We start from the raw sequence: 124,981 nt of genomic DNA, 5'->3' as shown, positions 1-124,981 counted from the left end.
CAAAATTTATATGTTTTTGCAGAATTAGAAATACAGGTATGTTTTTTTCCTGTAAGCCAATTTAAAGGACAAAATGCTGAGTTTATTCATATATACAAATGAATAATAAATATCCCCTTTTTTTATCACAATAATAAAAAAGGTCCCTTTGCAATTTCTGTTGTACAAAACACACTGCTGCAACTACAGTGTATGTCCCTTTAAACGAACTGAGCTGTATGAGGAGTTTGCCAATTAAAACCTGAAGGGTTTAATCTTCTGTAAGCTAATTAGGTGCAGCGCCAGGATATTACATTTGTTGCTATCACAGTGTCATCATTTGGAATAGACGAAGTACATTAGAGATGTCGCATTGCAACTGTTGCAAAGCATTTATCCTTCTTGTTAACCTGACTGATCCTGATTGACTTTACATCAATATGTTTCACTTATGCACCCTGTGGGAAATAATTCTAGAAGTTGGTTTGCCTATAGGTATGTGAACAAGACAAAATAAGACAATGATTCATCTGACATATTACAATGGTATGTTATATTTACACACATTTGTACACCTTTTACAACCTTCATAGGTCCTTAGATGTCATACACTATGTTGATGAGGCAAACCTTTACTTATTTCCTGAATTGCTATGGTTTGTATCACTTTATTTGAGATTCAGGCACATATAACAAACAGCAGCAAAAACAAGGCATTTTTTTTATGTTTCTTATAAATAAAGGTGTTTCTTATAAAACTGTTTCTTTTCTGTGGTGGGGCATGTTAAGGGAGAAGTGAATGTTGGGAATAGGTTTGGAGTAATGTAGCGTCTGGCAGCCTGTTTCACTCAGCCAAAGTCTACAAAATCTAGTGCCACTTGAAGTGAGGTGTATGACATAAATGATTGGACTCAGCTGGTATGTTCTAATATGTTCTGCAGGGATCTATTTCTCCCTTCTTCCCTGCTGTCTGTTGAAAACACAGCTGCTGCTTTATGTATTGGAGAGGTGATGTTTAGGTAGCATTCTGGATGGCCAGGAACCTGAATTATTAAACCTGACCATAGGGACAGTGGTGTTGCACATAAATCATAACTGAATTGGTCATTGTGAATGACACCTGGTAACAGAGTTGCAGGATGCTGAGATATTATGACTTAAAGTTTCTAAGCAGTGGCCTTTTCCCTGCTCAATGAATGGAGGGAATGGATCCTGATAAAACCTAAACTAGCTAAACCAAGCATGGATAATATGTTGGAGAAAAACACAAGTGATAGGTTTACCTCATATGGTCATATACTGCTGGTGAATATGTGAAAATGTATTTTCAAAAACGTCTTTTAACAAATTCATTATCGTTAATTACAATCATTATTTTTTATTGCTTGTATTTATTGCTTTATTGCTTGTCTGGCTAACCAGATGTTTGTGGATTTTAAAAAGATGTTCTGTATTTACAGATGTTCTGTACATTCTGTATATATTAAAACAGCAAATTCAGGAACGACTTAGTTCAAACTACCTCCCTGTTTTTTAATTCAGGCCCTGTTGTAAAGAACATGTATTAACCTGTCGTGGGTGCTGCTGGGAATCTCAGCTGAACATCTCACTGTGCTCATTCTTTTAATAGACTAATAATGGACCACACAATGGCTTGAGTGTTAAGAAAAAATAGGACTTCTCCACCAGTGCTGTCCATTACTCAAGAGTGAGAGAAGAGTGAGAGAAGGATCCTTATCCGGTATGACTTTTATGATTTAGCTGGAATGTAAAACTGAAAACTAAAATTACAGGTAGCATTTCCAGTAAAATATGAACAAATAATAAAATATATATTTTTCATAAAACGTCGTTTCATGTGATAAATTCCCTCAAAACATTTCTGTTGTACAAAAGCCCCAAGGGCTTTCTGAACCCAAATGTCCTGAGGAAGGGAACAGAAATGATGAATTATGTGTGCTGACAGCTCCACAGGCCGCAATTCTAGACTCCACTTCCCACACAGGCTCCACTAGTCCCCTGCTAATTAGCATGGCTCCGGGGGAGAGCAGAACAGAATTAAATTAGCCTTCACCTGGATGTCATCAAACATGGGTGGAGAAGCCTAACAAACATTGGTAGGAGCACTGCTTTGTAATAGAGAACTAGTCTAGCTCCAGATTAATCGGCAGTTTTAAGGCTCTGGCTGGAGATACCCTCCCATACCACACCAGTGGCAGACTGGTCAGGAACCTGAGAAATATACCCATTATAAATGCCAAAGACTGTTAGCTTTAAATGCAAATATTGAGAGGAGTGAACTACACATGTCTAGACTAAAAGGAGTCTGTTTTAGGCTCAGAGGGAGCTTAAAGTATCGTGAATATGCTGAAAATATGTAACTGGATGGGTACAACAAAAACAAAAAGAAGGGGGGGGGGGGGGGGGGTCAATGCACCCTCCAGTGCCGGCCATGGGTGGATATGTAACATGCGTCAGAGCACTAGTGCATATATAATGTTCTCTAAAATGGGTGAAGAAGGTGATTACCTTGCACAAATGCAGTGGTTCCCAAAAGGGGGGGGGGGGGGGGGGGAGCTATTGCAGGGGGGGTGCGGGGCTTGGAAGTAAAACATGTGCACATGTGTCAATATGGGGGGGTGTGTGTAGGGGGGGTGCAAAAATATTCTCATCTACTAAAGGGGGGCACGGCAGACAAAGTTTGGGAACCACTGCGCTAATGGATCAGTGCAGAGGGAATCTACCTCAGCATTTCACAAGCTGGGCTTAAGAACTGATCAGATGACTGCATGGCAAAGTTGATGGCTTACACTCAAGACCTTATCTAGGCTCCAGGCCGTAACAGTGGTGTGAATGAATGGAAATGGAAAGACATGGGACAAGGGTTCTAGTATACACAAACTTCAGTGTATTTGTATGTACTGTATATACACAAGAGAATACACCAGTGGGGAACCGTCAGGGCCCTCTACGCCCTCTCAGAGGGCCTAAAATATTATTAAAACACACACACATTATATATATATAGGCTTGAGATCTTGATTCATTTCTTTGATGTCCTTGTGCGCGTCGTTTACATATTCCGCTTCCGAGGAACATAGAGCTGAGCCTTATTATTTTTATTTTTTTGGAACCTTATTTTTCTTAAGAAGTCATCTAGTGCAGATGTTATTGTTTATTGCGTTTCTAAAACTGTCGTCTCAGTTTTTTTCTTAATTGCAGCGGGAAATGAGAGTTGGAAAAAACCAAAGTCAATATACCAAGAAACTCATACCGTCATACACAGAATAGCTAAAGTAACCATCTAGCTCACAAAACTGTCCCAACACACACTACCAACTCAAGAACTGCACAAAAGAGCTGCCTGGGGCCTCCTGCTTACTCCTTTTATCCCTGGCAGCGGAGGGCAGAGACATCTCCTGATTGGCCCCCGTAGCAGGTCATGATTTTTCCAGGGGTTGCAGGGATTCCTGGAGCGGAACACAAAATGGGAACATGGAGGACTGCCTTCCTAAAACACACTGTATAGCTTAACAAACACATAAGGAGATGAACACCCCCCTCCCTATACAGTGGGGAAAATAAGTATTTAGTCAGTCACCAATTGTGCAAGTTCTCCCACTTAAAAAGATGAGAGAGGCCTGTAATTGACATCATAGGTAGACCTCAACTATGAGAGACAAAATGTGAAAAAAAATTGAGAAAATCATTTTGTCTGACTTTTAAAGAATTTATTTGCAAATAATGGTGGAAAATAAGTATTTGGTCACCTACAAACAAGCAAGATTTCTGGCTGTCACAGACCTGTAACTTCTTTTTTAAGAGGCTACTCTTTCCCCCACTCATTACCTGTATTAATACACCTAATACACCTATTTGAAGTCGTTAACAGTATAAAAGACACCTGCCCACAACCTCAAACAGTCACACTCCAAACTCCACTATGGTGAAGACGAAAGAGCTGTTGGAGGACACCAGAAACCGAATTGTAGGCTGGGAAGACTGAATCTGCAATAGGCAAGCAGCTTGGTGTGAAGAAATCTACTGTGGGAGCAATAATCAGAAAATGGAAGACCTACAAGACCACTACTAATCTCCCTCGATCTGGGGCTCCACGCAAGATCTCAGCCCGTGGGGTCAAAATGATCACAAGAACGGTGAGGAAAAATCCCAGAACCACAAAGGGGGATCTAGTGAATGACCTGCAGAAAGCTGGGACCAACGTTACAAAGGCTACCATCAGCAACACACTACGACGCCAGGGACTCAGATCATGCAGTGCCAGACGTGTCCCCCCGCTTAAGCCAGGCACATCTGAAGTTTGCTAGAGAGCATTTGGATGTTCCAGAAGAGTATTGGGAGAATGTCATATGGTCAGATGAAACCAAAGTAGAACTATTTGGTAAAAACACAACTCGTCGTGTTTGGAGGACAGTGAATGCTGAGTTGCATCCAAAGAACACCATACCAACTGTCAAGCATGGGGGTGGCAACATCATGCTTTGGGGCTGTTTCTCTGCAAAGGGACCAGGACGACTGGTTCGTGTACATGAAAGAATGAATGGGGCCATGTATTGTGAGATTTTGGGTGCAAACCTCCTTCCATCAGCAAGGGCAATGAAGATGAAACGTGAGGAGATCTGCATGGAGAATGGGCCAACATACCAGCAACAGTGTGTGCCAACCTTGTGAAGACTTACAGAAAATGTTTGACCTCTGTCATTGCCAACAGAGGATATACAACAAAGTATTGAGATGAACTTTTGTTATTGACCAAATACTTATTTTCCACCATTATTTGCATTATTTAAAAGTCAGACAAAATGATTCTCAATTTTTTTTTTCACATTTTGTCTCTTATAGTTGAGGTCTACCTATGATGTCAATTACCGGCCTCTCTCATCTTTTTAAGTGGGAGAACTTGCACAAATGGTGACTGACTAAATACTTATTTTCCCCACTGTATACTGTAGCAAAGGGTCAAGCGTAGCAAAGGCTGAGATTTCTGAAACATGACATGTCAATGGTACTTGCCAATATCCTTTAAACCAATCAAGTCTGGAAACAAATCGAACAGAGCCTGTGTGGTCTATGCAGTCCACCATCCTGGGTATCAGATAAGAGTCCGATACAGCGGCCAAGTTAACATTGTGATAATCTGTGCACAACTGAAAGTTACCATCAGGCTTGGACACCAACAGGCACAGGGAACATCACAGACCAACACCAGGGACAGCAAAACACTAAGTTTGAGCAGCTGAAGGAAGGTGCTGCTTCTGTACTTCTGTGTAAGGGTTTGTAAGGCTAGTGAGTTCAGAAGGGGAGCACAGGGCAGATAGTTATGGCAAATATGCAAGTCGTCTTGCTCAGGTGTATACTCACTCAGACTCAAAAATCTAGTACACAGGGGAGATCCCAGAGTAAGCAAAAGCCCAAGCAAACGATCATTAAATGAACGTACAACTGCTTTCCGATCATACCAAATTTTCATGTCAGCTTGTGCAGACACCAGTTCTTCCTGGAAATCTCACGAAAAGCACTTAGCTGCTTACCAAGGATTTCAAACTCAAACAAACCGAATTAATACTGACTGAGCAGCAATAATGGAACAGCCCCATCCCAGTCTGTCGTAGTCATAACAAAAGGTTCCCAGTGTTGTCTTAAAGGTCTGGTGAAACCTTTCCAATGCTCCTTGGGACTCTGGATGATGAGTGCTGGTTTCTTGGTGTTCCACGTTTCCATGACAACTTGTGCTTGTTGAAGTGTTTCAACATGAAGTTAGAGCCTTGGTCTGATTGTATGCATTTTGGCATGCCAAACGTCGTGCAAAACTATCAAAGCCTTGACAACCACTTTAGATTTCAAGGAACGCAAGGGAATAGCCTCAGGGAATCTAGTGGTAGCACATAAAGATACGAGTTACCTGAACGGGTTTTCAGCAGGGGTCCTACACAATCGGCTAACAGTCTTTCAAACGGTTCTTCCATAACTGGTATTGGGTTTTCCTTCCAACTGACAGGTGTGACAAGAATGACAGAATCAAGCCACATTGCTATTTATAGAAGGCCAAAAGAAAGGCGATAGAACTGCTCAGCAGTTTTTCTAACACCTAAGTGACCAGACAGTGGATGTTTATGGGCTAAATGCAACACGTGACCATAAGGATTTAGGAACAATCATTTGATGTATGGAATACCATCCATCAGTAGGATTAGACGGAGACCAAGTTCATGTCAATACACCATCACATATGGAGTGACGTTGCTGCTGGTTTGGGGTGCTGGACCTCTTCTCTGCTAGGTTGAAGTATGGTACAAGGTTTTTGTCCAACTTCTGCACAGAAACTAAGGCGTCTCTATTCACACACACTGCAGAGCAAGGAGGAGATAGATCCAAGTTGTCCAAGTCAACAGGTTTGGACACAGAATCACTCACGTGCTTGAGCACGAGTCAAAACACAAGCATGACAAACTGCAGGCGCATCAGTCATCATGGGACCAGATGTGTTTTCTGGAGGGTGATCTACCTCTACAGGTAAAGGAAGTACACCGCCACCCGTCATATTGTTTCCCAGAATTAACTAAACACCACACACCAGCAAGGCAGAACCAACAGCTATACCTACCATGACCACAACCCAATCAAAATGGCGGCCACTTCCTACTCACCATGTGCACACAAAACCACCAGTATATACAGTTTAAGGAGCAAGAAAAAACCAGTCAATATACCAAGTAACCAAGTCATACACAGAATAGCTGTATCAAAAGTCACCCCCTCTCTATCTCACAATCACACTTCTCCAACACACTACCAACACAAGAACTGCACAAATGAGCTGCCTGACTGCCTTTATCCCTGACAGCCGAGAGCAGAGACGTCTCCTGATTAGCCCACTTAGCAGGTTATGATTTTCCCAGGGGTAGCAGGGATTCCTGAAGCGGAACATGGAGAGGACTGCCTTCCTAAAACACAGCTTAACACACAGCTTAACACACACACACACATGAGGAGATGAACATAACAGACTATAACAGACCAGTGCATTATCCCTCTGCTCCCTGTGTTCCTGAGTGTGTTATGCACTGATCTGAATGGCAGAGCTTGCATCCTGTTCAACTGTGATCTATGCGTGCACCGGTAGGAATCACTGGGATGATCCAGTGGGCTGCCTGCTAAAACAGCTGCCTTTAATCTGCAGTCACAGTGCCCGTCGTGTGCGGTCAGCGACAAGATGTTGGCGTGTGTGGCCCAGGCGGAGCGATGGGCTCGCTTGTCTTCATTGCTACTGGCAGCAGATGGATGAAGCATGACGTGTGCAGAAGTTACTTAACTGCTGATCCTACCAAAGGCATCACAAGTCCCTGGGCAGTACTTCCTCTTGCAAACAGAACGCCCTGAAACCTTCTGCTCAAATGACTGTAGCTTTCCATGGTGAAAATGTGGAATTTATTTGACTGGCAATGCCAGTTGCCCAGTCTGAATCTCCTGCATTTCACTTATTGAATTCAGAGCCGATGAAACCCAGGAAACGAGCATGAACTTAGCACGGTGGTCTTACACGACTGGAGGGACATTGTTGGGGAAGAGTCACTGGTAGCTGCACAAATGTATCCTGAAAAAAAAAAACTTGCCTTGACTGCTTTGGGGCATCTCTATTTATCAGAGGAATTCTATGCAAATTTGTCATGTGCAATCATCTGCAATTTACATATATTTGCACTCAAGATTTGCACTCAAGAAAATGGAATGCTTTAAGGCAAAACTAAAAACATTTAACCTGCTCTTAACCTTTCCTCATGGGAGCAGTTTAAATTGATGTAGTTTATGAAATTGTCTATTTTTGAAAATGACAATAACATTTTTTAAAATATTGACATATTCACATATTCATAGCATTATCTAAGAAAAAACACCTTGTTGCTCCCTGTAGGTCTGCTATGAATCAAATGTATTTTTTATCTTGGTACATCCGTATTTGTTGGGTCTGTGGACTCATTTCATTTTACTGCAACGTTTTTGACTTTATATATATATAAATAAGATAAACAGATATGCTAAAGCTATCATCAAGGAGAACTGCAGTCAGGGTAATCAGATCAAATAAAGGCCCTACATTAATATCTCAAGACTGCAGACTCACTGAGATGATAGCATGTTAGCACACAGAGTCATTATGCACTATTCTGTCCTTTTAATACCTGTGGGGACGAGCAAGTGTCAGGAGACAAGCAGATCCTGTCCACTGTGCAAGACGCACTCGTCCCCTTCGCTGATCCCTTCCTCGTGTCCTCTCCTCACTTCTTTTGTAAGACGGGCTCGAGGCAGGTCTCCATTCCTGCCGCTCTGCCGAATTTCAACACTGCGCCTGGATCGCACGGGGCGGCGGATCGCGCATAAACACTCGCCGCGCTTTGAGGAAAGGCGTTGCCACGGAAACACAGAGCGATGGTGCGAGGCGCGAGCAAAAACGCTGGACCGCACAGAAGACGCGGCGACAGAGCTGGGGATGGGGGATGGGGGGGGGGGGGGGGCTATCTGGCCCAATAAGCCTTCTCTCAGCACCATGGGCAGTACCTCCCCGACCTCTTACCCTGCAGCCCTGGTCCCTTCATCTGAATGATGTCTGACACAAATTGGGACTTTCTAGAACGTCAAAGAATGAATGAATGGTAGCAAATAAATGCTTGTTCTGACAGATCTGGAGTGCATCATGACTGTTTGAGCGTGTGTGGGGGAGGGGTGATGGGAGCGGTGATGGGAGGGGGGGGGGGGGGCGAATTCTTCTTCTCGGCGGCATGATTCACACATGCTGGAGCCCCGCGGCGTTGCCATGACAACGTGATGCTTGCTGAATGGATGAGCATCAGGCGTGTGGGGGCTTTAATTGCTTCATCGGGAGAGTCTCTTGTGTCTGTCTCTCACCATCCTCATTTACCACGAGCTCACACTCATTGCCTAATGATTAAGCATGTGCTCCTGTCAACCCAGTGCTGCCATAGAGCAAACAGAGTGGGACAGCTCCTTTCACTGTTAAACACACATCCAGCGCTATTTACAATCCTCCCGGAGTGGTTCTACACGCCAGCCTACAACCTGAACCACTGTCAGACACCGGCACTTAAACTCAGTGGACTCGAGGTCTATGATGACAGTAGAGGGTTTATTCTAATTCCAGATCGCTGAGTTGGGAAGACTGAACGGCGTCCGCCGGTCCAGTATCGGGGGCAGGGCAGAATCCGGGAGGTACAGAAGCATCAGGCTTTGGTCTAGAAGGTAAACGCAGTTCGATAATCAGGGAGACAGAAAGGCTACTGGCTCTGATACACATTACTGGAATGCTGGCGAGAGGGTAGAACGGCATCAGGTGTGCAGGGTTAACCTCCACGTGAGGCTGATCAGACCTGACCAGATGTGTCACAGCACCCGAGCTTCTAGACTGCGTGACAACATCCCAGAACATCCCAGGATTGGACATTAATGTGACTTGTGTCATTTGTGAACATACGTGCAGTTGATACAACTTAACACGGAACACTGAAATCAATGATATCAGCATGTTTACAATGGATACTACGAATGTTTTTATGGAATCTTACTATCAATCTGATTCATTTTACACTAAATAGTATAGGAAAGGTCTACACACGCCACATTTGGAAGGCAATTTTTTGGGTGGTTGTACATGCATAGTTTGTGATAAAACACAGAGAATAATTCAACATACATGTCAATACATTTGGTGCAGAATGTTTTATTTCTGTTTTTATTAATAATAGTATGGACAAAAATCAGAAGTCTAAGAAAGAAAAGAAACATTCTAGTAATTTTCCACTGCAATACTGAATCAAGAAGTAGAGGAATATCTGAGATTTCACTAACACAAAGACGCAGAGATAAGTGCGCATGCATGCATACACACACACACACACACACACACACACACACACACACACACACACACACACACACACACCATCTTTTATACTCAGAAAATGACTTCTCTTGTGCTCAGAAAATATAGTGTTTAAATGAGCTTCTGTGTAGAACAGCATTTGGCATTAAGAGAACAGCTTTTAATAAATGACCACAAGACTATTTAATTCCAGTGACGTAACTAGAACATTACCCGTCTGTGTGCACTATAGCACTGTTTTAATCTTTGATATTCAGAAGACATTGAACCCATCTTCTAGTTCATTTCCCCATTTCTAAATGTAAATGTGCCATATTTATCAATTGTGATTTTCCAATTGACCGCAAATGAAATTTGTTCTTCACATTTACCCATCTGGGCAGTGAGAACACACACATACACACACACGTGATCACTAGGAGCCTGTGCTGCACACACACACACACACACACACACACACACACACACACACATACACACACACACACTAGTGATCACTAGGGGGCTGTGGTGCACACACACTAGTGATCACTAGGGGGCTGTGGTGCACACACACACACACACACACACACACACACACACACACACACACACACACACTAGTGATCACTACGGGTCCCAGAGCGGTGGGCAGCCCTATCCCAGCACCTGGGGAGCAGTTGGGGTTCAGTGCTTTGCTCAAGGGTACTTCAGTCATGGCCTAAGGCCTGGGAATCAAACCCACGACTCTCCGGTCACAAGACCAGTTCCCTAAGCACCAGACACCACACCACTCTTAACACAGTTTGCAATTCTTTTGTCAGTATTTTGTTGTCCTGTGCGCATGATAAACAATCCTCCTCACTGCCAAACCGCCAAACCTCCTCAGTGTCTCCTTCAAAACTACACTGGGACTATTCAGCTCCTCCTTAGTGGGTCTGCACATAATATATATAATATCTTTATATAAGCACTGTAAGCACTGAATTAGTACTACCCAATTCTGTGTCATACAGGTTTGCTTCTGTTCCACTATCCAGTGTTTTTCTTTCAGAGAAGATGGCTTACAAAAGAACATAATAAGCTGTCAACCTGCAAACAGAGAAGTTTAGTTCGTTTTCTTTGGATTCACTTTCACAGCATAAAACAATCATCTTCCAGTCTTTACAGGGGCAGTAAAACATATGGTGGCTATTGTAGCACCAGCTCTTTCTCATCCTTTCTAATATGGTAACGGCACTAAGTTTAAGTCAGCATTCATTCTCATTAGTGTCTTGGACATGAAATGACCTGTGTGCTTGGCGTCTGCCAACATAACCGCTCAAGCGGATAGAGGAGCAGCAGGTGCCTTGTGCTGAGCTCGGTCGAGCTTGTAAGATGAGGTGTAATTCGTTGCTTTAAGCAACTGTGGATTCAGTCAGAGAGACAAGCTGATTGTTAATCAACACTATGAAGTGTGTTGTGATTATTTGCAGGTCCCTCTGATTAAACATGAGCTCTTATCATGACACACAAGTACTACAGACCACCTGCAAGGGCTCATTCGGCTAGGTAATGGACTTTAATACTGTTCATCTTATCTGTTTGTGTGTGTGTGTGTGTGTGTGTGTGTGTGTTTTAGAGATAGTGAAAGAGAGAGGGAATTAGAGACAGAATAAGAGGTTACAAGCAAATGATTCAAATACACTCTAACACAGCCATACTGTAGGCTAAGAAATAATCACTCCTCGCATTTCTGAGTTGTACTGCACAGGATTAATGGGCAGTACACAGAATTTGATGTGGTGATGGTGGCATAGAGTCCACAGAACTGAAGCAGCAGTCTGGACTTGGACCGGCTCCAACAGCACAATCCTGGTCACGGACACGAGCTGTAGAGAGAGCTGTAATGTGTGAGGGAGCAAGACTACCGGCTGGTGGCAGGAGGCCTGGAGGAAGTATCAGCGTGGTTGTAAGTAGCTGCTTAATTACTTGCAGCAGGACGCAAGCGATCATTTTAATGTGCTCTGTCTGCACCTTCCTGAAGTTACAAACCTCACAAAAAAGTTGCATCTAGCCACTTTCCCCATCAACCTACAGCTGAATCACAGCTCTGTTTCTGTAGCATCCACTTCAGTTCGCTTGTCGGTAAATGACTGGATTTTTGCAGCGCATTAAAAGACAAAGATCAGCATTAAATGGAAGAGCAGGTATCACCCTGAGCTCCGTCTCTCTTTCATTTCAGATGGTCTCGACACTAAGATGCTTCTGGGAAACAGGGCTCCCAGCAGTCCAGACCCATTGTGCGTATAATATTCCCCAAGTGTCAGCAGTCGTGGTGGAGACATTTGGACTAACTGCATGGCGGTGCTGAAATGACGAGCTTCCAGCGGTTCAGCGCCGGTGTCAGGGATGTGCTGACAGTCAGGCAAGCAACACCGGGGCCTCCATCTACTCAGGGAAGAGTGACAGCCCCCAAACTTTAACCAATCAACTGTGAGTGCAGACCTGCTGTCATTGGTGCTGCAGTGGTGAAGCACCTGTGAGATACTGAAGAAAGATAGTGTGTGTGTGTGTGTGAGAGAGAGAGAGAGATAGATAGGGAGGGAGGGAGAGAGAGAAAGATAAATGCCAGAATGAACCAAGCCACTATCATTGCATAGTTCACCCACACACACCCCTTGCTCTCCAAAAATGATTTCAATGAACATTTAACACGCATGTCAACAGCATATCACCATGACAATTACCAGATATGCTCTGCAAAGGCAATGTGAGTTGTGGGGTGTGAATAGGGTTTCTTGTTGCCATAGTGACAGAAAAGTACACTGGCACGTGAATAATGAATAATTCACCAAAACCCTAGATACATGCATATACATCATCATAATCACCACAGTCAACATTATAATCACCATTGTGGAGAATGTAAAGGCATGGTGACATCCATATAGCTGGATACAGTGAGGTTAAAGATGTCCCTGTGTCTTCTGTGTCACTCAGTGAAGTCCTCCACACATCAGTAGCCATTACTGCAGTCATCAGCAGGCGCTAACACTTTAGGGAGAGAGAGTGAGCTCTTACACAGGTGCCTGCTGAGAAAAGACTTCAGTGAAACAGTTACACATATTAATAGAAAATAGTGCATGGATAGACAGGATGTTGGAATTATATATATATATGCCTCATTTCCTATTTCAATCTTTACCTTAAAATATTTTTGTTTGTTTGTCTTTGTTTGTTGTAGAATACAATACAATCTTTGTGCTGTTTAACAAATGCAATTTATGGTGTGACCACAGACTTGCTCATGTTGTATCTAAAGCAATGTGAGATTTTAGCGTAATATTAAGAAGCAGAATTTGTAAAGAGCCCCTGTACCTTAGAAACGTTTAGTGCAATGTATATGTTACTATGGCAACCACATTCAAAGAATATATGAAAAAAATGATACCTGATAGTAATTAGAGTTCATTGGTAAAAATCCTGTATGTATTTTGTCCTTCCCCTTTTCCTCGACCACGTGATCTTGTCTACAGCACGAGTTGTGATACGTGAATTTTAAAAGTTCTCTGTCGCCATCGTGTGGTTAGTCTTTGCAAAATGCACACTGTCAATTTTTTCCTCCAAATAAATTTGTTTATTGCGCCATCTGGTGGATAACAATATGAAACAGATTAAATCTATTGAAATGCTGGTATTGAATGGTGATTAATATATATATATATATATATATATATATATATATTTTTTTTTTTTTTTTTGTTTATAGATAATACAAAAAAAATAATTAGACACTTTGTCACATTCACTTTTATTGTAAATCTGGAATATTCCAAAATATTATTATCAGCATAGTAATTATGTTTTTTTTTTTTTGTTTGTTTTTTTTTTGTGACAGAGGGAGCACAGTGAAAGACAACAATAAAACATCTACACACCACTTTGGTTCTTGGATTACACTCTCGAAAAAAGGTCTGGGGCCAAACTGGGAAATAAAGGAAATGCACAAAACCAAAAGCAAAATGGCATCTATGTATTACAGGCAGGATAAAGTCACAACAGATTTGTCTCCTAGAAAGCACATTCATCTTCTGGGGCTTAGAAAATGCTGGAATGGCTAATAACCTGTGCTTTCATATGGGGATATAACACATGAAAGGATAAAACTACATTTATTAGTCTATCCATTTCTATCTATCCATTATTTTTTTCTTTTAAGAATATCATAAAAATTCCATTTTCTTTAAGGAATATCACAACTTTAACACATATAATTACAGTAATCTTGCAAAAAATGAATTCTATATTCAGTGCAGCTACTTTCTGCACATGGCAGAACTACGTCTAAAATTAGTAACAATTCAAAATTAAATTAAATAGTGACGTGTATTTTCCACTGTTCACTCAATGGCTGAAAAGGAGAGTGAACATGCTGCCTCTAAGAGAATTAAGTAAAAAAATTTTTCTTCGTGCTGTTTCACCAGTAGAATGCCATTATGCTAATTCCTCAGAGCCCTGTTGTGGCTGTAAGCAGAGGACCTTGGCCCTGCGTTTACATGTTTATGGCTATAGTTACTTCTCTAGAGCTCAAATCAAGTGTTGCAGTCAAAAGGTTGAAAAGGGTATGTCTATCAATCCTGTCCCATTCCCCTGTGCAAATGTGAAGAAAGTTTCAACCACTTCAGTCCTTTGATAGCTGTGTGCCTTTCAAAGCAGTGGTACAGAGGAGTTTAATTAAGTTATGTTCTTTAAATACAATAAATGCAATAAAAAACAAACAAACAAAAAAAACCTCAAAAATGCTTCAGTACGTTATCAGTCTCTTATATCCTGTAAATGGGTCAACAGGGGACTTATGCTATGAGAATTTGCAGTGGTTTCACTTCTGTTTTGGATGAGTGAGTATTTTTTGCTGTTGTTTTTTCAAAGGAAATTATCCTTTATATGCCATGGTCTACATTGTGTAAAATTCATCTTCTGTAAATCCCACCAATTCGGATCTAATCAATGGAATAGAATTTTACATTCTTTAGATATGAATGTAGTAGAAATTGAACAGTATTTCCACAGAAACTCTAACCACCTCTCTCTTGTTCTTTTTTTCTGACAAATAATGGGTTACTATACTAGAGTCTAGTAAAAAAATAAAAATAAAAGCTTAAAAATGACCAAACTGTTTCACCATGCCTGCCCTAAACAGAGTGCACTGCATCACTGAAAGACAGTGATCAAATCCAGTCTCCCTGCCAAATTATGTACCATCCCATAATCCCCTGCTGCCCTAGCAGGGATGAACATTGCAGGCACGGATCTCCTTCCTGTCCTTGCAGCTGGATAACTGTGAGCTCCTGAACCTCTTCTTGGCTGTCATTAGCCTCTCCTGGATGCCCCCTCCACACAGCTTGGTACAGTCCGTCCATCCAGACCATGGCTTCATTTTGCAGCCTTTTAGGTAGAGGTCACAGAGAAGAAAGGTGACAGTTTAAGTCAACCTTGCGTAAATTCTACTGCAATATTCACTTACATTTAAGGATGCTGAAATTCACAGACAGAAAACCACTGATGTTGATAAAAAAAGATGTCGGCACGGTGATGACACTGAACAAAATGGTGAACGGCAATGCTGATAATGGCGCAGAGAGCGGCAGCGGCAGATTAAAGACGGAGACCCGCTGGACAGCAGCCGGTACTGGACCCTGTGTACTGGACTACTCACCTGCCAACTCCCCCGCTGCCTCCTCCCTGCCCGGGCTGCTCTTCCTCTTGCGGGCCTCTTTGCGTCTCTTCTTCTCCTCGCTGTCGGCGGCGCCGTGGTTACACTTCCGGACCTTGCACTTCCTCCTCTGGACGGTCTCGGGGCAGGGGTCGCCCCCAAACTGCGGCTCCAGCTTGATCATCCGCGTCCGGATCATGTGACCCTTCCCGCATGACTTGTTGCACTCGGACCACTCGGACCACTCAGACACCACACAGTCTGAAGCTACAGAGAGAGAGAGAGAGAGAGAGAGAGAGAGAGAGAGAGGGGATGTGAACCAGATAGACATAAACACACAGAGAGAAATATACAGATAGAGAGAGAGAGAGAGAGAGAGAGGGAGAGACAGAGAGAGAGAGAGGAGGTGAACCAGATATATATAGACACACACAGAGAGAAATATACAGAGAGAAAGAGAGAGAGAGAGAGAGAGAGAGAGAGGGGAGGTGAACCAGATAGACATAGACACAGAGAGAGAAATATACAGAGAGAGAGAGAGAGAGAGAGAGAGAGAGAGAGAGGTGAACCAGATATACATACACAGAGAGAAGTATACAGAGAGAGAGAGAGAGAGAGAGAGAGAGAGGGAGGGGAATGAACTCAGTGTAACCATCTCCACCAATAAAACCTCAATCAGGAATCAATCATTTGATAAAATGGCAGGGCTTCTTCTCCAGGGTCTGCTCTACGTTTACCAGTGGCCCATGATAATTGTGGCTAACCTAATAAACTATCCGACTGGAATATTAGTGCAAGCACTGGATATCAAACAGTTTGGAAGTGCACTCTGAAATATGTGGCACACAGCTCTACTATTGAAGCAGCCATACCTGGCATCCATTACATGATGGCATTGAACATGTCTTATCCTCTTAATGGTAGCTGCCAAACGCAGAGCTTGTTTTTATAAGACTCACAAATCAATAAATAAATCATATTTAGTACTGTGTCTCTGAGCAGACACTACTGTGATGAATGGAGCATCATGACAGTAGCAGAAACCTTCAGGTTAGCCCGAGCTTCACATCACATGCTCTGGGGTGTCGGGTTGCTTATATATAAAAAGGATTGGACGTCAAAGGGCTGCCTGATAAATTATTCTACAGAGAACCATTTGCAATGAATCCTGATTGAGGCTTTAAAGATGACTCGTCTTGATCTCAGTTACATTCAAAACAGTTGGAGTTTAATAAAAATTAATGTTCATATTCACTTAGTTCAGAGAGCTTAATTTTTTTCCAATTTAAATTTAGGATTCAAAATAAATTTAAATTGACCTTCCCTGACAGACTGCATATTTGACTGCATATATTGCAGGACCTGATTGCTCTGTAAACCCTCTGATTAGAATTCATCACCTAATGTGTGATAATGTCAGAGGTGCATCTGCACATGGATAATGACTTATGTACATTATCTTCCGGGGTTTAAATGTAAGTACAGCTCTGATGTTTCATTAAACTGTTCTGCATGGGCATCTGTGTGTATTCATAACACCCAGTGAGTATGTAATGGTACATGTGTGTGTGTGTGTGTATCTGTGTATCTGTGGCTTGTGCTGCACGGGGTGCTAAGTGTGATGGTTGAAGCCATGTGCAAATAGATGTGAGTGTCCAGATGTGTTTAAGGGCTTACATGGGTTTGGGTGTACAGGTGTGTGTGTGTGCATGTGTGTGTGGGGTCTGGGTGTACAGGTGTGGGTGTGTGCATGTGTGTGTGGGGTCTGGGTGCACAGGTGTGGGTGTGTGCATGTGTGTGTGGGGTCTGGGTGCACAGGTGTGTGTGTGCATGTGTGTGTGTGGTCTGGGTGCACAGGTATGTGCATGTGTGTGTGTGGTCTGGGTGTGCAGATGTGAGTGTGTGCATGTGTGTGTGGGGTCTGGGTGCACAGGTATGTGCATGTGTGTGTGTGGTCTGGGTGTACAGGTGTGTGCATGTGTGTGTGGGGTCTGAGTGCACAGGTGTGTGAGTGTGCATGTGTGTGGGGTCTGGGTGTACAGGTGTGGGTGTGTGCACGTGTGTGTGGGGTCTGGGTGCACAGGTGTGGGTGTGTGCATGTGTGTGTGGGGTCTGGGTGCACAGGTGTGGGTGTGTGCATGTGTGTGTGGGGTCTGGGTGCACAGGTGTGTGTGTGCATGTGTGTGTGTGGTCTGGGTGCACAGGTATGTGCATGTGTGTGTGTGGTCTGGGTGTGCAGATGTGAGTGTGTGCATGTGTGTGTGGGGTCTGGGTGCACAGGTATGTGCATGTGTGTGTGTGGTCTGGGTGTACAGGTGTGTGCATGTGTGTGTGGAGTCTGAGTGCACAGGTGTGTGAGTGTGCATGTGTGTGGGGTCTGGGTGTACAGGTGTGGGTGTGTGCATGTGTGTGTGGTTTGCGTGCACAGGTGTGGGTGTGTGCACATGTGTGTGAGGTCTTGGTGCACAGGTGTTTGTGCATGTGTGTGTGTGGTCTGGGTGTACAGGTGTGGGTGTGTGCATGTGTGTGTGGGGTCTGGGTCCACAGGTATGTGCATGTGTGTGTGTGGTCTGGGTGTACAGGTGTGGGTGTGTGCATGTGTGTGTGGGGTCTGGGTCCACAGGTATGTGCATGTGTGTGTGGGGTCTGGATGTGCAGGCGTGTGCATGTGAGGCAGTGTGTACGTGTGCACAAGGTGCAGGTACACGGGTGTTCCCAGGTGGGTGTGGTTTCACGTGGTTTCACGTGGACTCACGGCACTCTGGCAGCATGCACTTCTCCATTTGTTCCAGGTCCTCGGCACATTCGCCCAGCTCGGCGGGCGACTTGAGAATGCGCTGACGCGTGCGCGTGCCCTTCCCACACGTCACACTGCAGTCGCTCCAGTCCGACCACGGAGACAGCAAACACGGGATGGTGTCTGTCAAAAAGACATCTGTCGCTATGGTGAAAAACATCGCTGGAACATGCTGTCAAAACAGAGACACGGCTGTCCGCTCGCTCGTGTTCTGTAGGATCTCCTGACGTCTGTTCGTGGAGACAAATACCACGGGGCACTTCCATCCAACGACTTTGCAAAGAATAAAAGTGAGCAGTGCACTGCAACGATGTCTGAAACCTGCTGGTCTGTGTCACAGTAAAAATGTGTGTGTGTGTGTGTGTGTGTGTGTGGTTCTAACTCACGGCACTCTGGCATCATGCACTTCTCCACGTCCACCACATCGGCCCCACAGACGGAGCCGTCGGACGGCGGCATCTTCACCATTCGCTCCCGTCGCTTCAGGCCCATCCCACAGGTGGCGCTGCAGATGTCCCACTCCCCCCACTCTGTCACCAGACAACTGCTGGGAGCTGCAGGGGACACATGGCGGTAGAAGGGCTGCTAAACGCCAGAGATAACGCCACGCACACCTGCACCCACCAGCACCGGGCGCCAGCTTATGTCAGATTCAACAATCACCCTTGGAAATGACAGCAGCGAGAAAATAAACATATATATATATATTATATTTTTTTCTTCCTCTAAATCACTGCAGAGAAAGGACGTCCTGCCCTGCGACACTCACAGCAGTCTTCGTTGACCACGCACGGCTCCGTCTCCTCGGTGGGGAGGGTGCAGGCAAAGCCATCCTCGGGGAACTGCTTCACGTAGCGCTCTCTGGAGCGCGTTCCAGCGCCACACGACACGCTGCACGGAGACCAGGTGATCCACTCTGACATCATGCAGGTAGTGGTGTCTGGGCAATCGGAGGACAGAGATCACGCAGAGATCACGCAGAGATCACTCCCCCCAGCTTCACTGGAAAACTGCACTTCTATGCTTTAGCAGGATTAGCGCACAAATCCAGTCATTAAATCAGGTCAGTCATCCCCACTACACTGTGCTGTAATAGGCCTGAATCACGCAGCCCATGTTCAGCACATCAGGGGCTGAACGTGTTGAATGTTTTAGCCTTGCGTTAAAAGTGCAGAGACTGTGATGAGTGGACACACCCTCCACCCTCCAAGTTGCAGCAATTAGCACAGCAATCCAATGTACATACAGTATGTGCAGATGTCTGTAGGTACGTTTGCTTGCTTGTTTCTTTCTAAAAATGAAAATAAGTGAAGTTGAACTATGCTGAAGGACAAAGCAGTACTACTCACACCCCCCGGTCTTTAGACTTTACTAAATGACAGGACTTACTGAACAGATCTTGATGCTAACTGAACCATTACTAAAATGCCAGTAAACATGTCATCCCTGAGGTCCTCTTCATCAGCCCAGCATCCCTATCAGAGATCGATAACAGCTCTTAATGGCCCATTAAGGCACGCTAAGGACTGCATGGCCTACCCCATCGCTGGTGATCACTTGTCTTTGACAGTAGTAATCAGCGCAGCACAGTGCAGTAACAGCAAAGCACTCTGGGAAACTTTGCTAATGCAGAATGACAACCAGATTGTTGTGTCCTGCTGAACAGCACTAGGTGAGGGTTTAGCAGAGATTAGCAGAGCTAATCTGTCAAAAGAAAGAAAATATGAAAGAAAGAAAGTGTCAATAAATGCTAGGTGACTCCCGCAGGAGGTGGGATGCTAATATTAGTCTTGTGCAACAAAGCAGATTTCCAACTGCATACAGTATATTAATCTCTTCCTCCTGCCGTTCCATTCTAGAAAACCCAGGGTGTCGTGAACACTACTGGCCAGCAAGTGTGCAATCAGGCCGGGGCCCTCACTGATCTGTCTCAGCAACAAATGAATACTGTATACAATCATCTTTGACCTTTTAATGTCTCAGAGCAAAAGTCAGTGCAGCAGCCTGTAAAAGCGTAAGGCGGAGACTCTGCCGTGATGTACTGGCTCTGTCACCTCATGAAACCCTCTCTTGTTATTACTCCAGGACATTTTGAAAATGTCCTTCAGTAAAACATGGCGACCCACGAAGTCTCATTCACAAGCTTTTGAATACTCTGGATGAAAGGGAAGGAGCTGCTGTACACGAAATGACCTCCAGTCATCCAGAGGAGTGTGCGTTGAATTTTGGAGGCAGCGACTAAGCTGAACTGCACTGTGAACATGTTGTCTTCTTTGGAAGGGGGCGTAGAGCGAGGGGCGTAGAGCGAGGATGTAGAGCGGGAGCGTAGAGCGAGGGCATAGAGCAGGGGTGTAGAGCAGGGGCGTAGAGCACAGGTGTAGAGCGGGGGCGTAGAGCGAGGGCATAGAGCAGGGGTGTAGAGCAGGGGCGTAGAGCACAGGTGTAGAGCGGGGGCGTAGAGCGAGGGCATAGAGCAGGGGTGTAGAGCAGGGGCGTAGAGCACAGGTGTAGAGCGGGGGCGTAGAGCGAGGGCATAGAGCAGGGGTGTAGAGCGGGGGCGTAGAGCACAGGTGTAGAGCGGGGGCGTAGAGCGAGGGCATAGAGCAGGGGTGTAGAGCGGGGGCGTAGAGCACAGGTGTAGAGCGGGGGCGTAGAGCGCGGGTGTAGAGCGAGGGTGTAGAGCGGAGGCATAGAGCGAGGGCATAGAGCGAGGGCATAGAGCAAGGGTGTAGAGCGAGGGCGTAGAGCGAGGGCGTAGAGCAGGGGTGTAGAGCAGGCAAGGGTGTAGAGGGGGCGTGACAGAGCAGGCGAGGGCATAGAGCAGGTGTCACGGAGCAGGCGAGGGCATAGAGCGGGCGTCACAGAGCAGGCGAGGACCCTCACTCACCCTCGTCGCTGCAACCGGGCCCCATACAGGGCTCAAAGTCCTGGGTGTGGGGACACGGCACGCTCAGGTCCAGCTGGGCTTTCAGCATTCTCTGCCTCATACGCTTGCCCTTCTCACAGGTGGAGGAGCTGCACGCTGACCACGGGGACCAGGTGGAGTAAATGCACGTCTCAGGAGTGTCGTCTGGCGGAGAGGAAAACGTGATGTGAAGAGAGAGTGAGCATGGAGCAGCAGGGGAGGACAAACGCTGGAGTTTCTATAGCACGTTTTAGGAAAGTCACTTTCCTGTAGGCTATCTCTACTTTCTTATAGGATGCAGCACCAGCACCCAAATATATGCAAAAGTCAAACTAGAGGGTGTTTGGTGCACTATATAATTACCTCCGGCTCCAATACATTCACATAAAAGCATGCACACACACACATGCTCGTGCTCACACACGCACGCGCTCACGCACGCACGGTTTGTGATCTAGGTTCCTGTGAAGGTGATGGAAAATCCAGACCTTCCTCTTTCTCCTCCTGGGCAATGTCTGCCACTATGTCATCCACATTATCGGGCACGATGTTGCATTGCTCACCCTGCAGACACAAAAAACCCACAATGTTTACCACGTGATGCTCAAATCGAATGATAAAGCCAGCAACTGTTCCAAGAGGCTGACTGAACTCTTTACAACGAGTTCCGCAATACCCACAACCTTTATGCCAGAACTGTTCTTCCGAATAAAGCCGGGTGATTTTGCATATCTGATCTGGGGCTTAATTCAGCGAGCTCAGCACTGGTGTGTCTCCAACAGTGCATTGATTCTCTTCCACCCACCCAGAGGGAGGTATTAATATCTTATATGCATCTGTCCTCAGACAGCAAATACACATGTCTGCAATAACAAGTGGGCGAGCGGAGGCTGAGGCCATCCCGGTCCACCAAGCAAACATAGTCCACAGACATTTAAAACAAAGACTGTCCAGTTCCTCCCAGGTCTGGACATCCTGCTGCAGGGATTCAGCAACCTCACCATCAATAGCTGGAGATTTTCCTTTATATTTGAAGCACACAATCGTATTTACAGAGCAATGGAAGGACAAACCTTGCGGGCAATTCTCTCCACCACCACCCTGGCTACGGGTGTTATAGCACCCCCCTCTGGGTCATAAAACGGGCTCTGGGGGTGGTCCAAACTGGTCAGGGGGCGTATCTTCTCCTGGGGCACCGTCGCCTTGTTGGGAGACTGAGCAGAGCATGCAAATCATGAATTAATGTGCTAAAATTCAAACGGTAAACTTAATAAATTGCTGTAAAAATTAATTACACCCTCTTCTGATATTTTGCAAATGCTAAATTCAACGGTCTGATATTTTCCACATTCATTCGGGCATTTGGGCTTCCCCTTTGAACATCATCTGTCTCTGTGTGAGCGTTAAATCCCATTATGGAGCACAGAGTCACTTCTCCGCAGAGCTGCCACCATGTGCCTGTGGGCTTCACACGGGAAGATTTGCTCTCATCCGCAATGGCAGGGCCTGTGACAGGGGGACAAATCTAGCACACGCAGCCAGGAGGGCCCGACAAATTACACACGTATCAGCTCCTCGCTGAGAGTGGCCAAACGTCTGCGGCCTGAGATGATAAGGCATGTGGCTGAAGGCACGAAGCAGCCGGCAGCCCTGCAAGCAGGATGACAAGGTAGGAGGATGGGAATTCGATCAAAGGATCTTGTCTTTTATCCACAGAATTGGTTCTTTTATAATAATGACTAGATTATATATATATAAACATTATATGTCTACATGACTATTAGCCATGGCTAAAGATGTTTCCAAAGGAGGCTGAATTACTGAAGTGTAATTCACAAAATCCATCATGCCAGCAGATGGCAGAGTCATGCTGTGATCATGAATACCTTTGTTGTCCAAATCCTTATTCATAAACTTCCATTTGTTCGTATAGCCTTCTTGTTTTAAAACAAAACAGTTTCCTTCTGCTTGTGTGTATACTTGAGATTCTAGTCCACATATTAAAACTCCAATAAATAACCATTTTCCAGGCCAGACCCCCCACCCCAAGACCCATGAGCTCTTTAACTGACAGAGCTTCACGGAAGAGCTTCCTTAGCCAGCCTCAATGCAACCAGCAAGCTGTCCCTAGTCCATGGACACTGACCTCATAGGTGAGCCCACTGTCGGTGCCCGCGTCCCATGGAATCATGTCCTGCACCAGCTTCTGGACCCAGCCACACTCCTTGGTGCACAGGTCCTCAGCTGAGAGGCCCACATTCCAGTCCGGGCTGGGCCCCAACATGGCCAGGAAGGACATGAGGTGACGTGTGCGGTCCACGGAAAACTCAGCCGAGGGGGCAGCCCGCCTGTGGACCGGAAGATGGGCGAAGTGGGACCGCACATGGGTGTGGAAGAGGACAGGAAGATCGAAAAAAAGGTCAAAGGGGAGGATGGAGAGGGCAGCCAGAGAACGAAGCACAGAGAGACGGTGAATGAGGTACAGAATAGCAAAGAAGAGGAAGGAAAGAGAGAGAGAGGAAAAAGGGAGGGAGAAACCAGGGAGAGCAAAATAAACTGGAACAATTTCAAACTGTAGAAAGAGAGAGAAGGGATTTAAGTCTCTGTGGATGGCCGTTGGGACTGATTTAAAAGATAGCGCCAAAATCAGGCCTATATTATCTAATCAATAGATAATTCATCTTATGTAGTAATTGCACACCGAGGCCTCCATCTTTTGCTCTATCTCATCAGAGCATGTTGTTGCCATTGGAAGCACTAACGTGGCTCCCGCTCTGTGTAATTGCATTAGTAATGAGAATAATTGCTATGTGATTGGAGATCTCTGAGTGGCAGCTTAAAGAGAGCAGGCTAAGCGATTTTATTATTAAAAAAGTTTTTAAAAAGGGGTGATTCAAATGACTTGGAGGAGGTTATAGGTTATGGTAGAAAGAAGAATCTCAGGGCTGAAGTCTAAAAGCATTTCATTCCCTATTGGTGGAAAAAGGCCCAAAACACTCACAAATGATACAGACAATAAATGTATTTGTCATGCACTGGCATCCATTCAATCCGGCATCTTAAAGCATCTAATTCTGTCTTGAATCTGCCCTCCATTACAAACTCCTAACTACACTTGTACCTCCACTCACTTTATTAGGTTCCCTCATCTTAGTTTCATTTATCTTATAATATGCAATTACAGGCTATGGTCTACCCTATCCATCAATGGTCAGTTTCCAATGACTGGACTACAGCTACCCAGATATTATTTGGCCGGTGGCCCATTCTCAGCACACCAGTAACACGGCCATGCTAGTGGTACGGCTATGGATGTGAAGCTGGTACCGATTGATCGGGTTTCTACATGCATCACTGTCACTGCTGGTGAGAGTAAATACAACCAATTATGGAGGGCCAGTAGTTGCCTAGCATGTAATGTGCCTTAAAAGAAGTTAAACTTCTAAAATAAAAAAAATAAAAAAAGCATTTTGAACATGAATAAGACTTTGTAATGAATACACACATATAAATGCACATAAACTAACACATAGTGATAAAAACCTGTCAAAACAACACACCTTTTAAACCTGCAGTTAACACAGAAATGTGGTTACATTCTTTTCTTCAGGGCTCAGTAACCCACCGGTAATTTAATAATTACACCTTGCCTTTGTTTTGCCCCAGTATGGCTGTTAAAGATAAACCTAACACCTAAGAGATCCTCTATACTAAAATAGAGAATGAGGAAGAAAACACATGCTGTCAGCAGAATCATGGGGCCTGACATGTCACTACAGTCTTATTAGAGTGTGTCTGTAGGAGTGTGAACACTGGCGCTAACTCATTGTGCTCTGGGGATAAACCAGAATCCACAGAACTGCCTCAGATGTGACTTGCATCCTTAACATGTATATTCACTTGGTCCCAGAGGCAGTGATCACACACAGTACTGTGGTCTGACAGAAATACATCCAACTGCGTAGTGTATATCTTGACTTGCAAACATCAGATGCATACTGAGTAAATGTAGTTCATACAGAACTTTGTCCACACATTCATCTCCAGGTGCCCACACACACTCACACACAGACTTGCACACACACAAACTCACGCACATGCAAATTAATGCTTAGACAAACCATGCAGCTAATTTGAGACACTTCCTGCATTGACAACCCATTATTTCACTGTCTGCATGTCAGTGCACCGCTAATCAACTCTCCTCATGCCTTACAAGACGTCTGGAAAGTTCCAACAATTCTCCACCATGGTTCTCTGAGGAAGACCTTTGCTGTTTGTTTTCTAAAAATTCTGCTCTGAGTCATGGGAGAAAGAGAAAATGACAGAAAAAACTAAACAAAAAAGAAAGAATGAAATAAAAAAAACCCATTTTGAGAGTTTCACTTTAGATGGTAAACATTGTGGTGAAGCAAAAACTCTGAAATATCCAGCCTCCTTTTTCATGGTACTTTTAAAGAAAAGTCAGTGATTGTTTTGTCAGTCATGAAACTCAGAAATATCTGTTGAAGCTCACTATTCACATTCCTCTTGGGTAACATTTAACAACCTATTTAGGGACAACAACATTTCGGTGTTAATGTACCTCCCACAAAAAAGTGTTATAGTAGTCTCCAGTGGAAACTTAGCAGTTACCATGTAGATGATAATTTTGCACTGGGGATTTTGCTGTGAAGAAAGGTGAAAACTACAGAAAAGTAAAGCCCAGCAGAACACATTTGAGTCTACACGGACACTATACAGACCATACTGCACCTAACCCTGAATATCAATTTAATTGATTTTACTTTTTATGAACTTGAGCCAAGTAAGTGCACAAAAAGAGGAACTAAACTAAGATTTAAATACAAAAAATTAACAGAATTTTCATTTACCATTACAATAATAATAATAATATCAACAACAACAACAACAATAATAATAATATCACACTGTTGGTCTCTGCTAAAGGGAGAACATTGGGACTGCCTCAAATATGACATCCATTATGGAGGCGCCTTAGAATTATGCCTCTCCTGGGGTTATGGAATAGGAAGTGAGTGTGTGGAGCCTGAAAAGCCATTAAAAGTTTGTGAGACACACACTGGGGCCCTTGAGTTTAAACACTGCTGATTCAAGGACTAATGGGTGAATTTTGGCCAAGGCCACACTGGGGAATTGCCTGGACCCTAAGTCTGAGGCATGGTCATATCTTCAAATAGTTAAAATCATTTATTGATGATGCTCATATAATTTAATGAATCTTATTTTTTTTATCTCTTCTGTAAATCAGGTCTGTTCAAAAGGAAAGACAGCTGACCCGGCATACAATACATTCATCAGAGCCCCTGACGTGTAATTGGTGAAAGTCTATAGAATTTGGAAGTATAACGTAGGAGTTTTAATCTAAAAGGATCGTTTCACAAACACTCCATCTCCTCAAAATGATATCCATAAATAGTGAAGGCAAGTGAGGCTTCATTATTGTGAGCAGGTGAGCATGACCAGCTTTGGCGTCCCCAGTGTGCCCCCCATTCTGACCTTGAATCAGCAGTGTTTAAACTCAAGGGCCTCAGTGTGTGTCTCACAAACTTTTTAATGGCTTTTCAGACTCCACACACTCAGGTCCTATTCCAAAACCCCAGGAGAAGCATCGTTCTAGGAGGGATGTCATATTTGAGGCAGTCGCTGTGCTCTCCCTTTAGCAGACTGACAACATGTGATCAGGCAGGGAGACACGTTAGAATCAACAGTAATTAATCTGCACTCTCCATGGGTTCTTTACGTTGTTGCGTGGTCTAATCAACAGGCGGAGCTGCAGCTTTAAATAAGTTAATGTGACATCGTGATATTTAAGGGCCACAAGGCAGCCATTAACCTTGATGGCAAAAAAACACCTTTGGGTGACTCATCACTCACTCCTGCTCTCAAAACAAACACAAACGAATACACACATACACACAAACATTCACAAACGGTCTCAGAGATAGTTAACCCATATTGCCTGCAGGCATGGGTTCAGATTACAAAAGGGGACCACATACGATGAATGCACTCAATCACATTTTTTTTGCTGCACTGTGTACCTCAGGAAACATTAAGATTTGCAGAAATTGCAGGAGATTAGATCACATTTACATTGTAACTTTACATTGTGGGATGCAATACAATTCCTTTTATGTAAATGAGGTAGTGTGTTAATTGGACATCACAGATGTGATTGCTTCAATGCTCTCATCCCATTGAAGACACAGACACCATTCCATTTCAGCATGCCACAGAGGATGAGTAATTTTCTGTGCAAACACAACTGACTACTCACTACAAGCTCAATCTATCAAAGCTCATGGGTAAATAAGCACGAAGATAATGCAAATTTTTAGCACCTAGCACAGACATTTTTTTTGCAATCTTATCTGGGATATTTGGAGCTCAAATCTTCTGCTATGGTTGGACTGGACCATCAGATAAATACATTCCAAGGGGTGTTGCTGTTGATAGGTTTATTGCTGCTACTGTCATTGCTCTGGTAGGAAGGCTTGCAAAGGCTTTTTGCTTTCCAGGGGGAGGGGTTACGATTTAGATACACATGTGCTGGAGGCAGTGCTGGGGGTGACGGCAGGCAATGGTACTTACACATTCAGGGGCTGCCATGCAGGCCACTGGGCCTTCATCTTAATGACCGTCAGTACTTCATCACCCTGAGAGGAAGAGGAAGAGACATAAATAAACACACACAAATAAAGGGCCATTCGGATCCATTCATTACATCTCTAGTCTTAACATGACAGCAAGAAAGGGGGACAAAGGGAAACATGATTTTCCCGTCTCTCTCTCTCTCTCTCTCTGTGTCTCTCTCTCTTTCTCTCTCTCTCTCTCTCTCTCTCTCACGAATGAATGAAGTTGCCTTAATTTCCCTGCAGGAGGAAACATGGCATCAAAGTCTCATAAAATCTATATATATATATTTGATTTACTGCTTGTGGTATACAGGTCAAAAATGGTGAAGACTGCAAGAACAAGTCAGAGAGAGATTTTATTTTTCTTTAAAGTGCAGCAGTGTCTACAATGCTCAGTTTAGAAATGTTATCATTCTTAATTTCTTCCAAACTCTGTAATTTAATCTTAAAGTGCAAAAGTGTTATTAATTATGTGACAATAAAGTTCCCCATAGCTGAGCTGAGCTGAATTGAAGTAAATTAATCAAAGAGAGCAAGCAAGCAAGTTTGTAAGCTTTTCTCTCTTTGAGTTCATGGAAAGGTCTTTGCTGGGAACTGCCAAACTAGCAGAGGGTAGAACTGCTCCGAACTGCAGTCAGAGCTCCTCAGATACACTCAGGCCTGCTTGCTTTTAAAAATCCCTGAGAGAATATCTCATAATGCAATCCCCGGCAACAGGATGATTTAGCCAACAAGCATTTACAGCAACAAAGTCATTAACGCAAGATAAAAGAGTGATCCTCACCTTGAGCCCTGTCTACAGTCTGATTTAACATTTCAAAGTTTTCGTGAAATTGCCAATGAAGCTGTATCATTAGATAAACTACTAACACTAAGCTGCCAGTACAAAACCAAACAAAACAAAAGGCAGACTTCCAACCGGTTTAAATGATCAAACCTTAAAATTATCAGGTCTTACACCGAAGGTATCTGGTTATAAGCTGCCAAGAAGCTTAAGATACTTCATCAGTTTGCTGATTAGAACTACATTTCATATGTTCAGCTCTGCAGGGTTGTTAAAAAAAGAAGGGAAGCTCTCATCCTCAGCAGGACGCTGTGCTCAAGCGTCACGTGAGGCATTGTGGGAGCAGACAGTCAGAATCATAAAACGAAAAACAACAGAAAATGAGCATCTCCATGGCGAAGTGGCTCATTTATTTCCACAAGCATTTATTATGTATGTAATGTGTGACATCATATTTCCAAGGTAATGAATCTCAGGGACGACCGTTAGCTGGTGAATGCCAACGCTGGGGTAAGTCCGTGATGAATCACACGTGACGCAAATATAGTTTTCTAGTATAAAGGAGCATGATGTACTGTAGTGTGCAGCGGAGTCGGTTGGTTGCATTCCTGATGAATAAGAAGTACAAAACAAGCCACTGCAGAAAAAGACTTCAGTACCAACCAGCTGCACGGAAGAGAAAAGAGCCATGCTGAGAAACATGGCACTGTTTGACATTCACTGTGATGACTAGATGAAGAGATGACACCATGCATTTTCAATCAGACTGTATAAATCTAACATTTCACTTCATTATGTTGAGGGGGCCAGAGAAAGAATCACTGGTAGTTACTGACTTTATAGCACTATATAGATTGGATTAGTTTATTAAGGGGATGTCTGTGATACAAACGGGATTCCAAAAAAGTTGGGACACCAAATAAATTGTGAATAAAAACTGAATTCAATGATGTAGAGGTGCCAACATCTAATATTTTATTCAGAATAGAACAGAAATCACAGATCAAAAGTTTAAACTGAGAGAATGTATCATTTTAAGGGAAAAATATGTTTCAAAATTTCATGGCGTCAATAAAAAGTTGGGCCAAGGCCATTTTTACCAGTGTGTCATCCCTCCTTCTCCTTACAACACTCAACAGATGCCTTTAGACAGAGGAGACCAGTTTCTCAAGTTTAGAAATAGGAATGCTCTCCCATTCATGTCTAATTCAGGCCTCTAACGTTCAATCATCTTGGGCCTTCCTTGCCGCACCTTCCTCTTTATAGGTGAAAGATCTGGACCCCAGGCTGGCCATTTCAGTACCCGGATCCTTCTCCTACGTAGCCATGATGTGATTGCTGCAGAATGTGGTCTGGCATTATCTTGTTGAAAAATGCAGGGTCTTCCCTGAAAGAGATGACGTCTAGAAGGGAGCATATGTTGTTCTAGAACCTGAACATAGTTTTCTGCATTAATGGTGCCTTTCCAGACATGCAAGCTGCCCATGCCACAAGCACTCATGCAAACCCATACCATGTGACCATACCTCTCTGGTCTGGATGACATGGTGTCCCAGTGTTCCATAAAGAACTTCAAATCGTGACTCATCTGACCACAGAACAGTTTTCTATTTTGCCACACTCACATTTTAAATGACCCCTGGCCCAGTGCAAATGTCTGAGCTTGTGGAGCTTGCTTAGAAATGGCTTCCTCTTTGCACTGTAGAGGTCTGCAGTCCCGCGGTAATCCCGCGGGTCCCGACAGAATATCTTGCGGCGCGGGACAGAATTTAATTGTTATTGGCGGGAGCGGGAGTTGAATTAGTCCAGGCGATGCGGGAGCGGGACCACATATACATGTAGAAAAATCCTGCAAATTAATAGTCTAGAAAATTATAATAATAACAACGCAATGATTTCCATGCATAAGGAACAGGACGAAAACAACTAATCATTCAGTAAGTAAGCAATAAACTAATTCAAAATATTGGCTAAGCAACTGATCACGAGAACATGAAGTGTGCGTCATTTTGTCATTTTGATACAGAAATGGCAGAGACTGTAGACCAGGGGTCGGCAACCTTTGAGACATGGAGTGCCAACTTTAACATGTCCAGTCAATGAGTGTGCCACTATGGCGGCGAGTTAAAATTGTTGACCGAGGAGGGGGGGAGGTGTAAATCGACACAAAAAGTATTATATCGCGATCGATCGGCAAGTTTAAACGCCTCCGCAGTTCGCACGAGGTGTGCGTGCGGAGTCGCGCGCTACGGTCACTCGCGAAAGTATAATCCATTAATATAATAATTTATATTAAAATATATATTTTTGCTGATGCTGGTCCAGCGTGTCGCGTGCCAGTGACTATGCCTCAGTGTGCCAATGGTGGCACGCGTGCCATAGGTTGCCGACCCCTGCTTTTTGACGGTCAACCAGTTTCAGCTGTGGAAAATTCTATTAAAACAGGCGAATACACCACAATTAATCCAACTACAGGAAAGTCTGATGTATGGAAGTCATATTCCATTGTAATTAATGGAGATGGAAATCGGCTTGTTGTGATACATGTCAGAAAGTGTTGGTGTACGTCACCTAACGGGATGTGTTTGGACTGTGGTAAGAAATGGGACAGCGCGATCCATCGCTATATAGCTGTTTTAATAAATACATAAGAAAATTTCAAGTACTAAATCGAATTAATTCAATTCATATTAGGATTGCGGGCGGGGGCGACAGAAATGTGTATGTGGTGGGCGGGTGCGGGATTAAAACAAGCTATTTTTTGGCCGGTGCGGGCGGGAGCGGGATTAAAACAAGCAGGTGCGGGCGGGAGCGGGATTAAAACAAGCGATTTTTTGGCGGGAGCGGGTATTTTTATCCCCTCATAATAAAACTCACATTTACCATAAGAGTAGCCGGTTTCTAGCAGGCTGTATTTTATTTTGTTTTTTACCTGAATGTTTGTGTCATGAGGTCATTTGATCGTGCTCCAATCATGATGTGACATAGTTATTAACAGAGAAGTACAGTCTGATGATATTGTTCAAATGTGAATGCAAAGTAATGCTTCACACATGTGACTGTTATTATAATCACCCTTTAATTGTCCTGTGAGATCTCACTTCTCTGATTTATTTAATTTCCTTGTTCCTCCTGATAACGCTCTCCCATATAGTGTGAAATTTTGCAACCCCGAGTAGGTAAGCGGCCAAGAGCCTGTTCAGAATCATCTGTTATTCATTTAGTCATTCAGGTAGTAGAGAAGGACAGAGATTTGCACTCTATGTGATGCAATGTGAAAAGTTTCCACAGTCAAAACATCTTTTTTTCAACATGGGTCAAAATGTCGTACCGGGAAAATCATGGACGTCTTTCAGATGGGACTAAAATTAGGTAAGTGCTGAGTGTGGCAAAAAGTTTTTTCTTAGCGGAGGATGGAGAAAAATCATGATGTGGCCAATCTGGATGGAAATAATATAACAGAGTTGCACCTGCAAAATAGGAAATTACTCCAAGACCGCATGTAAATTAAATCAGTTCTACAGTATTACAGTTTACAAGGGGTGGCCCAAGATGGGAAAAAAAACACAGATTACACTAAGGGCACATCAACGTTGGCCCCCTTGTTCTACATCACCACTGTTACAGTAAACCAGCCAGAATTTCCTTGGCTGTAGGTCTGCCCCATTGCTGAATGACCTTGTAATTGTTATGTGGTCTTGGAGCAAAGTCATTATTACACATTGACCAGTACCTGGAAACCTGCTGTTCCCGGGCCTATTGTCCCCACAAATGACTACCCATGCAGGCCTTAATCCACACAATTCTGCACGGAATGAAGCAATATTGATCGGACCCCTGAGTGGGCCTTAAGATTTCTGACCATGCTCCCACAATGGGAAGTGGGAGAACAGAGCATTGGCAATGGATGCATTATTCATGAAAGGACTTTTTGAATGGCTTTGAGGCCACTCTTTGAGATGACTCTTCCCGCTGGTGATGGCAGTGATGGAAACAGGCCTGACTGATCCAGATGACTCTCATGCTGGGCTGGGCAAAAGCACCCCATGCCAACGGACACTTGTTATTGATGAAGCAGATTTGATCTACACCCATGGTGCCTTGCTAAGCCTTGTTTCATTGTGTGGCCAGGCCATGCTGGTTTTCTGTAGAACTGAGAGAGGGAAAAAATCTCTATATAAAATGTCTTATGGCAAAGACACTTGCTTTAATCTTAAAATCGGTTCAACCTATACTGCACGGATCATTCTGAAGTCACCAATGCAAGAATGCATCACCAGTTGACTATCTGATCCTCTCGTCTCTCTGAACTGCTTTTCCTAGAGAGCTATTAGCCAACATGAAGGGCTGTCATTGGCGTTAGAGGCTATCTTCTAGCAGGGCTTTGGGGCAAAATCAAAACTGAAATTGCTTCCACTACTCCCGCAATTGTCTGCACTCAGCTGTTCCCGCCTGGCACCCAGATATAATGAGAGGTTTCAACACTAGATCTGGTAGAGAGAAAAAGCCTTGTGTGTTCCTGCATTATTACGCAACACCATCTGTCAGCAGACTAGTATCACAGAGCACATGCTGGAGATAGCCACGCTCACTGCCTTATGGCCACTCGGATGGCTTCCTTTATGCTCATCCTCCACAGGGCCAAATACGAATCCTTTTGTACTTCTTACATTTATTACAGGAATCGTGTTTGTCTATGCCTTTGTGCCTGGCTGTAAAAATGACATATTACTTGCCAGCACCTCAGTATAACACTGGCTTCGATCTGCTTTTTTGATATTAGGGCTGGAGGAAGACATGGCGTCTCAGGAACAGGGAAAGGACGAGCAACTTGATTAACGGTGTGCAATTAACAATTGTGATCAATAGCATCTTGCAAAAAACAGCAGGGGAGGTTTCCACTGTTATCAACATAAAGCTGTAGTATGGACGAAAAACTCTGAACAACCGTGGATGCCTGTTGCATTAGTCCTTAGTTACAGCCCCGGTACAATAACACTGCTGGGGCGGGCGGAGGAGGGGGCGGGCCAACACAGCACTATATTGAGTATATGGCTGCTGCAAGGCCTGGCAATAAACCACCTTTAACAAAAGCCAATAGGCTTTCAGATGGCACTCTTATAGAGGCGGCCCCGGGATATCTCATTACACGGTATTACAGAAATGGAGGCAAGGGTTGAGCCATGGCCCCACGCCCCAAGTGAAGAGCTACTCCAACAGTAGAGGCTGCAGCTTGTCCACAGCGGAGAAGCACGCTCTGACTGACAACCGCCTTCCCCAGCATCTGCAGCCCATGGCCCAGCCACTTTAAAATCCATTTGATTTAATTGAGGGAGCACATGATTCATTTTCCGAGTGTGTGAGAGCGAGAGTCCCACTGTTGCTTTCATCCTGTTGGGGAGAAAATGCATTAGAAATCCCGTTTCATGGTCCCACAATGAAGCGCCGTAAAAGACCGCTGTGAGTTTGCAGATGAAATGGCTATACTTTGAGCGAAATTACACTGCATTCCAGTGTCAAAATGGTGATACTTCTAAAGACCGCGAGTCATCTGCTTTAGGAGCTGGATATCGTCTGAAGAGGAATACAGCCACTTTTCTGGAGGGCATTTTTTTTAAAAGGATGTTAACTTTGCAAAAATAATTTCATAGGTGAACACCAAGTTATGAAAAGCACATGAATAAAAATGCAAACAAAGCAAGCACAAATGCACAGAGAGAAGCAATATAATGCAAATAAAACTAAAAGTCAAAACCCAAAATCCAGGCATCATTACAGCAGTTTACATATGTGAGAAATGATTGGACGACCTGATGGTGTCACGTGCGGTACCGTGAGAAGGACGAGGCACGAGTCCACCCTTGCATACACTGACGTTCTTTTATTTACAACAAAGTAGAGCATATAGCGCACGATTAACATGTAAACATATAACGTGTTCTGACTTAAACAAAGATGAGCACGGGACACTGTTCGAACGCACATAAGTCCCGAGTGATGACGAGACGAGCCACAGGTGAGACGGATGAACACATTAAGACGTAACCGCACGCACGGAGATCCACAGACGCAGACGACTAGACGTAGACAATGTAAACACACACCCAAAAGGAAGGGGTCAGGGACTGTAACGTGACAGATGGATTTTGCATCAGCTCTTTGCACAGGCCCTTTGAAGATCAGCAGAGGAGACAATCGGCTGTTAATTAACAGCAGATTAAGAAAAAAAATAACAGCCTGCCATCTTTTTCCAGCAAACACATTAAATGGTGGAACAGACAGAAAAATAATAAAGTGTGTGTTCAAGAATAGAAAACTGTTGCGATCAGAATCCAGTGTGGAGGACTGACTGTCATATGAACATCTGAAGTATCAGACAAAAGACCTGTGTGTTCATTAACTCGTGGTAATGCGATGCCAAAACATTATGCAACACCTTTACTTTAACGATTTCTACACATTACTATGCATCTGTGTGCTAGCCTGCTTGTGTGATAGAATCCTCAAAGGAAAGAATGCATTCTGTTCCAAGTCTGCTTCAGTCACAGATTTAGGTCATAGACATAAAGCATATTTACGTATTTACATTATTTACGTTTACCGAATTAAAAGGACAACTCTGGTTGGCATGCCTACAATTTCTCAAAGCAAATACATGTATTTATGTGTGCCTGTGTGTAGGTGTGTATGATGCATACAGTGATGCACACACAGAGTTTAACTGGTAACAGGCAAGCAGTCTGTCCTGATAGACTGAATGAGAGACTTTAGTATGGATTGTGTTTTACACGTAAGCTTTGGTACTTATGCACTAAGAACTATGTATTTTATAAGTCAAAAAAGTCTCAAACCTAGTCATTCTAAAAGTAAAATAAAAAGCACAATACATTCAGAGGAAGTTGTTTTTGTGGCAAAGTGTAAACCACAGATGAAAATGGTCTATGATGTACCACAGCACTGTCCTTGTAGCTGTATCTCATTTCCTTTTGTAAATCCCTGCAGTCGGTGTCAATTAAATGCACAACATGTCCGTTTAATTGGAAAGTGTCTGTGGTTCTCTCAGGAGCGGCTACAGACTGCTCATCTTACTCCTTAATAAAACCCCTGATGGAGAGGGTGAACTTCATTATTGTCTTCTTAGAAGTCTGTAAGTAATTGGACAGCAATTGTGACAGTAATTGTGACAGTAATTGTGACAGTTTTTGTACCCATCATATTGCATTTGAAATTAACCGAAGAATTTAAAATGAGAATCATCAGCTGTAACTGTAAGAGTATCTACATTCCTATGATTAAACCTTGTTGGAATCTAAAGTAATTGCCTAAATAACTGTTGTTTTGACATACTTCATGTACAAAACAACCATCACATATTCCAGAGTTGGAACTGGTTTCTGCCTGTTACTGAAAGCCTCAGAACAGAACTCAAGACTCACAAGTTGTTTCACAATGCACAGGCTAAAGAAATGTCAGTGTCAGTAAACAGACCAGTCCGGAGCTGAACAATCAGAATAAATCACAAAGACTGAACATTAAGGTTCTACACCAACTCATACATCATTACAAAGTAAAATATAAACACCCTTCTTAATTATTTTTAGATGTTTGTGAATAGGGAATCATGTTTAGGAATAGTGGAAAAGAATAGTAGATGTTTGAAGAATACAAATGCTCTTACCATCAAAACAAAACAAAAAAGACATTACTCAGTAACACTTGCACTGCAAGCTGCAAACCACTGGTCAGCCTGTTATTATTTCCCCCACTAACCGAAATAAAAGATCAGATTCCTACATGTTTCACCCAAAACTGATGCAGTTGCAATGACCCTCCAAATAAAGCTCAAGTTCTACACATTAACCCCATAGTCATCGTTTCATTTACAATCCAGTAAGGAGCAGCACGAAACAAATATGTTGCCCCTAATTATTCACAGACTACACCATGTAGGTTATGGGTGAACCTTGGCCATGACACCACGACACTGTTGAATATAACACAGTGTCTTCTCTATACTGTGCTGTATCCATTTGTCACTTTACAGCACTGTTCATCATGAAAGCGGTAAGGATGCTGCTTTTCTGATGTCAGGTGAAGCCCTTCTACCCATAATTAATTGACAGCATTACTCTACCGGCAGTGGCATTAAATCCTGCCAACATCTAAGAGACAAAGAGCAATGTCGATTACTCAAGCAACGTAGCATTTGAACGTCAAGGAGGAAGTTACACCAGCAGACAATCAGATGAGCTGAGAGGAACAATAAAAGATAAATACATCTAACAAAGAAAGGCAGAAGAAAAACTGAATCATGAAAAAGAGATGAGAAAAAAATGAGAAAAGAAAGTCAGTGTTAAATAAAGGAGGACACTAAGGGACCAGTACAGGAGCCTGCATGGGAGCACTGGGAGCTGTGGGAGGTTAAATTAGTGGTGAAATAGGGCTGTTGGGAGTGTCTGGTGGTGAAAAGGAGCAAAATGTCACAAAAGTCACCTCCTTTCTGGGAAAGATCCACCATTTATCTCAGCAAGAGGGGTTTCTGTGCGTTAAGTGGCAGATGGGTGAATAGAGACAGGTGATGGATCTTGTGCAGTTTCGTTATGAGACTTTCAGTTGGATAGCAGAACACAGACAGCCTGCTGCCAGGAGTTCAGGCTGAGAACCTGTGTAAGAGGTTTGCATGAAATGGTATTTTAGCAGTTCTCCAGGCAAAGAATCTGTGATTACTGAGATTACTGTGGTTAAGTCCCTTGTTTAAATAGAAAATCGTTAAATGCCAAAGCACTAGAGAGAGAGAGGAAATACTCACAAGTACAGAGATGAAAGAGGGAAAATACTTAGAGATGAATATTTTTTTCAAGCTGTCGTTAAGCAAACGTAAGACAAGGAGTCAGCTCTCAAATTCATGCTCTGACAATTAATAACATACATGGATGAAACTTTATCCACTGAGCGACTGGTCTTATTTCATAGCAATAATACTGTCAAATATGATTTCCTGGTATTAATAGGGATACTGTGATTGAGTACAGACATATTTCCATTTTATGTTAAAAATGGTGGTTAGGATCTCTGAGCACTAGAAGACAGGCAGCATGGCAGCACCGTTGCTACAGCAATGGACCTTCTTACTTTTACAGCGACAGCTGCGGCAGGCATGGCTCGGCGTAAATCGCATGCTGCTCCAGCCAAATCAATACTAGCAGCCTATGAAATATATCTGCAATATTACAGCTTCCATCAAAAGTAATAGGACACTCGCATACAATTTATGGCATCAGAAATAACTCTTGGCATGACCGCTTATGTAAGGGGGCATTCCTAGTGCCACAAGCGTACAGCAACTCAAAGATATCGCAGGGTTAATATGAATGTCATATCGGAGTTTGTTTTACTGGGCACAGATCTGTAAACGTGACGGGTAGGATATGCTAATTATGTTCGGGGCAACGAGATGTCTTCCAGAAAAGTGTGTAGTATCTGACAGCCGGCGGTACGGAGCCGTGCAAATGTGCGTTTTACTTGTGTATACTTGATGAGCACGTGTAAGGTTTAAAAAAAGAACAAACAAAGGCGTTTTGCCCCTGCCATTGCAGGTTATGTATCACAGTCCTGCTCCACTGTAGGAAAGGCATGACTGACCATGCTTGCTAAATGCATTACAATATCTAATGCTTTAATCATGTAATTTTTAGAAAGCACTTAATACCTGTCAGATGTGAATCTCCCTATACTGAAAGTGTTTAGTTCAGGTCTAGCTGAGATCTTGGAGTATGCAAGAAAAAAAAAAGTACAACATTTCAGTGACAGGTCATTATTTTACAATGTCGGTTAGTAATTTTGTAATAACATTTTTGTAGAAAATATATATGGTATGTAGATGTGTTTATACAAAGTATGATACAACAGGCACTAAATGTCTGCCTCTTCCATGAACAGTGCTCAACAAAACTGGTGCATCTACTTTAGTGCCTTGAAATGCTGAATATCTGCATCATGTTGTTGAACTTTAATAGAGTGCAGGATCAACGGTGGCACATTGGATAAACTGGAAGCGTCTATAGCCCATAAAAATAAAAAAAAAACATCTTTAAGCCTGCAGTGACAACCAAACTGAGTCATTTGATTGCAGGCAAAAAGTACCAGTGCATGATTGCAGTGTTCCAGCCAGAGTTAGTCCACCAGCAGGTCAAAGCGATCCGATCAGAACTTGCTCTCCCGTTACGGATTCAATCAGCAGCTCATTTCAGTCTCCAAAATCATGAAAGGGGGGGGGGTGTATTTGTGAGACCCTCAGAAAATCTGGCTGTGTCTCCGCAAGCCGTCCTCAGTGGTGAGGATTATTTCAATTAGGCAGTCTGCCCTTCAGAGTATGGTGAGTCCCTGAGAGGTCTACATTATCAGACGCCCATTTTAATGGAATTTCTTAATCATACAGAACAAGCAGATTGGCATGATGCTATTTTGTTCGGCTCTGCCAAATGCTTTATAAAAATCTGATTTCAAATTACAGATTTTTTTGAAAGGCAGACCCTTTCACAGCCATAACATTGGCACAACCAATAAAGAGAATGAAAACAAATATAAATATTGTTTATGAAGTCATTAAAGGCAAAGACAGAAGTAATTTGTTTTCCAACCAACTCAAAAGAGCCATGTGCTCCTCACATATACGTACAAGGAAACCAGTTATTGTGTCAAAATTCAAAACAAAAGTTATAAAATATAAAATTTCAAAGAGCCTACCTCAGTATGTTGTGTGGACAGTGTAACATCTGCTCATTAAGCTCTCAGTAGGAGCACTTCACAAACACCAAACAAACTTAAATAAATCCACCAACTTAAAGTTATTCTCTCTACTTTTGCTATTATAACTAATGACCAGCATAACCAAGATTAAAGACCTCAGACCCACAGTGCTTACTTACAACAATGTAAAATATTAATTAAAAAAACAACAGTTAGAATAAACATAAAGAAATTTCATGATGGCTATCTAAATGCAACCCCACCGTTGTCTTCGTGTTGGCAAAATATGTGAACAAGTTAAATTTGAAACATAATCCTTCAAATTCCTGCCTAGGATCTGATGGGGTAAAGATAAGTGAAGGAACTGTCTGGCTGAGCTTGTCATTAGACACCTACCAGTTCATTATTTCCCAGTCTATGAGTGTCCTGCTTAAATATGAAACACATGTTGGATTCTGTAAATAAAAAAATAAAATATTAGATTTATAATTCATATGTACATTTATAATGCCTCTCCTGTAAAACTATGCTATAATGAAGAAAAGCGGTCAGGGTTCAAGTAAGGTTTTTTGGGGGCGGGGGTTTTGTTTATTTTTTTCAGAGGTGTCAATTCCAGATTCAGAAAGTAAAAGTCCTCACCAGGATTTTGCTCAAGCAAAATCTTGCTAGATTTTCTAATTAGTGCAATCCAGGTACAATTAGTGGAATCAACACAATCCAGGAAGCCTGAGCAAAATCCTGGTGAGGACTTTTACTTTCTGAACCTGGAATTGACACATTTGCTTTTTTTGCATAATTGTTTCAGCAGCTTTTTGCGTTCTATGGAAAATAAGACAGAAAACCATATTCAATCAGTTATGCAGTATATGCACATTCATAGGATAGAGTACAGCACAAACACACTCAGCCAATATCCATCAAATAGAATTAGAGAGTGACAGACATTGAGCATTGCTGACTAATTTAATAGGAAGCAATGGAAATGTATAATCCCACGGTTATGTTTTCTAATGACAGCTGAAGGACGATCATTAAAATGAGGCTTCAAACAGAAGCACCTCACCATTCAGCTCCACATTTTAGAGCATGTAGCCCTTAGTTGCTAATAATCTTTCATTCTCCTTCTCTGTCTCTCTATTTAAACCACCCACAGAGAAAATTTGGCTTGCGCCAGCCTAAATGTGGCTTGCCCCAGCCTAAATAAAGCATATAGTACAACAATATTAAATACAGAAATAAAACATTAAAACCCCATTCAATTTACCCTTCTCAGTAAAGAGAAAGCCCTTCCTCTGGGGTTCATCACCTTTTCATACCCCATGCAGCATAACAGTTGCATGCCTTTCCAGTTTCTGACTGTGAGTTTGCACCTTAGGTAAAAATAAAAGGTAACACTTTACAATATGGTTCCTTAATTAATGTTTAAATACTTATTAACTAAGCAATAGGTAATGGAGAATTATCGTCATAGTTTTACCTGAATTACTCTTCACTATAATAAACTACTATGTTAGGTCACATGTAAGTAATTAATAAGTAGTCTTCATCAATTTTCGTAACTACTTACTTTCAGTTCCTTAATTAATGTATTAGCTAAGCAACAAGTAATAGAGAATTATCATCATAGTTTTCATTAATTACTCTTCACTTCACTGTTAGTTCACATATAAGTAATGAATATGTTGTCTTTATCTATTTTTGTAACTACTCACTTAATCAGTCCTTCATTAATGCTTATGTACTTGTCACTCCAGCGTGTCTTTGTGTGCATGTGCGCTGGTTTGGGTATTATTGTTGAGATATGTAAGTGTGTGTCCTGTCCATGTCCTTCATCAGTTGTTGTTCGACCTTTGTCATGAGTGTTGTGTTGTTCATTTTCATCACTGCTTTAAACGCTGCTCCCATCTCGGTATCCTGCCTGCTCGCAACGTCACAGTAAGTAACTTCAGAATAAGTAATCACGTATTTACTTAACAGTGGTGAGTATCCTGCAATGTTCTTAGCGCTAAGTAACCTCGTATGAAACGTACGAGGTTACGAAGTACTTAGCGCTAAGAACGTTTCGGGAAACCCACCCCAGTACGGTTTCCTTAACACTAAGTACTCCTCATTGTAATGACCTGTAATTACAATGAGGAAGTGTTATAGTGTGCAGTGTATAATAGTAAAGTGTAGCCTGTATGTAAGGATGCGTTTAAAGCAGTGACGAAAACTAACAACACAACACTCATGACAATGTTAACAATAATACATAACGTGTGCAACGAGACTAGAGATAGGTGAGAGAACTTACAAAGGCGATTGTCTAGACATCGCTAGACATTCAAACAGGGGCGTACCCAAACCAGCGCACATGCACACAAAGACTACTTATTAATGAAGGACTGATTAAGTGAGTAGTTACAAAAATAGATGAAGACAACTTATTAATTACTTATATGTGAACTAACAGTGAAGTGAAGAGTAATTAATGAAAAATATGATGATAATTCTCTATTACTTGTTGCTTAGCTAATACAATAATTAAGGAATCGAAAGTAAGTAGTTACGAAAATTGATGAAGACTACTTATTAATTACTTACATGTGACCTAACATAGTAGTTTATTATAGTGAAGAGTAATTAAGGTAAAACTATGACGACAATTCTCCATTATCTATTGCTTAGTTAATAAGTACTTAAACATTAATTAAGGAACCGTATTGTAAAGTGTTACCAAATAAAATGCATGTCTTACATAAAAAGAGCTTCAGAATGTCCAATTAAATTGTTGATGAGTTACATAAGAGTGTCTACCTTTTCACGATAGTGCCTTGTTCTTCATTAATCAATGCTGTACGACACAATAGAGACAGGACCGAACAGCCACAAAGACTGGAGGCAGGAGAAGACAGAACACATGCTTCATATAACCTACACAGACAGAGCAGGCTGACGCACTGCAATTATGTCTACATAGTTCCCCGTGTACGGGAGGGCAGGGGGGTGGGAGGGGGGAGGCACTCATCAAATGTCACATGTTATTTCAGCCATTATTTGACAATCCTGCTTCATTTCCTAAGTTACATGATGAACTGAGACAACAGGGGATGACTAACAAATTTCAGATCAGGGGAAAAACAGAAATGTAATCAAAGGTTATTTTACTAGAAACATTTATCCCAAACCTTCAGTCCCTGTCCACTTTACTGGTTATGCCAATCCAATTTCAGACTGCAGTCTGGTTGCCATGTGCAACTCATCAATTGCTCAGTTTCAGACCACAAGCCCACTGCTGAGTGAATATTGTTTGTGGGAGGGACATGGTAGTGACTGAGTAGGGTGCACAAGTTCATCAGGCACAAAGATGGACATTTTTGCATGTTAGTGTCAGTAGTCTAGCATCCAAAAATAACTTGCTAAATGTATTCCTGTGGTCAGAAAGTGAATATGAACATATGGGTTAGGACAAAAGAAAACACCTTGTAAGTATCACGAATGGCTCATGCTTTATTTATCAGTCATGTCCTTGTTTTCTTAGCCATGTGTTTTGGTTTTAGTTTCTACACCCCCCTCATTCAGATCTCTTCTCCTGATGATTCACACCTGTCTGGTTTAGCCCTGCTTACAGTGGCAGAGCCAAAGGGGGGGCAGGGGTGGCAATTGCCACCCCCAACAGAGCCCTTGCCACCCCTAGTGCCACCCCACTGGAAATGGTCATTTTAAGAGAAAATATGTGTTTCCTTTTATTCATCATTTGTATATGGACCCCTCTGATAAAGCCTTTGTCACCCTTTGGCCACCCCTTGAAAAAAAGTCTAGCTCCACCACTGCCTGCTTATCCTATATATACATATACATATATATATATATATATATATATATATATATATATATGTGTGTGTGTGTGTGTGTGTGTGTGTGTGTGTGTGTGTGTGTGTGTGTGTGAGTGTTTGTATGTATTTTCAGTTCATTGTTACTGGTCACTGTTGTACTTAGTCTCGATTTGTTTATCGTCAGTCTTGCGTTGTAATAAGTCTCGACATTCATTGTGTTATATGGCTGCTTCTTCCTCTCAGCCTCGAGTCTTTGTGTGTAGCCTGTGTTCTTTCATTTTTGTCTACCCTGTGTTTCATTGTGTTTCTGTGTATTGTGTCGTCTTATCGACTCTGATTATGGATTTGCCCTGAATAAATCTCATTCTTCTCAGCGAGTGCCTCTTGATTGCACCCCATCACATTATGTGTATGGTTAAAGCTTATTTAAATATGTATATACAACATACTTTACACCTGCAAGGTGTTTTAATTTTGTGACTCCAATAAAGTTGGAGTTACTGGTTATGTAAAAATTGAGAACAGGAAAAGCAAAACAACACATGTACATATGCACTCAACAGATGAACACTAAAGATCTTCAAAATAATAATTTAATAAAGAACCCCCTTTTCATCTAAACATCTTTGTGAGGCAAGATAATCTTGACAAACATTATAAATTAAATCCAATTTGTAATGTTAGCTAGTAAATCTCTTATGTTAGCTCTAAATCCTCCACTACATTTCTCTTAGATAGACATACCTTACTATTCTGTGAAACAGTTCATGTTATGCTTGCATTAGGCAGTTTATCAAACACAATAGTAGGGCTGCACGATTAATTGTATTTTTATCGTTATCGCGATGTGAAGTTTCACGATAAACACATAGAAAGAGCCACGATAACTCCTTGAATAACAGCAAACTCAAATTGCATTATCCTCGTCCAGCAATAGAGAGAGCTATTCGCGCTGCAGACTATGATCACGTGACGTAAGTAGGCAAGAGGCAGAGTGAGGCAGAGTTGCCAGGTTCGCAGTTTTCACGCCAAATTGGGCTTGTTTGAAAATCCAGCCGCGGGTAAAAATTCTGGGGCTGCGGGGTGCGGTTTTTTGGGCTACTTTTGAGTTGGGCTACTGCGGAAGTTACAAGTCAACACTAAGAATCGATCGCGATATAATACTTAATTTGTCTCCAGTTCACACTCGCAACACCCCCCCCCCCCCCACCGACAACTTACACTTGCAGATTTTGTGCGGAAAGCTTTTGTAGGACCTGGCAACCCTGGAGTGGGGTGAATACGCTCATCAGACACGCGATTTGGTTTAAGCCTGGTTTACACTTGATGCGGCGCGAGGGTCCGGGAGGCGAAAATAACGTAATCGCGGTGGCTTCGCCCGTGTGCAATTGCCTCGCGCGGTCGTGCACCTCTCGAATTTTGTAAGTTCGCGCGCATATGGTGTGATTTTTGTTTCAATAGTTCCACAAAAGCAAAAGTAAATCCAAGAGCAGAAAGTATATGTTATGAATGCAAAACAGAAAAAAATATATCAAAAGTATATTTTTTAATATAATTGGTTATTTGTTTTTGGTTCCATTGTTTTTGTTTTTTTGGATTTTCCCAGTAAGGTCTTTTGCTTCTGGAATCTCTCTTTGCTTCTGCTTCGTTTTTTGCTTCTGACTTTTGGAACACATTTCACGTGTGGGAGGGTCTTAGATGAAGGCGTTCCTCTGCAATATCCATTGGTCACTGATTCCGGACTGACACAGAGCTCTGAGACCGCCTCTGGGACCAAGCCACGCCCACCCCACCAGCTTCCCAGCGTTTTCAAACATGGCGGAATGCGGGGGTTCTGCTTCACAGTAGCATGTAAACTGAGTTTTACCATTAAAGTTTATACAAAGGTTTTAGTTAATTGCTAAATGGTCAGGGTTCATACACCTATACAAGGTGGAATTCAAGCACTTGTACGTCACTTTCAAGGTCCATTTCAATAATTCCCAGCACGTTAAACTTAATTGAATTAAATATTTATACATATACTCTAAATGATTCGAAATAATTCGCTTTTTTATCACATTATTTAATGGATATTTATTTTCAAAACGCCCAATCTTAACGTCTTCACGTTCTCTCATGTTTCGTCCTGGAATTACAAGAGGCTCGTATTTGTTAACGTAATACAAGAGAATTGTTCAGTCAGACAGATATTTGTTGTGAAACGAAGTAGTTACAATTTCAAGCATTTTCAAGTACTTTAGCCTAAATTCCAGCACTTTTCAAACCTGAAACACAAAGCAACATTAAAATTGGTCAGGTAAAAGTTCATTCCCCTGTATTTGAGGGGTGTTTTTTTATACTACTAGGCCTACATATCGTTTTGGACAACACTGCAAAGAATGTGACACGGCAAGATTAAACGCTTCCGCCGTTCGCGGAGGTTAACGAGGTGTGCGGAGTCGCTCACTCGTGAAAGTATAAACCTAGATTGAATCTATTGTTGAATAAACCTGCAAAATATTTGGAATTATTCTGGATTCATTACACAGTAAAAACAAAACAAATTAACGTGCTGCTGTTCAGAGAGACACTACATTTCTGTATTTTAATCTTAATTTATCGTGGTTCACATCGATATTGGGATATCCAACAATGTTATTGCACATAGCAATTCTAGTCCATATCGTGCACCCCTACACAATAGTTAAAGCCTAAATCTTTAATAAAATGCCTTGTAGATCAAACCTGCTACATTGCCATTGTCCTCGTGAGTACAGACCTACAACAGTCATTTGATTTGCTCTTAGACTCTTCAATGGCTGCTCAAACAACCCTGAGCAATGAGCTCCTTTTCAGAACGTCATGCCTCTCTGCCCACTCTCTGTGTAACCTTCACAAACATATGCACACCATCTGCTGCTAGTCTACTTTGGTAAATTTAGCAAATTTCTCTCTTTCTGTTAGTGTGTATATATATATATGTGTGTGTGTGTGTGTGTGTGTGTGTGAGAGAGAGAGAGAGAGAGAGAGAGAGAGAGAGAGAGAGAGAGAGAAAGAGAACATAAGCCCTGCTGTGTTTCTCTTTTGTGTGAGTATGTATGTGCTGTTTTTTCCCCCACAAGGTCATCTGAGCAGAACATATCCCTCTAAGTTTCTAAGCCTGCATTTGCCAACAGCAGAACTCCCAAGGACACTTATGAATATTAAAGCCAGCACTGAGTTTAATTAGCAATTATGCAGAGGCTTTATGCATACATTTTAATTGGTCTTGACCCATTAAATGGGCATAGTAGAGGATGAATCTCCTACTCTAGCTCTGTGGATCCTCACTACAGACCCCTCTTGTCCAGGACGAATTGGATTGTTGTGTCTAAAAGCTGAGGACATCAGCCATGAAATTGGTTCAAGAAAGCTTGAAAATGGGGAAAAACAAAGTCTGGTTTGCATACACCCTTTTTGGTCATGAGTGAAGCTTTAATGACAATACCCACGGAGTTTGCAATACCGGGTTACTTAGAGGCAAGTGCTATGTCAGCTATCCAGAGTGATATATAAAAAAAAATTTACTTTACATTGTCCTACGTGACTATACCTTAGTTGTGATACTGATGTAGTCTTTCTTTTAATTTGTTCAGTGGCAACACTACATTGCCTTAGATATGTTTTCAGAGAAAACTGTGTGTTCTGCAATTGTCTTCTAATTGTCAGGGCTGGCTCGGATGCCGTGCCATCTACATCCACAAGGGGCACCCGAGCCAGTCCTAGACTCCAGCAACGCAATCAGCAATGATCTGTCTTACCTGTTGCCATGGCTTCTTAAGGAAGCCAGTGGAGACGGATCATTGCTGATTCGTTGTGGTTATGCCGTTACGCTCTCAGCCTCTCTCTTACTCTGTTTTGCAGCATTTGCCTTTAGGTGTCTCGCCACCTCTCTCTCTTATCTAGCTTCTCTGTCTTTTTTCGAGTCCTCTCCTGCGTCGCTTACTGACCTCCCTCAAGTTTTCCTCAACCTGTTTACCTTCCTATCCCGTTGCTGTTTGTATGGGAAGGGTTTTTGTTTGAATAGCCTTTTTGCTATTAGTCAGCTACTTCCCCTGACGTCCTTGTTTTTGCTTTATTTCTTTTTACGCGTTGGGCAGTCCGCGTTTATTCAGGCGCTCCTTTTAGTTCTGTTATTTATTGTGGCACTTGGTTCCACCTCTCTCTCGCTCTCTCTAACGTGGTGTGTACGTCCCTACCACCGTCGTTACAGAACGAATCAGCCTGTGACATAGAACCACCCTTGTGCATATTACTCACATCGTATGTCTCCTGCCGAGCGTAATTACGATGTGGGTGATAAGGAACTCTTGGCCGTAAAGCTAGCCCTGGAAGAATGGCGGCATTGGCTGGAGGGGGCCAAACACCCGTTTCTTGTGTGGACCGACCACAAGAACTTGGCCTACCTCCAGCAAGCCAAAAGGCTCAATCCCCGTCAGGCCAGGTGGTCACTTTTCTTTGGGCGCTTCGAGTTTACCCTCTCCTATCGCCCAGGGACTAAAAACGTTAAGCCCGATGCTCTCTCTCGTCAATGGGAGACACCCCCCGACTCCACCGAGCCCAGTACGGTCATTCCGGCCTCCAAAATTGTTGCGCCCATTCAATGGGAGGTCGAGACCGCCATTAAACGGGCGTTAGCAGCCGATCCTGGCCCAGGTGGTGAGCCATCGGGTCGTCTCTTTGTCCACCCTAACCTGCGAAAGAAGGTCATGGAATGGGGTCACAACTCACCCTTTGCTGCGCATCCTGGCTCTCGTCGTACGGCGGAACTTATTCGTAGATGGTTTTGGTGGCCGGGGATTGATAAGGACGTTAGCGACTTCGTTTCGACCTGTGTCACGTGCGTACAAAATAAAACGACCCACTCTAAGCCCTCGGGTCTTCTTCGCCCCCTGCCTATTCCATCCAGGCCCTGGACTCACGCCTCTTTGGACTTCGTTACGGGGTTGCCACCCTTCCGTGGCAACACTACCATATTAGTTATCGTGGACAGGTTCTCCAAGGTAGCTAGGTTCGTAGCCCTCCCCAAGCTCCCGTCTGCCAAAGAGACCGCCTCGCTCTTCCTGCACCATATTGTCAGGCATTTTGGGTTCCCCGTCGACGTGGTTTCCGATTGTGGGCCGCAATTCACTAGCCGGATTTGGGGGGCTTTTCTGGGTCTGCTTAACGCCAAGGCCAGTCTGTCCTCGGGTTTCCATCCTCAAACCAACGGTCAGACCGAGAGGACCAATCAGGACCTGGAGCAGACTCTCAGGTGCCTGGCGTCCTCCAACCCCTCCTCCTGGGCTAACCAGCTCCTCTGGGCCGAATACGCCCACAACACCCTATGGCACTCTGCCCTCGGGATGTCACCTTTTGAGTGTCTCTATGGCTATGCCCCTCCTATGTTTGCTGACCAGGAGGACGAGGTGGCGGTTCCGGGTGCCCGTGCCTTGGTGCGGCGGTGCCGGTTGGCGTGGAGTAAGGCCCGTAGGGCCCTTCTGTCTGCCTCAGCCGGTTACCGTCGCAACGCTGACAAGCACCGTCTTCCGGCTTTGTCTTTCCGCCCCGGGCAGCGGGTCTGGCTTTCCGCCAAGGATCTGCCAGTCCGTGGTGGAACCAAGAAGCTGGCCCCTCGGTTCCTGGGTCCCTTCAAGGTGGACAGGCGGATCAATCCCGTCTCTTACCGGCTACTGCTCCCTCCTTCCATGAGGGTCCATCCGGTGTTCCACGTCTCGCGTCTCCGCCCTGTTTTGTGTCACATGCCCCGTGCTCCGGCCCCGCCGCCTCCCCGCATGGTTGATGGCGGTCCGGTGTACACCGTTTCTCGGTTGTTGGATCACCGCCGTGTTCGTGGTCGGGACCAGTACCTCGTTGACTGGGCGGGTTACGGGCCTGAGGAACGGTCATGGGTCCCCGCCTCTCGGGTTGTCGACCGCTCTCTTATTCGTGACTTCCATCGTGACAGGGCTGTCGCTCTGGGCCCGCGGGGTCTCGGGCCTAGAGGGGGGGGCTCTGTCAGGGCTGGCTCGGATGCCGTGCCATCTACATCCACAAGGGGCACCCGAGCCAGTCCTAGACTCCAGCAACGCAATCAGCAATGATCTGTCTCACCTGTTGCCATGGCTTCTTAAGGAAGCCAGTGGAGACGGATCATTGCTGATTCGTTGTGGTTATGCCGTTACGCTCTCAGCCTCTCTCTTACTCTGTTTTGCAGCGTTTGCCTCTTTAGGTGTCTCGCCACCTATCTCTCTTATCTATCTTCTCTGTCTTTTTTCGAGTCCTCTCCTGCGTCGCTTACTGACCTCCCTCAAGTTTTCCTCAACCTGTTTACCTTCCTATCCCGTTGCTGTTTGTATGGGAAGGGTTTTTGTTTGAATAGCCTTTTTGCTATTAGTCAGCTACTTCCCCTGACGTCCTTGTTTTTGCTTTATTTCTTTTTACGCGTTGAGCAGTCCGCGTTTATTCAGGCGCTCCTTTTAGTTCTGTTATTTATTGTGGCACTTGGTTCCACCTCTCTCTCGCTCTCTCTAACGCGGTGTGTGCATCCCTACCACCGTCATTACACTAATGCCAGTTCACTGTGGTGGTGTGAGAATGTCCTGACATCTTATTCTTTATATTTCTGCAGGCGATATGACTCTAGTTAATTAGGCAAACAACACCAGAGCAGGCATCATTGATGCAGTAGAGCAGAGCAGTCAGGGTGGTAATGTACAGCACATTTGCACACATTTACACACCCTTGCAGTCTGTACTGATAGAAACCAAAACATCATGTCAACACTAGAAATGGGTCTTCATGCAATCATGCAAAATAATACTTTGCTGCTTTCCTGTGATCATGCTAGCACTGATAAAACAGAATGCACCCAAACTTCCTAGTTCCTTGTATCCAGCCCCCTAATAATCTGGGGCTCCTACCACTGTGCTCTACTGGAATGCCTGGTTGAATGAGATATGTGTAATGTGCCCATTATTTAATTAATCCCAACCAAGACTGTCATATTAATGATTTTGACCTATTGGTGCTATACACCTTTCTCATTAAAATAATTGCATACACTTCATTAACTGAGACTTTTCCAAGACGTGTTTCATGGCGACATATGTGACACTGTGGCTGTCAGGCTCATGCTTAAAAATGCAGACCGGAAAGAAAAAGAAGGGTTTAGAATTTAGATATGTAGTTCTATGTAGTTCTGCAATAATCTTTTAACTATTCTAAATAGAAAATGACTGGTCCTTGTCTAAGTCCTTTTTTTACCCAGAAAAAGTACAAAAAGAACACTTTCTCATACCACATATATAAGAGAACTTTTTCATTTACAACTACGCTGAAGGAAATAGCATTGTGTACAATGATGAAAACAGCAAAGCATGCTGGGTAGCAGTGATTAGATGAAGGACCACTGTCCCACTGCTACCATATGTTCATCGCTAACCCATTTAACTTGTTATAATTTTCATAACCAAAGCACTTTTCAGTGCAGTGTATAGTTAAGACACATTTTTCCTGACGTTTTATTGCTCAGAATACCGAATTAATTATTTCTTCCTTTGTTGTTTGTTGAGGGGAAAGATAAAGCCAATTCACCTTTCAATTCTGACATTCATTAACACCTTGGTCGAAAGTAATAGAAGCAAACTTAATCTCACGTTCTGCATGAAATAGCACAAACAAAGAAAGTGTCACTTCTTTGCACATATTTCTTGATAACACTTTCCAACCTTAATTAAAATGTGCACCTTATTTTTGTCTCACTTCTTAATGGTGTGCTCAGACAATAGCCTAATTAAATCTCCGTCTTTCCTCAAAAAAAGAAATTATTTTAATCTTTTTGTTTTTGCCTACCCAAGCAGCAACATCCAACCTGGCTGAGCATCCTTCCTAATTCATGCCTGCATCTGATTATTCATGAAATTCACAAAAGGGATCTTGGGTAATTTGTTCTAAGCTTTTCTCCCTGTAATGGTTACTGCAGCGCAAACAAACAGGTGGGTCACTTTGCCTTCATGCACCCCAAAGTGTCCCTCTACACGACCCAGCACAAGCAATCGGAGAAAAAAGGTCATCAAAATTAAAGATGAGCATCACGCAGCATTTAGACGAACCACACAGCTGTGTGATACATATTAATTACCTTAATCTTGTTAAGGGGCAAATTCTCTTCACGAATAATGAACCGTGGCAATCTTGTATCTAATCCAACAGTTTATCTCCTATTTAAGGGGCTTTGTAATACGACTACCATTGATTCCTTGAAAATTTGGGTGATATTCAGTTTTTACCGGTTAGTCATTTGATATGCAGTCTACAAAGATAGTGGCAAATGGGTAGCATCTAATGCTAAAATGATGAGAAAGTGGCTAGTTAAATTTCATCTGTAGTTTAATTTGCTGATTTATTTTGGGGAGCACAATGTCTGTCACAGAATGGTACATTCCCCCCATGGATCCCATGATGCCTGGCCAGGAATACTGAGGGAGAACCCCCTGGAATTTCTCGAAACCTGCATATGCTGTGTTCCTGGACAGGGTCCACACGGAACCAAACACGTTGCTTCAAACCTTCAGGAGGAAGGTAAAGCATGCCCTGCTGGGAGTCTCAGGGAGTTCCTTCTGGTGGTCTCCAGCTGGGGTTATGAGGAGGATTGATCACGAAGGGCTGATCAGTGAACACGGATCATCACAGCACAGCAGGACAGGAGGGGTTCTACATTCAGTGTTCTTCGCCAATCGCCGCAGGGTTGAATGTCGCCGCTACCAGGTTTCAATGATCACTTCACCATGTAAGAACGGACTGGTAGGCACAGAGGACCTATTGATCGTCACAGATTGCTGCAGTGTAGGATGATCAATGTCATCATGTCTCCAGGCATGTTCGCCACAAGAAGATTTGAGCCAAATGGATCAGTTTGTGTTCCACGGTATGGACCCCAGGGAGGGCATGGACTTTGACTTCCTTTCTTCCCAGGCTGGAGTCCTCCAGAGGCTGGACTAAGGCAGGTTTCCGGCCGCATTAGTTGAGGTTGCCCTCACCATTGGGCAAGTCCCTGGGGGGAACTGTGCCTCTGGTGGCAGCTTCAGGAGCTGTGCCACAGGGGGTGTTGGGGGAGGTGTTTCTTTCATGCAATTGCACATTCCCTTCAGTACATGCTCCATCACAGAATTTGAATCATGTTGCATTTGCTTTGTGCTAGATTCACTGCAATTTTAACTAGTAATACTAATGCTTTGTTGACTCTACGGAGGTAACTTTAGCCTGTTTGTAGTTAACTAGCTAGCTAATGATTGTCAGCAAATGATGTTGCTCCTTGCTAGACAGATTGATAAATATGGCAATAATCAATAAGGATTTTTCTTCTGTTACATTAGTGCAGTGTTCTTAATATCTCAATTCACAAAATACCTACATTTATACACATGTCCTGTATTCAGTTAACTATCAAATCAATAACAAAATCAATTCAAAATAAGTATCTAAAGACACACAAAATGTCAATTTAATCATGTAGCACATTGTTTATATATTACACTTTGCTAGACATGCAGTTACATCCATAATGGCTTTAAATGTGCCCAAAATTTAATTTACATTTGATGAAAAAATTATATTGATTACATTAAACCTATAATTCATGCAAGGTTATACATGATAATTAGACCTGGGGGCGCAAAAGTAACTTTACCATATAGATATAGGTTTAATGGAAATTCAATTGTGCTACAGGGATTAGGAAAATTAAAAGTACCATGAGGACATTGTGTCGGTTTGATGAGTAAAAACAGCTGTTGTGCTGCATGAATTACATAGAATGGAATTTGACTTTGTCATACTGATAAGAATAGAATTAAATAATATGGCAATATACAAAATAAAATCTACCACGACTATAAGATATGGGTTTTATTAGCAAGTACAACAAACTATTTACCGTTGGAAAATATGGTAAATTCTTTAGACCTCTGGCATCAACAATGTATTTTCACCCAGAGAACCTCAGTACTTAGATGTTTACTTAAACTTGAGTTGAGTTATTTGAGCCTAAATACACTGAGTTGCTGCCATGTTGAACAGGTTTGCCTAATAAAGCAAGAGTTTGTGTATGTATGTACATATTTAACTTACTGATATAATCAGATCACAGACATCATTTCTTCAATATATATATTTTTTCATGTATCTTATATATAGTAAGAGTGTGGTGTTAACTACAGTGGACAGGCGTCTATAAAAAAATATGAAAATAAATATTATATTATACCTTTTATTTATATTATATCTTTTATATTATACATTATATTATACTTAATATATATTATACCTTTTTGTTTAAAATCGGATATGATTTTCAGATGACAATTGTTATCTGTGTGTTATCTGTGTTCATAATTTATACATACAAGAGCTACAGCGAAGCATTCTGCCACTGTGGAATCAGCATCACATTGTCAGCTAAATATAGATATGAAATCCCTCAGTGAAATGATGGCACCATGGCCTGAATACCCTGGAGCTTTAGGCTCTGAGCAATTTTGTAGAATCAGAGTGTCAGGTAATGTCTGCTCATAAACCAGCAATGCATGTGTGCAACAAGAAAACCACTGAGCTTTATTGGACATATTTGTGTTATTGCAACACAATACTGCCGATACCAGGGAGTCCTGGTGATGTTTCTCACTACAGATGCACAGACAGGTTGTCCTGAACCAGCAGGGTGGTTCTGCAACAGCTGGCGAGATCTGGCAGCTCGCTAGAGAAACACAGCGTATCCCTCAGTGAGAAACGAACGTGTGTATTTATGCGGAGCATGCAGGGATAAAGGGAAGAGGGCAGCATGACAGACTGACGCTACATCTGACAGATAAGGAGGGACCGACAATGTGCAGTTTAGACATGGGACAAAACTGAAAACCACAATGACAAACTTCTTAATATGTGATTTTGTAAAATGTTTTGCAAATAACGGTCTTGTGGGTTCTACTTTGGTATAGACAAAGGGAATAACACCGTTAAAGTGCTTATTTAGAAACTAAACATTTTCTATAATGTTACAGAGAAGAAATGTAGCCTTGCCCTGTTTCCTGTTCCCTGCTAACGTAAGTTAGCAAAAAGGTTGATAGCTAATGAAGAAATAGAAATACTTTGAGCTTACTGGTTTAGTAAGCTAAACAAGCAAGTTAGTTTAATATTGAGCTATATAGTTAACATTAAGTCTAAGACAGAAACACAGAAGCTAGCTGATATCCATGACCAAATTAAATGATGATAAATAAAGTACGCTACAGTCTGTTGGCTTAAGTCACTTATTGGCATTGTGTATACCTGGTGGTATACCAACTGGAACCACAGCAAGCGTGCTTGAGATGAGAGATCAGCTTTCCAGAAAGAAAACAATTCAATTTGTTTTACAGATTGTGAACTGCCATTAAAGAACCATTTATTCAAAGGTTATTCAGGGACCAAAAATAGTTATTCTATCACACCCTTATAAAGAAACCTTTTTGCTTTATTTTTAATAAGAGTGCAGGTGATCAATCACTGGCCTTATAAAATGTAAGCAGTGCAGACAGCTGATTGTATGGATGCCAGCAAGTCAGGTGTCGTTACTACTGTCATACAATAATATGCTTGTGTGAAATATAGAAATTAAATTTTAGGTGTTGTTTTGTTTGTTTTGCAGTTGCATTACACACAACTTCATATGAATATCTTCAGTCTTGATTCCAGTCATCCCAAGTTCCAAAATAACATCTAACAACAAGGAAGAAACAAGCTGCAATAAAGTAAAATCATATGTGATCGATTTAGGCATAAACAGTCTGATGTCCATGTTTTGAGCTGTGGCTTGCATCTCTATTGTTAGAGAATGTATGAGTCAGCATCAAACAGATCACAATACAACTGTGCCTAAATGCGTATTGTAAACTTACTAAAGGTCTACATAGTCACATTGGTTCCTCATTAAAAAACTCCAATGAGTGAAAACATGATTATTTCAGCAGCCCTGCATACGTGTCTCTCCTCTACATGCTCATGAGAACATGACAACAAACAATAAATCTTCCGCTTACTCGACTCAGAAGAGCCACTTATACCGCAGAATTTATGTAGCATAGATAATTCCCATCAAACAGTGACAAGCAGACTGAACCATTTTATTTGAAATGCTTGAATTAGCATATCTAATTCCTTTTAAGGCAAGTAAAGAAGTTACCGACATGTAATGACTGAAAGGACAGTCAAGAGTGTTAGTGCAGAAAAATTATCACCTCAGACTTTTAGTAGCAGATATGATTAAGTGGGACGTCAGTTTGGATGGTCCTCGCCTCTTATGCTCAATAGACACTCGGCCCAATGGCTCATTTACAGTTTACATCTCTGATAGCATTAAAAACCCAAACAATTACTCTAGCCACCAATAACCATCACAGCCTGAGTAGAATAACAAGCCTCCAGTGGAAGCACATGTGAAGCACAGATGGTAACCCATGTCTCACTTGCAACGTCACTCACAGCGGAGAGTGATGGGTGATTTGGTTCTTGTTTTATATAATACTAAAATGTCAGCTTTCACTTTTGCTGAAGTCAGTATTGATTGAAGTCGGTGCTGTCCACTTTGTTGAATATGCAATACTGCTAATGCATCATCTGACCTTTAGGAAAAAAAAATCTCGATTTTATATATCCGAGAACTGAAATGATACCTACCATTCACATAAAATACCCTCAGGCACAACCCTGAAAGAATGCATGAATGGTTAAGTGTGCCCAATTATTTCAGCCTGCCTTGGGGTAACTTCATAGTGTGTCCAATGGCTTCTCTTGAGAGCCTATGGCATTAGCCAGGAATATGGCCGCTGTCTTACTTGCACGTCCTGACTTGACATTGACTGCAATAAGATGGGAAGATGTCTGGAGAAAACTGCAGAAATCATTTTCTCATGAGACTTCTTGGTGTCATGAGCATAGCAGCTGTGTCTGGCACACACCTTGCACACTGATGACAGGTTGAACATTTTAGCTGTTTATGGTCATAATGAGCTCTGAGGCAAAGAATGTGTAGGCAGGAATAACATACCTACACTGTTCTAATATACACTGTATGAAGCCCAAGTTGAGCTAGATTATATTTTACCCAGGGAGGTACTATAATTTAGGTGATTACTGATGACAATATTCTAACCCCGTATGAACATATGACGTCCATATTTTTTTAGGATGAAAAGCAAAAACACCAGAGCAAATTACCATCTCTGTGTAGCTGAACTCTGTCCCACCTCTATAAAAGAAATCCTCTTTCAATTGAATCTCCCCAAAATTCCTGTTTGAATTATATTGGCCGGAAAACCAGGTGCATATGCTGCCAGAGAGGAGCGTGAGCTGGCAGAGACCCTATTTTATCCTGCCAGTCCACCTAGGCCTACCGCCAGCTTCACAAATTTAGGTGGACAGGGACATAAAATAGGGTACCTCCAAAGTACCTCTTGCAAAATAACACGATTTCTCTCTTATTGGCCAGCATTTGGTACCTTGACCGAACTGTAGACTCACAGCTTTTGCACCAGCTGAAAGTTATTTTTCTTTATAGCATAGCAGACTAGTTTTATCCCGTTTTGGATGGGGGGAAGGGGGCAGTGTTTACATCTGGGCTATCTTAGGCAAATTATGGCTCTTCCTTATCCTGTACAATCTGACCAGTCTGAGCATGTATTAATTATAATAAACAAGCCAATGCATCTTAACATTATATAAACATTCAGATACACATGGGTGGATGGTTCATCAGGTGTGTATCAAGCCACACTAAGCAACAACAGCTGGACCTGAAACCTCTCTATAGCACCGTCAAATCCCAGCTGCACATCCTAGAGTTAATCATCATGCTAAAAAGATCGTTACCAGTAATTACCACACAAATACCTCATTATTTATTCACACCATTGATATTTTGAGAAAAGCCTCCATTGACTGGAGCAGAAACCCATATGGATCACTTGTAATGAATAATGCAATGATTTGGTGAAATGACACAGATTGCTTGGGGGGTGCAGGTCCCTGAATGTAGGGGTTTGTGTTCTTTACTGAGATTGCATTAAGCAGTAAGTACAGGCATATGGAAAACCATCTACTCCACACAGCATATAAAGGTTTCTCGGTTGATTAAATTACTGATTTTCTAGCATACATTTAGGGTTCAAAAGCTGCTAAAACTGTTCTCATTAGTAGAACAATTTTCACACAGTACCAATACTCAAAAGGATATAATAGCTCTTATGCCTGGCAGTGAACACCAAACAATTCTCAAGGCAAATTTACAAACTGTAGCCAAAACCACATAACTCTCTTAAATACCTAAATTATATTAAATTAAGTATATCTAACACACAGTCAAGCACAGATCTTTAGGTTCCTTTGGGGAGGAATTCTACTTTACAATCATAATTGCTAAAACCCTTTTGAATCAAGCCATTAGACACATTTTTAGAAACAAAACAGGCCTTTAGACAATGGATACTCACTGGCCGTAGAACACAGGTGGCATTCCGTAAAATAAATGACAATCACAAAAGTTATCAAATCAAGTTATAAAAGCATTTGAGATGATGATGATGATGATTATTATTATTATTATTATTAATATTATTATTATTAGGAAACCTATTGTAATTGCAAAGATTTTTCTTGTTGATGTTTTTGATGTTATTATTATTAAATGCAGAACACTTAAATCTCTCCTTGGTCATGGATATATTCACATTTGGACCACATCCTGTTCATTCTGTTTGATATCCATCAAAGCTTTTTTTCTGCTTCGAGAATTCTCATCTATGGTACTCAGCCCCCCAAACTTCGCCCGCTTACAAAGCCCACAACAGACAAGCCACAAACATGCTCTCAAAATGGAAACAGTATGTTTACTTTCCTGAGGATCACTGGCTTCACAGTACCACGGAGGACAGCAACTCTCTCAAGAGCTCATCATGTGCACTTCTCCTAAAGCAAATCATGGGAGGAAGTGGCAACTGGCCTGGGTGAGGAAAAAGGCTAGAGAAAAAAAATGGAATCGCAATCACGAGTGGTAAGTAGATATATTTTGTATAAACTAACTGTGATTTCCTTTGGTCTCGTTTGGCTCAGTAAATGCCGGGACATGCCGCTTGTCTTTTGGAAACAGACAATTATCTCTTTTCACTCTCAAGATCCATAAAAAGAGAATTAATAGACACATAGAATAACTCTAGAACATAGTAAGATGGTTTTGCATAATTTGTGTCAGTATCAGGTTTGCCAATTTATATTTCAAATTCATCCTTTCTCAGAGAGAGCAGGTGATATCTCAAGTACAGTAGAAAATGAGCACATAATACATTTTCAGGTCTATGCATGCTTCAGAGAGGCCAGTTTGGCTTTGACAAAGTAAAATATGCCCCTCCTTAAAAGTGATAAGTTACAGGGGTTCGCTGCGGTCCCCAGGGGGTTTTGAAATTGATTAGCTGACTTAAGGTCTCTACTGTGGCCAGGGCAGAGGCTCTCAGAAAGCATGCTGGCTCACGCAGACCTCCACAGCCATTCATCAGAGCTGCGCAAGTGACAATAAAGAGAGCTTAGAAGGACGAAGGACGAGATTTAGAGTGCGGTAAGTTGTAGTAACAGGCCAGGCTGACCTAATTTGAGCTATCTATCTATATCTCTCTGTTTTCCCCCTCTGCTCTTCCCCATCGGACCACTGTTCTTTTAGCAGGTCAGTGTTTCTCTGGGCCTTATATTTCCAGCTGGAGGCCCTTGCTCAGAACAGGCAATGACTACCTTCATGACTCTTAATGAATGGTTCCTGTTCTTTAACATCCATCTTTGACATGTTGCTCAAATGAAAATAATTGAGAGAAGTTTTAAAAGGAGTTTAGACAGAAACAGATGCTATATTTTGCCTGTAAAATAGCACTTTCTACTTAAGGAAGCCATATATATATATATATATATATATATATATATATAATATATATATATATATGTGTGTGTGTGTCACGGTGAGGACCCCGGCCCCTCCCTTTTGGGCGTGTGTTTACGTGGTCCAGGTGTACTCGTCTGCATCTGTGGTTGTCTGTGGGTGCGGTTATGTCTTGTGAATATCCGTCTCACCTGTGCATCGTCTCATAATCACGCGGGGCTAATGTGGTTTGTCTATTTAATGTGCGCTCGCGCAGTGTCCTGTGCTCGTCGTTGTCTGAGTCTGAATGTTCTCTGTGAACGTTGTCTAAGTCTGAACGTTTCAGGTCTACGTTACGTGTTTAAACATGCGCATACTGCGCTATTCTGTGTCACAATAAACGTGACGTCTGTGACCAAGCCGGGATTTGTGTCTCATCCTTCGCGCTGCACCCGACGTCACAATATATATATATATCAGTAGCGAACCGTGACCATTAAACCTGGGCCTGCCCCCCCCCAAAAATAAAATAAATAAATAAAATAAAATGTTTCCTCTCCTAATTAACTGCAATAAAGAAAAAAATTGAGACGACAGTACAGCTTTAGAAACGCAATAAACAATAACATCTGTACTAGATAACTTCTTAAGCAAAATAAGGTTCCAACAAAATAAGGTTCACAGCTTCGTGTTCCTCGGGGGCGGAATATGTAAACAATGCGCACGAGAGCATCAAAGGACTGAATCGAAACTAGCTAGCGGTGGTACGCTAACGACAGCTAGCGTCGCCACAGCGGCTGGAAATTATCATACAGTTAAGCCCGCCCACTAAGAGGGAAGATATGATTGGTCAATTTTGCTGTCATTTGCTGTCAATTGTTTAGATGTCGATTGTCAAACTGTAAGTAGATAAAATAAAATTGGATACATTATATTATATATATTTATGTTTTAAGAATATTTTAGGCCATCTGAGAGGGCGTAGAGGGCCCTGACGGTGTGTGTGTGTGTGTGTGTGTCTCACATCTACTTTATATCTCACTGGCAAAATGTATTCCCTTGTGGATGAAAGTGAATCCCGACACAAAAGACATGAGCATACTCTACCATAAATTTCCTGACATAAACCCACACCATAAATTACTACAGAAACATCTGCTCTAGCAGGATCCTGCTCTTATGATCTTCTCAGAGCTTCACAGTCCCCTACAGCTGCCGCCTGCTGCTCTGACACATCAGCAACCTGGTGGTTGTCCACACCCATTCCTGCCCTTGACCCTACCACCATCAGCTCTGGCGATGAGAACCCGCCACCACTGCCACACTCACTGGGCTCTCACTCCTCCAATTAGGTCAGCTTCTCCAGGTGTCAGCTCCATGCCTACACTGAAGAGCACAGTGTCTGCCAGCCTCCCTCTCAAAGTGTGTGTGTGTGTGTGTGTGCGTGTGCATGTGCGCTGCTACCTAAACTTAGCAACAGCTTCACTAGCAGAAACATTTTCTACCCTACATACACATTAAGAGCCACATGCTCTAATCATCTCTGTCCAATCACTGAGCTCCATGTGATGTGGAGAGAACAGTGGTGACAGGCACGGACACTTTACTGTAACATTTCTTTCATTAATTATTCAACAACAGGTTTTGAGTGTCCTTCAGGTGCCGATTCATCCTGCATACTCCACCTCCATAGATCTGCAGCAGCCAGTGTGAGAAATACCGTATGCAAGCAGCAGACTGTTTAGCAGAGACGACTGCCATGCGGCGAAATTACACGGTACACATGGACACAACATTCAGGGTATTTCAGTACATCTGTGTGTGACCTGCACCCAGAAGGAACAGAATGTGTGGTTGCACATGTCTGTGTGGGCAGTGATGGCTTTACATTTAAAAACACAGATATGCATACACAGTCGCACACACAGTGGCACATGGGCCCAGTGGGAGAATACTGTCACAGCTTAATTCTCGTTTCCACGGTCATCTTCCTCCAAGTGCTGCATGTTGCATTAAGCTCCCACCATACTGTAGCTGATTGTGGACATTAGACATAACATTGTACAATTACCTCAGGTGGCTAAACCTTATAATTAGCAGTTCTCAGACTAGTAATGCTAAGCCCAGACAGGCATGGAAATGCTATTCTAGCAGTTTAAAATTAATTATTCAATATAAGCTACAGAACACTTATTTTCTGCATGTGCACAATACACATAATAATTGCATGTTACATTAGGAAATTGAATTGAAAATATATTTCTTCAGTTGTCATTCACAGCCCCAATTATACAAGGCCTATTATAGTCTATGTGGTACAATGCATGGCACATTCAAGGGACATCAGCACAGGACTCATCCAGAAACCACAAGAGGAAGTCAGCAAAAAATCTTCTGGTTTCTAAGGCAGCTATTTCCTTTTTGAGTCAAAATCCCCAAAATGTTGGATAATAGCGTAAACAAGCAGACGGACTTGGATTTTACTAACTTTGATGTAAAATATTCAACTCAATTAGTCCACCATTAGTTGCTTCCTCTGCCAACTGTTTGGAATTACAACATAACGATGTGTTGTTCCATCAAGAGTCAATTTGACCTGTAATTAGGCTGATGAATGATAACACAATTGGTTTTAAATATTTTTCATTATACATATCTTCAGCACATCAGTACTAAAAATAATGACTCACTGGACAAATGTGTATAAATGTAGTTGTATGTGAAAAATCCAGTGGCCTGTTCACAGTGAATATTGTGAATCTGTGTTTGTAATGGATTACTATTTCTGCAGGATGGATTTATTTCTGTCTACAGTATGAACATTCTGTTGGATGACTTTGAGAGAATGTTGCCCAAAGCTACAAAATGTGCTTTGTATTCGAGGCCTTCTTGGTACACAGCATCTGAAATCAATCTACTCTATACTGTGTTTTTTTAATATTGAGGTAAAGGTGACATCAGACCAGTTGAGTTCTAGTGAAATAAATGTGTCTGAGCTGACACAGTCTTGCTTGTTAGACTATGATTGAGATGGCAAGTCAGTGAGCTGGATGTGAAGTATAGTCAGTTAGTGGGCTGTGTGTATAGTGTAGTCAGTGAGTCAGTGCGCTGGGTGTGTAGTATAGTGAGTCAATGAGCTGGGTGTGTAGTATAGTGAGTTAGTGGGCTGGGTGTGCAATATAATAATTGGGCTGGGTGTGTAGTATAGTGAGTCAGTGGGCTGGGTGTGTAGTATAATCAGTGGGCTGGGTGTGTAGTATAGTGAATCAGTGGGGTTGGTGTGTAGTATAGTGAGTCAGTGGGCTGGGTGTGTAGTATAATCTGTGGACTGGGTGTGTAGTATAATCAGTGGGCTGGGTGTGTAGTATAGTGAGTCAGTGGGCTGGGTGTGTAGTATAATGAGTCAGTGGGCTGTGTGTGCAGTATAATCATTGGGCTGGGTGTGTAGTATAGTGAGTCAGTGGGCTGGGTGTGTAGTATAATCAGTGGACTGGGTTTGTAGTATAGTGAGTCAGTGGGCTGGGTGTGTCGTATAATCATTGGGCTGTGTGTGTAGTATAGTGAGTCAGTGGGCTGGGTGTGTAGTATAGCGAATCAGTGGGCTTGGTGTGTAGTATAGTGAGTCAGTGGCTGTGTGTGTAGTATAGTGGGTCAGTGGGCTGGGTGTGTAGTATAGTGAGTCAGTGGGCTGTGTGTGTAGTATAATCAGTGGGCTGGGTGTGTAGTACAGTGAGCCAGTGGGCTGGGTGTGTAGTATAGTGAGTCAGTGGAATGGGTGTGTAGTATAATCAGTGGACTGGGTGTGTAGTATAATGAGTCAGTGGGCTGGGTGTGTAGTATAATCATTGGGCTGGGTGTGTAGTATAGTGTGTCAGTGGGCTGGGTGTGTAGTACAGTGAGGCAGTGAGCTGGGTGTGTAGTATAATCAGTGGGCTGGGTGTGTAGTATAGTGTGTCAGTGGGCTGGGTGTGTAGTATAATCAATGGGCTGGGTGTGTAGTATAGTGTGTCAGTGGGCTGGGTGTGTAGTATAATCATTGGGCTGGGTGTGTAGTATAATCACTGGGCTGGGTGTGTAGTATAATCAGTGGGCTGTGTGTGTAGTACAGTGAGCCAGTGGGCTGGGTGTGTAGTATAATCAGTGGGCTGGGTGTGTAGTATAGTGAGTCAGTGGGCTGTGTGTGTAGTATATTGAGTCAGTGGGCTGGGTGTGTAGTATAATCAGTGGGCTGTGTGTGTAGTACAGTGAGCCAGTGGGCTGGGTGTGTGTTTGGTTCATGCAAAGTTGTGTTTCGCTCTTCCAGGTTTATCGTGGGTCTAGAAGATTCTACAGAGTGGAACCAAACCCTGCACCTGCATAAATCAGATGTATATTACTTTGGATGAAGCCCTTCATATTCGAGGGCTCATTTGCATAGTGAACACAGCACAGGTATGGCCATTACAGTAAATAGATTTATGAAGGGAATCACATGAATTAAACATAAGCCAGTACACATGATTTGGGTTTATAATGTTTACAAGGACAGTGGAGCTATAAAAAATTTAAGAAAAGAAATCGGCCAAGAGAATAATTCTGACTTTACATGACGTGTATGTTTCTGTATATGGGTATGTGTTTGTGTGTTCTTTGTGCGTGTTTATACTTAGGACTCTTAGGATTGTTATCAGGAATGCAGATATGCATTACTCATCCTACACCTATAAAGCACTGAATAAATGCATATTCTTCTCATGAAATTTCCTGCAAGAATCATGGGCTTCAATCACGTCTTCTGCCTTGAGTTTGACAAGCAGAATTGTTGCGTGCCCGTGTGTTTATGCGTGCATGTGTTAGCTCTTCACGCCTGAGGAGCTGACTAAAGGAGGCTTAGTTGAAAGTCACCACATGCTATCAAGCTGCTCCCACGATAAACAGAGGATCAAAGCCTTTTGCCCTGGTTAAAAGATTTGCTCAAGAGAACGATGCAGGTTTGGTGCTTTTGGTACGCCTCAAAGATGAAAGACACTCATATGCAGCACAACACTGCAAAATGCCTCTGCTGTGGGAACAGAGAGGCTCATATGAGCAGTTTGAGACCATTAGCTAACTCTGCCTCAACTGCTGGCTTATAATGGGCATAAATATAAGTGTCAAGGGAAAGCAGAAAGGTTAAATACTTCTGGCTCTTACATAGCAAAATCCCTAGTGTTAGATTTACATCTACATTGATTATTTGACTTCAGCTGGACACAAATGTACTCTTTAAAAGTTAATTTAATAGTGTACTAAATTGTATTGCATTGCTGATTCAATACTGGAGGTTTTGCTGTGTAGACAGATAGATAGAGAGTTTCAGTTTGCATCAGAGCAAGGGACGTATGGGGAGAAGTGGGAAGCTTTGTGTTCTAAACCACACTAATGTGCTAACAGATGTTGCCGACCAGGACCTGGGCGTGGCGGCGTGTTCTCAGAGCAGAGCTCCTTCCGTCAGGCTGGGGAACCATGCGTAAGCCAGCAACCAGGGGGAGAGCTGAGTGACACCTGCATGCACCAGATCCCAGCAGCCCTAGAGAGATGGAGATCAGCATGCTTGACATGTCTGCCAAGTCACCTGTTGATTTTGGCCATGTCTGAACCGACATGTTTCAAATTAAGGGCTTTCATGTCAGTCTACTGTTTAAGACATCCCTGACTATGACCTTAGCCGTCAGGTGGCTTCATGGAATTGCGTATGCAGCATGAAGTGTTTAAAGGTATTGTTATTGAGGAATGCTTGAGGATGCTGAGTCACTGTGGCTAATACCGTAATCTGTTTGAAGGAGAGGGTCCTTTTCATAAGCAACAAATCAAGCAGATGGCATTGTACAGGAGAGCAGAGACACTGAACATCTGCTGAGATGTGTCTCAAGAGTTGCAATCAAGGCCAACAAAGGCACGGCAGACTTCAATACGCCAAATCTCATCAGACACACAAGCACTTCCAGGTCAAATATGCACATGCTTTCTGCTTACCTATTCCTTACAGAATGAAAGAAGATTGCAGACTATAAATAACTTTCCTTCCTTCCAAAACATTTTTCAGGGAAGTTTCCTTCTCCACTTTGCCTCCGTTCTTCTGTGAGCGACCAAGCTCCCAAATCTCTCTTTGACAGACTTCCAGAAATTTCTAAGATGAATAACATTAAACAATGTTTGGAGGCATTTAGATGGCATCCCTACATAGAATATCAAGAAAAGGCAGTATGACCTGGAGGTCTGGAACCAACCCAGGTGTGTCCTGAGAATAGCCCAGGAAAAGCCAGAGAACAGTCTAGGAAAAGCCCAGGAATAGCCATGAGGAAGAGAGGACAAGTGACAGAGGTGAGAAGAAATTTCGAGGTAGTCATCCATAGCCCATATAGCTTATGACTCTATGTAGTTGCCGCTCCATCCCAGACACTTGGGCAACATTCGGGGGTAAAGGTCACTGTCTACAACATGCATCACATTTTATTGCCTCTGCAGGGTGTTAAAGTGAATCCTGGGTACTCATGGCAGGGAAATATTATTTAGTTATGTTTGGGAGTATGCCATGTTAAAACACACTGCCGTTGGTTGGCAGAGGTGTCTTGACCAGGAGTCAAAAAAGGAAGAAGGCCTTGGCAAGGCAGTGAGTCTATTGAGACTTTGAACTGCTACACATTGGCGATCACATTTACAAGTTCATGGTCAGAGCCTTAGATCTCCATCCAGGCTGTTGGCTCCAGAGCCTAAATGTGTGCACAAACTCGTCCTACACAAACAGAGGGAGGCTGGATTGTGGAGAGGACAAAAGTAATCTGGGCATCCATCTTGTCAGCACGAAGAGACTCTCATACAGTATGTCCCTGGCGTGCAATGCCATGTTCCTTAAGTCACTGTATTTACACAACGAAAAAGAGTCTGTTACTTCAAAGTTTGTTTAATCCTACATCATATTAAAAATGCATATGTTGTGTCAATGTGAGTTATGATGTGTATGTCTAAAAACAAACCAACAAAAAACTCATTTGTAACGTGTCCACAGAGAAAGACGTCTTAATCACACCTAAGAAAAAAGATAAATACAAGATAAATGTTAGAATAATGAAAGCTAGTTCAAATGGAACAGAAAAAAACAGAAAGCCATTATTAAACAGTCAACACTCAAATGCTTGACCTGCAGTATTAAACTATTTTTGCTAATTTAGTTATACTTAACTAGTGTTTGCCATGGCGCTAAGTCTGTTCAGATATATTAAAAACATATCACAACACACACTAATTGTAATAATATCAGTATTTTTGTTCATCTGTATGTTCTAATAAAACATTTTATCTCCCACTGTTTTTCCTCCTCTGCCAAAAAAGGTTGAATCATTTTTTCAACAAAGTGCTCCGTACGCTCTAATTCCCAACCTGCTCAGTGACAGTATGTGTATAATGTTGTGAAAAAGTACCACATGTATAAAAGTTACAGGAAGAGAAACAATTCATGAAGCATTCCTTGAGGTAAAGGAACTGACTTGGGGAGGATTTAGGAGGAAGAGGACAACTGGTCATTACCAGGATGTCCATTATAGGGAGGGGAGTGGATTGGCTGACTGTGTTAAGATGAACAGACTCATCTGAGAGGAGGCCCCAGGGAGAAGGAGAAGGGATAAAGAGATATAAAAAGGAATAAATGAGAGCACTTCGAGCTGCACCGACAAGGATCCTGCTGAATGGGTCACACAGATGCTGAGATGAGCTCTCCCTGATGCACACTGAGCACATCATTGATACTGACAGAGTACAGAAGCATCTGTGAGTGCTTTCATAACAAAGTCTCTTTCTCTCCTCTCTCTCTCACACACACAAAACATTAATGCATGCACTAAAACAATACACAGTACATTCTCACAAAACCAGAGTAGACACAGTGTGTAGGTTTATTATTAGACAGTTCCTGTACAATTCGAAACCGTCTCCAACTTTTTCTATATCTGAGCCGGTGACAGCAAACTCCCAAATCTTTTTTTTGTTTTGTTTTCTTTTGTTTGTAACATCAAAGCCTGATCAATATCACTGCAGTCTAACTAATGAATGCCCTGCAAGAAAAGCACCTTTACTCTGCTCATTAATTAGAAATGTGAAAGTGTCAAAGTCAACACTAAAGATTAGAGGAATGTGTGCTGAGATTTAGAACAGCATCCGCACTGTGGAAGTAGGTAGAGTAAGCATGTGAGAGAGAGCACACTCAAGATATATACTGTACCTCTAGCAGAATACTGACTGGACATCATTTCATGTGATACCATCATGTCAAACATTAAGGCAGGATTTTAAGGTGGTCATGCAGCAGAGCAAATGACTGCAACTACCAGTTTATCATCTACACTAAACAAAGAATAGCTTTTGATTTTAGATGATTAGATCTTTTTTTTCTTTATTTTCATAAAGTTTGTATATAGAAAGTCAAAGACTTTTATAATACAGGAAAGTCTTACAGTTGCATAGTTGGGATTTAAATAAGCTGTATTTAAATGTATTTATTTGTTGGCATCTAGTGTTTTGTTCCAGAGGTTTTCTTATATCTGGAGTTCCATTTATTTTTTATATCCTGTTTATACAGATATGGCAGACAAATATTACAGTAAGCTAGCTAGATGACCACATAAACATACCTTGGAAAACCAAACTTAAAAATCTAATAACCATGTATGGAAAATACATGTACCAAACAGCTAGAATACAACCAGCTAATCAATCAGCTAATACACTTCTAATCCACATTTAAAGAATAAAAAGAAATTTTGAAGGTAGCCCAAGAGATATTATCATTAATTAACAAACATTGCCTTCCCACAACCACCTCAGGATCTAAAAGGCAGCAAAGCCTCTTCAAACACAGCAGGAGTTACACTTCAAAGAGTCCAATAAGCTGTGTTGGAGGGTGTACAAGACAAGAGCCAGGCCTGTTGTAGAGGGCTGTAGAAGCCACAGATGCAGCATTCACTGTGCTCTCAGACTGGTGCCTGAACTTTCAAATACTCTAAAAGACAGGCCATAGTCAAACTGAACAAACATAGACGTGACCCACATGATACCGAGACGTGACCCGTTCAGACAGTCAAGTGTGCATCATAGACTGATGCACACCACACACGGAGTGTGTAGGGGGTCAAGAACAGGGAGAGGAAATAGAGTGGCGAACTAGAAAATGATCAGACTCTATCTCATGTAAATCCCAGCAGGGCTTGCGGTGCTTCTTGGAGGTCTGTGATGCAGGAGGGTAACTACCAGCTATGTCTCACACTGTTAGAGGACACTGAGAATTTCACAAGCCAATCAGGGCTCCACCAGTGGCCTATGCCACTGCTCCCAGAGACACAGGCTAGGCAACCATTAAAGGTGCCACAACAGCAGGCCTTCTCATTAGTTCCACACTGAGCCACGGTAATAGCTGACTGCATAGACAAATCACTGGCTGTTCCTAGGAGCGAGGGAGGAATGGCCTGCCGGGGGATTCGGTGCCATACATTTCATGGGTCTTGCTGTGACCCGATTCAGACGAGAGAAGCTTTCAGTTGGAAAACAGAAGGGGACACAGCATATTATGGCTCTGAAAACAGACACTCGTGCTCTAGGATGCTTTAGGAAAACAGGGAACCGACTTCCAAATGAATAAGTACTGGAATGAATGACCTTGTCCCTTGGTCTCTAATTTTCAGTTAGAGCTCTGTGCTTCTGCACTGTCCAAAGAATTCTTCAAGGCAAGATATGTGTTCTCTAAACTTTTTTGCCTCAGACAAGCAAATGCGAAAGAACTGTTCGTCCTTATTCTTATTTTATTGCATGGCATATATGCATTTCCGCTATTTTAAAGCATATAATGAATCCATAACCAATGTGTTAAGAAAGACCTTGATAGATACGCACACATGCAGCTTGGCCATACTGCCTGCCACAAATCAGGTATGGAATTATAGGGGTGGGAATGCAAGCAATCAAATTCTCATCACTGAGGTCACCCGGCAATCGCTGAAGGGGTTCGCAGAGGCAGGAAGGATTTCAGGGAACAGGGAAGTGTTTTAGGGATGTTTGCCGTGGCTGGAGAAAATGGCTTTTTTCCGTTTTCACTTTACTCTCCCCTGATATTGAGTAATGAAAAAAACAAAGTAAGAAAAAAAAAAAAAACAAACAAAAAATAAAATGTTCAGTGCACTGACTTGCAAGTGTCCCTAGGAAACAGTTGGAGCAGGTCATCAGTACAAGCTTCTGACAAAAAAATGCTCCAAAACAAAACAGTGCTCACACGACTGGCCATTAAAGAATGCAAATGGCAGAGATGCTACCGATTCACCCAAAGGACGGACAGATGGAAGTGCACATCCCACTGCTCTCTGTGAAGGTGAGGCAGACCAGCACGATCTATGCTAAGTAAAGTTGTTATCATCATCACGCTCTGCGCCGTGTTCAGCTCATCTGTGGCGCCACACCTGCTTGGCTCAGCCACCACAGCTGTGCACAAAACCCAAATCATGTCACTTCTGCCACCCACTGTGTGCCGGGCTCTGTTCTGTTTGCTGGCTTTTCTCATTTTTTCTGCACTTTGTTCATGCACAGCTGTCACTTCCCCACTCTCCCCTTAAAGCAGAACTGGTTTGTGTTGGTGTCCATTTTTTCCCTCCAGAATTGTTGTCCTGCTATGATGCCACCATTATTCTCCAGCTAAAACCTCTTCCTGGACTTGCGCAGGGTCAATAACAATGAAGGGTGTCTGATAACCATAGAGGAGAAATGTTCTTCATCATAACATCCCTAACTGCCTGCACTATATTTGTATCAGAAGCAATGGGGCCACACGAATGTACAGTGTGCTCAAAATGCTAAAAAACGAAGCAGTCAGATGTGTCTCACGTCCTGCTGCTCTCCCCAAAAGTCTCTGTGTTTCCTTTCTAAGCACACGAGTCATTTCCCCCTTGTGCAAGTAACTGATGAGGTGCTTTGTTTCAACTGAGATGATAAATGTGTGTATTGACCCCTCACTATACAATTGGTATTAAAAGCCATTGTTAAAGGACCTTTTAAGTGTACAGACATGCGTTATTTATGAATCACTACTTCATATCTACTTTAGTTCATGAGTCTAAAGGTAATTTACAGCCCTCTGGTTTAAAGGAAAAGAGCGAGTGCTGATATCACAGTTGGAGGCACATAACAGTTGCCTTTTTATCACAGAGTTGCCTGCCTAACGTTTTCAAATACAGAACCGAGATGCTTTTGTCCCCTTGCGGTTTGTCCTCGTCAGTGTGAGAAGGAGATGTGTTTCATCACAGATATAGATCCCAACACTCCTCCCTCCAGACCTTTACCCAACGGTTCCTGCTGCAGCTGTTCGTTATCAGACCTCCCCGACAGACGGCTTATCAGATTCTCTGGTACTCCACCATCTGCATCGCCCCGATTGTGGGCCAATGTAAAATGCAAGTACAAGAACTATGCTGACTGAGACTTATATGACGAGATTAAATGTATTCTCTGAACTGACATCAGCCAATAATGTGAATGTAGAGATGGGAATGGATACAGACAGAAAGGAAGACTTTATTAGTACAATTATATAATGGTAAATACAGCACCGTGTGCAGCTCCCCGTTACTGCATGGGCCTAAGCTGAGAGCTGCACCTAGCTCCATAAATCATACTTCAAAGTTTTTCCCATTTCACAGTGTGTGTCAGTTTAAAGGCCTTTATTGTCAGAAACCCTTGAAATCTGCATTATTTTTACAGTTCAATAAGTCATTAATACTGAAACAGTAATGAAACGGTAATACTGACACTCCTGTGGCACTGATCACTTTCTCTTCATGACGATGAAGGACAGAGGGAGAGAGAAGAACAGGGTTGTGCAGATTAGTGGTTCTGACGGACACTCTCAAGAGCACAAGATCTTTTGTGCTTCCAGGTCAGCTACCTTACTGTCAGCACTTCAAACCTCCCAAAATGGCAAAATGCTACATGGCAGGTAAGAGACGGGTATCAAGAAAAAATGGTATCAAGATAGAAGAAAAGATATCGAAAGCCTTAATGGCTCAATCAGGTTCACCCTTTCCATAGACTTGTATCATTTAAAAGATAAAAGGAACACGATAGCTGAATCCTTGCATTATCCTCTGCATTTTACATTTTGTGCAAACAGTAATCCTTATCTATTGAAGATAAAACCATGCAAAGATGTGAAACTGTACAGTAACTCCATTCCTATAGCTCAGACATTGTCTCTCCTTCATGGCCATATAATTACACTGCTCCACTGCCTCGATAATAAAATGACCACCCAGTGCAATTGTCGTGTTATTTTATCAAACTATCCCCGTAGTTTGTTACCAGACATCTTAAAGAACAACACAGATAAAGCATCCAATTTGCTGTGAAGTAAATTAGTATTAAAGCAATAGGTGTTTAGAGGAGCAGGTTTAGCACTAATGTGTTTGGTCAAGACAGACACCTGATAAAGAAGCAGTGTAAAGCATGCACTACGTTAATTCACTCTAAAGCCCAGATGGAAATAAAAACAAGGGTTCGCCTCAAACAACAAGTCATATTTTTAATGAAAATACTTCCAACAAAATACACACTGGTTTAATTAGTATCTAACCAATGCACCACTCCCATGCCCCAATGACTTTGTATATAGCTTATATGCCTTTCAATATTGTTTGCATCCCTACCTTCTGACGAATCTCCTCTTCCATCTTGACTGGCGAGCCCAGCTCTGCTACCTGTTTGACCCCATCGCTGGCATAGCCTCCATATTCCCACAGCACGTAGTTCCTGGAATGGGATGCCCCAATGATAGCAGACCAGTGGTTGGCTCTTCCTGGAAGAATTGCAGATTTCATAGTTCACATATACTTGTAACTTTATAGTAGAAACTAGCTGGAGGTAAATCACCTGAGTCTCATGATTGTAAGTGTCTGAACACTGTACAAAGTACTTCAGTGAAAATGTCCATTTTCCAATTGAAATGATTGGTTAAATTGTATTGTTCTGTAACCCTAGTTGCCATTTTCAGTTAATGTATTGGTCTACTTAATATAATAAGGCAACCTGATCTCAAAGTATTTCTATGGCATCGCTTCCCTACAAAAAACCAGTGTTACAGGTCAGGTAAACCTGGCACAAAGGTTCCATCTGTCAACCCCTGACACCAAGTCCCAGAACACAGTGCTGCCCTGTACGGCCCAATCGATGGGAATCGTGCTCCCCAATTACTCCAGCTCTGGCCAATAATTAGCCCAGCGACAGCCATGACAGATGGCCCATCAAACAGTAACCACAAATAGCTTTTGCTGAAGACATTGAATGCAGTCACTAAAACTAACTCTGTTTAATCCCAAAGCCTTAATTCTCTACTGCAACAAATACTGTGATTTGGTGAATCACATCAATAAATCATTTAATTACACAGTTTAAAAACAAACAAACAAACAAACAAAAACCTTTATTTAATGGGTGTTCTGAAGTGGCAGGTGGAGACCAACTGCCTAAGTTGGTGTTGTCACTTAAATTTACCACTAAATCAACTAAAATAACCTCTATCAACTAAAATAACCTCCAGTGTCCATAAGCCATTTGAGCATGCTAAACACATCATGTTTTACAGTGTAATTAATAATAACTCAGACTGAGGAAACAATATGCCTAAATGTGGAATAATTGAATTTGACTGTTTTTTCCAATTAAATTTGATCATAAATTTAAAACTACAATAATAAAAGAAATGTCTTGTATATGCACTGGTTACATTACCACATATGACTACACATATGACATATATTGAAATGTTGCTGCTAAATAGACTTATTGATTCATAATCTTAAGTCCCGGAATCAAAAGATGCTTCTAAAATACATGTTCAAACTTTATGTATATACAATATATTCTCCTCCAGTCATCCAAACTGGAACAATCATGCAACTCGATGCCCTTCAGTTTGTCTCTGCAGAGATTTTAGTGGGCAAAGCGTGAGATGATCCATCTGTACTGTACTGGCTTGCTCACACTAAAAACCCTTTTTCTCACAAATCTTGGTAAGATTTCAGTTCCCTCACTAGTCTCAGCTTCCATATCAGCGTATTCCCACGCTCCTACCCTCCACCATGGTCTTCTAAAGCCTGTTCTAAAGCTGCTCACCCATCTGCACTTGGACTCCAGGACAACAGCAAAATGACCTTGTGTAGAGAGCCATGGCGTGACAAACTGACACAGGTGAAATATAATGTGCCAGAGTATAACCTTTATGGTAGGAGGACATGACAGCATTTCGTTCCTTGAGATGGAGAGAGAGAGGGGGGTAAAATTAGCCACATGACAGGTGGCACTGTGTCACTCCAAAGATTCATTCTTTGTCATTTGTCATTGCCATTTTCCACCATCCACAGTGCAACTGTTTCTTAAGTGATGTGTCTGTAAGTGTATAAAAATGGGCCAACCTTTCTCAGCCCCCCAAAATCAACAACACACTATTTTATTTTCTTCCCCCTGATTCCCAAGCTCATACATTTCACAGCATCTCTTTCCCTGGGTCCCTCAGTCATAGAGTTCATTCTAATCATTCTATTGATCTGGCTTGCCAGAGTACAAGCTTTTGGGGGGGGGGGGGGGGGCAGTAATCCCCTGGTTTAATTTATTCTCAGCAAGGTCACGTCAAGGTTATATCCACCCAACACAAGAGGAGGGGGGGCCTTGATGAGAACCCTTTTACTGCTCTAAGTTAAGGGAAAGTGCAATGGGTGAAAAGCGGATTTTAGGTGAGTGTTAATGGGCTGAATAAGTTAGAGACACAAGTAGTGGTGTTTTAAGGGATTTTAAGCAACTGTTGATAACATACTTGGATAATCTTTGGGATGCAGCTTCTCTGACCAGTTCCCATAGAAGGTGACTCTGTATTTGGCTGTGCCACATGCACAGCAGTCCAGCAGGGGTCTGTCTGTGGCCTCTCCATGTAGTGGCTCTGCAGAGTAGTGAAAAACATCCTATTTATTTACAGGACACTGGATACACACACACACACACACACACACACACACACACACACACACACACATGTGCACACACATGCACGCACATGCTCTTGACACACACCGTTCGTCTCTTGACACACGCCGTTCAATGTCATGCACAGCAGGGTGGGGCCTGCATTTCATTTAGAATCATTACCATGCAGGCACTGCTATGACAATCAGCCTCTAAGAGGCGGGAAGACGATGGAGCACGTTGAGAGATGAGAGGGCAGAGGGGGAAAAAAACCCACTGAGAACATTGTGTGAAATATCCTTAAAGGAGCGACGGCACACAGACGGGAGGTGAAGGAGAAAGAGCTCCCCGAGAGGCTGAGAGGATTTCATCTCCTGGGTGGTAATGACTGGCTTACCTTTCTCGCACATTCTCTTTGTGAGCGAGCCCTCATCCTGGAAGGAGATGATCTTTCTCTGAACGATGCTCGCCCTGGCGGGAGGGGGAGAGGGAGAAAATATCGAGAGGAGATGATAATAAGGTAAGGGGAGGAGGCGGAAGGAACGAAGACCTGGTACAAGTACAAAGGAACAGAAAGAGCAGAGGCAGGAAGAAAAGTAAAAAGCAATCGTGGGGCCCTAGTGGTGTGGAGGAGAGGAGAGGAAACCACCACTGAAAGAGTAGCACTCTGAACAATGGTGCAATCAGGACCTCCTATGGACTGACTGAGCAGCCTGAAAAAAGAGTCATGTGATAGGCTGTATGGTTCCACAGTATCATGGCCTCAAGCAGAGAATGACTACAGGATTTCAATAGAGGCAGGTGTCATATATGTTTACATTCGCTTGCCATACTCTGCTGACATTATACAGTGTTGTCCGAAAAGGCAGATAAATCACAGAACCATTCTCTCAAGTAATTACAAGAGGACCACAAATGTGTGTCTCTCTGATATGCTTCTTGATATGGAAATAATTTGGCCATAGGAAACGTATACCCAGAGGTGGAAAGAGTACTGAAAAATTGTAATTGAGTAAAAGTATCATTACTTTGCCTAAAATCTACTCAGAGTAAAAGTAAAATTACCCATCTCAAAATTTACTCGAGTAAAAGTACAAAATTACTTCATTTAAAATGTAATTTGAGTAAAAGTTACTTAGTTACTTTCAGTTATTTAATGCATGGATGAATCATGAACCAAATTCAGCACAAGTAGTTTTAATTTATTTCAAAGCGTATTTAAGTGCACATCCACACTTGTAAAAAGATCAGCTGGGCTCAGGAACATACTTCCTCACAGCACAAGGACAGTCATAACCTGTACCATAAAGTGCAAACAATTTTCAGTCCTATTGTCCAACGGATAACACTATGATAAGAATAAAGAAATTTAAATTACAAATTATTCAAAAAACAAAATGCACACAAAATTAAGAGCCCACAAGATGCCACAAATCAAACTAAAATGCAACAGGATTCCACTACTCACAATAAAATGCCCACAGGATCCCACATCAAAAATTTAAAAATGTTCATAGGATCCCACAATTTAAAAGTAAGTGCTCACAGGATCCAACTATTCAAAATACAGTGCCCACCGGATCCCACTATTCACAATAAAATGCCCACAGGTTGCCACAACTCAAAATAAAATATAAAATGCGCACAGGATCCCACACATCTCAAAATAAAACAAAATGCGCACAGGATTCCACCATTTAAAATGCTCACAGGATCCAACTATTCAAAATACAGTGCCCACAGGATTCCACTTTTCACAATAAAATGTCCACAGGATCCCACAGAACCTGATAGATAGAAGATTTAAAGATAGAACAATCTCATCCTTTTGGAAAAAAAAGTGCACCAGATTACGACCTGATTATGAGACAATGGAAAGGGCGCGCGCAAGGCAAGGCCATGCAATTGGCCTTCAGTTCTGGGACTCAGAAGTTTAAATTTCTGCCCGCATTAAATTTTTCACCATCAATATTTTTTACTTAGTAATGTCAGGGCGTTCAAATGTAGTGAAGTAAAACTACTTCGGTCAAAATGTACTCAAGTAAAAGTAAAATTAACATATTTCAAAAACTACTCAGAAAATTACAAATTACTCATAAAAAGTACTCAATTACAGTAATGTGAGTAAATGTAATTAGTTACTTTCCACCCCTGCGTATACCAGACAGTTCTAAAGATAAAAGAAATTAGTTTAAGGCACAAATTGAGTAGGTACACTGTAAAAAATTGCTGTTAATTTACAGCAGAATTCCAACAGTATTAACCTGTTATTTTTGAAAACAGCACTCTACTGTTAATACAAACAGAAAATTGGTAATTTACTGTTCTTTAACAGGACTATAAATTTACAGGGAAAATCTGACAGTAAACTACTGTATACTTCATATACAGGAAGTTGCTGTGAACTGATAAGCATTGTGGGTGATAAGCATCTTTGCTGTAATTCGAGCGCCCCCTTTTGAGCATTTCCTAATTACAGTAATTAACTGTAATTAGCAATGGCTGCTGGGAGATTAGAAAATCCTGAGTTTTTCCCCTATTTTTTTCTACTTGCTTGAGTGTTTGAGTGCATTGTGGTGCAAGTTACATCGTGGACGTTTTTAGCTAACCGTACGAAGCTAACAAAAAATATTAGAAAAATACTTAGGCTAGAATTTTATATAAGGGCAGTCATGGCCTGGTGGTTAGGGAACTGGTCTTGTGACCGGAGGGTCGTGGGTTCGATTTCCAGACCTTAGGCCATGACTGAGGTGCCCCTGAGCAAGGCCCTTAACCCGCAATTGCTCACTTGTATAAAAATGAGATTAAAATGTAAGTTGCTCTGGATAAGGGCGTCTGCCAAATGCCATAAATATAAACCCAGCCATTGATGGTTAAGGGTCTTGCTCAGGGGCCCAGCAGTGGCAGCTAGGAGGAGGGGGGGATTCGAACTCAGGACCTTTGGATTGCAACACCAACGTCTTAACCACTGAGCTACCGCTGCCCTTTGAGCTGTTGTTTTTGTATACAGAGTTCTGTTAGCTGTAACAGAAATTAACAGTAAATTGCTGTAGGTTTAAAAAAAACAGTAATATTGTGTAGATTGTGTTTACAGTATTATGCTGTAATTGTAATTACAGTATCCGTACTGTAAAAATAGGGTATAATACTGGTGAAACTGCTGCCAGTAAACTACTGTAATTTTACATGGAAATGTTTTACAGTGTACATTCTATGGGAGATGGAATGAGAGATAATAGAGAAAGAAACAACCAATCAAGCATTTCTGTTTTCTTGAGCCTTTCCTTGCCATGGTGGTGATGTTATTCCAGCTTCCTAATTGAAAAGAATGGTGCCCAGGGTCCTGCAGCAGCCTGAATGGTCTTGCTGTCAGTTGCATTTTGTTTGATGGTGTGAGCACTAGGAAAAGTGACAGCTCTTTTATTTACTCTTTTCAGCCCATTATTTTGTTTATTCTGTGGCCTTTGTGCCATTTGGTGCTGGCGAGTGGGACTACATACGTCTTTACAGAAATGTGGCTACTGCTTGTCCAGTATTATGTGCCGCGAAGGGGCAACAGTTGATTGAATGGAAAAGAAAAAAAAAACGAGTATCCAGAACACTGGGGCAGTGGCAGGATGTAGATATGAGAATATGCACCATGTGGTGAGGCTGGCACAGAAGATGGAGGGAAAAGACATCGCCATAGCAGCTCCCTGCCTCACCTCCGCTCACACAGTTCACATAACATAACACTGACATACTCCAACACTGCTGTATACAGTAGACACCCACGCATGCATTGCACCCACCAGTCACCCACAAGCACTGCCAAATCCACTCTAATTGTCCATGCTTTAATTCAATCTCACCCCAATTTCACATACGTGGGAAAGAGAGGCACCGGAAGAAAATCTTCTCTCTTCCCTGGGCCGGCCAGACAATCAGCTGCGGTAATGGTTATTTAACATCCAATTTATATTCTATCAATGAGACGTTATTAAAGGCAGACTCACTTCCCTGCATCTACACTGGTGATGTTAATCGCCTCAGTGTATGGGTGCGTGTGTGTGGGTGTGTGTGTGTGTGGGTGTGTGTCAAACTTAAACTTGAGCTTCTCTTCAAGCTCAAGTTTAAGGCCATAAAATATAAATGAGCGCACAGCAGAGCCTTGAATCATGCATTCCCTCTCATAATAGATGAAAGGGAAAGTTTTGGAAATTATGCTAATGGGTCAGTTAAACGTTTTGCATGCATTCATATTTAATTTAAAAAACAAAAAAAAACTACTCCCTGTCACTTACTGGACCATATTGTTCATGTCCCAAAAAGCGAGTCCCAAAGTTTCACTCAGTAAACAGCTTGGCCTCAGACAGGAGATTGTTGTGATCAAGACTTCATTTCTAGGCTTCACCATGTCTGTGCAATGCAGTTACTCCACAATTAAAGCTGCCATGTCTTAAGCAAAAGGAGGCTAACTTGGAGGAGTGTGACCACATGGTCCAAACGCTCTCTGTAATGAAAAAACCTTCTTCCACAAATACAGAAATGCCCACGTGCTGAATCAGAATGGACTGGAGTGAAGATGACCAGCACACTCAGCAGATCAAGTATATTTCAAACCAAACTTGTGTGAGAAGGCTTTGTATTTGCTTGGACTTGAAAAATATTCCATGATATTAAAATTATACTGATTCATTCACTCATAGATGAGGTCCACACCCAAGTAAGAGGAAAGCCAGCTTGCTAAAAGCTCTGGCAACATGCAAATGTGGTTGACATTCATTTAAAGCTCTTGCCACAAATTAGCATGACACATTTGCATAATATGAATTTGTGCATGCTACCTTGCATTTGTGACCAGCATCGCTAACGTTTTGTGTTATGTCTGTGTGATTACACGTGTATGTATGTGTGCTTCTTTGCATGTGAGCATGTGTGGATTTATGTGTGTGGTTTAGTAGGAGCAGTAATACAAATCAATAGCTGTAATAATAGCAGCAATGTGTCACTCGCTGGTGCTTCCGTGAAGGATTCTTGATCCCTCCAACATGCTTTTGCGATGCATCCCACTATCTGAAAGGCGCAAAATAAATGGCCAAAATATGCAGTTCAGACAGCAGCAGCTGAAAGTTCAAGGGGATGATGGCATCAGGGCAGTCAATAGGAAATCAATGTGGGTCTTCCCTTCTGAATTTAACTGAGCTTTGTATCGCCTATCCATGCACAGTCATGCTCATTCAGGCAGCCCGGACCCAGGGATGACCAGACTAGCCAGGGTTCTGCTGGAGCACTTAGCTCCTGCTGTGTTTCTGTCTTTTTTATTATTTTTTAAAGAGCACCTCCTGTGGTTGATGGCAATGCTGAACTTTCCATTCAGCAGGTGGTCACAAATTCACTAAATCAGTGAATCAGAGCTCTTTTATGGCAGGCCTTGACCTCTCGCCGCTTTCTGGCCTATGTTTAGCATATTGCACAAGTCTAAACCTGAGCCTAGACAGGAGAACATGGATACAAATCTGTCTGATGGGAGTCCAGTGCAGGGTCTGCCCTGAGCTGAGAGGTGGCTGAACACAAATCGAATTAGGCACTGGCATGTAGCCTCACCTGGCAAAAGCTTGACTGAAAGACATTTTCTGTAAACAGTTCTTCCAAAGGCAAGTACACAGCAAGACACGATTGTATTGTCAGATAAGGTGTTAAATCACACACAGAGAGCGGACGATCCAATCAACAAACGCTTCACAGGCGGCCCAGACTGCCAGCTGATGGTGCTAATCGCTAGCGGTCCTGACAATCTCGTGCGGTGCAGAGAGTGGAGGCTGGGAGGCTGTAATGATGTTACACAACAAACAATTATGCCAAATACATCCTGAGTTCATATAAGTCGTATATTATCTGAAACCTTTTCTGATGTAAAAGGCAACACAATAAAAGAAAAATAAAACTATTTCTAAACTAGGATGAATAACTAGTGCAGATGAATGAATGAAGTAATCAACCATAGGAAAGTTAAAAGCAATGCTCAGTAAGATGGGATCACTTCAGCTGTTTAAGAGACAATGCTGTGATGAGTTGTATGAAGTTGAAATTATGACAGTGACAACAAACCTTATATGTTTGGAGAAACGCAATATGGTTTAATCAGATGCATTTTACTGGAAATTCCATAATACCAGATGCCATGTTGATCATTCAGTTATATTTAAAGACTGATTTAAATATTTTAGAGTCATTTGTTTGCATTTGTATATATGTTTGTCTGACCGTTAGTGTTGCCACCTGTCCCGGTTTTCCTGGGACTGTCCCGGTTTTCACGTGCCTGTCCCGGTTTTCCCGGGCTGTCCCGGTTTGTCCCGGTTTTTCTTCTTTTTAATATTCGGTCCCGGCAAAAAAAAACTAGGTTAGTTCAAACCACGATTCAGCGATTCAGACTGTTTCTGCACACTTTAAATCTGTTTTTTTTCTCGCTGTGTCCATTTTAAACCCCTCCGGTAACATTTTACGCCCCCCCCCCCCGGTCAACAGCTTACGTTTGCCACCCCCCCAACAGATTACACTCGCCACCCTGTGTCAGATGGAGAGAGATGGTGCCAGACCTAGGTGGCAACCCTACTGACCGTGAATGTGATATATTTGCCAAATAATTTGATGTTTGGGCTAGCCCACTGTTTTTCATACACCTGTCGGTCTTTGAATGCAAACTTTTAATTGGAGTCAACTTACTGAGTTTGAGTGCAGATGCTCTCAGAGGGCACGCCAAAGTAATTAACCATGTTACAACGTTGGCTTCTTTTTATTTTGCTAATAAGTCTTTTCCTACACATCAGAATATTTTGCAATTGGCTGTTTGTTCAGTTGCTCTAGTCAACTGGCACTTGGTAGCAAACGTCTGAAACATGATTTAAATTCCTGGGAACACTGAAGTCTTAGCTTCAGGACTCCCCTGTTGACTGAGAAATGAATAAAGCACAAAGGTTCAACCAGGTCGACCTTTGTATTCCTTTGCTTCTCCACACCTCTTCTCTCCTGAATTCCCTGGACGTTTTGTGCTGCCCCCCTGACCCCCCCCCCCCCCTCCACAGTCGGCCTCCAGCAATCGCTCTCCTCCTCCATGATGTTCCGTTTTCATGTTGTCAAGCCTTCTTTCATATCTCCCTTTTCCGACATGCTTTTCCCAGACACTGTTTTCCTCATGCTGTATCCTTTATTTCCCCTGCTGTCAGTCCCGCTCAATAATTCTCACTCGCTCTCCCTCTTGCCTCCCCCCACCTCTCTCTCTCGCTTTCTCTCTTTTGCTCACCTCTCTCTCTCTGCCTCTCTGCCTCTCTCTCTCTCTCTCTCCTTCTCTCTTGGGTTCAAGACTGTTATGGACTTTAGTAACCCTGTATTCCTGGTTAGAGCAGCAGGAGAGGAGCCAGCTGGTGGACAACAGCTCAGACATCAGGAACAGGAAGCTCATCTCTCATCTGGACAACCACATAATAACGGGCATTAATAAGGAATGCGGACGGCTTCCACGGCACCAGCATGGAGTGACACGCTCACTCCACACTCACTCCACGCTCACTCCACACACACGCTTTGATAACACAGTGATCAGAATGTCACGCAAGCTGCATCTCCTCCATTCCTCTCTGTTCCACTCTCTTTATCAGATCCATCCCTTCTTGTATAAGACAGCTTTACAACGTTTACTGCCCAGCACGCTGTCTGATGTAAATCTTGATAAAAGCACACACAGCAATATCAATTCTAGCGCTGTACATCTCTGTTCTGACTATAATCACTCTGGGTTCAGTCCTGTGGGTGATTTTATCTAGTCTTTATTACTTCCAAACTGATTACTGATTGATTGCAAAGTCAGATCATACAAAGTCACACCTGTTAAAGGTCCAATCATGTGTCATGCAATTTGATGCCACATACTATAAACATGTTCATCAGGCTCCAGGTTGGTGATGCATCTCATTAATACAGATATAAGCTGATCTAAGCAGCTTATTCCCCTGCTAACACTTACCACTTGCTCTAGTGCTGACCCACTCAACATCTATTGACCCAGATACAGAAATGACCAAATTACTATTACATGTAATCAACAGTGAAAAAGACTATGACAGATGATAGTTGTGTCATATAGTATGGTTAAATCCACAAAGAAGACATGAAGTCTGACACTTACTTCAGTAGTACACAGCCAGTGCCTGATGGGGGCGCTGTCCAGAATACTTGTATCCGTGTCCTTCTGCGAGGGGTACTCTCGGTTACAGCAGGAGGGCAATTAGTCATAAACTGAGTGTCCTCTTCATCAATTACCTACAATGACATACCCAAAACCACACATTCAGAAATCATAATCAGTATAAAATATCTAAACATTTTCAAAGGCAATTATTTTTTTTACTTTTGTAACGGAGACAGCCAAAGACATTGCAAAATCACAAAGTGGATTATTTTCACCTTGGAAGGCAAGAGACTAACCCAGCCACAGCTCTTTAAGTGTATGTAAACATAAACACTGGTCCTTCGCTCGGTAACAATCACCAAGGAATCCCTACTCCTAATGGCTCTCCTCTCCAAAAAGCTTAGGAAGACTTAACTTATCTGATCGTCTGAGAGTAAAACAAAGACCTTTAATATGCTCTGGCCAGGATCAACCCTTCTCAGGAGAGCACAGAGCACAAAGAGCAGGAAAGGTCTACACTCATAAACTTAAATCACAGGCCTATCTGATTCTCCAAGGTTTGACCCCATTTTATAACACCTTGAATTCTTGTGTTAAGACCCAGAACTAAAGGTGCAATATTTTAGAAATCCTTGTAACTCCAAATCTGAACTGTACACGGAATTGGAATTCAGCTTACAGGAACCAGCTCGGCGGATGCAGTCTAGAGACACCAAACATGACTATCTTTCACCCAAGGGAAGGACAATTATGCATGGAACCAATATCCAGCTTCCCAGCCTTCAGGCACCAGGACAGAGTACCTCTGAATTGAACATTATGTGATCTGTGGTTGATATAAAGAAACCAATCGTGATCTTTCATGTATTAAGCATTACGTAATGTTATCAGAATCTCTGTGGTTGTATAAACACACCACATTGATGCATAACCATGTATTACTTTGTGTATCAGTAGTTAAGATATACCTGTTCTTGTAGCCTTAAATTGTATAATGAATGCAGGCATGCATACATATATTGCTGTGTGTTCTACTGTTTAGACATGCATGCTCATTAATTCTATGTGTTGGTCATAGAGACCTATGTACTCACATATTCTTGTGTTGCATCATTTTAGATATAACATCACACTTGTATTCCGATGTGATATTAATTTAGATTCATATATAACCAAGTATCAACATGTAATGTGCGATATGAGGCATACACATATCTATGTATTAGTTTGTATGTTACTCATTGAATGTAATCATTCTCATGTGTGCGTATGTGACCTCACATTTATGCCTGTCTGTGCATTAGCCTATGTGTCATTTATTGTCCAAGTGGAAATTAAGAATGGCTCAATGTGTAGACTAATAGAACCAAATTAATTATTGTTTAGGCAGAGTATGTAAGACAAGTTATTTAGGAATTCCCTTTTGTCTTCATATTGTGTTAATCTGTCTTCTTTGGTTAAGTCATTAACTAGACCTGGAAAGACGGGCACCCCTCGCTCCTCTCTCTCTCTCTCTCTCTCTCTCCCCCCTTGTCTGGGCAAAGGTCATGAATATTCATTAATAAAGGCCAATGGTCAATGGCCTGATGAACATGAAAGCGCCTTACAATTACGCCCCTAAAACTTGTTTTAAAAGCCCTAGCTCGAAGCGAAACAATGAGCTTGGCAGCCTGGTAATTTGGGAAGACTTGGAGAACTTCGCCAGAGTCGCCGAGACTCAAAGACTCGAACACGCCAAACCATCGCGACTGTTCGCTGGACTCACGCCGAACACCGCAGTGTCCAGAAGAGCGATGCCAAGAGACCGCAACTAACGCTCTCACAGAGTCCAACAGAAGATTCTTCTTTATTTTCTTTATTCTACGTTTCGTCGTCAAAAGTACTTTTATTTCGTCTAGTCGTTCAAGTCAAGCTCATCTTCTTTCTCAGTCAAGTCATCTGCACAAGTTTGTCTGCGCCCTCAAGCTTCGACTGTGACGTCACCGCTAAGCCTCCGCGACCCGAGCCGTCTCACGTGACCTGCTCCGCAGACCTTAGCCGCCTCAAGAAACGAACCGTGAACGCGCACCGGTTGGTCCGCGTAACCACGTCTCTCCTTCGAAGTAAGACGCTCAGTTCATATGCTGTTTTGGGGTTGCCAGCTGCTATTTCTCCCGGAGTCCAAAATAGTAAATACTGTTACCATTAACCTGCCCAAACTTCCTCTTTCTTCTTTTCTATTCTCTCTCTAAAGACCTCGTGTCCGTCCCTGGGTCCTACGCTAGTTAGGCAAGCCTTAGGATAGTTAAATAAATAAATCTCATGATCCGACAGTTGTTTATCACTCGCTATTGTTGTTTAATTTTATATTCTTTGTTGTTCACTATTATATCCCTGGTTTAAATTAGTAGATTCACATATAGGTTTAGTTTCAATTTGAGCCAAATCATTCATATGCTTTGTATCAATTGTAATATTAACCATTTAATAAATGTGGACATTTATTCATCTGGTCACGGTGGTAAATGCATATTTTGGTCGATGGTATTAGGTCACTGCGCGGAACCAGAACTTAACCCTTTAGTAATGAGACTGATCAAACCATATTCCACCTAACTCCGTTATCACAATACTGGTTCCTGAGCAATCAGGATGGTGCCCCGTTCATAATCCATAAACTAACATATGTATCCGCTACACTTTTTATAGTTTACATTTCGTCAAATCACAGGACTCCTGGCTAGGCACATTATTATTTACATGTTTACTTTCATTAACTGAGTCATTTGATTTGGAATGAAATACCATGTACTATAGAAATAATTAATTAAATGTAACTAATTATTCACAAATCACCCTTAATAACCACATCTGGCAATTGCACAGTAATTATGGATTTTTGTCATTAAATTAGTTTTTGATTAAATTTTTAATTCCATCAAATTAGTGTAATCACTTTCATACTAAATTGTGAATACGATTAACCCTTGTCAATCAAGCACCAAACTATAAACTACAATTTCTTACTTCTGATTAACTGATTTGTTAGTTTTATTTGATGGTGTTCCTCTCTTAATTGTACTATATGCATAATTATAATTCATTCTATTGCATTCCCTTACTAACATTAGCAGTGGGAAGACAAGCAAGGTATTTCTCATACCAAGCATACCCACATGACTCTTCCAGACATGAGATTTTCAGCTGCTTTGTATGTGTGTGTGTGTGTGTGTGTGTGTGTGTGAGAGAGAGAGAGAGAGAGAGAGAGAGAGAGATGCAATGTATACATGAAGGTCAGGGGCAATTCCAATTTTCTTAACATCCTCCACCCAATAAACCGTAGCAGTAATCAAATCAGCTGTAGGTTTGATTAGATAGACTTTATACGCAGGCACAGCAGCAAACTCCAAATGTAGCAGACTGAAGGTGACCACCACAGCTAGGGGCCTTAAAGGAAACACTAACCTAAAGAATGACTATTTGTTGTGAACGAAAGTTGTTGAGCGGGGAGGGACGAACGTAACACTCAAATGGGTGGTGAACGTAACACTCGTCTGAAAATAAATTCTCCGGTTTAAAATATAGTCTCCCGTTAAAATTTTTTTGGCATTTGGGTCCGTATCCAGTTAATCAGGAATGTGATTGGGTCCGGACAGGACGGCGTTCGGGTCCGGATCCGGACCGCGGTCCGCCATTTGGTGATACCTGGCGTACAGCTTAAGAAAACTCAAAAATCCTATCTCAAAATATTAGAATATCTTGAAAAAGTATCCTAGTAGGCTATTCAACTAATCACTTGAATCGTCTAATTAACTCGAAACACCTGCAAGTGTTTCCTGAGCCTTGAAAAACACTCAGCTTGGTTCAGTAAACTAAATCTCAAGTATGGGGAAGACTGCTGATCTGACTGCTGTCCAGAGGACCATCATTGACACCCTCCATCAGGAGGGTAAGAAACAAAAAGAAATTTCTCAAAGAGCAGGCTGTTCACAGAGTGCAGTTTCAAAGCACATTCACAAAAAGTCTGTTGGAAGGGGGAAATGTGGCAGGAAACGCTGCACAACCAAGAGGGATGACCGCAGCCTTAACAACATTGTGAAGAAGAGCCGCTTCCAGAATTTGGGGGAGCTTCAAAGACAGTGGACTGAAGCTGGAGTCCAGGTATCAAAAGCCACTGTTCACAGACGTGTCCGGGAAATGGGCTACAATAGCCGTATTCCCATGGTCAAGCCACTTCTGAACTCAAGACAACGGAAGAAGCGTCTGACTTGGGCTATGGAAAAGAAGCACTGGACAGTTGCAGAGTGGTCCAAAGTCCTCTTTTCAGACGAAAGCAAGTTTTGTATGTCATTTGGTAGTCAAGGCGCCAGAGTCTGGAGAAAGGCTGGAGAGGAGCAAAATCCAAGTTGCTTGAAATCCAGTGTGAAGTTCCCACAGTCAGCGATGGTTTGGGGAGCCATGTCAGCTGCTGGTGTTGGTCCACTGTGTTTTATCAAGTCCAGAGTAAATGCAGTTGTGTACCAAGAGATTTTAGAGCACTACATGCTTCTATCTGCTGAAAAGCTCTATGGAGATGATGCTTTCATTTTCCAGCATGATCTGGCACCTGCCCACAGTGCCAAAACCACCAGTAACTGGTGTACTGACCATGGCATTGCTGTTCTTGATTGGCCTGCCAATTCCCCTGACCTGAACCCCATAGAGAATTTGTGGGGTATTGTGAAGAAGAAGATGAAAGACACCAGACCCAATAATGCAAATGAGCTAAAGGCCACTATTGAAGCATCCTGGTCATCCATAACACCTCAGCAATGCCACAGGCTGATTGCCTCCATGCCACGCCGCATTGATGCAGTAATCTGTGCAAAAGGATTCCCAACTAAGTACTGAGTGCATTAATGGACATTTTCAAATGTTTGATTTTGTTTTGCTGTTATATTTTTTATTTTTTTACTTGGTCTGAGGAAATATTCTAATATTTTGAGATAGGATTTTTGAGTTTTCTTAAGCTGTACGCCATAATCAGCTATATTAAAACAATTAAAGGCTTGCAATATTTCAGTTGATTTGTAATGTATCCACAATGTATGACATTTCATTTTTTTTAATTGCATTACGGAAAATAAAGCACTTTATCACAATATTCTAATTTTCTGAGACAGTCCTGTATAAGGTGCATTCACTCTACCATGTCTTTATAGGAACTTTGTCTTTGAAGCTCAGGTTTTATGCATTAGCTTTCATAATTCTCTAGGCTGCTGCTTTTGGAACTTTAGGTAATTACCTTTCATTTGCCATCATTAGAATCTCCTAAATACAGTAGATAGCTAATGGGAAACATGGATGCAAGATTCCTACTTTCATACTTGTCATCTAATGTATTCTGCTTCTGGCACATTTAGCCTTAGAAAACACATAGATATTTCTATGCCAACTAAGACTTGTTATGTTATGTAATATATGGTGCTCCAGGTGTGGGCTTTTGTGGTGGCAAAGAAGAATTGTATGCGTGTGTGTGTGTGTGTGTGTCCACCAACGTTTTAAGGTTATGGACATAGCTTACACCTACAATTATACAAAACAACAGTCAATTAAGACTTAGTGTCATACTTTATACAGGACAGCTGCTGAGCCTTAATTGCTCATTAATGAACAAACATGTCTAGTTGTAGCTTATTAATGTTAAAGTTCAATATTTCACAAGAAAGTGGTAAACTGCTACCCTAATTAGCCCTAAGCTGCAGGGAACAGAGCTGAATTTAGACTACATCTCCCCAACAGATAAAGAACGCTGACAATACAAAGACTAATGTTTCTTCATCTCAAGGATCAGTCTCGCATGCTTTGTTTAGTTTATTTAAACTATTTAAAATAAAGGTCAGTCTGACTCTTCACAACTGGCCTTTTACTGCACTCTCACAAGGTCTCGTAGAGATGGACACACGTCCCTATTGCTACTGGCCTAGCCTGGCCAGAGGGGCAGTGATAATCATTATACATTAGCTCATGACAGGATGTGAATACTGAGGGGAAGTCTGAAGGCATTTAAAAGTCTAATTTCTTATTTGTAATTAATTAATTATGCATTCACACATATATAACAAAAATAACATGCAAACAAAAAAACAGAAAAATCACACTCAAGTCAAGCTTGTTAGCAGTGATTTCTGGCCTCCATCCCATTTTTATGACAAAGTGGCCTGACCTCCAGGCTGGGCATTGTGGGGAGCTTGTGGGATCTGTGTGCACATACGTGTGTCCATCTCTATGACACCTTGTGAGAATGCAGTAAAACGCCAGCTGTGAAAAGGGTCAGACTGACCTTTGACCTGCAGCGTTTGGCTGACCGAGTGGGGCCAAGTCTGCTGGAACAATAACACACAATGTCAAACAAAGCCAGGACTCTGCAGCGCCCACCGGCTGCATGGATGACCAAACACAGAGAAAGTGATTACACATGTCATATGCTTTACAATAAAAACCCTCTTAATCTACGATCATTTCTCAAGCAAGTTGCTAGGAACCTCTAGCCGTAGTCAGAGGTCGCAAAGGACAAAGATTTCCAGCTGGCTGGAATCAAGACCACAAGGGATGAAGGTGGAGAATTATCCGCAAATTAAAAATCCTCTTAGCAATCAAGAAAGGTTTAACACCACAAAGAGGAAACTGAGTTAAGGTCAGGTCAGAATGAACATGGACTCTGGATCTGAATCATATTTCATAAATAATGTTATAAATGATGTTATCAGTCAAGAGAAAAGTAGTCAGTCACCAGTCAGGCACGGTTCCAACCATCTCCCCAGAGTGCCAAACAAAAGTGCTTTTAGAGCAGTCAGAGTCGAGGCAGAAATGGCTGAGGCAGTGCACGCGTCCTGATTTCAAATAAGCTGCTCTTCAACTAACCCCAACGGCAAGAGGTTTCCGTTTTCCAGAATTCTGAAGTAAAAGCAAAAAAAAAAAAACCTTTTGGGCAGCATCAACCTTGGAGGTGGGGGAAGAGAGAGAGAGAGAGAGAGAGAGAGAGAGAGAGAGAGAGAGAGACTTTGCCTCCAGGCTGTGATTATGAGTCAGGCACGTAGTCTGGGCATGCTGGTCAAAGGATGGGTGCAGTGTTATGACTGGCTCTCCTGACACAAGGATGGAAGAGCAATGAAAGGGCACAGCTCTCTGGAGCTTGTGAGCCTCACCAAGGGACTTTACTGTGGTAGGACAAAGACGGAGGGACGATCAGGGACGATCAGGGACGTGTGGGGACGGGGGACTAGTGGGGATGGGGCACGTGTGGGGATGGGGACGAGTGGGGATGGGGGATGAGTGGGGACGGGGGACGAGTGGGGACGGGGACTAGGTCAGGCTTGTCGTTAGCATTCCATAAGAGTTTCAGCAGGCTGAATATTATTCATTGGTAGCTGTGGGAAGAACCCATAAGCTGTGTCTCAGCTGAAAAGGAGAATCTACCGTGTCTATTTTTTCTTTTCTTTTATTTCATGTGGCTGCTCATGTAGACAGTGCAGATCCAGATATTTGCGTGTGTCTGCGCGCATGTGTGGGAGGGTTCACCGCTGATTTGCTTAGATGAGTGGAATGCCTTCATTAAGAAGTAAGAGAGTCAATCACAAGGCCGACATTTGCGCCAATGTCCCCCCTAAACAAGCCAAGTAGGACAGAACAACGATTCTTCAAAGTGCAACACACAGCAACACCTCTAAAATGCAATGAATTACATTCAGAATGTTTGTTCACCTGTGGGAATCAGGATTTCATAAAAATGTGGGACGTAGCCACAGACTGGGAGTGTACAGCTTATCACTCTGGCCCTGATTTCTCCTTCAGTTTTACCTGTAATATTCTCACTGAGTGTATCATACTATGGTGTGCCGCACTCTCCACAGAAGGGGAACTCTACATGGGCACTAAATAAACCACACCATGAAATCAATTTCAACAGCAAACAAAAGTCCAGAACCTTCAGTGCAGTCAGCTTCTGGGGATAATGGGAGCATGGGCGACACAAAAAGACAATACAAAGGTTGCTGTACTACATGCTGACTTTTCAGGTTCACAGGGGGGGCCACATTTGTAGCTGTGAAAGCCGCACTTCACACGAACGCTTATAAAGTAGCTCCTTAATTGAACTGGAGGACCATAGTAGAAACATACAGAGAGAACTGCTGCATTGGCCAAAAGACCTGGAAGACTGATTAGCGCTGACTAGCTGAGTTCAAGCCTAACCTAATGTCAAACAGCTCTGGCCTTGAAGGTGCCAAAGCTTTCGCCAACCCTTAAGACCTCAACGTTAACACCAATTGCCCCGGGGGTTAAGCAGCAGTGACTGAGAGAGGACCTTTTACTAAGGGCAATTAAATCAGATAGGTCAGCATCCTGGTGCTCACTGTCATTAAAGAGAGTCATACACAGGTAAGCACTCCAGGGGAAAAGAAAAAGCAAAAAAACTGTAGGAAAGCTGATCCACATACCGAGAACATGTATGGAGGGAAGTGGGGGGGAGGGGGGGACCGATACAGAACGGCTGTCCATGAACCATGACCTTTCTCTAAAGGGGCCTGCGTCCCCTGGGGCAGGATGCCTCTACAGGGACATTGTCAGCTAGAGTAATTACAGCTAAAACAGGCACTGCTGAGATCTGATTCAGTCAGTTACACAGTAGCATCAGGGGTCATAAACTGTGTTTATGACTGCAGTATTGATCCGTTCAATTCACCTAAGTGTTTCTGACTTAATCAAAACTACTAGAACACAGGACTTAAGTTCCTGCATGGTTTTTAGCCTGGGGGGAAAACATCATGAACACAGTTTTTTTATTACTTTGAACAATCAAAAAAGTCTTTGGGTTTAATTTAGTAAATAAACTTGTTAAATATCACAAAACATTAAATGAAATTGCAGCTCGAGTTAACTCTGGAAAACAACATTTATCCAAATATTTCACATTTTCTAGCTTTATCCTATGAGCATAAAGCTGCCAATGAATGACTGGATGGCTAAATAATCAGGAGCCTTCATTCTTTATAATGTGATAAAGAATTCTTGACAGATTTTTTACATACTGCCACATATAACACTCAAATTCAAATCCATCTAAGCTATGCAAAAATATTTATATGTCTGTGAAAGGGTAACGAATGTCCCTCCCTTTACTTTGAAATGCCTTTGTTTGCTTTGGCACAGGACAACACAGTAGTGGGTGAGGGTCTCAGCTGCATAAGAGGGGCTGTGATCACATATGGACACTGAAAGACAGAAGGAAACTCAGGGCTATGCGTACGTGGCAGCACACAGGTGAAACAACACTGTAAAATTATAAAATTTAAACTTTAGCATTTAGAAACTCTACCGCATTCGCTACTTGACAGAAGATCTAGTATCTCACTACTTCAGGGTTAGGTGTCATCTCTTTCCTCTATGTGCCTGTATACTTGCATTATTCATTTAAAGAGGAAGGAAACGTGGCCCCTTAGACTAATAGTGGATAACACTTGGCTTTGAGACCTGGAGAAACAGCTGGTGAGCCAAATCCCCCAACTGTTTATTCTTGATCCTTTTTATTTGACTCCTCTCATCTTGCATCGTGAGGAGAAACACAGCCCGAACCATTTGGCATCGTTCCCCCCTCAGAAAGAGGAACTTCTCCCTCCTTTCTCCCCTTCTAGGCCCGTCCAGCTGGCATGAGGTGGAAGCTGGGTCCTCACTTTGAACTTCCGCCCTTCTACAGACCCGCTTCATCTCCACATGAAAACCAGCTCTGGCGCACAAAGCCATGAATGCACCGTGGGGAGGGGGGGGTGTTGGGGTGGGGGGAGTTAGAGGGGGTAAAGAAAGATGTTCACAGAGACTGGCAGGGACAAAAGAGCGAGAACGTCAGAGAGACAGAGGAACATTCCAGCCTCTGACTGGGTCAGCTGTGGTGTCCATCTCACTGTAAAGTGGCACCTCTGTTGCCACTTCAGAACTCACGGACAATGGAAATGGGGTGAGCAAGGCGAGAGCTCGCCGACGTCCTCAATAACCCCTGCGTGACACAGGAAGTGACTCTTGCATCAGAGAAGAGTCTGGGAAGAAGAGCCCAGTCAGATTTATTGTTGCTGAGACACTTTAAGAGGCCCCATTGCCCTCCCCTCCGGTCTTGTCTTGCATGAGAGCTTGTGCAGTGAGGCAGTCCCGGCAGCAGCAGCATATGGCGCTGATGGAAAAGATTTGGCCAGGTGTGGCTGAGTGTGAGCCTGGCTGATACTGGCAGAAGCATTAGAGAGGTTGCCAGCCCCTGGGTCTCACACTCACAGTCTGACGTTTCACCACAGCAGCAGATGCACGGGTGGGCTACTACATAAATGGCCTCTTCGGACAGTAAGGTGACCTCCCACTTAGGATGTCTTCCTCATGGAATAAAACTGAATAAGCCATTTCGATGTCATCTGCAGGAAGCAAAACTCAGATGCTTTTCCATATATAAAATCAGCATCTTCCTCCTCCCTGTATTGTGCTTTACACTGCATCTGGTTACTGTTTTGTTTGTTTTGGTGTGGACCGGCAAGGCTTTTGAAAACAGTCCTACCTGGAAACGGCCAGCATAATCCTCCTCTTTCTCTCCGTTCCTCCCCTCTTTAAGTGCTATGATAGTGAAACCTCTGAAGTATGCCGGGTTGCTCGCATGCAGAGACACTGTGAGAGGGGGGGGGGGGGGGGGGGGGAGAATATGTCAGTAAAGCAAAACTGTATAATATGCTTTATAATAACAGATCCATACAAGAGACGTTTCTGGGCACCATATGATGTATTGAACGTGTTGTTGACTTTGTTCCTGTAAGAGAAATTAAATGCTCCAGAAACTACCTAGATCACCTCAGGTGGTTGTATTTCACCTCTGTATATGTAAATGTACTTGACTTGATATAAAAATAAGTTAGGCTGACTTTGCATCCCATATTCACATACCTGGAGTATCAATTCTTTAATGACTTTACGATTTGCTTCCATTTTATAAGTAACAAACATTCTATAAAAACACACTATTTATTTATAGGTCTACACATTTCCAGTCATTGCGCAATTCAGGGATACATTTCACAGTTTGTAGCTTCTTAAGTCACAAATATCGTTGATTTCAGCTTGATCAAAAGGCATCGCATATTCGTTGATTATCACTTAGCAGTCGTTAAGTCACTACTTAGTCTTGCTGCAGGGCACACGGTAAGCGCACTTAGTCCGTGTCAGCGGGACAGAAACGCTAAGAGTCCTGACAAGTGAAACGCGCAGTTGTAACGCAGTTTATGTCAACTGTACCTCTGTAAGTGCTGCCGGGCTGATAATGCTCCGGGTCCCCTTCGACACGGAGTCGAAACTCATTGTAGCCCTCTTTCCTGGCTCCTTGCGGTTGTGCTTTTAAAATCCAACTGCAATATCCATCTGATTTTGCAGCTCTCTCCGCAGGTTCCTCCGTGAAACTGAACGCGTTGCACAGGGCACCAGTGATGAAACACTGCAACAGCAGAGCACGCAAACGCACCGCCGCTCCTAACATTGCGCGGAAAAGCTTTTCACTGCGACGGAGGTGAAATAAATCCAACAGTGCACGTACAAGTCAATTGGAAGAATGTAAAAGTTCACCGACGCAAAACTATGAAGTAGACCAAACTGTTCTGTGTTAACGCACTTTTGTACGCAATTGACGCTCCGATCTCCGCCTCCACTAAGGAGGTAGTGCCATTCTGGACTGAACGGGAGCGGAATCCAAATCGCCTTGGATCCTGGAGGAGCCGCACACTGATTCGCCCGAGCAGCAGTGATGGTAACTCCACAGTAGACTCGTGATTCACGCGCACGGAGAAACAACAGACTGGACCAGAACACCTTTGTTGCCAAGACACTGAGACATTAGACCGCGACCTCTGGAGCATGTCAGTACATTTACAACAAAGTATATACGCTTCAAGTGGTGTTCACATTTTAAAGTCCATGCTGAGATCCACAGATGCGTTGTGGTCATGGATCATAGCGAGATGCTGCCTATAGTTACTAACGCACACTAAACGTCTCTCTGAACGCAGCGTAACCTTCGTCGTGTCTCATTCACACACTTAGACACAAACACTTCCAAATGGACAAGTGAAACTTGATTTTAAAATTAACCCAATGTGAAGCGCTTCGTGATTATGTATGTTTATTATTACCTTTCATTTACTAACTTCACTAACCAAACGAATAACATAAGCTCCACGTGGTATTCAGCAACGTCAATAACAGTACATGTTAATACATAAAATAAAAAATAGGAATTAAAAGCAACTGAATTCAACAATTTAAATATAAATAATAATTTAATTTTTGGTCACACTACCAGGCAGCTACAGTGCGCGAGCACATGCTGACTATGCGGTGCCACCAGGTGTCACACGTGCCAGAAACCGTGAGAGAAGTAACTTCAGTTCAAACGTGGGAATTCAGCGACGCTCTTGATAGTTTTGTAACGTACTTCTCTTTCTTTAGGTAAAAAAAGGCAAATTTGACCTTTCTAGTAGCCTTTAATGCAATGGGAGAGGTGGTGGGTAGTAATAAACACATTTATAAAGCATAGGCTACCTATTTACACTAGCTTACATTTAACTTCTTATGACATGGGTTATTTGTTGCTGACACTTTGTTGTATTTTCTCATGTTTATCAATAATGTTCTGACAAGCTGAAGCTTCCATCATTCATTCACTGCCCATATACGCTAATGTCCAGCTTGTTGATTTAGGTTTTTGTTTTCTTCTCTTTCCCCCATCCATTATGCTGCATTACACTGATCCACAAGGTCCTGGACTGGTATACTAGTATATCCTGGTATACTTCAAATTCTTTCAACAGCTGTGCCATTTTTTCCATTCCACATTCTGTGTTCTGAGTTTGTTTTGGCACTCAGAATCTAGCATATCAACGTACTTCTTTGGGCTTTCATTAGTGTCCATCATCGAATGATCTTGTCCATTGCTGTATTCCTTGCACCAAGTCTGAAGCTGATGTTAACTGTAGATTCGGCAAAGCAACAGTGGTTTTCCAAAGAATGTACTTCACATGATCTGTTGACCTGCTATGACCACCTGCGAGTTCTAGCTCTACATGATCTGCATGATTTGCTACTACCACTATGAAATTCTAGATTTACAACCTTCGTTTTACCAAATGGCATCTATGCCAGTGAAAGGTGGCAGAGCATAGCCAGAAGGAACTAAATTCTGTTTCACCAAAGACGCCTAGGACAGATCCTGAAGATAAACTGGCATGACTTCATTACAGACAAAGGCACATCTGTTTTCTTGGAATGTTAAGGAATGTTGTATGTTGTTGGCTGGTCACGTCCTTGAGTGTCTAAGAAATAAAAAATTCTAATTAGGATAGCTAATGGCACTAAGAGCAATGTATTTATTTTATCTGCTTCTTTATCATCACTGAGATAGTGGCTTTGGTTGAAATAGCCTATAACATACTACACTTGGTACATACTGTATAATAAACTGTATAATGCATACACACATCCCTTGTAGTATGCAGTATAGTACCAGTATACTACCATACTACAAGGTTGAATGTATGAAGATTCTGGCCACTTGTGAATGATTTTCCACCACTTTTGCCTGATGGGATGCAATACACCATGAAAATAGTTCTGGAAGCATTCTGTAATATTTCACAGAAGTATGACATCTGAGTAGCTTTCATGTACTGGAAGCATTTATTTTGGTCACATACTGCATACAGGATCCTGATATGGGGATCGGTCAGCATGCAAGCAGTATGGTGTAGGCTGTTTCAAAGACAGCCGTTATTTTCTCCTTTGATGAAAGCAAGCTTGTATTTTGGAGGAGCAGAGATAATAATAAGAAGAAAAGGAGAAGAATTAGCCATTTTTTTCACTGTCTCATGAACACCTGGCATCTGCATTGTCTAAATACATGAGCACAAAAACACCACCACAAAAACAGATGAAAAACTCAAAAAGCTGCTATGGCAGATAATTAAGGCTTATGTTGATCTGACCTTATCTTCACAAAACCTACTCAGCTTTGCTTCTAAATAAAAGCATTTGACTAAATTGCACGACATAAACAAACCATTCATGTTTTTATGGGTTTTTTTACGGTGACATTATAATCAGTGGAATGGTGGCCATATCTTCATTTGTATGGAACTGGCAGATTTTCAAAGACAAATAGCAGCTAAGGAGGCCTACCCACAGCACCAGTCACAGCCACTCTCCCCTAATATCTGCCTATACTTGGATGGGGCTCCCATGTCTGTTTTACATGCTTTGGGTTGTAAGAGGTCAAGAGGCAAAATCAAATTAGACTTGTTTAATCGACTCTGAGTGCTGTCTGCTGATGGAGTGTCAACCGCATGCTGTGGAGTCATTCGTCTGTGTATGAAGGGGTTTATGAAAAGCAACACAGCTATGCCTCATTCACCATATAATCAAAGGGAGTCAAAGGAAGCATTTACAATTTCACTGGCATTCCAAGAACTTATGTGATAATATCAGATGCTGTACAGGGCAAGCACCGTTGTGTAGGCACCTTATTTGATAATTTGACAGATTTCAATGTGTATGGCCAGAGTAATGGTGCAACTGAGTAACTAATATGGAGTGAAATACAACAAAAGCACACAAAATGACTGCGGCCAGATCTGTCACCTCGAACTGACATAACCTGAGTGAATCCACTGAGCTGAATCCATGTCTATTTTTGGTGCTTTGTTTTTAAAAGGAAGCTTGCAGCCTCTGTATCAGCCTGACGTAATGCGTTTTGATGTCGGCCCAAACGCCTGGATTAAATATCTGCATTCTGAGCATCCGCAGCCCTTCAGAAGCCATTACAGGCCATCCGAGTGGATGGCTGGCAGTGTAAATTCCCAGGTGGGGTGGGAGAATTCAAGCATTACTTGCTGGGATTTTGTCCTTCGTTATAAGGGACTGAGTTGCATCCGTGAGACTCCAAAGGCATAACACACACTGTCAAATTCTATTCAACCTTCTGAGCCAGAGCTTGGCAGGCTATAGTGAGTTTAGTGTCCATTACAAGTCAAATTATTATCTGCCATCTAAATTTGTGTCATGTCAATCAAATCAAATTAGCATAAATTAATTAATCAGTTCAAAACAAGCTATATACTTAATTTACCTTGTCATAAAAAACAGCTAAATTACTAATTAACTAAACATATTGTAGGCAAACCAAAATAGAATGCCAGTCTGAATGTGTTATTCTATCTACTCTGAAGTTCCGAGACCAATTGTCATTGACCATGTGACAAAAATGGTCAGCCTTAAAGATAAAGAACAAAACATTTGTTAAAATCTAAAATGAAGTCACACATGAGCGAGTTGAACAAAGGCCACTAATTTAACAACAAATGAATAACAAAAGATTAAAATCTTTAAGAAAATTAAAAGGAAAATGATTGATATTTGACCTTTGTACTTGTGCACCAAACTCAACCATTTTCAACCTAACTCATGTCACTCCACCTGTCTCTTCCAAACCGCTCTTGGAATGTCTCTCATTTATTGTGTTTGTGTCAAAAGATAGGAGTGAGTCCTTTATCAAGACACCCTAAGGAGCACACCACAAAAAAAGTAATCAAAACCAACTGCTTATGTGCATGGCATGTAACCTAGCAAGCTACATAAATTAACAGACAAGTTAGTTGTGACTTGCTACTGTAGACAAGTTACACTTTTTGGCACCTTTGATACAGTGGAAAGGGAAAGGACCACATGAAAGTGACCAAGCAAATCTGATTAAATACATTCACGTGTCTTACAAAGGGCTTGATGATTCTATTAGGTTAAATAGATCAGGAAAAACACAAACACATGCAGGAGTCCCTCAACACAAGCGTCAGCAGCGACACAACTGCCTTAGTGTATCACGTTAAAGTAAATGTTGTTACTTTCTCCCAAGACAAAAGAAACCTAAAATCCTGGCAAGAGAAACTACCTTTCTTCAAATAATTTTGCTAGCAGTGACTGTGGCAGCAGGGAGGGATTGTTACAAAGATTCTTTATTCTCCATAAGTCAACACCACAGAAGCAGCATGTTGATCACAGAGTTCGGACACGGCAAGCACAGGCTGGGAGGAGGACGAGGTGCTCATAGCGGACGAGCACAGAGCGGTGGAGGGAGGCGCCCGTGGGCTATGTAAAGAGAAACTGAAACAAGGAACAGGTGCAGGTGATTAGTGGTTAATGTTGAGGTGGTTGGGAACAAGGTGGGTATGGTTGTGTGTGTGTGTGTGTGTGTGTGTGTGTGTGTGTGTGTGTGTGTGTGTGTGTGTGTGTGTGTGTGTGTGTGTGCTTGATAATGCTGTCAGGTTGAAGAGTATACTGATGATGACTGATGCCTAAGGAGCACGGGTTTAAGGACACAAGAATTAGCCTAACTTGGACATTAGCTTCACTTCACAGTTTATTGCTGTGTTGGCTTTTTGGGCAAGTGTGTTTTTTCATACTTTGTCTTTTTAATGCTTGTCCTCTTTAATATTTGCATGGATAAAGCTTTATTTGTTTTAATACATTACAGATGGTGATTTGCGTAAGCCATATGGTGTGATTATTCTCCTCCTGTATGAAATGTGTATGGAATGTGGATGTTAATCATACTATAATAGTTACCATAATTTCAAAATCTTTGTTAAGTGAGAAAATACTTTGATTTGTGTATTGCAAGACATTATAAGAAATATCATACCACTCTGTTTGAAGTGTCCCTCTGGAAAACCTCCATTTAGGGTGCAGTTTCACTCTAACCCTCTAGCTCAACAAGAACCATGCTACCCTCCCCCACAACTGCTGCAATTACCCAGAACAAAATTCAATCCACATATCACTATGTCAGTCACCCATCACTAGCTGTATAAATCCAGATATCAGTAAGTGAAAAGACACTGAATGGCATTGCATCATTGTGTGTGACCTCCTAATCCGAGCTGACTTTATGGATATGATAAACATAATTAATACACACAGTTCTGCCATGGACATTATCTTATAATGAAGCTATCACTTGGTCACCACTGAAGTCTGCACTGTATTATCAGTGGAGAGTTTTCATTATACAGGAATGAGGGGTTAAATCAAGAACATAAATTAAGAACTCATTTGTAATGTTGAAGTATGGCATCACCAATGTGCGGGTTGTGAATGTGAACCCGCAGGTGAGTGGGAGAATCTGCATCGGGATCCGTTTCAATATTAAATATTAACCTATTGACAGTATTCGAACATTAAGTGATCAAATGAGATTCATGAGAAGTCTGGATTTTGTTTTCCCCTACAGTAAGAATGAAGTATCCTCCCAATCCCAGGAAAGAATTTCATTGAGACATCATCAGGAGGTTTAGCAGTGGAGCAAATGATTAGCATTCTGCCTGTATTCCACCTGATGAATCCAAACCAGTTCTTAACTATCTGCCAGTTCTTCTTGAAACCAGCAGTAAATATTATTTTCCTGAACCTGAAGATTTAAACTTCAATCTTCTGTCTTCTGTGATTTTTTTATTTACACAGTGCATTTTTGCACAGATGTTCTTCGTAGCCCTCTTTCCTCAAAGGGTCTTTATTGCTCCTCACTACAGTCTTGCATTCACTTTACAATATACATCAGCTTTGACCTTTTTTAAAGCTGGCCTTCTATTTGTATGAGTGACCTTTTCCCGTTTACTGGCTAGCTTGGCCCCACTGATGCATTTGTGTGTTCTACAGTGATTGCCATGACTTGGGTCATTCTGCTCCTTGTTGAGAAGTCTTTTGGCATCTGAAATTTAATAAAAAAAAAATTTAAACCTTGGCAGAAAGTGTGAAGCCATGTGTCAAAAGGCATGGCTTTATTCTCATGAGGGGAATGCTTAAAAATCTGTTTCCTGGGTAAGTACAAAGTCAAGTTTGGGAAGAAGACATGAAACAGTGTTTTGCTCCTCTGTTGATGTTTGAGGTGTACTGCGTAGAGGGAACAGTATCTTGGGAATAATGGTCAGTGGAAAAAATGCTGAATGAGTTCATGATATTGTTTGCCAGCAGCTAACAGATAGTGAAGACCTGATTCTAAACTATTATTTTCTCTCTTTGGAAACATTGCATTTTAATGTAAGCATTCACGGAACAGAAACAAAGTATTAAATGAGATACAGTATAATGAAATATGCACACTACATCATAACATCTGAGAAATGCTCAGGGCAACAGTCTCATGTAAGTTACAGATATAAAAATAAAGTAAATGGTAACAATCCAACACATGCTGAGATGTACATAAAAACAGTAATCTACACCATATCTGAAAAGTCACACTGTGCCCCACAGGCCTGTTTATTACAGATTTATTTAATGCAAGGTCAGTTGTTTTTTGTTAGAAGCCCTGATTTGCAACATGCAATATAACAATTACTATGCATTTCATCTATGCAAAATAAGCCATCATTTCATAAGAAATAGTGCACACATCACCTAAATACACATCACTACTTAACAATAAATCAGAGGGCCAGAGTGCCTCAACAGACAGTGTATAATCACTCCTCCCTGAAAAACAGAGAAATTTTTACATCCCTCAAAGCTCTGTGGGTTCTGCTCACAGCCATTAACCCCAACCCACATTTTGCTTTCCTGAGTTTTCATAAAAATAAAGGTTCTTTATCAATGCAAAGAGTCTTTATCCATGGAATTTGTTATAATAAGCCGATGATAATAATAGAAGAACATAGAAAAATAGAACATAGACTAGAACATAGAAGAACAACAGAAGAGAACATATTAAATCTGCTCAAATCAGCATGGCAGCGATCATGTGTCCTCTGAGCTTTCCTCTCTACACCTGTATTGCGCAGCAGAACCACTCTCCTTGAATATTAGCAGTTTCTAAACATTCCAGAATATTCTGGAGACTGTGAGCACAATGGATTAATTTCATGCACATATTGTAAATCTTGTAAATGGGCTTTAGCAAATTTGCAAGTACGATAAAAGTGTCAAAGAAGATTATTCTTCTGCTTATGAAGTTTGTTTGCTCGTTTATCAAATATCCAGGATATTCTATATTCAGTGCTGGAATAAATGTGAGACTCCAAATGTTCAGTGGGGCATTGTGAAACATTTAAAAAATTTAATGTGCGAAGAGGTGACAGCAGGACTTCTGAATGTGCATGATGCATTTGACACCCTACAACATGTCACAAGATCTAAGCTGTCCACCCCTGGAACTTATGGTGTTATGGTCCTATCTCTCCATGCCAGACCTGACTGTGGAGTGCAATTTTAATTTATATTTTTTATTAATTCATCAACATCAAAGCACCAGCAGTCAAATGGCCCTTCCACTCAGGGGCATGTTTGTGTCCAGACATGCGAGTAAAGAAGAGGAGAGATGATGAGGTGTGGAGATTGAAACACAGCAAGTGCTGCAGTCATCTGTCAGCAAGATGTCACTGATTAAGGGCATCTGATTCTGGCACAGCGGGTCACAATGGACTGGTGCCAAACATCTAGTTTCCCAGTGGAGTAGTTCTTTGGGACACTTTTGGACCTCTGTCACTTTATATATGCAGAAATTAATGAGTCAGAAATACTGGGTGGACCCATTGTGTATGGACTATCATCTGATGGATATATTTACTATCTGGAGGTAATGTTCTGTGAGCTGGAAGCAGCATCTACTCTGGTTTATTTCATATTTATTTTTTCCTGGAGCATGTCAAATGGACTCTAAATGTAATGTTACCATGCCCTCTTCCTCCTCTACTTCCCTTTTCCATTTGTTTGCTAGGAGCCAAAGATACTTCAGAATTAGACTGCACTTTTCAAAAATTTCAACACCCACCAACCCACTACCCAAGGGACCCACCTAGTCCAAGAGCAAAGCTCCTGAATTTGGGAGAGTCTCATCCTGGTTTTATTATTTGACATCCATAGCCAAGTTTCATGTCTTGAATATAGATGAGCATTTTCAGAATGGGAGCAATGAATGAAGACACAAAAAACTTACACTATTTATATGAAGAATTAACCTAAGCAACCAGTTCTTAGCTCTTCAAAACCCCTTAACCACAATAATGGAAGCCCTTTTCCTCACTGCAGTTCCAGATACACATTATTCATGAAGTCTGGAGCCCACTCGAGCTGTTCTACTCAATATGCAAGATGTATGCATCTGAGCAAAGAATGGTGGCTAAGTAGTTTGAACTTTAACTCCTACTCACCGGATAGCTCTCAGCATGCGAATGGGAAAAGTAAATAGTGAGCCAGCATGCTCCAAGTGCCTTAGCATTGTGGCTCCTGAGAAAGAACCAGAAAATGCCCCTTATGAATGACTGAGCAAGAAGAGAGGAGTGAAAGGGTTGTACTAAAAGCACAGTAATTACACCTTTCGGACTGAGGAGCTTCAGAGACAGAGAGGGTCGCTGACAGCACACAATTCCCTTTGAAGCCATGGAAAACTCCATTAATCATTACGCTCCGGACATATCCACCGTCTCTACGCTGTTGACCATGGAGGGAGAGGGGTCTGTGAGAATGGAGGGTGGGATCTGTGAACGGCAAATGCAACTAGAGTGAAAGAAAAAAGCAGCAAAAGTGTCAGGAAGGAGGAGATGGAGAAAAGTGGAGTGAGGATGACTGTGCACTGTGCTTCATCACACACTAATGCTGCTGCAGAGCCCACAGGGACGTGAGAGCACGCTGAGCCATCATCCTTTACCACCGTGATGAATGCTCCATGTGGCTCCATGAGCTATACATTGGGTAAATATTTCCAGGCATGAGTCATACTTACATGCACATGCCAAGCCCTGCTAGTGGCACGCATGATCTAAGGTTTTATGGTTCAATTATGCTGCGTGCATGCAGTTTGACAACACCATATTGCATTTGGTGTTGCCAGGAAGCTGCGAGTGGTTTCTGTGACACTACTGTGCATAATAGGGAAAAAAACATGCTATTACTCCATAGCTGTTTAAATCTAAACTAGCAAACTCTCTTTATTGTATTTGGTTTGCACATGCACACTGTTTGAACAAATGGCACACATACAAAGGAAAAAAAATTGCAGTTCATAAGACCAGTTAATTCACTATCTGTAAGTCACTCATCTGAATAAGAGCTATTTATATGAAGAGTGCAGACTGCAGACTACAAATGTGTGAATGTCAGGGAAGTATGTAATGAAGTGTGTACTGCAGAGTCTAACCTATCTGCTGGCCTGAAATAAATTGCTTGATTAATACAATGGACCAGAGATGTGGACTCAAGCAAGACAGATTTATATTCCCTTCATACAATTATTTAGAATCATAAGGAATATCAACTCTTATACTGCATGCATGATTGTCAAGATTACAAAGGAAGAGCAGTGGTCCCATCAACTATCCCCATGCTGGATTTTATGATTTCTGATCAGGCACTGTAGCATGCTACTCTGCCTGACTCTGTGGACCCAGTTAAAACTGCTGGTTCTCTTAGTGGTGTATCTCTAAACCCATCCTCTGTGATCTAGGGCTGAGGGGGACTTTACCACCACCTTTAATTAGTCCTCCAGGACTGCTTGGCAGTTCTAGACTAGTCAATGAAAGACTAGAGACTGGGTCAATGAAAGGCATGATGGAACATCTCTTTTCCACCAAAAAAAAAAAAAACAAATCAGAAATTTACTTCAGTGACTTTGAACTGTCTAAAAAGAACTTCACTCATATCATCCAGGAACACTCAAGAGTCTGAGATTATTGATCTATCTTTTTTCTTTCATGGGTCCCATTTATACTCCCTAAATGGTCTCAACTGAAGAAAAGCAGAGAATAAAAGAGGTTACATATTATCAGCAACTGTAAAATGCTCCTGAGCAATGCACCGGGTGAGAGACATGAGTAGGACAGTGAGACATTAATGACCATCAAGACCTTGAGTAGCATAGTGTGATGTCAATGTCATAAAAGACTTCTCAGTCCCTGCCAATAAAGCTTTTCTCCAATAGCTAGTTAAAGCAAAGTACTGCTTTCCAAGTCTTACTTTCTGGTTTTTGCATTGCTGATTTCAAATGTACAGTTGGGAAAAAGGAAATAAACAACATGACAAATTCAGGTAAACAAGGGTTGATGTTGCAACAGTGCCCATCCTCTAGGCACACAAAAGGCAAACTCTGATTAGCTTGTTAGACAAATTGCAAGACTTTGTTAAAATGTTCATTGCCAAATTTTCCACATCACAGCTTTATTTATTTCATTCACCAGGTCTTGGGTAAGGATGTTCCAAGTAAAAAGATCAGTGTGATGAACACACACCTGCATATATTAGAATTCAGATTCCCACCGCATAGGCCTTTTGTAGCTGAAAGTGGCAGATGTGCTAAAGGTGCAGCACAAGCTGAAGGATCTGGACCTGTGGCAGCCAATTAATAAATCATTAGTTAAATATACTGTACGAGTTAAGGTGAGTCTTGTTAGTCACCTCTGGGATCAAACCTACACCCTTGAAAACCTCCTGAAATCATTACGTACTGTATTCTGCCCATTAGGTTTTGTTCTTTGGTATCTGCTGTTACAGTAGATTTTTTTTTCTTGTGTGTACAAGATGAATCTGAATATGCAAGATAGACACCACTCCCACGGAAAATGAAGACATAGCTCAACATAAAGAATCTTAATGAAGTGTGAAAAACTAATTTACATCCTTTATGAGCTCTGAAGTAAACAATCCTTTGGCGATAATTTATTTTTGTGACGTTTCCTTATGAACTATTACTTTCTGCATAAAGCACAGTAAAATTTATTCAATAATCCTCTCACTAATGATCCCTTCAAGACACTATTATTGTATTTGTGCACATATGATAATGTTGCATTTGTATGCCAGCACATTTTCAAGCTTGCATCATGTGCGGTTTGAGTCAGATGAAAGATTATGTATTTGAACCAACCTGTCATTTGTTCAGAGAAAACTCTGTAGGATCAGAAGAGCTGCTATATTTATAACCTTCTATTACAATAATAATAGGGTTACAAACTCAGTTGCTACACATCCAACTACTTAGAAAAAGATGTAACTTCAAGAACTAATCAACAATGGACCAACACAAGCTTACTTGTCACTTGAATAACAGACATGAAGCAGGCTCCCCTTTTATGTGGGACTATTGCGTATTCTTCTGATTAACCCGTGGAAAGTAGGCGGGACAGAGAAAACGACGGAGGAGGGTCGGACGCAAGCAGCTTAGAGATCAGCTAGCTGAGGATGAACAGACCTCTTGGGCTAATTGAGGGTAAATGTCCCACTGTGTCACAGACTCGTCAGTCAGCATATGCTTGTGATCTGCAGGCACTGCTGATATAATGAGCTTTGGACAGATTCAATTTAGAGCTAGTGAGGCAGGACACCATGCAGGAAGGACTTGCACAGAGACAGGAAAGGCGTTCAAGAAGACAAGACAAGCTTGTACTGACACAGTGAACCATAGACTGTGGGTTTAAGTTCTTTTCCATGAATCCTCGAAAAATAAAAAATTGATTTCACAACTGAAATAAATTGTGTATTTTTAGAACTATAATGTAAAAGAGAAGCAAAAGCATGTTTAGTACATTGTTCAGTGTATTTCCTTGCAATAAGAATACTGAAAATGTACAAATTTGTTTTATTTACAAGTTTGTTTGCTGCATGTGCCCTTATATGCAAATAGTTCATGTAATTTAATATAAAACAACCATTACTTTACCAATAGGAGAACAAATAATTGTTTTATTAATCCATTGGAATTTTAATTGCAAGACATATTTTAATCTTCATCTCTCCCTTTAACTCAATTTTGACCCATTTTTTTCACTTTACACTTCCCTGAATTCTCCTATGGTAGAGATGCATTGTTATAATGTTAAGCTTTACTGAACAGACATGCTCCAAGTCAACCAGCTCAAACCCTAAATTAGTGCATAACCTAAAGTTCTCCTTGGATCATTAACACACACACACACACACACACACACACACATGCACACACCCGCACACACACACACACACACACACACTTATGTATTGTAACAAAGGTTGAGCGCAGCACCTTGAAGAGCCAGATGAGAGTGTGAAATACCACCACAACCACAATACAAGCATTAGGGCTCATATGATTAATGCCCACAAAGGTCTATCAGAAATCTGACCACAAAATGCTCGAGCCTATATATATTCAGTATACTGAAACGCTGAAACACAAGAGGTTCTTTAACAAGGGGGGGGGGGGGGGGGGGGGGTACAGTGAAAAAGAGACTTTTGTTACTAGAGGCCTTGTCACGCACAGTTGTCTAATCAAATACCAACACTGTCATTGCTATTTTAAAGTGCAGTGTCTAGAAAAGACTGAAATCTCTCTTATGAGAGTTCACGCTGAGTCTCAATTTTGTACAATGTGGATAAATCTGCTTTGACCAAAGAACGGAGAACTTCTCAAGGACACTATGCCGATTTCAGATTTCCAATTTTAAAATGAGTGAAAGCTCATCTTCAGTTCAAGTGAAAATCCAACACCATGCATGATTATTTTGAAATGACCCTGCAGTAGCCAAGGCAGATAGAACTACTGCAAGAATAAGCGTCCCATTTAACTCCATCAAAGATTCTACACCAGGGAGATTTATCTCTGATAAGGCTGATATTTTAATACAGTCTGAATTTCCTCACTATGCAACAAGGAAAGCAGAAGGAAAAGAAAAATGACTCATAAATATTTGAAGCTGGTGAGCGAAAACTTAATCTGCTGTTATTTCTGCTCACTGAGGAGAGAAGGAGAATCCAGCGAGCAGGAGAGGAAAAGTATGACCCTCATTTTAGAAGGTGGTTTAAAGATTACCCAGAATGCATTTATTTAGTTTTGAAATTTGTTTTGAAAAAACTCTGAACAAAAAAAAACTGTATTTAAAAATACTATTATAGTATTCACAATACTATAATTTATAATACTATGGTACTTACAAAAGATATGTGCTTCTGCGTTAAACCATATCGATTTGAAGTTTCTAAGCATACTTGTCACGTTGTTGGGGGGCCCCCTGCCGGTCGCCCCCGTTTATAGCGGCAGTGGTCCTGTTTTGGTCACGTGATGTTTGTCCCTCAGGTGGGCGGGACCCGTGATCCGTCTCACCTGAGGGACGTTTGTTCGTCTATATATGTCTTGTCTTTGTACCAGTTGACTGCTGGTTATTATTTCCTTCATTTGGAACGTCACGGGTTTTTGGTTTGCGCACTTTCTATTAAACCATCCTCTTTCCCTGAAACTTGGCGTGATCGCTTCCTTTTTAGTTGCTCACCCTGCCCGTCACAATACTGTTAGGCAGCACAGTGAATAGTCATGTAACCATGGAGATCCTCTTGCCAAGAATACTGATGAGGATATTGTTTTTAGTCTCATGAATTTCATATCAGAGAGGAACTCAAAGTTGAACTCTCCACACAAATGGAGAGTGGGGATGTGGGTAAGAGGTTAAAGAGAATCAAGGGACACACAAGCTGTGCTTATTCAATGCCTTCATTTTCACCATTTAACTTTTTTCTCTTTGTCTTTTTCATTCACCTTCCCTGTTACAGAATATGGTATGAATTTATTTTAGATTTATAGATGACCATCTAAATCTTGTTTCACAACTGCCTGGAAACTCCTTATTAGCTGTCTATAAGTTCAAATGGCTCCATTTGAACTTGACTTGACTAGTTAAGAAATCTATTCAATGATCTACCAGTCACGTCCTTTGTAGCCAAGCATGTACATCTGTTTGAATTCCAGTGGATCACCTTTTATTCCTTCATTCATGTATGCGTCTTCTAAACCTCTTACACCAATTCAGGAACACCAGGGGTGGAGCCAATACCAGCAGCACAGGGTGCAAAGCAGGAACTAAGATGGGCACCCTGTTGAGGGTATCACAGGGTGCCAATATATCCACACTGGGCTATTTTAGTAACAATAACAAGTATCCAAAACAATTTTTAGAGGTTTTATTTTAGAAACAAGCGGGCTACAAACAGATATACCACAAGTCAGAGATACAGTGGTTTAGGTAACATTTCCAGAGCATGGGACTTTTAACAAGGTTGTTCCAATTCAGGGTCAAATCAGGAATTGCTGAGTCCAGGAGGTATCCAAGGATTAGACAGGAAGGGAAGGAGGGAGAGCACAATGTTCCATGTGCAGCGTTAGGTTGGCAATACTTTGCAAAGACGAAGGGGAAGAGAGCCACATATGAAGGGAAAAAATAAGTGAGGGGGAGCTGGTGAAAAGCAGGAACAGGTGGGGCTGGTTAAAACTCAGGTGAACTCCACTGAGTGTGCTGATGTATTTCAGGGATGAGAGGAGATCTGGGCTGGGAGAGTCAGAGAATCAGGAGGGTGCGTGGGTTTCATGACAGACACCAGCTGACCTAACACGCATGGCTTTGCAATGTGGGAGAGCACACAGAGCACCCAGGGGAATCCCACGCAGGCACTGGGAGAGGAAAAACCACAGTGCTCGTAGCACCATCAAATAAACTGAAATCAAATAAATAAGAACAAATTTATGGTTAAATAAATAACATTCTATTGCTAGCAGGTTGTCTGAACCTAGCAGGTTGACTGAAGTATTGCCCAATTAAATTATATTGAGTTTTGAGGCATGTTTAACTTAAAGAAGTCATTGTTAGTCTGATTTTGAGTAAACATTCTGTAGACAGCCAAAAGAGAATGTGGTTGGTGTGAGACACAAAACCCCATGAACTGTTCTTCATTTGGAACATTGAGAAAGATCTTTATCTCTCTGAGAGCAGAAGTTTGACGCAGGGATGTATTCCTGTGGTTCCTGAAGCTCATTGCTATGACAGTAGATTAAAGCTGATATACTATTTGGTTATTTGGAGATATTTTCCTGCTGTTTGGCATTTTGCAGTAGTGTGTTGCACAGGTTTATTTTACAGTGACCCGACAGCCTGTATGCAGGGGCCATGTCTCAGTGGTGAGACAACATCGGTCATTCAGATCTGGTTCCCCTTTTGTAGCCTGTGATTTGCCAAATTCCTAAAAACTAGTACTCAAATTCCACTTATCTGATTCAACTGCTTAAATGGTATAAAGGTTATGCACATACTGTTTATTATTTGATCAGTGTAAGAATTCTATTCTGCATAGCCATTGCCTTTCTATTCTGTATTCTCCAACTATGCAGTCTGCTTTTGGTTATTTTACTAGTTTATTTATTTACATCTATAGATAGAAAGCATTATTGTTTAAACTGTTTCACTCCAGGGCAAATAATAAATGTTATTAATAATTTGGCTCTATAATTCCCAAGTTACATTTACAGCACAAGTTACATTTAGAGCACTGCTTAATTCCTCTTAGCTTACAAAAAATTGTATGCAATTTTTTTTATTGTGGATAAATGTTTCTTGTTAAGATTTCCACCTTCACTGTGTGTCTAATAAGCTAAAGACATAGGCTGCATTTACTTGTAGTGTACGATCGGCCTCTAATATGTGTTCTGTAGACAGGAGGGAATATTTTAAAGTCCAAAAGCCAAAAGGCTAAAGTAATTAAAACATAGTTAAAATCAATTTTATTTATTAGTTAATCCCCACTTTAACACTTAATCTAAAGGGGGGGAAAAAATCACACCAACACAATGCACTGACACAGTTATACCCCGAGTACTGAAGCTTGATAATGGGGAAGTGATTTAGGCTTAGTCTACGTTATATGTTGCAGTCAAATCAATACATGTATATCCCATAATAATTGCCCTTCCCCCTCTCTCCTTCATTTTACAGTAATTCTCTATTTGAGGAACAACAGCAAACAAGATACTCACCCACTATTTCATTCTTCATTCACTGGAAATTTCGAAGTCCTCTTATCTGCGTGGGATGAATGCTACGGCGGACAGAAGATACATGGGGTATGCAGGTGGTGAAAAAGTTTTAGTGTGAGGTTTCCTTGCTGTCAGCATGACTGGTAGGTAACCCAGTTATACATAAACACAGTGGTTTCATTAAGAGGAGAGGTGGAAGTTACTTCCTGCTGAGCACCTGCTCACTCTGCAACATATAAGCATTTGGCCCGGTGGGATATGACGTTATGTACAACCTCCAGTCCTCTCTCCCCTGTGAAGGTCTGCCCACTGCGTTGCATCTGACCCAGGACAGTAGAACAGGCCCTGCTTATTGATCTGAATTTGGCTTGCCGTTCCTGTAACCCGCCAACCCCCCTCCACCCCCCACCACCACCCAGAGTAAGGCCATCACTTCACCCTCCACACTGAAATGGCCAAGCCTGTCTCTCTCGTGTTTCATGAATCTTCACCGTGCACGTCCACGGATTTAAAGGAACTCCAGCTGCACAAGTGCACACAAACAATGTCCTACGTGTTCACTCCGTTCCCCTGTGGGAATTTTAATTAAGATTTCACATGCAGACAAAGTGCGTTTGATTCAGTGCCTCTCGCTCTTGGGCCTGTCAGGTAGACCTCTCACAAAGAAGGGGAATGGATGTCCGTGGTGAAGGTGATTTTAATTATGCCCATCTTCTGTGTCTCTCCTGTATTAGTGTTGTCAACCATACCGCTAACTGTCTCAGTGAGGAGAGCTAATCAGCAGAGACACAGCTTAGCTCTCACAACCTGCAAACTAACGCTCATCTTTCACCTCACATCTGATACTGATATCGAGAAGGCGTAAAAACAGGATACGCACAGGAAATGCTGCACATGATGAGCTCAGTTATCATCACACTGTTTTTTTGCAGGGACTGCGGTGACTGAATATTTCTTGCGAAGGCTTAGCCCCCTGAGGCTAGCAGAACTATTCAAGGCATCCTGTTCAACGAGTGAGAGTGTTATTTGGGGCACTTGGCAAAGCCTTGTGTATAGCCTGAAATGCAAGTGCGCACCGCTATCAGAGCATAAGCACTTACGCTGGAGCTATCAACCAGAACGTCTGCTAATGGCCATTAATATGGGAAGTATGGAGGGCAAAGGGGGACAGGGAGAAATGGAGTAAAATGAGCATTTTGTTTTAGGAAAAGCCTCAGTTCTTGGAAAACAGTGCAGCAAACTTGCTTGCTGTGTTATTCTAGCACTAGATTATAAAGGCCGAAGCCAAAAATTGGCTGACGCTGGTCACAAAAACAAGCATTCACATTTATAAAAGTAACATATATATATACTATAATACAGCAATAAAAAATGAATTGGATATTATAGTGCAGTAATGTAATGCTCACTGATTTTGAAAAAGAGAAAAAGTCTCATTATAGGCCAAATGTCCACATTGGACTAGTGCGATTACATTACAACTTATCACTGATTGGACCAAAGTCAGGAAAGGTGCAATGTTTAACGGGAGTTTTAATTAAAATGACAGAAGACCAAGTCATAGTGATGAAACTACAATTGGAAGATGGAGGATTTTTGCCTGCACTTCTTCTCATATATTTTACTGCTTTAGCCTGTTCTTTATTATACAATGCAATGAAGCATTTTAATGAAGGTAATTCTCAAGTAAAGCTCTCTAACACCAACTAAGGAAGCTTTGGAAATTACAGTCTCTTATGAGGTCTGTTCTAAGCCTTGCTGCTCTACAAAATGTTGAAAGAAGTGTGTGGGAGCTAAACTTTTAGTTTAGGTTGGATGAATAATATTGCAATGGACATCAATAGAAGGAAACAGACTAGAGCTGCCAGTTTTCATTGTGAAGCTGATATGGACTAGATCAGAACAACAGTAAAGAGTGCGTGTTTGACGCCTTTTGACTTATTTGGACCAATAATGTGAATAATAGTTTCCTGGCCATGACAAATCACTCAGTCATAATGAACTGGAGCATTTCATGATGTACTTTCATAAGAAGTGGTTTTGGTTGAAAGATACTGATAAGAGAGATGAATTTGGTTGAAGGATACTCCCACTTTTGGTGTGTTTGGTAGATTCAAAGTGGTGTTTGGCAACACATAAAAATAATTTTTTTTACATTCTGGTAACCAAAACCAAAGATTTGTCCAGTGATGCAGAGGCAGAATATATTATAGCATGAAGGAAATAAAAAAGCAGAAAATACAAGCATGAAACCCACAAAGTACAAAGTCTAAACACTGGCATAAACAGCAGGCTAATCAAGAGCAGATTGAAAACAAGTGCACGTCCTCTCCGCAAAAGTGAAAAGGTTAAATGGTGATCCTGAGGGTTTGATATTTATATTCACAGGTGCAACACAAAACTAATTAATTTACATACAGAAAATCAGTATGTTTCTTGTGCTATTTTATGACATCATTTGTCATTCCCTGTTTTGTTCATTTTTTTCCACATGCCTTGCTTAGTTTATTCAACTTGCTTAGTTTGTTGTGAAAGTCCTTTTGTGTACATACTACTGTTTAATGGGATAATATTTGTGTAAGTATGTCTGGATTTTGCTGCTTACAAGACACTTGTAAATAAGAATGTTTTCTTAATGACTTTCTATTTCACTTAAATGTATCAACACTGGACAATTTGAATATATACTGTCTGCAACAATTTCATTGATTCCTTTGTGTCACTGTATAGCCTGTGGCTACTGAATTCAGGTGTGTCTGTGCGTGTTTACATCTGACTGCATCGACATGCGCTTATTATTGTTTGTGTGTGTGTGTGTGTTTGTATGTGTGTGTGTGTGTGTGTGTGTGTGTGTGTGTGTGTGTGTGTGTGTGTGTGTTTGTGTTCACATCACCTGTCGCTTGTCTTGTTAGCGTTACATGTTGCACTTGTGTCTTGTTTGCTTATGTATTTTATTGTTTGTGTAGTCTGTCCTTCTCAGTTCTTGTTTGACTAGAGTCCCGTTGTGTTGTGCGTGTCGTGTATCTGTCATGTGTTTTGCGTGTGTGTGTCGTGTATCTGTCGTGTGTTTTGCGTGTGCATGTCGTGTATTCTTCACAGTGCTCTCTGCTCGGTATCCTGCCTCACTCTCACATCACACTTTGGTTTTATAATGTGCACAATTGGAGCGACTTCTTTGGTTGTCTAAATGTGCAGTGGCACTTCTAAGAATGTACACTTATCTGAAAATATCTGAAAACACACAGATATGGAAATAAACCCACAAAGCATGTCAATATAAATAAATTTAGAATAACATGAAAAATAGTATTAATACATTAGAATCTCAATTCTGAATTCTATACTGTTCAAAAAGAATTTAATAATACTGGACAATACCCATAGGTTTACAGAAGCAAAAGTTCAAAGTAAGGACTGTCTACCCCTAGCTGTTGCCAAGGTGCAGTTGTACTAGCCTCTCTCATATTACAGAGTAAATGTTCTCCTCAGGTTCCCCATACCTGAACTAATCAAGAAAAGAGAAGTGTGAGGAGTTAATTGATTGTCTGGAGTCAGTATAAATGGGTGCTTAATCTCTCATCTGTTTTGTCTTGCAGCCAATTTGACCATTAGGACTTAGGCATTGTTAGTGTTTTAAAACCCGTAGGCCCAGTGTTCTGTATAGACGGTTCTCTCATATGCACTCCAAAAAACAGAAAACAAAGTAGAGCTCACTAATATATTTGAGTCGTTATAGATGGCCTTATACTGAATGACCTACAGGACAGGCAGTAAATGTCAGTGTGGCACTGTGACGGAAGAGCCATGCAGAAGGAGAGATCTTTAAATCCAGAGTAAACATGCAGAGTAAACAACTAAACATTGGGAGCTGGGGACCATGGCCCAACACTCATAGCACGCATGTGGATCACAGGAAGTAACAATGCGACATGCAGCATGCATGTGACATGCATTCCTAGTATTTTTGTCCTTGTATGACCAAGTGCATTTGCAACGGAAGTTTAATAAAAGAACAATAACTAAAACTGTGAGAACCATAAAATAATATTAGTTGCATGCTCGGCAAGTGCTAACAGCATACAGATAACGAAGCATCATTTGCATGCAAGACTACATAAATGATGTGTGTTCCTCGTTGGTAATTGCTTTTTAATTTTGGCAAAATTAGGAGAGGGGCATATACACTGCAGCAGGAAGATCATTCCATTATTGAGTGGCCAGCAGGAGGAACATAAATATCATGTCAAAACCACAAGCAGCACATCACACTTTGCTGCCTTATACTTCAATTACACAAACAGCTTAAACTGAGTGATAAGTGATGTGATACATTCCTTCTTCATTTAGACTGGTGTTATTATGCTGCTGTTCATATGAACTGGTAGATAGTAAGGAAGTCTGTAAAGGTTCATGCCACTGCTAAAGTCAAAACATGTGTAATTGAAAAACTGCAACTTGCCGTAGTACACGTTTCCCTCTTTGGTTACATGCATCAGGCCATGTTAAAAACAAACCAACCAACCAACCAACAAAAACACTCTAGGCACTACGGAAAACTGAAAATAAATTGAAATATTTTAAACAAACACATTAGGGTTTCATTAAGGTTTCTGCTCAATTTTTGATATGTAATGACTTTGTAGGAATGCAGCACTGACATATTTATCAAACACTGGCAGGGCTATGTTGCTGCTGTTCTTATGACATAAAAATATATTACTCTTCTCTACTTTTGTGTGACTCTGAAAATGACTGACCTTACTTACAACCTGAGGGGTCCCATATATTTAGTGATCTGACTCAAGCCTATAAGATCTACATGTAAGCAATTTTCAGTTGTTAAATCATTCAAGTTGTTCAGTGTCAGATTTAATACTTTTACTTCTAGACTCTAGGTGTACTGGATATAAAAATAATATTTGGTTTAGATGTTTTATGCACTGAGATTTAATGGAATAAACCATTAAATGTGGTTATGGACTAGCAAATATACTACGAGGAACGTAAAACTGATGTCTATCAAAAAATCTCATCAGCTGGAAGATATCTGCAGCAGTAATTAAGGGGTCCAAGCATCCCCATCATAAAGCAATCTGAAGTCATTCCCTTTTTTTTTAATTTTTTTTTATTTTGACCTTTATTTATACCGGTTGTCCCATTGAGACTTGGTGTCTCCTTTACAAGAGAAACCTGTTCATTTTAATGACAGAAGTCAGTCAATATTTTGTATATATAACTGTTATGTAGTCTCAGACTTACAATTATTTAAAGGCCAATTGTGATGTGATTTAGAAGTATATAGAAGTATGTGTTGCAATCAATAACAGCAGAATGGTACAATTTATTAAAACACTTTAAATTGCAAAGCTGCCAGGCTCTATGCACCATTTCAAGCAAACTGCATGTCCATAAGATTAGACCAGTTAAAATATATGCTTGATTTTCTTTTTGAGCTCAGCAAAACGACCCCCTTTGGCCAAATGTTATAATATTTTGTAGGCTTGTAGAAAGACCCTCAATGTACACTCTATTCAGGTTTCATGCTGACTGCCCCATGCTAAGCCTGACAAATGCCTGATTTAATTGGCTAAACATTTAATTGGCTAAAGGTAGCTATGATTATTTTTATTTATTGTGTTATCATTGAGTGCCCTGATAGGAATTCACTCCCAGATTATGCTTGGACCTCTAAAAATGACAGTGAACACCTTTTTTAAATGGAAAAGATGGTGAGGCTGCACCATGGTGTTTCATGGTCCACTTTTTTGTTTAATCTCAACCTGTTGATCTGATTCAACGCAGTCCATTTCCATGCCAGTTTTGGAGTTATTAGAGGTAAGTTCTGAAATGTACCATAAGCTTTTTACATTGCACATCCATCAGGTTTGCTGTGGGATAAACATACACATGAATGTTCACACATACAGACACATTTGCTCACACACAACAGTCATATATGCACAAACATCCAGACAACTTTTGTAATGTCTATGATCACCAAGAGTAGCAGTCACTCTTCAGTGACGATACCTTTCCAACAAAAACAAAATCTGCTCCCTTTGAATTGGAATGAACCCACCTACAGAGAGCCAGGAATGGTCTTCTCCTAACAATGACTAAAGACTAAACAACTATGGCAGATATTTCAGAAGGGCATGAATGTAGGACATGTCCTATTATAAATAGAAGTGAGGCAAGAAAGGTGTCAGTCCACTTGACAGATGTGGTAATTATAAAAAAATATGCCTCCTGTGGACCTGCAACTGCACATTGATGCTACAGAGCCTTTGTTCAAAACATACTGCCTTAGCAGAATGGCAATAATTTTGTAAAGATAAAAACAGGGAAATTACACATTCACCATAGCATCTGTTCAGTGGCATTCATACAAAATTCTCTGTTGTGAGTAGGTCAGACTCTGAGGGCTTGAGATGACTGAGAGCCTGAATCAGACTGCTAAAGGACCTCACACTGCTCTCCTCCAAACAAGAGCAGACGTGATCTGAAGCTCATTACCTCAAAGGGATGTTGGCATTCACAGAAACCTTGCTGAACGTGGTAAACAAATTTGAATGAAATTAATTAATTACAGTTCCCCCAAACTTTCTCACATTTGGGCCTTTTTGGTTGGAATCTGCACAGATGCTTGTTGCATTTTTTGTGGCAGTTACTGTATATTTTAACCTTGAAGAAAGAAAAATCTAAGAACATTTTATGCCATAGTAGTTAGCTAAAATAGTTAAAAATAAAGTATTTTTTCCATTTTATTACAAAATATTAACATATTGTAACGTATAGAACACGCTGAGAGGGATCCTGATGCGGAATAACACGTTCTTTATTTGAATAACTCTGTACAACAAGCCACACGATGAGCAAAGTGACGTATGGCAGGTGCAGAGCAGTAGCGTGGGAGCGGTGGTCAGTGCGGTCCAGGGTCGAGAGGCGAGGGCAGAGTCCGGGAGGTATCCAGGGATCAGGCAGGAGACGTGGTCTAGGGGACAAGCAGAGTTCGGCACACAGAGAGACAATCAGGAATAACGGCTTGGTATGCAACGACATGAGGCAATACTTCGCAACCAGGAAGTGAAGTCTGGGTGCTTAAGTATGCCCGGAATGTGGGCGTGGTGGTGAGACAGGTGAACGTGATTATGTTATCTGCTATTCCTGACAGTACCCCCCCGCAACGGAGCGTCTCCAGACGCTCCACGCCGCGAAGGCGGCCGGCCACGGCCCCGGGGGGCGGGGAAATGTGGGTGTGCAGCGTGAAAGTCGGCGACGAGCGACGGGCAGAGGACATCGCGAGCGGCTACCCAGGCTCGTTCCTCGGGACCATAACCCCGACGCATAACTCCAGACGCTCCACGCCGCGAAGGCGGCCGGCCACGGCCCCGGGGGGCGGGGAAATGTGGGTGTGCAGCGTGAAAGTCGGCGACGAGCGACGGGCAGAGGACATCGCGAGCGGCTACCCAGGCTCGTTCCTCGGGACCATAACCCTCCCAGTCGACGAGATACTGGAGACCCCCACGCCGTCGACGTGATTCCAGCAGCTCCCGTACTATATACGCAGGTCAGCCGTCAATGTCCAGGGGCTCGGGGGGGCGATCCAGAACCGGGGCTACAGACATGGGACTGTAGTGAACAGGCTTTAGGAGGGATACGTGGAAGACGGGATGGACGCGGTATTGAGGGGGCAGCAGCAGTTCGTAGGAAACAGCGTTTATCCTGCGGGTAATCTTGAACGGCCCGATGTATCTAGACTTGAGCTTATGGCAAGGCTGGCGTAGGTTCAAGTTACGAGTGGAGAGCCATACTCGCTGACCGGGGTGATATATGAGCGCGGGGAGACGACGGCGGTCAGCGTTCATACGACGGGTGTGGAGCGCGCGCCGCAGCTGAACGTGTGCGAGCTCCCAGGTGCGGGCACTGTTCTTTAACCAGTCATCCAGAGCGGGGATGTCAGAGGGGGTTTTATCCCAGGGGAAGAACGGCGGCTGGTAGCCGTACACAAACTGGAAAGGAGTCAGTTTGGTGGATGAATGTATGATGGAATTGCGTGCGTATTCAGCCCAGGGGACGTACTTGTGCCAGTCTTTCTGGGAAGAGCAGTATTGGCGGAGAAAGCGACCCAGCTCTTGATTGTAGCGCTCCACTTCTCCGTTGGATTGGGGGTGGTATCCGGAGGTTAGACTGGCGGTTATTCCGAGTAACTTGCAGAATTGGGTCCAGACACGGGAGGTGAATTGCACGCCTCTATCCGATACGATATCCTCGGGTAACCCATATATCCGGAAGACGTAGTGGAACACGTCAGAGGCCGTCTCCATGGCAGTGGGCAGTTTCGAGCGAGGGATCAGACGACACATCTTGGAGAACCTATCCACCATCACGATTATCACCGTGTTACCGCCCGAGACAGGCAGGTCCGTAACAAAGTCGATGGCCAGATGAGACCACGGACGGCGGGGTATCGGCAAGGGGAGGAGCTGACCAGTGGGCAGTGCTCGGGGTGTGCGCGATTGTGCGCATACAACACAGGCGAGTACGTAGTCGCGAATGTCCTCCTCCCAGGACGGCCACCAGTATTTCTGGGCGATCAGGTGTTTGGTGCGAGTTATACCAGGATGACCCGTGCCCGGCGTGTCGTGTGCGAGTTGGAGGAGGCGTCCCCGGAGCGGGACCGGGACGTATTGTTTTCCATCGGGACTATCTGCAGGGCCTGGGTCGGCGCGGAGGGCTTCCTCCAGTTCGTCCTGAACATCCCACCGGATGAGGTCAACGAAACAGGATTCTCCGAGAATATGGTTAGGTATCTCGCCGCTCGGCGTCTTCTCGTGAATCCGGGATAATGCATCGGCCTTGGTGTTCTTGGATCCAGGTCGGTAATGTACTGTGAATCTGAAGCGGGTGAAAAACAGCGCCCATCTGGCCTGCCGGGGATTGAGTCGCCTAGCGGACTTGAGATACTCCAGGTTCTTATGGTCTGTATATACCTGGAAAGGGTGCTCTGCTCCCTCTAACCAGTGCCGCCAGTGTTCGAGAGCCAGTTTCATGGCCAGGAGTTCGCGGTCGCCCACGCCATAGTTCACCTCGGCCGGTTGTAATTTTTTGGAAAGATAGGCACACGGGAACAGTTTGGGTGGATTGCCTTGTCTCTGTGAAAGCACTGCCCCCACGCCAACGTTGGATGCATCGACCTCAACGATGAAAGGTAACGAAGGGTCCGGGAGATGCAATATGGGAGCGCTGGTGAACGCGGTTTTCAGCGCTTTAAACGCCTGTTCCGCTTTGGGTGTCCATATGAAGTGGCGCTTCTTCCCCCCTTTCAGGAGATCGGTAAGGGGGGCCGCCACCGAACCGAAACCCCTGATGAACCGACGACAGAAGTTGGCGAATCCGAGGAAGCGCTGGAGATCCTTAACGGAACGGGGAACAGGCCAGTTTGTGACTGCGTCTACCTTGTTGTTGTCCATACTGATGCAACCCGGCGATAGGGTACAGCCAAGGAAGGAGATGACAGGTGCATGAAACTCGCATTTCTCCGCCTTCACGTACAAGCCGTTCTCTCGCAGACGCTGGAGGACCGAAGAGACGTGAGTTATGTGTTCCTGGATAGAGGGGGAATAGATCAAGATATCGTCTATGTAAACAAACATGTATTTATCAATCATGTCTCGGAATATGTCGTCCATGAAAGCTTGGAACACTGACGGGCTATTAGACAGCCCGTATGGCATTACTAGGTACTCATAGTGCCCCCTGGCGGTGACGAAGGCTGTCTTCCACTCGTCACCAGCGCGAATTCTAATCAGGTTGTAGGCACTCCTGAGATCAAGCTTCGTGAACACTGCAGCCCCCATTAGTCGCTCTTGTGAGGCAGAGATGAAGGGTAGAGGGTAAGCATATTTAGACGTGACAGCGTTCAGGGCTCGATAATCAATACAGGGACGTAACCCCCCGTCCTTCTTCTCTACGAAGAAAAACCCAGCCGCGACGGGAGATGTCGACGGGCGAATAAACCCCTTCTGTAGGGCCTCACTGACATAAGATTCCATAGCGGCATCTTCTGGGCGGGAGAGCGGGTACGGCTTAGTTCTCTTGGGCAAGGTTACCCCGGGAAGGAGGTCGATGGCACAGTCGCAGGTTCTGTGTGGAGGGAGTAAACTGGCACGCTCCTTACTGAATACGTCAGCGAATTCTCTGTACTGCTCAGGGACCGCATCGGAGAGAGGTGTGTGAGGACTCTCAACCATCGAGGAGCGAAGGGGTAAATGCATACAACCCTGCTGGCAATGCGATCTCCACGCAACTAATTCGCGTCTTTGCCACGAAATGACAGGGTCATGTTCTCTTAGCCAGGGGAAACCGAGGATGACAGAATCGCGAGGAGCGGAGACCAGGAAGAACTGCCTCATCTCGGTATGGAACAGCCCGACACGGAGGAGCAAGGGCTTGGTACGTCGGTCAACTAATCCGGTACCTATGGGTTGTCCGCTTACTGAGTTAACTCGGAAAGGGGGGTTTACCTCCTCAACGGGAATGTTTAACGATCTGGCTAGTTCGCTGTCGAGAAAGTCCCCTCCTGCGCCTGAGTCAACTAACGCTGAGTAGCTGCGAGTTACACCTCCCCAGGTGAGCTGTATAGGTAGGTTAAATTGGGAATTACCACAAAGAGAAAGTAATGGAGGGCTTACTTTTGCTTGAGAGGGGGAATTCCCACGGAGACGAGGTGGTCGTGTGGAACATCGGTCTCGGAAATGACCTTCCTCGCCACAGTAGAGGCAGAGTCCTTCGCGCATGCGACGCGCCCTCTCCCGGGGAGTGAGTGGAGACCGGCCCAGCTGCATCGCTTCGGAGTACTCTCGATTGTCCTCTCCGGGGAGACGAGACGACTGGTGAGAAAGAGTGGAAGTGCGTACACCTGCTGTGTTAGGACGGTGAGTAGTGAGCAGCTTATCTATGTTCACTGCTGCTTGTATGAACTCGGAAAGAGTTAAATCTTCATCTTTACAGGCCAACTCAATCTGCAGATCGGTTCTGAGACCGCGGCGGAACACCGTCTTGAGGGCAGTTCCACTCCAGCCACTGCCAGCAGCCAATGTACGAAATTCTCGGGCATAGTCTGCCGCGCTGCGTCTCCCCTGCTTGATTTCACATAACTGGGTGCCGACATCGCGCCCGGCGGCGGGGTGGTCGAAGACGGATCGGAGCAGTTCGGAGAAGTGGCGCTCCGTATTCAGGGAGTCGTCTCCGCTACTCCAAAGAGCAGTAGCCCAAGCTCCTGCCTCTCCCGTCAGGAATGTCAGCATAAAATCCACCTTTTGACGATCCGTCTGGAACAGGGCCGGATGATAGGTGAAGTACATGGAGCACTGCATCAGGAAGTTCTTGCAACGCTCCGGAGACCCGTCATATCGTTCAGGTAGGGCAACTGGCATATTGGCGGGATGCATCGCAACGGTCAGGGGGGCAGAGGACACGGGGCTGGCACCTTGGACGTTCTGGCGTGCAGATTCGGTGAGGGCACGGAGCGCAGTTTCTTGGTTACACGCTGTCTCGGTGAGCTGTTGTATACGCTCCGTCAGGGCCGCGATAGTCGCCTCTTGGCGAGCTAGGTGAGCCTGTGTTTCCGCAGGATCCATGGGAAAGGCGAAGTATTCTGTAACGTATAGAACACGCTGAGAGGGATCCTGATGCGGAATAACACGTTCTTTATTTGAATAACTCTGTACAACAAGCCACACGATGAGCAAAGTGACGTATGGCAGGTGCAGAGCAGTAGCGTGGGAGCGGTGGTCAGTGCGGTCCAGGGTCGAGAGGCGAGGGCAGAGTCCGGGAGGTATCCAGGGATCAGGCAGGAGACGTGGTCTAGGGGACAAGCAGAGTTCGGCACACAGAGAGACAATCAGGAATAACGGCTTGGTATGCAACGACATGAGGCAATACTTCGCAACCAGGAAGTGAAGTCTGGGTGCTTAAGTATGCCCGGAATGTGGGCGTGGTGGTGAGACAGGTGAACGTGATTATGTTATCTGCTATTCCTGACACATATTTTAACTAGTTTGGTTTTTGTTCCTTTAATTTTATAATAAATTTTACACAAAGCTATTGCAATGTATTTCATAAACTAAACTTTTCCATATAGACCAGTGGAGCTAGGACAGACAGAGGTCCAGTGTATATGTAATTAGATAGCTGTTGCATGTTACCCACTACCATGATGTTATTCCTTCAGAATGGTTTTGATCAACTCTGCTTCAATAGCATCTAGCAGTTGCTACAAACACTTTGGCTACACTTGCTTGCTAAGAACCTCTGCATCCCAAATATGCAGCTGGAAGTATCCACTGGAGAGAGGGTAGAAAAAAAATGGCAAACCAAAAAAAGACGATTCCACAAGCTCAGCTTTCATAAAATGCGCATTAATATGTGGCTTTCAGATAATGCTCAGATAATGTGTATTGGGGTGCCAGGAAAACATTCTCTATACCACTGCACCATGACAATCAGTCTATACTGATAAAATAAGGCAGAATAAATCCATAGAGTCATACTGTTAATATCAGATTGTAGGTCTATCATCTATATTTTGCAACAAAAAATTAGATTAATCACACAACATTCCCATTCTTCCCGTCATTCAGTGTTGATGACTTGAGGAAGTCCTGACATGTTTTCTTACATTCTTACTAGTTTATCCGCTTCACCAAAATGCATAGTTGCCCTTCTAAGCTTGTATCTAAATACAGAACTGTAAAGAGTTTGAAATCTGCTTAAAAGTGAACATTATGGAGATGTTACCTTGGCAACACCTTTTTTTATGCAGAAGACCTTAATCAGGATCATCTCGGCCCAGTGAGCACTTATGAAGACAGGCAAAGAACTGAACCCCAGGGCAAAGTCATGACATTTATTTTTCTTCTGTTTTTTTAATTAATGAGAAGTTAGCTATTTTTACAATTCATGAAACTTTTACCACTTCTTTTCAGTGAAGATTTTACCACTTCTTTTCAAATGGTGATGCTGTGCAGTTGTAAACATACCAATTGACTAGAAAGAAACTGGTCTTGTGCCAGTTGGTTTAGAGTGCTCTAAAGCATTTTCCATAGAGGAGCTTCTGAGTGATATCTGGGGTGGAAGGGACCTGCAGACATCATACTGGCCCCATTTACTTCTCTAGACTGATAAAACTCAGCAAGCGTTTCCAGCTGTAGCAGATGACCTTCTCAGCTCATTTGATAACACTGTAGCATGTTTCAGGGCTGAGCAGTAGTGTCGCCAAATCAAACAACAGAAGAGATGATTATGTATTGATGGCTTTATTACATTGGACATGGTTGGTTTGTGTAATGCAATTTTTTATCTTGATTTTGCTCAAGAAATGTGATCTCTTCTGAGCTGTCTGTCATAGAAATTATGTTTTCAGATGATCTGAGATCGTCGGAGATGAATGTGTAACGTCGAGGGCGTCAAGGAGCGAAAAGCGGGTACAAATGCAGAGATGCAGAAATGCCTATACACCGTAATCAGATAAACACAGACAACGATCCGCCATACTACCAAGCAAACAAAGCATATACAGTGGGGAAAATAAGTATTTAGTCAGTCACCAATTGTGCAAGTTCTCCCACTTAAAAAGATGAGAGAGGCCTGTAATTGACATCATAGGTAGACCTCAACTATGAGAGACAAAATGTGAAAAAAAATTGAGAAAATCATTTTGTCTGACTTTTAAAGAATTTATTTGCAAATAATGGTGGAAAATAAGTATTTGGTCACCTACAAACAAGCAAGATTTCTGGCTGTCACAGACCTGTAACTTCTTTTTTAAGAGGTTCCTCTTTCCCCCACTCATTACCTGTATTAATGGCACCAGTTTGAAGTCATTAACAGTATAAAAGACACCTGCCTACAACCTCAAACAGTCACACTCCAAACTCCACTATGGTGAAGATGAAAGAGCTGTCGGAGGACACCAGAAACCGAATTGTAGGCTGGGAAGACTGAATCTGCAATAGGCAAGCAGCTTGGTGTGAAGAAATCTACTGTGGGAGCAATAATCAGAAAATGGAAGACCTACAAGACCACTACTAATCTCCCTCGATCTGGGGCTCCACGCAAGATCTAAGCCCGTGGGGTCAAAATGATCACAAGAACGGTGAGGAAAAATCCCAGAACCACAAAGGGGGATCTAGTGAATGACTTGCAGAAAGCTGGGACCAACGTTACAAAGGCTACCATCAGCAACACACTACGACGCCAGGGACTCAGATCATGCAGTGCCAGACGTGTCCCCCCGCTTAAGCCAGGCACGTCTGAAGTTTGCTAGAGAGCATTTGGATGTTCCAGAAGAGTATTGGGAGAATGTCATATGGTCAGATGAATCCAAAGTAGAACTATTTGGTAAAAACACAACTCGTCGTGTTTGGAGGACAGTGAATGCTGAGTTGCATCCAAAGAACACCATACCAACTGTCAAGCATGGGGGTGGCAACATCATGCTTTGGGGCTGTTTCTCTGCAAAGGGACCAGGACGACTGGTCCGTGTACATGAAAGAATGAATGGGGCCATGTATTGTGAGATTTTGGGTGCAAACATCCTTCCATCAGCAAGGGCAATGAAGATGAAACGTGAGGAGATCTGCATGGAGGAATGGGCCAACATACCAGCAACAGTGTGTGCCAACCTTGTGAAGACTTACAGAAAACGTTTGACCTCTGTCATTGCCAACAGAGGATATACAACAAAGTATTGAGATG

At 42.4% G+C, this 124,981-nt stretch overlaps 1 protein-coding gene across 1 annotated transcript; it reads right to left on the bottom strand.

Annotated features, from left to right (window-relative positions):
- Nucleotides 1-13,681: 13,681 nt before the first annotated feature.
- Nucleotides 13,682-94,355, bottom strand: spon1a (spondin 1a). The gene is made up of 16 exons (XM_076992510.1): nucleotides 93,664-94,355; nucleotides 92,936-93,042; nucleotides 82,381-82,514; nucleotides 74,614-74,687; nucleotides 74,071-74,193; nucleotides 71,909-72,057; nucleotides 27,887-27,951; nucleotides 23,418-23,619; nucleotides 22,345-22,485; nucleotides 21,760-21,835; nucleotides 21,254-21,436; nucleotides 19,136-19,306; nucleotides 18,753-18,920; nucleotides 18,325-18,489; nucleotides 15,573-15,836; nucleotides 13,682-15,301 (listed from the first exon to the last, which is right to left on the bottom strand). Exons 1-16 carry the CDS (start codon nucleotides 93,899-93,901, stop codon nucleotides 15,138-15,140), a joined length of 2,424 nt encoding a protein of 807 aa, XP_076848625.1. The 5' UTR covers nucleotides 93,902-94,355; the 3' UTR covers nucleotides 13,682-15,137.
- Between the last annotated feature and the right edge of the window lie 30,626 nt (nucleotides 94,356-124,981).

Source organism: Brachyhypopomus gauderio, chromosome 2 (genome assembly GCF_052324685.1).
Source record: "Brachyhypopomus gauderio isolate BG-103 chromosome 2, BGAUD_0.2, whole genome shotgun sequence".
Classification (NCBI taxonomy): domain Eukaryota; kingdom Metazoa; phylum Chordata; class Actinopteri; order Gymnotiformes; family Hypopomidae; genus Brachyhypopomus; species Brachyhypopomus gauderio.
Note: the sequence above shows the minus strand (reverse complement) of the source record. Positions and strands in the feature narration are given on the sequence as shown.

Coding starts and splice junctions, on each gene's coding strand:
- spon1a (XM_076992510.1), bottom strand. CDS start 93,901: ATGTTAGGAGCGGCGGTGCGTTTGCGTGCTCTGCTGTTGCAGTGTTTC. Junction 22,486..23,417: donor ACAGTGGGCTCACCTATGAG/GTCAGTGTCCAT, acceptor TGCTCTGCTCAG/TCTCCCAACAAGGCGACGGT. Junction 21,836..22,344: donor TGGAGAGAATTGCCCGCAAG/GTTTGTCCTTCC, acceptor TTGTGTCTGCAG/GGTGAGCAATGCAACATCGT.